Genomic DNA, 140,733 nt, shown 5'->3' with positions numbered 1-140,733 from the left:
GGTTTTGGCAACAACGTGGCCTCCGACTGCCTCACCCCTCCTAATTCCCTGATTTGGTTTGGTCCAGATGCACGCGCTCCTAGCTGATGCCGAGCAGCAGCGGTAAGAGGTTTGGGAGACAGGTTTTTATTCTACAGACTTATTTATTGTGTTATAATAATACATTATAATTATAACCTATCCTGTTTATATTTTGTACACTGCCTGGGACTGTTGCATGTGGTGAGAGAGTTTTCAGTGATCCAAAACTGATTAAAACCTATTTGAGTTTCACAGGTTTCAGGACAGACATATTTTATTTGGCAATACTTTGTTTGAAAGTTGATATCCAAATGAGTATTTAGGTTATATTTGACAATACTCAGTATTATAAATAAAAATGTTTAAACAGTACACCATTTTATAGATGAGAATTTAAATGTATTTCCATCTGTATTTAGTGTACAATTAAAAAAAAGATTACAAATCTGATAACATTATCATTCAAAATAGAGAAAGATCCAGGCGCTTCGTCTCCGATCATGGTACTGCAAACACGTCCTGAACATCATCTTAAAGTCTTCTCTCTCAGAGGGTTTTTCTGTCTTAGCTGATGGGAAAACACCTCCCAACACCTGCAGAGCTGTTACACCCTCTAGTGGATAAAAAAAAACATGTACCTGGAGGTTAAAAGGTAGAAACCTGAAAAGACCAACTCTGTCCAGTTCACTGGATACTGCACAGAAGAACCTTTTATTCTGTTTGTAGGGACCTTCCTACTGCAATCTATTTAACCAGACATAACAAAACTATTGTACAGACTAAAGTTAAAGGACCTTTTTTTTTTTTTTAAAACAAAGGTTAATAAAATCTGTCTTCAAACACCAGTCAGGTGCCCCTGTATGAACATTAAGACTTGTCTGTCTTGCTATATTTATTCGTCTGGTTCACAGTGGCCATTATGTATTAGCTCGCCGTACACTGGCTATCATCCAAAGTTTCTGCTGTTTTGCTGCAAAGTTTTTTCTTTCTGTAAGTGCAGTTCATCAGGGGAACACTAAGTGCGATTTATAACTGTTTCAAACCCCTTATATATACAAAAATCAGCCTATCTGAGAAACCCAGGCACTTCTGCCCATACCTACATGCAAAATCCCACCTCGTATCTTTCAGCCTGGCATTGGAGCAGGTGATCAGGAACCACGGGGCCTCTGTTGATGCTGGTGGCATTTAATGTAAACATGACATCATGCCTGGTTGTTTATAATGTAACCCTCTGATCGAGTTACACATGTGCCTTAATGGGATTTGAGTCAGTGTTATCAAAGGCAACACAAAAACAAGAAATGCAAGTCCAGATGACTCAGATCTTGAATGCAAGGGCTTCCTTGTGTCCTTTTAGCATGAAAGACTGTATGACGGCACAAACTGACATCTACTTATTGATGGAGGTGAGTTACACTCCTGCATTTCCAGGTTACGTTTGCCTCGTGTCGAGCAGCAGTGCTCATATCTCTGTTTACACTGTACACACTGCATCCAAAATCAATTATCTGCTTTACATTTAGTCAAAGTAACCAAGAACTGCTACTGTTTAGAGTAAATACACTCTATGGAGGAGGAAATATCAGATATATGTGGGTAGAGAAGAAGAAGAAAGAAGCTAATTCAACACATTACTATCAGAGGAAACATGGAAAAGAACCAGATCCTGGGATTAGCTGATGGGTATCTGAAACCACTAGAGGAGTACAGAGCTGAACTTAATGGGGAGGATATGGAGAGTGCTAATGGTGGAACAAGGGAAAGCAAAGGCAGTCCGAACCTGCTGCAGCGTTTTCACTATCACTATAAAAGTGCTAGGCCCACATAACATCACACATGCACCTGTGACTACACCACGGGGAGCGTGAATGTGCATCTACTCAAGATGTTAATGATATTTAGTCGCCATGAATGTTTGACCAGTACGCTCACGCAAATACTGCACTTGCTTTCCCTTTCTGAAAATGTAAAACGAGAGAGCTAACAAACTGACTCGTGTCATGTCTGATGATTGCAGCATTAAAAGCAGGACCTCTGAATAAATGTTTGTGAAAGAAGGATAAAACATCTTAACGTTTATGGGAACTACTCGTGGGAAGTGTGGGCAAATAAAAATGGCAGCTCTTTTTCAATTACTTAGTACATTTGGCCCTTCCCTGCTCTGACATATCCAAATGTCTCTTTTAAAAAGCATATATATATATACATACATATTTCATTCTTGTGTCACCACAAACCTGGGAGCCTATCAGAGATACACCTATGTACAATCAGAAATGGGCAATATATCCTGTTCTTGCTGCCGATCAAGCTCCAAAAATATTGAATCCCAAAGTTCCTATCATGGCCTCAGTTTTGTTTTAGGTCCTGTGACTTTACAGAGCTGCCCTGTAGCCACAGAAAACAATAACCAACTGTTCCTGCAGGCTCTTGTCTTTTCCGTCACAGTTTAAATCAGTCAAATGCCACTCTAAGAGACTTCAGTAACACTGCAGTGCTGCTTGGTCATTCTGTGGACAGAAAACAATGAATTCATGCTCTATTGTCACATGGCCTCTCATGCTTACCTCTGTAACCCTTTTGTTAAGAATAATGTTCTTTCCTCGTGACCAGTTCTTCTGTCGTTTTTCTTTATGTTGCAATAACTGTCATTACGTTGCAAAACTGTCACCTCCCTGCTGTCTGTTTATTTTAAACTATTTTCATCTGTGGCCTCAAAAAGCACTCAACTGAGATTTTCTTTCCTTAAATCTCACTCTTCATCTTTGTAGTTCCTGCTGTCGGTATTTTCTCAGAATCACACACAGAAAGCCTCACAGAGGTCACATTTCTCACTTCCACCTTCTTTTGTCACCTGTTTGGTGAGGGAGTGGCATCAAGCGTCACTTGAACAGCATCGGCTTGCAGCTCTGCAGGGTTCATGAGAGTCACTGTGCTAGCATGAAGAAAGCGTATAATCTAGTGAATATATCTAAGGGCAAGAGTGAGGAGGCGGTGCAGTCCATCTGTATCAAGGTATCACAACTTTTCTTTCTTTTACAGAGGGCAGCGAGTCGAGGACTTGATGTGTAATTACAATTCAAGCTTTTTTAAGATTAGAGGGTTTAAGCAACATTACATTGGTTATGTTGGTCTTTATCGATTGCACTGGCATAGAGGAAATGTGTGGTTGGACACAAAGAGAGAGATATTTTACACATTAAGATGTAATTCTGAGATTTATTTGAAGAGTATCTGTGCAGTAGCTGCTTTGAATTTGAATGTCCACCTGTACCTCATTAAGTTAACTTTCACACTGCTCCAAGTCAAAGGTTAATAGCTTTTGTGTTAATGATTGGTGGCTTGTGTAAGTGGCAGCTATTTTTGGAAGGCGGTATTTAAGTGATTTTACGAAACACAAGGTTTTCTTATAACCATGTGTTTAAAAAAAAGCCCCCAGACTTTAAAATACAGCTTTATTTATATTTATTGGTGACTTTTTAATATAATTTATTTTTGTTTGTACCTGGTATTACTACACCCCATGTACAAAAGCCCTGGGCCACTTACAGGAAGTGCTTGGTCAGTTTTTATGGTGATGTTAATGCCTGGGGAGGTTTGAACTCTGCAGTTGTTGACACACTATGTGCCTCAGTAGAGCAGTGATCCTGCTCTGTGACTGTCACGGTCTGTGGGATTTGCTGTGGACTTCTGTTATCTGTGTTTCGTCTTAAATTCTAGTTTCCTTTATGCCTTTTACTGCTAGGCTGCTTTTTGATTCCTGTTAGTTTCATGTTTATTTCAGCATGTCATATTTTAGGTCAAGGTTAGGAGTTGTGGAGTTTAGTTACTCGTGTTTTAGACAATTCAGCTCTGATTATGCTTTAATCCCAGTCTGCTATAGAGTTTACTTCCATCTCATCCTCATGTGTCTTTTCTTGTACAGTTTGTTCAAGTTTCTTATCGATGTTCACTGCCTGTTTTATTTTGCTAGTTAATTGTCTCCTATGTCTTGTCTTTAATCAAATGCTGAAATCTCAAGGCAAACTTCAAGAAACAACAAAACCTTTATTTAGGTGAAGGATAAAAATCCAAAGAATTCATAGCAAAGTTCAAAATCTTCCTGAGCTCCAGAGGCACATTTTAAGACAAGTTGAACAGACTGAAAGCCTCGTTATACCCTGCAGTGCCTGGCAAACAGCACCATACAATAATGTTGTCATCAAACTGACATGTGCTGTCATAATCCGCCCTTACCGCCCATCGTCCACCACAGCTGTCTTGAAGACACAAGTGCACAGTTGTGTTAGTTTTTACTGTGAATTTAATGATATATCAGTGCATATACACATTCACTTATACTGAGGGAGCTATTGCAACAGCACAATGGTGTGGTGGTTTGCACTGTTGCCTCAAAGCAAGGTCCTGGGTCAGGAGCACTCCAGCTTCTCCCATACTCCAAGACATGTAGTGCCTTGCAGTGCAATTATTATCTTGCAGTTATATACATAGTAGGTAAGTGCGGCAGAGTGGGTAACAAAACACAGCTGAACTAGACCAGGAGCCAAACTGAAAACAGGCCACAAGAGACAAATGACTATCAAAATACAACAGGAGGTAACATGACAGAGAAACTCCTAACACCTAACTCTCATGTTTTTTAACTTGCTTTTGGTTGATTTTTATCTTTATGTTTTAGCTCCTGTGAAGCACTTTGTGATTTTTATCTTGAAAGGTGCTATATAGATAAGATTTTACTTGACTTTTTTACTTTACAAATACTTAACAAGATACGAGAGACTATAGGAGAATTACAAAGTAAAACACAAAGTAACACATATCACTCTAAACACAAGACTAGAAACCATAAAATAAAACAGAGGCCAAGGCAAAAGAAAATATGAACATCACAAGAAATTCATCACAGAAATGAAAACTTGAACCACCCACTAAAAATTCTAAACAAAAAAAAAAACCCTGAACTAAATTTAACTTTAATAGTGTTACTAAAACTGTAACCAAACAGAAAATATTTAATATCAAACCCTTTAGCGTTCTGCTCAACCAATTGGTAGAGCACATTTTCAGGCCCTATCTAACTGAGGCTTTTGCTGAAATTGACCTACCATGTTGAGTCTTTTCTACCAATTGGTTTACATCTGTAATGCCAAAAAAGTCCACCAGAAGGCACTGTGAATGGAAACTGTTGGCTCTTCTTATACCCCTCCCAACCAGGAAGTCAGAAACAAAAAAACATCCAACATATTTTGAGTGTTTTTGATGAAACTAAGATAGGAAGATATAATTTTTTCTTATATGACAGTGTTAGAGGACTTACTAAACAGATGTATTTCACTTGACAGCATTAAAAAAGTGAAATTAAATGTTTAATAAATTTTTTTAAATTTACCACTAGACCCATTTTCTTTATCCATTGCTATTGATAAATCACATTAAGTGTTAGCACAGCAAGAATATGCTGAAATAATTTCCTCAGTAAGTCATTTTTGTAACTTTCTGAGTTAATATTATTAAATATTGTAAAAATCAAGACTAACATGTGGAAATCACAAATATCACAACTGATTACCTTTTAACCAAATTACAGTATCTGGTAAATTAATATTACTAAGTTCTCAAAATTATAATTTCATGTTTAACAAGTACTATGTGGACGTTAAACAATTATATGGCTAAAAATCACATAGTCCTGTGGCATGATACTCATGTATACTCAGTTTTGGTCATGTATGACCAAACTGCACCGGTGGAGCTCCCCTGATGGCAGACAAAGACCTGTTGAAGAAGGGCCATGGAACCTGTTATTACAGGTCTGATGAAGGTCTGATTGTGGTGGTGGTGGTCAGAGGGCCCGGTGGCGCCAGTGTCCGGCAGCCTCGCCTCTGTCAGTGCGCCCCAGGGCGGCTGTGGCTACAATGTAGCTTGCCATCACCAGTGTGTGAATGTGTGTGTGAATGGGTGGATGACTGGTTGTGTAAAGCGCTTTGGGGTCCTTAGGGACTAGTAAAGCACTATTCAAATACAGGACATTTACCATTTTACCATGATTGCAATAAAATGGTTTGACAAGAAATGTGTTAACCTTCTAAACAATGCCTGTGGGTTCATGCCTCTTTCATTGGTCAAACGGTGGAGCAAAGAGCCCAATGCAAAGACCAATGCCCATCACTCATCCCTGTATATAATTAGCATATGGGAAGAATTAAGCTTTCTGATATGATATTACACCTGTATAAGACAAGTTATAAGTTACAAGTTAAGGAGATGGCATATTCCACTGTTCGGATACATCCTTGACTTGAATACCTGGTCTACAAGAGGGACTGTGCCCTACTGGACCAGAAACCGATGGCTCTCAAAAGGTTTCCACCTGGCTGTGTCTGAACCAAGTTAACAAGCCAGCATCTAGAGTTGGAGGACCATGATTCAGCTCTCCAAGACCACAGAATCAATGCTACACCCTAAGACCCCGACGACCAAAACCATGAGCAGGTGTGCTTGATTTGCACTGTTTTTATTTGATTTTGATTTTGCACAGTAGCATTCAATCAGAAATGGCCTGAATGGGAGTATTTTGTGCTGCAGCACATTTTTCACATTTGCAGACTAAAAAAACGATGTATTTTGTTGTTTGATATAATACTTTCCTTTGATGGAATGAAAACAGCAATGTTCACTGGCATGCTACTAGAAATAAACTGTATCCAATGCCCTGGATAGTTTTTGTTATCAATTTAATTATAATTTGGCCTTTTTTTTATAATTGTATTATCTAATGTATTTGTATGACATTTCATACTTTTACCATTACGTGACATCTCAACCGTTAGAGATCAATATTTTAAAAACTACAGGGTCTATTGAAAAAATATATATATTGATTGTGGTTATTACTCACCCAAATCAATAAGAAATGCAAACAAAAAAAAATCCATTGTTTTTTCTTGGTGTTGACCTCAAAGGGTTAATTCAAAGTTAAAAACCACAAAACCCACAGTTCTGAATCAGTGTTTTAGCATCTGCATACTCGTCCTGTGTCCTACTTGTGTTCCCTGGGTGGATCTCTGGTTGCCACTTGGTTGGGCTTGCTGCCCCTTATGTAACAAAGCTCGTCCTTTGTTTTTCTTTTGTTGTCCGCTTCAGAGACCTGTGTTTGGTTTCTCTTTCACACCATTCATTAGAGTGTCTTTACTTGGTCTGGCACTTCATGGCACTTCATGGCTCAGTTGCTGTGGTCTCTAAACACTTCCACTTTCCAATAATACCACTTGTGGGATATCTCAGCGGGAGGAAATTTCACAAACTGACTTGTTGCAATGGTGGCATCCTGTTACAGTACCACACCCTAATTTAGCAAGCTCTTAAGAACAATTCATGCTTTTATAAATGTTTGCACAGGCAGAGCGCACGGCTAGGTGCTGGATTTTATATACCTAACTTCAGAGATTATGAGGCGTGACCCAGTACTGTTGCCCATAAAGTGTATATTTAAACCAGATCAGCAAAGTTTACTAATGTTGTTAATGTTGACAAGAGACCTTTGCCAAACAAAGTATTTAAATGAGGCATGCTTGTCACAGTCTGGCGGAGGCAGACTGTATGGAGTGAACAAACTAAAACAAACAACAAAAAAAAACCTGGACATGAAACTTGGAAACATGGTGTGGAGAACGTGACGTGAACAACAGACGACCTGACAAAGAATGAACAGAAACACGCCGACTAAATACACACATGGGGAAACAGCTGACACTAGTCTGACATAATGAGACAAAGGAAGCAAATCTGACTACACTGACATAGGACACAGACCTTCAAAATAAAACAGGAGACATGAGACGCAGACATGACAATATAAACTTGACAACATAAGACACGCAGCATGAAACACATAAAGGGAGAGGGAAACTTAAATACAGGGGTAGAAAACACAAAGGGAATCTAATAAACAAATGAACTTAGCTACACTAAAGAACTTAAACGTAACATCCAAATAAACTAAAACTCAAAACGCTGGGTCAACAGACCAGGAACTTGACAATGCTGGGCTGTTTTAAATCAGCAGGTTTATGAAATAAATGTTCATGTATGTGGACTGTATTTCATTCATTGAAGAATTTGACGTGTAGAGGAGTGGCATCGTGAGAGTGGACAGTCTGTCACAGCAGCTCCTGTAGTTTCCTCAGTAATTTCCCTTGTGAGATCGATAATCTGCCTGTCTGTCTGTCTCTCTTACTTTAGTTTAATGGACCTCAGGGTGTCCAGTCTCTTTCCATGACTGCCTGCCCTGACTTAGTATTTTATGCCATTATAAAATTTATTTGGATTCTAGATTTCTTCTTGCACCCTCGGTCTAGTTTAAATGTGTGGTTAAGTTGGGGGATTTAAAAAATATTACCCTGCCTGGACTTAAAGATACCTGGAATTAAACTGTATCACATGTAATGAAAAGAAAGTTTTTTTCAGGAACGTAAACCCAGACCAATGCTTTTTTAAATGTGCAATATAAAAACCATAGGCTACCATCATTAAATACATGGCAAACCAAATCAATTCTGCATAACACTGTAGGTGTTCTGAGATGAGATTAGAAACCTGAACTCGTGCTTCACTAAGCTTTCCTGAAGGCAGACACCTTTTCCATGCATAATATCTTTTTCATTGCTTTGCTTTGTGTCATAAAAAAGCCTCAAACATATGTGTTAATCGCTTCTGTCTTGTTGTTTTTAGTTGCATGACTGCTGTGTTTCAGCCATGAGTGCAGTTTCTTGCTTTTTTCTTCTTTTTTGCTCACAGTTGTTGTTTTCTCCTTCTGTGGGGTTTGAAAGCAGCTGACGAGTTATGACAGCTAATAACAGAATTGAAACAAGTTAGTCAAACCCCCATTACTTTAGGAGCTATATGTTACTGTATTTTTTACATTACAAAAAATAAGCACCCTCTCCTTTCCTGTAATGCATCTCACAAGGTGCTAATGTTCCCATTTGAGGCTTATTAAGGATCAAGTTTGCAAAAAACAGAAATATGTTACATTTTCCAGAATGCAATCAAATGATATCTTAAATGCAAAGCTTCAAACACTTGAGGTCAGCGTGTGGGCGTGTTGGTCTTGGTGGGTGTGCACATATGTAAGAGAAAGAACAAAAGCAGAAAAAAAAATCTGCCATCCACAGAAAAGCTGAAGACAGGTGGTGAGCCTTCAGTAAGGCTGAGCTGTAGGTTTAAGTCTACGCGTGCAGCCAGGGAGCAGACATGGCCAAGTGGGATTCCTGTGGCAGCAGCCCAGCCTTCAAACAGCCACACTGGATGGTGAGATTGCAACAGATACAGAGATAAAAGAGAGAAATAGAAAGATTAATGACACAGATAGGCTGTGAGAAGAGAGTTAAAAGAAAGTTGGTGTTTTATGAGCAAATGTATCTGCTTTGACTGCCGCATCTATCTGCTTCAAACAGAGAGGAAAAAACTTTTGTGACCTGCTGAGAGGTAAAACTGAAATATTTGGTATCTGTCTTTTTGAGCCTGTCTGTGATTTCCTTTTATGATTCTTCAGCAAATACCGTTCACTGGCCAGAAGCAAGAATTCAACAGACCTCCCACAAGGACTGTTCGGTCCATGTCTCAGTCATCTACGGATAGCTTCGCTTCAGGTATGGAAACATGAAAACAGACTCGCTGTGAAGTCTAATCACATGTCTCTGATATATAAACTGAGCTGTTTTTTTGATCCCAGCATCGCAAACTGAGGATTAACCTGTAGGCCAAACCTTAATTAAAGTGAAAAGTCTTCTGCAGAATTAGGTCTCATTAATTTGGTCCTAATCTGCTCCATGAGCCTTTCTCAAAAATGTCAGTCACTGCCAGAGTATGTGCAGACTTCAAAGAGATCAGAGAAAAGAATCACCTAGTTATCAACAAGATAAAGGCTGGAAAACCTGAGCCAAAGAATCATGTGTTTCTGTAATACTCCTTCATGTGTCAGCCAGATGATTTGTCTCACATAGTCTAAATTATGTGTTGCAGTGCACAGTGACACCTCTGATGATGAGTCTTCTCCTCGAGACAAGCTTCAGAAATCCACCAAAGGCCCGTCTGACTTCTGCATCAAAAACATCAGTCAGGCTGATTTTGGACGCAAAGAAATAGAAATGGCAGAGCAAGGTACGCCAGTACCAACGGCCTTCAAACCACAGTTTATGCAGAAGTTACAATATAACAGTAAAATGAATGTTACTGCCCATCTAAAGAGGCTCTGTAGAGAAATGCACAAGAGGAGGATCTAAGACTGTCCTGGTTTTTGTGTCTTGATTCTCATCTGTGATATTTAGAAATGCCAGCTCTGATGAACCTGAGGAAAAGGGCAGGTGGGGAGAAACCGCTGGCTGGAGCCAAAGTAGTGGGCTGCACACACATCACTGCACAGACAGCGGTCAGTTCAACACACACACTGCTGTCAAATAAAGAAACAAGCACTGACAGGGATTTACAAAGTGCCAAATACAGATCTGGTTTGTTTCTTTAAATAAAGAGAAGAATATCACTATTTAGATTTTATTTTATTTCTATATTGCATATTATCCACAGTGCATCATATAATTCTGCATTAGCACTACTTCAGTGTCTAGAACCGGCCTCTGTGTGTTTATGGTGTCCTGCAGGTGCTGATTGAGACTCTGGCTGCGTTGGGGGCGCAGTGTCGCTGGGCGGCTTGTAACATTTTCTCGACTCAGAATGCTGTGGCAGCTGCTCTGGTTAAAGCAGGTACAGCTTCTGCACAAGCTCCTGGTTTTACTCTTCCTCCCTCTTACTTTTTTGACCATCACACATTTTTCATGCCACTTCCCTTCTCAGGCATCTCAGTGTTTGCGTGGAGAGGAGAATCGGAGGATGAGTTCTGGTGGTGTATTGACCATTGTGTCGGCACTGAGACCTGGCAGCCCAACATGGTATGATGATCGACTCTGCTTACACGTCACATAGCTTCCCCTAGAAGTACACAGTTCTTATGGTAGTTTCATTTTGATGGAGAGAGACAGGCTAGCAACCAAAAATGAACCAGAAAAAACACAATACATACAAGTTATAAACTGATTTGCATGTCATTGAGTGAAATAAGTATTTCATAACCAAGATGAGATTTGGTACTTGGTGGAGAACCCTTTGTTGGCAAACACAGTGGTAAAGTGTTTCTTGTAGCTGGTTACCAGCTGTGTACACCACAGCACGTTTCTGTATCGTTTAAAAAGACAGGCCTGCACATGTGGCTTCTTGAACACGAGGACCATTGCAGGCACTGCAAGATTTTAGTCCATTACCCCATAGTGTGTTACCAATGGTGTTTTTGGTGAGTGTGGTTCCTACTAACTTCAGATCACTAACAAGTTCCTCCGATATAATTTTGTGATGATTCACCACCTTTTTCAATTATCTCACCTCATGAGGCAAGATCTCACGTGGAGCTCCAAACCGAGAGCAACTAGTGATCATTTTATATTTCTTCCACTTTCGAATAATCAAGCCAGCAGTTGTTGTCTTCGAACCGCGCTTCTTGCTGATGGACTTGTAGGCCATTCCAGACTTGTGCAGATACTTCTTAAGATCAGAATTATCTGTAATTGATTGATTATAATCTGTGTGCTATATGGACTCACAACCAGCATGAATTACAGCAGGGTTGTAGGGGATCATTTCACTCAGTGTGGGGTTTTTTGTTATTTTTTCTTGATCTTTTATTGATATTCGGACTCTCTCCAGTAAAATGAAATTACCATGAAAATTAAACACTGTTCATTTATTTCTAAGTGAGCAAACTTACAAATTCAACAAGAGGTTGAATAATTATTTTCACTCACTGTATGCATAATGTGTCCTGTTTTTTTCAAAGCAGGTCTATTATACACATTTCCAGCTCTATATCCTTAGCTATGTTTTCCTGCAGCCTCATCTGGAGTCTTAAAATAAACTTCTTTGAGCTAACTTTCTCCTAAATGTTGGCTTTCACCTGATAGCTTCATGTGCAGATTCTCTTAAGAGAGATTAATGTAATATTTAAGCATACATTTCAGGAGGAGTGTATTTGTACTCACATCCTCCGTGGTATTTCAGAAGATACTGTTCGTGTTTGAAGACTTTTTGTAGCCTCAGATCTTAAACACCATTAGTATTTCAAATATAATTAATACTTGGTAAACTGTTCCTTTACACTCAAATTTTCAACGCAATTTATTGGAATTTATTGGAATCTTAATGAATAATTATTTGAGTACATGAACCTTTGATTTTATATATTTCAGATGCATTTTATTGAAAATTATTGCTTCATGTTTATGTGGGCCAAGAACCATTTGACCTACAATTCAGTGTGTTATCTACAAATGCTTCCATGAAGGTGCCTCGAGCTTGTTTTTCTTATTATTCCCAGGTCCTCGATGACGGTGGTGACTTGACTGACTGGATCTATAAGAAGTATCCGGAACTGTTTAAGAATCTCAAAGGTGTTGTGGAGGAAAGCATCACAGGGATCTATCGGTGAGTGTAAACACGAAGCTCGAATGACTTTAAGGTTACAAAGTCAATCTGCAGCTCACGTGGGTGTTTCCGTGCCTCTGATTCAGGTTGTACCAGCTGTCAAAGGCAGGCAGACTGTCTGTTCCTGCTATGAATGTCAACGATTCGGTGACCAAACAGAAGTTTGACAACCTGTACTTCTGCAAGGAGTCTGTACTGGAAGGGTAATTAATCCTGTTGCGACTATTGGAGATTATGTATCGGAATTTCAGGAGCAGGACCACGCCTCCAAACACGCTCCTTCCGGTTGTCATCTATATAGGTTGACAAACTGTCTGTCAAACCTAAAATGAGGTCATGGGCCCAGCCAGTGAATAAACAGATAAAAACACCAGCATAGCAGCAAACTGACCATGATCAACTCTGCTTCCAGGCTGAAGCGGACCACTGACATCATGTTTGGAGGAAAGCAGGTGGTGGTGTGTGGATATGGCGAGGTTAGTGGGATATAAAGTGTTTGCCCCGTGAAATAACCCACATTTAAGCCACTCGGCCAGACTGTGTTGAATTTCTTTTTCTCGTAGGTTGGAAAAGGCTGCTGCGCTGCCCTAAAAGCACTGGGTGCTATAGTGTATGTCACAGAAGTGGATCCTATCTGTGCCCTTCAGGCCTGGTATGAATAGAAGAAGCTTTTATCAACCAAGATGTGAAGTGTTCCCTCCTCTTACGCCACACCATGAAAAAAACATGATGAAATACTGTTTTAACCCTGTCCTCTTATCCCCCACTCCACTCAGCATGGATGGCTTCAGAGTAATTAAACTGAGTGAAATAGTCAGACATATAGACATGGTCATCACCTGCACAGGTGACTGCTGTCATCCTATGATTAATACTTTTTTTTTTAAACAAAACAATCAAAATATTATTTTTAATTAATTTTTTTTTCACCTGTTTTTTGTTTTTTTTTACTCACTGCTTCTCTGCAGGGAATAAAAATGTTGTGATGAGAGAACATCTGGACAAAATGAAGAATGGCTGCATAGTCTGCAACATGGGACACTCCAGCAGTGAGATAGATTTGGTAAAGACACATGTTGTGTGTGCGTGTATAGGCCTCTATATGTGAATGATTTGGCGTTAAACTATAGATTCCTATGTCTCAGGCTGGTCTGCGGTCTTTAGATCTGAAGTGGGTGCATGTGAGACCTCGGGTGGATCACGTCATCTGGCCTGATGGCAAGAGAATTGTCTTGCTGGCAGAGGTGAGGATACTCTGTTCTTCTAATGAGGCCCAAATCATGTAAGGACTTTAAATGTGTGACCTTAAAGTACACTGCTTATTTAGCAAGAGAAATATGCGCTCTTCTTAATGTATTATAAGGAACAGATGGATGAATCTGAGAGATTCTGAGATAAAAATAGAGAGAAATTCAGAAAAGAAAAGCAGCAATTATGATATAAAGACCAGGTGTGTATCCTCCAAAAGTAAATAATAACATCAGACAGCACAGGAAGAGCATTTGTGTACGCTGTGCTTTAAACTGGGGGCTCATACTACACTAATCATAACGTTATCCTGTTTAGTACATACAAACCACAGTTCAATTGGGATGAAATATTATTTCAAATGGTTGTAATCATAGCCGCTCTTACGTGATTTGTTTTCATTTAGTATTGACTTTCCTCTCAGGGTCGTTTGCTGAATCTGAGCTGCTCTACCGTGCCCTCATTTGTCCTCTCCATCACTGCCGCTACCCAGGTAAGAAAACAGATTTACAAAGTGGTTATTCTTTTCTAAATGCATCACAGCAGCTCTGTCAGTCATTAGGCTGCTCGCAGTCACTTTTAGTTAACGTTCGCTGTTATGTTTCAGGCCATGGCTCTCATAGAGCTGTACAATGCCCCAGAAGGAAGATACAACAAGGATGTCTACCTGCTGCCAAAGAAGATGGGCAAGTTACAATGCATTCTTCATTTTAAAAAGGACCTTTTCCCTCCCACTGTTGCCAAGTGCTTGCACATGTTGGTTGTAGGGTTTTTACCTTTTAATATAAAGTGTCTTGAGGACTGTTGTTGTATCTGGTGCTATACAATTAAAACTGAATTTAATTTAATTACTTTCTCTTTCTATCCCACAGCTGTTAATGTATCTTGTACTCGATACTAAGCTTTAGTTACTTACCATTTTGTATTGGAAATCTACATTATATAAGTGAATACCTGTAATACAGTCATTAAAAAGTTACAAAATTAAAATGCATATAAATGAATTAATAATTATGATCTAATAATATAAAGTATTGATTGTGGAAAAGTGCCATTCTACATAATGACTACATTTACTTTAGTGTTACTAGATACTTTAAATATGTTTTTTATATTATATAGCATGATAATTATTAAGCTACTTAAAAGGGGATTTTATTTAATTTAAGTTAAAAAAAAAAGTCTAAATACTTTTTTGCACTTTGCACTATCCAACACAAAATCAAGCTTGAAAACATTCACATAATACATTTGTAATGGGTCTCAGGGCTGCACATAAGCCTGAAAATCATATTAAATGTTTTATAGACCATTATAATTTTATTTTGTCATTAATTATTCTTTTTCCTGTTTTATCAGTATAGCCAAGAAGAAAATTAAGGTGTGATAATCTTTGTGTCTCCATATTTTCAGATGAATACGTGGCCAGCCTTCACCTGCCGATATTTGACGCACACCTCACAGAGTTGTCAGATGATCAGGCCAAGTACATGGGCATCAGCAAACACGGACCCTTCAAACCAAACTATTACAGGCATAAACTTCTCTCTCACATAGACAAACACTAACACACATTTTAACGTTTAATGTTTCTGATCTTTTTCTGTTTTTGTTGTAACAGGTATTGATGTTTTGCTCACAAAATTGACGGACAGACGATCTTCAGAAAAGCTGCTGTGAAAACAGGAGCGCTGACGCCCTCTACAGTCTGAAGCTTTACAGAGTGTATCTGAAGCAACAGCATATTACAGTTTTTTACAGATGCTAGGACACATTTCTCAATACTTAGGTCACTTTTGCAAAACTCTTCACACAATCCTCCTAACTGACCTTCAGCTTGGCAAAGCAGTTCATTTCACATTCAAAATGCACTACAACTACCAAAACACTTCATTCAGGTCTCAAATAAACTCATTCTTCCAGAACACTAGCAAAGGTTGACAGCCGACAAACACACTTTGTCACCCACAAAACAATGACCTAAAAAACACTAACAACATGTAGCATTACACAGTGTTTTCTTGTGTAAAACAAGGACACATCTCTGTTTATAATTTCAATATATGTTACTGGAATGAATCAGACATCATGCAGAATTCGTTAATATTTGTTTCTGTATTTTTTTTTTTTTGCACTAAGTAATCCCAAAATACAAGAATTTGTATACACACCATCCACTGATACACATACAATAGTAATGCTATTCTACTCGGTCTTCTCCATTTGGCCACAGGTTCTCATCCACATCACATCTCATGTCATCTAGGGCGATACACCTAGGAAAGAATCTTCTGGCTGCCAGAATTGAAGGAGTTGAAAAATTGAAGGAGTAACACCTGTGTAGATGTTCATCTACAATGAGAATCAGCTGTGGCTGGTTAAACTGCATTTTTAGATTTACAGTTTTTCTCAGTCGCTTTGGTGCGTTTCTCAGATCAGAATTGAAATTCTCATAACTATTAGTTCAACCTCCACAACACTCAGTCATTTGTGCACATCATAGTAGCAATTTCTCCTCTCTCTGAACAAACTGCAAATGATTTTGGACATGAATCAGTTGCTTCCATACATTTCCCTGCTGCTTTCTGACATTTCCATTTGCTTATGTCATGTCAGTCAAAAGTAATCATACCTATGGATGCTGAATAGTCGTTCCCAATAAAACTAATAGTCATACATCCATTGCTTAAGTCATCACACACAAAATTGTTGAATTAGTTATCACATGCCAAATATTGGCCATCTGTCAAGCAAATCCTATACCTTTCTGTATCATTTTTCCTGGAAATGTCTCCGAAATTGAACAATTGATCTCAGGTGAATTACAGCTGTCACTCATGAGGAGGCTCTACCAAATTGGTGATTTTATGTTTACATGTATTCTACAGTGAACAAGTGACTGTAGCATATTTTTCTTTTGCACAATTCTGTAGGATTACAAACACTTCTACACAATGGAAATGTGAAACGTACATATTCAGTGTCTCAGTTACTCCCAAGACTCCCATAACATCTACAGTGACTTTACTGCACATTTCAGATGGCTGTACAGGTAGGCCATAGTGCTGTCGTCAGCATTTTCAGGTGTCACCAATTGTTTTTGCAATGGGAAACACTGAAATTATAAACTGTCATAGTGGAAACATGACAATGCCATTTGACTATCTTGTTCATAAAGATGGTGTCAAGACTTTTCATTTTGATGGCACTGACAGTTTCATTGACATGGATACTTGCTTTTGAGGTATGGATAATCAATTCTGTGCATGTGACGTGCTTTTGCAGGCTATCCACTAGGTTTTGCAGTTTGCACTAATTGTTTTGGGAAATGCACTAACTGCTGTGCAAATGTTAATGGTGTTCTGAGAAACGCGCCAAAGCGACTGAGAAAAACTGTAAAATATGTTTCAATAAAATATTGCTGTTGCATTTTGCTGTCTTTTCAAGTTTTGCATTGTGTTATTGTTTTGGCCATGAGTTTAACAGTTTTGAAAACAGTATGTAAGCACATGCAAAATGTCCTGTACGTACAAAGATTTTTGGCAGTTGTTGTGTCTGAGTGAGAAAATAATTCATGAAATTTGAGAGATGTAGTCATTGAATGCATTTTGTGCCAAAACAATGATAACTGGTCCTCAGTTTAGCCCACATAGACTTCTGTTGTGCTCACTGTGTGAGGAGTTTTGCAAACGTGACCTAAGTATTGAGAAATGTGTCCTAGCGTCTGTAAAAAACTGTAAGACTGACTTTTCTGTATTCCTATGTATTGTACACTGTTCCAGATTTTCACATTGTCCACAGTAACCAGAATTTAATCAGTATGATGTCTTAATTCAAGAGGGAGGAAATGAAAAACTGTTCTGAATGGGACGGAGTTGCTTTTCTATCAGCTGAATGGAGTACCTGAAAACGTACTCTTGTCACATCACCTAAAACCCCCATCCTTTTCTAACATTTAGATAAATTAATTTTAACTAACAGGCAAGTTGTTAGACTTTTGTACATATAAATATAAAATAATTATTATAATAAAAAATACATTTTACTCTTTCTGCATTTCTGCTTTATAACTTGAAAACACCAAAACCACCAATGAACTTTCTAACTTATAAACCATAGAACAACTTAATGAACACTATTTGACTTATTTGTATTGATAGATACGGTTGCAGTTGTGTACAACCTTGTATATTCAGGTCTACTTCTGGTTTCCAAGAATTAAAATATATAGTAAATGGGCTGGTTCTGCCTCATTCACAAAAGCCATGTTTCCCCTTCACGCTAGTGCTTTCTGTTTAACATTCACACACCAAAAAAATGCATCTGAGAGCAACTTGGGGTTCACACTTTAGTTGCCAGGGATTGCACTACCAGCTTAACAATTTAGCCAGAGCTTGACAAAGACTGTGCACTGTGAGTTTCACCCACTAGGACAGGGGTGGCCAACCAGTCAGAGACCAAGAGCCACTTTTTTTTTTACTGTGTTACCGCAAAGAGCCACATCATACGCATGGGCACACATGAACATCACCCATCCTTTCCTCCCTCTCTCTCTCTCTCTCTCTCACACACACACACACACACACACACACACACACACATCTCTGCTCAGCCAGATTTATTGTAAATGTCACACACCAACATGATAATGACAGAAATGGACTCCTACAGTACTAAAACCACAGGCCAGTCATTTTCAACAATGAACATTGTGTGCACTGTCTCACACACACAAACTCTCAGTTCAACCAAGTCCACAAACAAAAATATAATAATCTACAATAGCATTTACTTTTATAATGCATGTTGTTTAGTGGGACTTCTGGCATTCCTTGCCTTGAACAATCCTCTTTAAATCTGGCTTGTATTCCGTTGTTGTCACTCGAAGCAATTCTTTCACATGTGTGTCAGTCAGAACAGATCGATGCTTTGATTTCACATGTTTTAGGGTAGAAAACACAGACTCGCAGACGTATGTTGACCCAAACATTGACAGTATCTTAAGCGCAGCCCGTTTGACATTGGGGTATTTTTCCATTGGCACACTTTTCCAGAACTCAATGGTCCCTTCCCTTAAAGCAGGTTTCAATTGGTCCTCTTCACAAAGATCGATCATCTCCAACTCAGCCGCAGCTCCATCTGTGACTAGCGGGACTTTCAAACAGCCGGTCTCTGCATTAAATGGGTCGACGAGGAACGTAATCTGTGGCCTTTTCAATTGTAGATCATGGAACCGGGTCACGAAGCTTTCGTGCAAGTTTTCAATCAGCATTGCATATCTGGCTCTTTGCTTACTCAGGGCAGCACTGGCGACTTGCCCGCTGGCTTTTAGCAGAGTGGGAAAATGCGTTAAATCTCCCTTTTGAATATGTGTCTTGAACAGCTTCAGTTTGTTGACAAACGCAAACACACTTTGCACTAGGTCAGGGAGCATTTTTAACTTACCCTGCAGGGTCAGGTTCAGTCTGTCCAAGTGACACAGCATGTCGACCAAAAAGGCCAGATCCATAATCCACTTGAGGTCCGAGAGCTCGGGATAGTCCTTGTCCTTCTTTTCCATAAACAGTTTCACGGCATCCAAAAGCTCAAAGAAGCGAGAGAGTACCTGGCCTTTTGACAGCCACCTCACAGTGCAGTGCAGCGGCAGGTCACCTGGAAGCCCTTGGTCCAGCTCAGCGATGAGATTCTTGAATTGCCTGTGGTTAAGCGCATGTGTGCGGATATAGTTGCCAATTTCCATCACAGGCTTCATGACGTTATCTAAATTCAATGATTTAGACACGAGTTGCTCCATGTGGATGATGCAGTGGAAATTCCAAAAGTCAGGAATAGTTTGGTCAGCTTTGCACAGCCCCACAAGCCCGTTCACAGATCCCATCATGGCTGGTGCTCCATCCGTGGCTATTGCAGTTAATTTCGTTATGGGCAGATTTGCTTTTTCAAATGCAGCCATCATGGTTTCTTTCACATCTATGCCACGGGTTCTGTCTTTTAATGGCACAATATCCAGGAGTTCTTCTTTGATCACACAATCGTTTGAAACAGACCGTGCAAATATTGCCAACTGAGGCTTGTCTTGTATAAAACAACTCTCATCCAATGCGACACTAAAATACTCACATGCTTGAAGGTCAGAGTGCAACTGTGATTCAATAGCCGTGTTAATGTCCGATATTCTGTGTTCAACAGTGTGGCGGGACAGTTGGACGTCTGATACCATGCGTTTTAATTTGTCGTTTTCAGGAGACAAGATTTCAACAACATCACTGAGGCATTTTTTAACGAACTCCCCTTCATTGTATGGCTTTTTAGCCCGTGCAATGTTCCAAGCCAGCTGATAGGATGCGAGCGTTATGGTCTCTGACCGCTTCGCAAATTTTTGGAAAAACTGTATCTGCTTTTCTGCCTGACTTTTCAAAGTGGCCAACTCGTGCTTGCGAAGTTCAGTCCCTTTTGGAAATTCGAGGTCGATGTTAGCATGGAGTGAGCTGAAGTGGCGCTGAAGATTTGAAGCTTTGAAATGCGCTAATGACGTCTGACATATAAGGCAGAATGGCTTACCATTGCGTTCAACAAAAAAATATAAACTCTCCCACTCTGTTAAAAACGTCCTGTGTTCATCTTCATATTTTCTTTTTGCTGTGCATTTTTTTCCTGCCATTTTAAGGGCGAACTTGCTCCTACTGGGAAACTTTGCGGTATTTTCATCTCACACACATGCGCATTTGATGAAAATACCGTATTGAACTCAAGCGAAGCGAACGCGCACATTTTAAAACAACAACATAAAAAAAATCAAAACACAAACATAAACTTTGATATGAACGTAAGAGCCGCATGAAACCAGGCAAAGAGCCGCATGCGGCTCGAGAGCCGCGGGTTGGCCACCCCTGCACTAGGAGGAGGAATAGTAACATTATCGTTTGGTAAGCTGTGGTCCTAATTGCTTGTATGTGTGTTGTGTGGTGTTAGTTCAGCAAGCATTACACACACACGCAGGTAGGAACAGAGGATTACCGGAGTTGACTCCTTTCTTTATTTTTCTTTTTTCTTCTTCAAAACCACAACCAGAACAACATACTCACTAGCGCCCTCTAGCGCTTCTGGTAAATGCATCTACAGAACAAATGCAATAGTATGTGTGGACACAACAATGTGTCACTGTCAGAGCCTTCAGTGCTGCTATCCTTGTATGGAGTATCTGAAACCTGTGTGTGTGTGTGTGTGTGTGTGTGTGTGTGTGTGTGTGTGTGTGTGTGTGTGTGTGTGTGTGTGTGTGTGTGTGTGTGTTAATACTGTGCTTTGGGGACATGAAGCCACACAGTCACAATATGTATCTGAAACCTGTGTGTGTGTGTGTGTGTGTGTGTGTGTGTGTGTGTGTGTGTGTGTGTGTGTGTGTGTGTGTGTGTGTGTGTGTGTGTGTGTGTGTTAATACTGTGCTTTGGGGACATGAAGCCACACAGTCACAATATGTGGGCTACCTCCATTGTGAGGTCAATAAGTCCCCATAACATATATCACCAAATTTTAAGGTGAAGGCTTTGCTAAAGGTTAGGGTAAAAGTGCAGTACTGTAACTTGATGGAATGTATTACTAAATTCAGTAATTACCTTAAAGTTGCATTTATGTTGTTACTTGTGCCACAAAGATTCTTCAGATATCTGCACGCCAGGTCGATAGAAAAAAAATCATAAAGCAAACATGCATTTTTTTTTCCTGCACGGTTGCACTGCACTCAGATGCTTTCATTTCGTATGCTGGAGGAGGAAAATTGTGGCGCAGTACAGAGACACAGCTTTTCAGGAGCAGAAATATAGACAGCACTTTTATTTTTATTCCAGAAAAGGGACAAAAGTGTGATGGTAATGGGCAAACTGTTGCCAGGACAGAAACAATCACAATAAGTTCAAACAAAAGTAAAGATTTTTTTAATCTTTACTTTTGTTGTCACACCTTCACGTTCATATGTAAATACTAAAAGAAAGATTGTACGTGTGTCTTCATTAGGATAGGGATTCATGTTGGTATTAGTGTGTGGGACTGTAGCCTAAAGTTTTATATTGTTACGTGATAGTTATGAGACATTGCATTTGAGGTCATTTTATGGAGTAATGAGAAAGTACTGTAGTGAGTAGTGTAACAATTTACTTAGTACTTGGGAAACATGGGAAACATAGAAACCCCAACAATTAGACCCCATATGAGCACTTTGGCTTGCTAATATAAAGCCCCCAGCAGCCCTGACTTATTGCAACATAACTAAGGGAGGATTCAGTGTCACCCTAACTATATGCTTTATTAAAAAGGAAAGTTTTAAGATTAATCTTAAAAGTAGAGAGGGTGTATTTCTCCAAAATCCAAATTGGAAGCTGGTTTTCATAGAAAAGGGGCCTGAAAGTTGAAGGCTCTGCCTCCCATTCCCACAGGTGTAGACCTAGAGGAAATAACGAATGGGAGATGTAAACATTTGCACTGCCATTTACAAAAGCCTTTGTTGGAAGATAAAACGCAAATATTTACTGTAGACTGTCTTAAAGTTGGGTTATGTTGCTTTCCAGCAAAATTAGAAGCATTGCTGGAAAGGTTAATGGTAAATGGACTTGTTCTTATATAGCATATTTAACTATAAATAAACTATATGTAGTTTGTTGCTCAATCTGTCCTGTAATTATAACACATAAAAATTTTGTTGCTTTGCAGATTTTTTTTTAATGTGGATTCATTGTAAAAAATACAAATTTCTTTAATAGATTGTGTAAAAACAAAACCTTTTCTGTCATTTTATTGTTTATCTATTAGTTAATAAATTTTGTGTGGTATGAATAGCCACGGGGGAGGCCTTTTTCAGTATGAAAATAACATTTATAAAAGCACCGGTAAAATATTTGACACCCCTGTGTTAGGCGTAAACTAATACAATATGAGGTTGCATGAATTTAAATTTAAATTAATCGGCTGAATCAGAAAACCAATAAATACACTATTTGGTTCTGTTATTAAAGTTCTGGGGAGTTAGATGGGTTAACAACCTCTTTCCCTGAGATAATTTGAGGCAGTCAAAATAATTTTGTACTGACATCATTCGCTCTACATGTGTTCCTCGCAGACACTACGTAATTAACTGTATATCCAGAAAATCCAGCTGGTCATATGACAGTGATTATCTGTTTTCCTCAAGTGTCTGCCTCTGGTCATGTAGTCCTAAAAATACCCCCAGTCCCTGGATTATTGTAATCCAGTCTTCCTCTTTGTACGCGTGTGTGTTTATAGTGCATGGCCTCTATACTTCTTTAACTATATAATACGATTCTTTATGGCAGCAGACTAAAGCTCACAATGCTGCATCTAATACTCTGATAACGTAACAATAAAATTTACCCGAAAAACAAGTTTTGCTTCCAAATCCCAGCTTTTCTTTGACTTCCTCAAGCATTTTTTGGTCGTTTGTATTGTGAGATAATCTCAAATGAATCAACACTTACCATCCTGTTGAGATTAAAACACTTTTATTGTAACAGAGGAGCTGCACAGTGATGTACAACGGAAAGAAGCAGTTGAGACAACAGCTATTAAACTGCCATTAGCGCGTGTGATTAATGAGGAGATCCTTCCATAACTTCCACACCCAATCTAATCTAATGATACCACTCATTCTGTTGTATTACCAGACTCTCGAAATCAGAGGGGGGTTAGTATGTGTGTGAAAGAGGGGTGTGTGTCCTAGGGCAGAGCTGCTGATAATCCATTGGTTGGTGATGCATCTGCAGAAGACAGATGGTCAGTGCAGCCTATGCTGTTGGATGTGGTAAGCTGAGTTTGTAAGCAGTTTTAGCAACCAGGAAGTTGTGTATCAGGATTTCATTCCTCTCTCTGTGTGTGTGTGTGTGTGTGTGTGTGTGTGTGTGTGTGTGTGTGTGTGTGTGTGTGTGTGTGTGTGTGTGTGTGTATCATTGTGTCCTCCCACTAAGGGATTCTCCCTAAAGAGCTTTGATGCCTTCCCTGCATCACTGCACGGTCTAATCACTCGTACCAGCTGTCAGCATGTCGGCCTCCCTCTTTCCTCTCTCTTCTGGCACCACTTAACCTCAGGTCCTCTGCAGTCGGCCATAATGGACTCTCACGGCATTCGGACTGAAACATGATGAACATACATCAGCCGCTCATTGCTCCGGCGGTGCTGCACAGATGAAGCCCTGCCAGCTATATGTTTTGTCCTTTTATGAATGCGCTGTACTTCAGTATAACCTTAAGCTACTTTATGGACGTGTTAAATTAAGAACACAGATTTTTCACTTTTCTCCACATCACTCTTAAACCATGTGTTCTTCCTAGTTTTGACTTCATTTTTATTCAAATTCAGGTGTTTAGCTAAATCATTTTTGTACATCTGCATACTTACGTTATAGAAACACTGAAATCTACATAATACGTTTAATGATGGAAACATTTAAAGACAAATTTCATTTCGTAACAGATTTTAGATACATTTTATTGGAATTTTCCAAGCTGTAAAACACCTGTTTTATGTTTTGGACGTTTATTTAACTGTTTAAACATACTATCTCTACATAAAGGTTCGATTATTACTTGGAAGTCTCCCAAAAAATCATAATTTCAGAAATATAAACTCTTTATTTTAACATGTAGAGGTCTCAAAAAGTGTACATATCAAACGTCACTATCACTATGTGCACTGTATGTTAAACTGCAGATTGTAAGCATCACCTTTTGTCTCTTTAACTTCCCGAAAGTAGAACTGAGGATTTTATTGCAAGCCCTCAAAGATAGTTACAACCCTGTGAATGTAACAAATGCATCTAGCCTCAGTTTAACATCATTTTGCACCGCTTCACTTCAGTTCTTTCCTGACTGAGAAAGATCTGGTTGCACCATCAGCACAGCTTCTGTATCTGCTGCTGCTGTTAGCAGATTTGCAGCTACAGCTATTTACAGCTGCTCCTTTCAGACAAACGAGCACTACTGATTTCTCAATCAGGGCAAATGATTGTCAGTTCAAAGCTTAATGGTCTGCACATGGATTATTGTCTCATGGCCTGATAATCAAAGTGTCCTTTGGTTCGTACTTTGAGTGTTTAAGGCCTGAGATTACAGAAGAGTTAGATATTGTGATCGACAAACCGCGTTCAAGAAAACTCTGAGAAGCATCGCAGCTTCAGGAGGTTTAGAGACAGACTGGGTGGACTTCAGAAGTGTTTGTCCTTGTGTCTTGTTCCTTCCAAATATTGGAAATTTTCTCCATCCTTGCAGATTTCTAAAGTGTTCTGAGACTGCAAGAACGCTCAGGGGGGGATCATCAGTTTTAACCCCATGCTGCTCCGCCTGCAGTCACTCACACAAGCGACACCTGAACCTGCTGACCTTTTTTGACACCAGGATTTAAAAAAAAAAAAGGTTATGGCCCTTTTCCAAGCACCTTGTCCTGCAGTGAGTCCCCTTGTGGAGGGTGAATGGGCAAAAGCTCTCAGTCAGTTGTTGGCAAGTCTAGAACCACCGGATCCTTCCAACTCACCAGAGTGAGTTCTACCATTGCCAAACACTGTGGGAGAGTGCACCGGTAACCACCACCAGATCTGTTACATGGAGCAGCATCTCAGAGATAAAGCCTCCATGGCAACCAGCGACATCTGAGATAGACGACCCAATCGATGAGATCCACAGTTCAACCTCCCCATCCCTCCCTCTCCTCTCTCTGTGGTTCTCACTGTTGCACAAAGATAGTACACAGGAGGCATTAGAAAAAAGTTTGGATTCCTTTAATCTGAAAAGCTGCACGTCTGTCTCATCCTATATTGGCACCACACATGATTGCTCAAAAGAGGAGAAACAAAGCAAAAATGTGCTAGTGCCAAAATGGGCAAAGAAGACTTGGCGTGAGGTCGAGAGTAGATCCATCAATCACAAACTTCAGAATCAGAATGAGGACACCAACGTAGGCTGTGTGGTTCTGTCTCTACTCTGTTTATGGCCCTATGGTAATTCACTGATAGTGTGCTGTGACAGTGAATTCTACCAGTGCCATACACAGAACAGGAGGAGAAGGAAGTGAAGTCTGACTATTCTGCAATAGAGCAACAGCACAATTGTGAATCCTGACTGGACCTCCGTGTCTTTTCTGCGAAGCTACCACTAACCTTTTGAAGTTTTGTGTTTTGGTGCCAGTGGTTTTGCAGTCACATGCAGAGTCTGTATCAGAATCAGTAGTGTCCTTCCCTCATCTCTGTTTTGTTTATAGCTCACAGGATAGTGAGTAAATCCAGCTATGCCATCTGCTGCTGGGCTACTGGATCGGACTGTTTATCCCAGTTCACCCACTGTCTTTGAGCTCTAAATGTTAGCACTGGGTAGCTGGGGTGGGGGGGAGGTCTTGGCACTGCATTTATGGCCTCCATGAGAGCCTTCCTGAACACGGTCTGAAGGTCTGCTGTTCGAATTGATTCTGGCTGTAGGGAATGATGTGCTAAGTGATTTTTGAGATGCTTTCAATGGGTCCCAAAGCAGGGCTCATATTCCCGTTTCCGGGAGAGATCGATACTGTAAAAAGCTTGAGTGAGAGAGAGAGACAGAGAGACAGAGAGAGACAGAGAGAGAGAGAGAGAGAGAGAGAGAGAGAGAGAGAGAGAGAGAGAGAGAGAGATCAAAACATCCGAAGTTACTCTGTTTAGCTGGTTGTTTTTAGTTTGTATCTCACAACTGAACAATAATAATTATTAGGTCACACATTTCCAAAAAACCTGATTTTCTATAAATGGAATAAAATGCATTCATGTTTTTATAATCAGACCACAGTGAAAGCTAAGTCCACTGAGCCTTGTGTTATAACTGTGTCTTTATGCAAAATTCTCACATCTTTACATCATGAAATTTGCAGTAATCTGGAGGGAAAAATCATTAAGTTGTCATTTTCAACTTGACTACAGACCATAGTTCCCCGTTTTGTTTTGTTTTTAAATTTCACTCTGCCTATTAAAGTCCTGCGCCGGACATTGCTCCTTACCTTGATCATGTAGTATCCTTATAGCGCTCAAAACCCCATCAGTTAGAAAAACTGAAGAAGCTTCTTCGCTGAACCCACCCTTCAAACAATCCAGGAGTAAAATATTTTCAAAATATTTTTAAACTGTAATGAAGGTGACAAAAATTTCCCGACTGGGCAGCATGTGATGGACTTTTTTTGTACTTCTTCAGCCTTCAGAGTCCAAACAGGATCAGATTATTCTCCTGGGCTCCACGTCTCCCTCCCTCGCGGATACTTGCTGGTTTGGGGCAGCAGAGGATTTTCTAGTGGACAGGTAATTAGTTGGTAAGCATCTTAACTCAGTGGCAGTATAGTAATCCATTATGCCCTCCTCCCTTTCCTTCTGCCGCCTTCACACGCAAGTCTACGGAAAATTTCCCCTGCGCCCTTTACGCACTGGACGCGCACTGCAGTGGGAATGATGAGGTCAAGCAGGACTAGTAATCCAACACTGCCCATATTTACTTTAACAAAATATGTGTTGTGGTTAAAAAAAACAAACCACAGAGGAACAAAAGCTTCGTTGTGTAATTAATATATAAAGCAAACAAGAAAAACGAGTATTTTTTTGGCTCTTATTTACCTTCTAGTGTCCGATAAAACTCCAACCGTCGTAATATCTGCAATCAGACCTACCAGCATCCAGCGGGTGTGGCTCACCGCCGCAGCCAGGCCTCAAGTTCCGCGCTCTCATCCCTGCACAGGTCCGAAAGTGTCTCCTAACCTAGGCCTCCTCTACTCCTTGTTTTATACCAGCACGCAGATGTCCCTCCAGAGCTCATTTACCTGCTGTCGGTGATTATTAGACAGATTGCAAGTGGAAAAAGTGTCATCATCCTTTCAGCTGACGCGAGTCCACTGGAGTGGGATAAGACAGGTTTGGGTTACGGCTCTGTCAAAGTTGAGGCTGAAATCCACCCGTGCGCCCTTTGTCCTCTCCATACATTATGAAGGATGCCCAGCCGGTCAGCAGCATCTCCTCCTTCTCCTTCTCCCCCTGCTGCTCAGATTACCCTGAACTAACTAACCAAACTTTACTACTTTATTGTTATAATTACCTGCTCCCCCCGCCCCTTTTAGCAACATTTGCAAACCGGGATTACGAACAGAAGGATCAGTTTAGTCAAATTTGCGAAATTCATCCCCCAGAATCGAGGACCAGAATTGAATAGTTCATCAAACTATTCATTTTTGTTTATTGTTGGTTTGTTCATTTGTTTATGTAACACATTTCAATAGAAAATAAATTCATAACAAAATAACCTGCGTAATACTGCGTGTGGTAAAGCGCCCAAACTAAACCGATGTAGGAACTGGAAACCAGAATGAGCTCAGAAGCGAGCTACTTGTCCGAAAACCGATGAATATTTCATAGGATCCTTATACGTTCGGCCTTAGTCTTCAGAGCATCTCCTCAACACACACACGGACCATCTTCGGGTATTTGTTTTCGTCTTTAATTTGAAAATCTTAAAATGATCGGATTAAAAAGAATACCTCCAAGTTTGTAGTTTTTCAGGCTCAATGTGTATATATGATGAGGTATTTTAGCCGAATTCCCGGGATAATGGTTAAGATCAAAACTGTTTATCTGCCAAAAAAACAAAAAAAACAACAACAAACAAACACTTTCTCAAGCTTCACCTTATACAAGCAGTAGACACAGGAGTTAATAACTCCCTGAACCTGAAGCATCGAAAAGGAAATCAACCATCAATGACATAGAACAGGAATAAAATATAAAAACGGAACATATATTTATATATATACATGCAGAGGCATTTTAATAGCTTTCGTCATACTTACCCGTTTAAAGAATAAACCTCCAAAGTTACGATAAAAAGAATAAAAAAGAATTCTTTTTGTGCTCTTTTGTGAAGACACGTCAACGTTTACTGCCATCCAGTGGACACAGGAGGGACACACGCTATAATGGTTATTCTGTGTGAGACGTTTCCTCCAAAATAAGACCATTTTTATTAAACCTCAAGACTTTACAGAACATCAAGAATTAAAATTTATATAATAGGGATAACACAGGAGTGACAGAGTGCATATTGGGTCAGCTCATGTTTCTAATAACAGCACAGGTGTGAATGATCACCTCTCTTTTAGAAAACAGTGTCAATCCCAGGATTGGAATAAACTGGAATAAACTTCTGACGCTGAGCTTCATTCATGACAGCCAGCATTTTCAGTATTGTGATGAGTTCGCTGATGCAACTCCATCATCTCCTCCCTGTTTCACTGCAGAGGCTGTACGGAATTTCTCTCTTGCTGATTTTCACTGATAATCCTTGTGCCAAGTCTGAAATACTCACCTGTTATTCCAAGCCAGACTGTGGCTCTTTTTATCAACACCTAGTGACTATTTTTACAACTGAACTTCACTGTAAAACAGATAACTTCATATTCAAAATCTTTTAGAGATGGATATAACTACCAAAAATGGCACATGCAACTTTTACTCTTTTTTTGATGAAGTCCCTTCGCAATTGAAAAATGAAGATGAGGAAAATATAACTGTTTTAGCTGGTGAGTCAACAGGACAGTACTAACAGGGATGCAGGGTTGTAATTACAGATAGCACTTTTCAGCCCAGATCCTAGGTCACCAATAGGTGGAGTGCGGTCCGGATTAGGACACAGATCTACAACTACATTTTCGAAGGACAGTTTCTATTTTACTCTGCGCAACTTTTCTCGTACTTATGGTAGGGCTATTATCCGTGCAACCTTTTTCTTTGTATTTATAAAGAAATTAATACGATATTAACAGGCTAACTCGGCTAACTAATATAATAATTGGCTAATAATAACTTTCATATCGTCTGTGTTCTTAAAATGTCTTTTAAGTTCACAGGCTGTTATAATTTGGTGGACGTTCATTTCAGCAACGTGTCTAATAACTGACTGGGTCCTAAAATATCTTTCTTGGTAGGACTGCTATTCTTGTTGTCCCCTTTTTCACCCTTATCTAATCACTTCTGTTATTTACTGCCTCTACCAGAGTGCATTGAGGAGTAAGACTATGTGGTCTACAGATCAGCATTAAATGACTTTTTATGAGATAAACTGTGTGGTCTGCCACTAACCAGCTCCTGTTACCCACTCATTTCCCTCGTGTCTGGCTCTCCTATGTTTCAGAAATAATGTGGAAAAGTTTCAATAAATATTTTCCTTCATTTTCGCCCAAATAATTGATGCATGTTCTCCATTTGGGTTATGTTGGTGTAACTTGTGAGCATTTTAATAGTCACAAGTGGGCGTTTTTCTTCAAAGTTGCAATAATCAGGTAATATGTGTACAGTGGGGCAAAAAAGTATTTAGTCAGCCACCGATTGTGCAAGTTCCCCCACCTAAAATGATGACAGAGGTCAGTAATTTGCACCAGAGGTACACTTCAACTGTGAGAGACAGAATGTGAAAAAAAAATCCATGAATCCACATGGTAGGATTTGTAAAGAATTTATTCGTAAATTAGGGTGGAAAATAAGTATTTGGTCACCTCAAACACGGAAAATCTCTGGCTCTCACAGACCTGTAACGTCTTCTGTAAGAAGCTTTTCTGTCCCCCACTCGTTACCTGTATGAATGGCACCTGTTTGAACTCATCATCTGTATAAAAGACACCTGTCCACAGCCTCAAACAGTCAGACTCCAAACTCCGCCATGGCCAAGACCAAAGAGCTTTCGAAGGACACCAGGAAAAGTATTGTAGACCTGCACCAGACTGGGAAGAGTGAATCTACAATAGGCAAGCAGCTTGGTGTGAAAAAATCAACTGTGGGAGCAATCATCAGAAAATGGAAGACATACAAAACCACTGATAATCTCCCTCGATCTGGGGCTCCACGCAAGATCTCATCCCGTGGGGTCAAAATGATCATGAGAACGGTGAGCAAAGATCCCAGAACCACACGGGGGGACCTGGTGAATGACCTGCAGAGAGCTGGGACCAAAGTAACAAAGCTCACCATCAGTAACACACTACAACGGCAGGGAATCAAATCCCGCAGTGCCAGACGTGTTCCGCTGCTGAAGCCAGTGCATGTCCAGGCCCGTCTGAAGTTTGCCAGAGAGCACATGGATGATACAGCAGAGGATTGGGAGAATGTCATGTGGTCAGATGAAACCAAAGTAGAACTTTTTGGTATAAACTCAACTCGCCGTGTTTGGAGGAAGAGGAATACTGAGTTGCATCCCAAGAACACCATACCTACTGTGAAGCATGGGGGTGGAAACATCATGCTATGGGGCTGTTTTTCTGCCAAGGGGACAGGACGACTGATCCGTGTTAAGGACAGAATGAATGGGGCCATGTATTGTGCGATTTTGAGCCAAAACCTCCTTCCATCAGTGAGAACTTTGAAGATGAAACGAGGCTGGGTCTTCCAACATGACAATGATCCAAAACACACCGCCCAGGCAACAAAGGAGTGGCTCCGTAAGAAGCATTTGAAAGTCCTGGAGTGGCCTAGCCAGTCTCCAGACCTCAACCCCATAGAAAATCTGTGGCGGGAGTTGAAAGTCTGTGTTGCTCGGTGACAGTCCCAAAACATCACTGCTCTCGAGAAGATCTGCATGGAGGAATGGGCCAAAATACCAGCTACTGTGTGTGCAAACCTGGTAAAGACCTATAGTAAACGTTTGACCTCTGTTATTGCCAACAAAGGTTATGTTACAAAGTATTGAGTTGTATTTTTGTTATTGACCAAATACTTATTTTCCACCCTGATTTACGAATAAATTCTTTACAAATCCTACCATGTGGATTCATGGATTTTTTTTTCACATTCTGTCTCTCACAGTTGAAGTGTACCTCTGGTGCAAATTACTGACCTCTGTCATCATTTTAGGTGGGGGAACTTGCACAATCGGTGGCTGACTAAATAATTTTTTGCCCCACTGTACGTGTTATTTAGGCCAGGTTTTAAAATGGGATCCTCTGGGAAAGAAATCCTCCAGTTTGGATTTCTTGCTATAATAAAACTTGGGAATTATATCTCTGCCTGAAATAGTTGATGAATAACAGCTCCACTTTAACTTGTTTTTTTTTAACTCTTGTGGTCAGTATAAACAAATTCTTTCATAATAAAAGACCTGTAGCAATAAAGCATTAGTATCAGGCAATGACTTTTGGCATGGTAACTGCATCAGCCCCGGGGTGTGTTTCTCTGATTTGTTGTGTTATTTGGCTTACTGCATCCCCTGTGCTGTAACAAAAATAACATTGTTTGTGTGGGTCAGAAAACTATGTGCACACACACCTGTATAGTGTAATAATACATAATTATAGCTGATATATTTTCCTTCTGGTTTTATAGTTTATGTTGGAAAACTTGGTGTTGTGGGGGATTTTTTTCAATGGAGTGAAATGCTAAGTTCGTTTTGTTTTGTTTTTTTGTTGTATTTTTCATATTGTTGGAAACAACACAGATAATATTGTAATTAAATTTAACAAATGATGTAAAGATTATCTCATCAAACTACTTCTTAAGAGGTAATATATTGATGATCACAGGCAGGTGATATAAATTAAATATTCAATTATGCCACCAACAAATTGTTCATTTACAAAAGTAACAGAGCAGACTGTTTATGACATTGTGGTTGTAATAGCATCCATAACTAAATATTTTTCATTAATTTATCTTCACATGCCTAGATGATCACATCTGTTTTGTTTTTTGAATGAGGTGTTAAGTCGTTGAACGTTACATTAACAGTAAGTTAGACATTAGGGAGGAAACTGTCCACTGCCCTGCATTTACACAGACTCTGAGCAGTGTTTCAGATCTAAAAAAGCTCTGCAGATTAATTTGGGGGATCAAGGGGTCACAGAAGGAGTAGGTAACAGACTTGCTGGCTTTAAACTAATATGCTTGTTGTGTTATTTTAATGAGACAGTTGCCTTAGCTCTGAGGTGTCCAACTCCAGGCCTCAACGGCCAGTGTGCTGCAGGTTTCAGATATCACCCACGACACTATAACTTTGCTGCATTTTAAAGAGTGGATGTCTAGGATCAGAACAGAAAAGGTTGTCTTATTTCAGAGACAAATTTGGTGTTGTAGACCCAGTTGAATATATTTAGAACTGTTTATGTCCCAGTTCAAAAAAATTCTGCAAGGATTGTTAAATAAGGATGATGTTATTGACAAGAGGCAATAACAGAAGATTGTAAACCCACTTCTGGGAACCCTACAACTGGGAACCAGTGTTATGGTTACAGTGTTGTATGTGTTATCTGATCATTTAGGAGCACATTCCTTTGTCGGTTTTCAGGAGTCATTTAATGTTGATAAATTTTGTCGGATCTGTTTGTCCCCTGCAAAGTGGGTCATTTTCACTGAGAACCAAAGAGTTGTATAATGTCAGTGTTTCAAAGCTCAGACAAAATGTGAAAATGCAAACTGCTGACGGGGTGAAAAATAAATGTGTATTCAGCAGGTTGTCTTGCTTTCATTGTACAGGGAATGCAGAATTATTAGGCAAGTTGCATTTTTGAGGAATAATTTTATTATTGAACAACAGTTTGCTGACGACACTGCTGTTGTGGGCCTGATCTCCGACAACATCGAGACGGCCTACCTGGAGGAGATTAGGAACCTGGAGACCTGGTGCCAGGAGAATAACCTCCTCCTAAACGTCAGCAAGACTAAGGAGCTGATCGTGGACTTCACTACAAAGCAGGCGAGAAATTACAAACCCCTCATCATCAGTGGCACGCCAGTGGAGAGAGTGGACAGTTTCCGATACCTGGGTGTCCACATCACTCAGGACCTGTCATGGTCCTGTCACATCAACACCCTGGTTAAGAAAGCCCGTCAACATCTCTTCTTCCTCAGAAGATTTAGAGACTTCCATCTGCCACTGAAGGTGCTCAAGAACTTCTACTCCTGCACCATCGAGAGCGTCCTGACGGCAAACATCTGCACCTGGTTTGGGAACAGCACCAAGCAGGACAGACGAGACCTGCAAAGGGTGGTGCGCTCGGCCGAACGCATCATTCAATCAGAGCTCCCTGACCTGCTGTCCATCTACACCAAGCGGTGCAAGTCCAAAGCTAGGAAGATTATGATGGACCTCTCCCATCCCAACAATGGACTCTTCTCACTGTTGAGGTCTGGGAAGCGCTTCCGCTCCCTTAAGGCCAAAACAAAGAGAATGAGGAGGAGCTTCTTCCCCCAGGCTATTCGGGGCCTGAACCAGGTGTTGGGCTGGACTCTCCCAAACACGTCACTATAAGACTGGACTCTCACACACGTCACCACACGCACCACCACACATTTCCTATCCGGTTGTTCAGTGATGACGCGACGAATCCTACTTCCGGGTCTAAAGTAGTCTGCGTTTAATATGGCTTTTGTGTTGTTAACATGTTTAATGTTATGTATTTTCTTCTATTTGATCTCAAAAAGCTCCTAAAACAGTCAGCGACCACTGTTGACCTCCCTCGGCTTTTATTACCGCTAATCATTTATTTAAGCTCAGTTTTTAAAACCTTAGGATGTAACTACAGCCCATCCCATGCAGCAGTATATGAATGGCTAACCTCGTATTGTGGATGGATTATCTCAGTTGTTCTCCTGGCTGAAGTTTGGGCCTTTTACAGCATCCTGCCATGCGATTACATTTGTTCCTGACCACCGAGAACACTCACATTAACTTTTATCGAGTGGAAAAAAAGTTAGCTTGTTTATATTATGCTAACATAGCTGTGTCGCTAGCGGTCACGTAGCAAATCATTATATACCAGCTAGCCCAACTTCAGTAACCCTACAAACGTCACTGCTATTTAGTTTTCTGTCTTCATTTATGCTGGAAGTGATAGCAGAGCTGTACGTTTTAATTTGTTTCCAAAACCCCGCAGTCAGGACATGCTATATTGTATTTAGATAGAAGCTAGCGAGCTAACTCCCTGCTAACTTCTAACTCCGTTAAATGTCATAAATTCCGTTTTCATGGATGCCTGGATGTTAAACTCAATTGTTACACCTGGTAGAGCAGAACGCTGATCATTTTATTAAAGATGAAAGACTTTAGACAGTTTTTCAACTCTCAGTAATGCCACAGTGATCGTTTGATATATGGACCTGCAGCGGAGTTTAGACCCAGACACGGCTAGTGACGTCAGACTGAACAACCGGATAATCCTATAATTTATAATCCTTATCTTTATAATCTCTTCTGCTATTTGCACATTCTTTACTGTAAATTCCTAAGTTAATTTGTAAATTTTTGTAGTAAACTGTAAATTGTAAAACTTTTCTTCTGTCATTTAATGGTCGGGCATTGTACAGCTACAAGCATTTCACCCCATGTCATACTGTGTATGGTTGTGTGTGTGTGACAAATAAAATTTGAATTTGAATTTGAACAACCATGTTCTCAATGAACCCAAAAAACTCATTAATATCCAAGCTGAATGTTTGTGGAAGTAGTTTTTAGTTTTAGCTATTTTAGGGGGATATCTGTGTGTGCAGGTGACTATTACTGTGCATAATTATTAGGCAACTTAACAAAAAACAAATATATACCCATTTCAATTATTTATTTTTACCAGTGACACCAATATAACATCTCCACATTCACAAATATACATTTCTGACATTCAAAAACAAATCAGCGACCAATATAGCCACCTTTCTTTGCAAGGACACTCAAAAGCCTGCCATCCATGGATTCTGTCAGTGTTTTGATCTGTTCACCATCAACATTGTGTGCAGCAGCAACCACAGCCTCCCAGACACTGTTCAGACAGGTGTACTGTTTTCCCTCCTTGTAAATCGCACATTTGATGATGGACCACAGGTTCTCAATGGGGTTCAGATCAGGTGAACAAGGTGGCCATGTCATTAGTTTTTCTTCTTTTATACCCTTTCTTGCCAGCCACGCTGTGGAGTACTTGGACGCGTGTGATGGAGCATTGTCCTCCATGAAAATCATGTTTTTCTTGAAGGATGCAGACTTCTTCCTGTACCACTGCTTGAAGAAGGTGTCTTCCAGAAACTGGCAGTAGGACTGGGAGTTGAGCTTGACTCCATCCTCAACCCGAAAAGGCCCCACAAGCTCATCTTTGATGATACCAGCCCAAGCCAGTACTCCACCTCCACCTTGCTGGCGTCTGAGTCGGACTGGAGCTCTCTGCCCTTTACCAATCCAGCCACGGGCCCATCCATCTGGCCCATCAAGACTCACTCTCATTTCATCAGTCCATAAAACCTTAGAAAAACCAGTCTTGACGTTTCAGCTTGTGTGTCTTGTTCAGTGGTGGTCGTCTTTCAGCCTTTCTTACCTTGGCCATGTCTCTGAGTATTGCACACCTTGTGCTTTTGGGCACTCCAGTGATGTTGCAGCTCTGAAATATGGCCAAACTGGTGGCAAGTGGCATCTTGGCAGCTGCACGCTTGACTTTTCTCAGTTCATGGGCAGTTATTTTGCGCCTTGGTTTTTCCACACGCTTCTTGCGACCCTGTTGACTATTTTGAATGAAACGCTTGATTGTTCGATGATCACGCTTCAGAAGCTTTGCAATTTTGAGACTGCTGCATCCCTCTGCAAGATATCTCACTATTTTTGACTTTTCTGAGCCTGTTAAGTCCTTCTTTTGACCCATTTTGCCAAAGGAAAGGACGTTGCCTAATAATTATGCACACCTGATATAGGGTGTTGATGTCATTAGACCACACCCCTTCTCATTACAGAGATGCACATCACCTAATATGCTTAATTGGTAGTAGGCTTTCGAGCCTATACAGCTTGGAGTAAGACAACATGCATGAAGAGGATGATGTGGACAAAATACTCATTTGCCTAATAATTCTGCACTTCCTGTATAAGGTACTTTTGACACGATGTTTTAGAAAGTATTGTACCTTTGGAGCTCTGATTGTGTTTGAAAAATGTTATTAGAAAGAAATACTTTACATTTACATACTTTACTTAATAAAATGCTTCCCCTATAAATTTTCTGACAAAACTAACTGTACACGGAAAATTTCATTTTCAAATACTTGTATGTGAAACTGTTGGGGGCAATGGGCATGAAAATTGGGCTCTTAAACTTAACATCACTGCTTTAGCCCACTTATTGACTTTTGGTCAGTACATTCCAAAGCTAAAACAAACAATTTATGTTAGTCAGCCTTTTACAGCTGAGGGCTAATAAAAAATAAAATAATGTCAAGAGACATTTTAAATCAACCAGAATAATTTGAATTAACATGCAAGAAAGATTTGTTAAAGGTTTACACTTTAATCTCAGATGAAACCCCAGACTTTTTTCCCTTTAGGCTCACCTAAAGATGCAACCATTTAAGCACAAGGATGGTAAGTGCTAAAGGCTTAGTTTTTCTGTCCTCGAAATCTTCTACAGCCCACAGACAATGAAGACACATTGAATCAAGGGGATGGAATTCTGCACTGTGATGGTAAAAGAAGAAGGCATCATTGATGTGTTGGTTGTCTCGAGGATGCAGTAATCCTGTGTGATCTGAGTGATGTCCCGTGTGCCGTTGCCATGCTGATGGATCTTATTTTTGCCCTCAACATAGACTATCCAGAGGAGCTTAGGTACACATTTGAAGTCATTCAGAAGATTCTTATCAACACTGATTGTTGTAATTCTTAAATTCCAATTTTACTGTTTGCCTTTCCACAGCAAATGCCTTTACGTATTTGTTCATGGTTTAAGAAACGTACTTCTGTGAAAAACAGTATAATGGTGGACTCTGCAAGTGCTCATCTCATGCAAGTTCATAGGGTTTTGTTTGCATATGAGCACACTGAAAGCTATGCTTCAGAAGCATGCACTCATTTTCAAAGCAATTGGTTCTCTGGAATTTATTGAGGTTGTAAATGAAGTCACATACCAGAGTTTGAGGTGTTTTATGGTTTATATTCACACACTGATCTGCAGTACAGTGTTTATGCTGTGAACTTTAATGCAGCAGTTTTTTAGCTCATGCCATGGTAAAGGTTCTGTTGTCCAGCTGTCCACAGTTCACAAGAATCGTTATTCCTCCCGGAGTATTGGTCAGAATTTAATTAAACATGCACAAAGCCATTACCTAATGAGTAAATAAATGGATGGATTGTGAACCCAAAAAGGAACATTAATGATTTTTCTGATATCTGTTTCTAACATGAGTAAGATGGAGCAATAACTGAAATAATTGTTGAGTCCTTGTAACAAACTTGATGCGTGAAATAATGAGATAAACTTGAATCTGTTTTATTTATTCATTTTTTATAATGTATGAATAACTAAAAATCAATTTAAACACAAATTTAAATGTAAGATTTGCGGTAAACCTAACAGGTTTGCTGAAGTTGATGTTGAAGGCTTAAAGATCTTAAGTTCATACACAAAAACATCTTGGTCCAGTAACCTTTATAGATCAAATAAAACTGATTTACAAGTTCACACTAGACGTTTGGGTAATTAACAGACCTTAATCAACTAAACTAAGTTAAGAGTTTAATCAACAGATTGTTCTAATTAACCTGAAACTGATTCTCAAAGTTAAAAACTGTAAAAGCATTTGAATTAACTAATAAATCTAAGTTAATTAAACTGAGATAAGCGTAAGTGTAAGAGTTATTTTACAGTGTGGAAAAGAGGAGCCAAGAAAAACCATTTCAGGTGACTCCTTCATGAAGCTCATCACGTGAGTTCCAAGAGTGTGTAAAGCCATATTCAAAGTAAAGGCTGGTTATTTGGAAGAATCTAAAATATAAAACAGGTTTTGAGTTATTCAACACTTTTGTTTACTACATAATCCCCATGTGTGTTCATTCATAGTTTTGATGCCTTTGGTGAGAAACTACAATGTAAACAGTCATGAAAATAAAGAAAAAACATTAAATGAGAAGGTGTGTCCAAACATTTGACGGGTAGTGTAAGCACCAGTCCAGCTACTAGTTTCACTTTAATATAGTCAAAAACACAGATTTTTTTTTAACTCAGAGATGCTGCAGTAAAATACTTTTTCCCTAAACTTTAAGTGTTTGCCAAGTTGGATCATTTCCAAAAAAAGTGTGCCACAGGAACAAACACACAAATTCTGGTGCTTGTTTCCACTTTTGAAACACTGTTTCATTGTTGACTTGATCTTCCCTGTTCCTTTAACAGTCCGGATAAAGTCTCAGCAAGTTTTTCCACACACAGCGGTCACAACTGTACTCTCATTTGTTGCACTGAGTTTCATAGTTTGAGGCTCATGTTTTGTTTGTATTTGAATGCTCATAAAAGGTGTTGACAAACGTTTTGTTTGTCAACACAGAAATATTGAACTTTATGAGGTTAAGATGACATAACACACTCACTTCACTTCCATGATCGCTCCCCAAATGCTCAAGAAATCAAAATAGAACTACCATCTCCAAAGGTTGATTCTGTTCATCTGGACGCAGCGTTTTCAGTGGGAGAAACGTTTCGTCATTCATCCAAGTGACTTCTTCAGTCTCAGCTTACTGCAGGTTTCCCCAATCTTATAAACGCCACATTTGCATAATGACTGAAACCAGCCCACTGAAGGAACAATGGGCTGGGAGGTCACCTGCAGTCAGCTGAGACTGAAGAAGTCACTTGGATGAGTGACGAAACGTTTCTCCCACTGAAAACGCTACATGCATCCAGACGTTAAAACTACCATCCACAGAAGCATTTAAAAAAAAAAAAAAAAAAAAAAAAGTGTTTTTTTTTAAATAAATCACACTAAACAATAATTTTTTTGTTTATTTCTTTCAAGTTACAAGGGAAGCACATATATTCATTTTTTGCCTTTTAAAATTTTGGGATATCTTGAACTGTATCATGGAAACAGGGCATAGGAAACTAAAAAAAAAAAGTATTTTAAAAACCAAACAAAAAAAACAAAAAACAAAAAATAAAAATACACATTCAAACAAATTTAGGCATCAAATATATGCGTTCCAGTAAAATACATAACACAACAAGGAATCCAGGGCTGACAAACAACAAGTGGTTTGTTTTCTGTTGCAAATGAAAACCAACTGTGACATCATGTCATCTTAAGACCAACACCCTCATATATTTGGTTATCGAGCCGAATTAGAGCAATTCTCACCTTTCTTTTTAAAATCACCATATCAAGAAGAAGTCTGACATGCAGTTTTTACCACCTTAATTAAGGTATCACCCTCTTGCAAGACACCACAAAAGAGAAACGGATCTTTTTTCTTTCTTTCTTTTTGTTTTTAAATTCATTGAATTTTTGACTCAAAAAACGAGAAATGGCTCCTTTTGATGGTGATATGACTCTAATTATGTTTTCTTTCACAGGGAAAAAACAAAACAGCAAACTGATCTGTAATGCAATGAGCACAGGTTGCAAACAAGATCAGGGTGCCATCACAGCTCTGGTAACACCTCCGCCACACGAATGCTAGCAGGCACATAAAGCTTTTCATAAAGCAGGAAAAACGCTGAAACTGTCCTCTCAAGAAGAAGAAGAAGATTCTGAAGAGTGTTGTGTCCAAATTGAAGTTTAAACTAATCTGAGATTCACCACTTGAGAGTTTGACCATTTGAGGAACTTTTATCTACTCAGCTTCACTCTTTATCCATAACCCAGTTTAAGCTGGGGGGGGCATGACACTACAGCCTGTAAGATTCATTAGATTTTGGTCCCACCATTTTTCGGAAAAACAGGCCACCAAGAGCATAAAAAAGTGAATTGGAAACAGAGCGCTTCTGTCTGGCAGCAGAAATCGCTTTTGATTGAGATGTTTATGTAAGAGGGAAAAAAAAAAAAGGAGGGGGGGGTGCAGAGGAGCAGGGCTGCAACACGCCTCTAAAGACTTGCAATTCTCCCCGTCTTCATCAGGACAAGAAGTCTTTTTAAACTAGTGTGTAAGTATTAAACCATACATTATGATAGGATTCACCAACCGCGAAAAACTAACTATCCCTACGCAAGTCAAACACCTATTATAGTTCAACACAAGCAATAGGCAAAGTTAAGAAGTCCGACGATTCACCGAGAAAACCCGGATAACGCGTGACTCACAGAGGCGTCCCCTTCGTGTCTATAGCGATACAGCTCCACAAAGCCCTACACAAACTTTAACTGTGTCATGCCACAATATACAAAGATACTCAGAGAATGACAAACGCTTTCCTAAAACGGAGAGGAAGAGGAGGAGGAAGAGGAGAAGGAGACGGGTGCTGAACAAAAGAAGTGTCGGGATTATTGAACCTCCTCTTCTGGTTTCTCCTGAGCATCGGAGGGGGAGCCGGGGCGCCAAAACAACACAGATTATCAATGGATTACATTCATGCATGCACACACACGCACACACACATCTAGACACACGCACATGCTGTGGTGTTTTGTGTGGCTCATGGTTGATGTGCCGCTTGCTTGTTAAGTGTATGACGTGCCTGCAGGTTGCACAGAGGGCACGGGTCTGTACACATGACCGCACGCTTGTGGCCTTCTGCTCCTTCAAAGTGATGCTTTTAATGGCAACTCCTCATCGTGGCAGTGTCAAAAAGATGAAGATGGGGGACAGGTAACTTAGGGGGAAAAAAAGGAAAAAACAAAAAACAAAAACAGGATTCCTCTCTCCTTAGAAGCAGAGACTGCTCTGAATCATGGATGTCCTCCTGGCAGTCTTCTGTCAGCGTGGAAAAAATGCCTCATGAAAAGAAAAAAAAAGAAAAGAAAAACTTGAGCGTTTTAGAACGAAAGGTGGCGAGGTGAGGCCTGTGGTACACAGTCTAGTTTTGTGCTGATGGCTCTCCTCCTCTGCCGGCCTCACAGCTCAGTTTCGGTGGTCGGAGCAATGTATAAACGTCGGCTCGAGCCACAAAAGATCAACCCGGTCTAAACTGGGGCTTGGGACGAAGGAGGAGGAGGAGGAGAAGAAGAACAGGAGGAGGAAGATGAAGGAGGAAGGAAGGGCAGGTGGCAATGACTTCCTAAGTAAGAGTGAATATTCTGCAATATCATACTGCAAATCCTCGTGTAGCAATAAAAATCCTTGTGTTGCTGTAAAAAAATTGTCTTGTTTAAATATGAATATAGTACTGAGTTTCTGCTCTTTTTAGGAAATGACAGTCTGCTGTGAGGTGAAGGCGGCTCCACCTTCACTACAACTCCATATCCTGAGCCTCGTCCTCCGAAAAGTCTGACATGGAGCTCTCAGAAGATGAGTCGCCTCCTCCTTCCTCCTGCTCCTTTAGCGCCTCCTCCGTGGCGTACTTCTGGATGTACTCTGAAAGAGACGCACAAGTCGAGCAGACTTGATGATGACAAACGTGGCACAAACCCATTCCGTGCACATTTTCAAGCTAAGCATTGATAAAATATGATTTTAAATACAAAATTTTGGAAAATCTGGTGCAGGTTGACGTACAAATCTGACATTTTGGGTATAAAATTCGTAGTTTGATGTTACAGCGCTGTATGAACATTTGTGTTTTCAATCATGTGTGCGCAAACTACCTTTGATTTTGTGTTTATAATCCTCTGGCCGGTGCAGGTACATGGCGGCTGCATCCCCATTCAGAGGATCGATGGGGTTGGGGTAGGCGAGCAGCTGAGGGAGGAACGACTCAAAGATGTTGGTGAGGTCTGGTGGATGTGAGGTGAAAAATTACAGTCAGTCCAGAAAATAACAAAGCTGCAGAGAAACGCCAACAACATGCACGAGCACTCCTCACTAGTGCTCGTCTATGCTTCTGTGTTTAACCTCCCTGGAAATGCAACTACACGTCACATCAGTGCAGTGCAACTATTCTGATTGGCCTGTTCAAGACCACTGACTCCCAGGAGCAAAAGATAACATAAAAAATGCTTTGGACCAAGTATAAAACAAGAGGAAATTACTACAAGGTAATTAGCACATGTAGAGTATTAAATGCTGATAATTACATCAGCTACTTACATAAGTTGGGCTGTACGTCTACAAAGAATCACAGGAAATCTAAAGCAGACTTTATTTGAAGCAGTCCGTCCATTATGTGTGCACCTATAAAAACGCCCACTAGGGGTCTCCCTTGCAAAGAAAAGTTCACTTCACAGAGCTGTTTTGTTTCCTCTCTGGTTATAAGCAACCTTCACTTCAAAGTGTGAGTGGATGATGACGAAGGAACTGCTCAGCCTTTAATGACCTTTATAGCAGCATTCAGCTCACTGTACATACAGCACTGCACAGGGTGAGGCGTTTTTCTCATTTACTAATCTACTAAACCAACCACATATAAGTTATATGGATATTAAATTACAGTGTTTCCTACAAAAAAGTCTTTACCTAGAATATTTTGCAATTTATTTTTTCATTTGTCCAAAGTGGCCACTACTGGACAATACACTGGCTCTTATTTTGAAAGTTCAGTTGCTGTTAACCAGGTAGTTCTGGAGCTTCCCGTGTAACATTTCCCTGCAGGCAGACTGGTCAGGTTGTTGTTACAGCACTGAATGTAAACCAGCTCTTTCTCCGTTTCCACTTGATCGGACAAACTCCAACTGCAGGCAGTGACGGCAGCCTCTGTTCTGCTCTGTAGAAGTGCTGTGAGTTCTCCAACCAGAACCTGCCACAGGTGGAGAACCTCAGGCTTTTTACTCCAAGGATTCAGAGCAGAACAGGAGCTACTGTCACCAGCTTGTGCAATTTAAAGAAAAAAGGTCAAAAGGTCACATCACAGCACCCTATATTACAACTCTATCATCATCATCAGGAAGTATTTTTAGAGCAGCCAAGGAAACTTTAGGACAGACTGAAGATGTAACACCAATTATTGGCTAATTTAATATCTTATTATGTCATTGTGATAGCCTCTTTCACGCCGTCAGGCTAAAACTACACTCAGATACATAATTAAGCAAGCACTGTTCTCAGTGAGAACATCCATTAAATATACATGCTGAAAGCCAGTATAATCAGTATTAAGGAGGCACAAAGACGTCACTGTAATGCTACAATGATAATGCTTCAACTGGGGCTACTGACTGTAACCTTCCATTTGTGTAGATGTTGAGTCAGTTACAGCTTAAGATTATTATCTATGTGGAGTTGTCGTCACAGTGGTGTTACAGCACCCACGGAAAACACTCAAACGCATATAGAGGTGTTTTCACACATACAGCACTTCTAGAAAACAAACACAGCTGTGGATCACAAGCAGACTGAAAAACAGAAATGTACCTTGTGTCCATGAATGAAACAGTTGACCTAAACTTTGAGTTTATTTACACTCTCACATAAAAGACAACTCCACTCCAGCTGAGTGTGTGTAAAGACCTCTTAGTCTCGAGACCTGACCCATCTACTGGTGCTCAATGCATGACCTCAATAGCAGCAGCGGTTATCACTGAAGTGTAAGCCGATTAAACCGAGACGCTCTGCCTGAAACCGCGCTGCAGAGGTGCAGCACAGGCCGCTCGGTCATTGTTTTTATTGGCACCAGTCAGAGTATGTGTGTACCTACCATAGAGAGCTGTCCACGTCTGGTTAATGACATCTAAACATACAGTTCCTGACCTAAAAATAAAAAAAAGACAAAACAGTGAATAAACTACACACAAATCGTTAGATAGAACCAATGATTTTATGTAGGAGTGTTTGTGTGCTGAAACAATTTCCTATCACATAACCGTCAGGCCGTGCATTTAATCTTCCCCATATTCACCGGATAAATGATCATTGATGTTTGAATCTGTCCTACTTACGCTTCATCAATGTTGGGATGAAAGATTTTGTTCATAAATCCTGAAAGAAAAAAAAAAAAAAAAAAAAAAAATGCAGATTTTTTCCCCACGTTTTTAAGTTGTCTACTGTTTTTTTTTTTTTTTTTTACAGTGTAAGGTGAGTTCAAATGTTTTATACCTATTGAAGGTGATTTGAAGGGGTACTTATCAGGCAGGTCCACCCGGACCTTCCACACGCCTCCTTCATACGGCGCTAAAATAAAAACATATTAATTATCCACATGTCACATGAAGCTTTTAATATATGTTTAATATAAGTGAAATGACAAAAAGCTGGTTAACGCTGGGTCTTACTTCCAGGTGGTCCGTGAAACTTGACCACAAACTCATTGAGTCCACTAAGGATGGTAACCTCGTGCTTGCTCTCGATGCTGACGCCGGGTTAAGGAAAATGCTACAAACAAAAACAAACAAACAAACAAAAAACAACAGCGAACAAGCTGGAAAAGTCACACATGATCACATATGGTTGTTTTCTGTTTATTTTTCCCAGCTGGGCTGCTGTGTCTGCCTCTTTCCATGTGAATTTGTCTGGGCAGAGGTCACGCGTGGGTTCAATAACATTAGCCGTAATAATGAGATCAATAATGCAGCGGCCTCTGTCAGACAAGCAGCCTGCTTCTAAAGTGAAAACAGGCTCACGGTGAGACAGGATGGAAAGATACTAGCAAGGGCAGAAAGTTTTCTACTGCACACATCCTTTCAGCGCAGAGAAAGGCACAAACACGAACCTGTGACACGTTCTGCTTAGTTAATAATCACAGCATGTGGTGACAGCGAGAGACTGAGTCAGCTGTCTTGACAGCGGTGCAGAAAGGTGGAGTGTGTTTAATCTCAGCGACTGTGTGAATGTGACACAATGACGGAAAAACAGAAAGGAAGAAACCACAAAAGTAACAGTTGCGCCCTGTTTCATCACCTCATCGTAAATCCTCCTGTCCTCACCATTCCAACAATCTGAACAAGGCAATGTTCACATGCTAATTTAGTTACATTTCTCAAGCACAAATAGAGCTACACGGCCTGAATGCATAATAGCCAGAAGCAAAGAGACTAAACATCCAGCAGAGCAGACGGTGGTTTAGAAAAAAAAAAAAAAACGGAAAAAAAAAAAAACCACTGACCAAGACAGGGAAGCTCTAAATGTGATCCGAGGGAACAGCTCCTATAAATAAAACCTGTTGTAGATGTACGCTTGTGCAGCAAAGCAGAGCAACTCTTGTGCTTTTTTAGCCCCTACAGGGTTATCCATAGAAACCTCACCAAGATTTATTACACAAGGCAATTCCTATATTTGGACAGAAGCTTGCAGAGCACCTTATCAGCTCCTTTTGACACAAAGATATGAAGGATTTATTTATTCTTTTAATTGTTTTCTTCATCACACCAAGCACATCTTTCCCATCTTCACTGGCACAATTAAACCTGACACCAGCCATACAGAATCGCCTCACCTACAGCACATGTGGAAGTACATTTCGAATGATATAATCTGTCACAGTGATTCAGTCTTACATATTCGATTTAAAGACACAGCGTGAAACTATGAAAGGCATCTACTGTTACACGCTGCTGCTGCGGCGCTCTCTGTTTGGGAACTGGTGAAACGAGATCCACAGCAGCAACACCTGATGGGTCCCAACATGTTTTTCCTCAGTGACTCCTATTATCCAATACTGAATTTCTCATCTCACTCAGCTAATAAAACACAGGAATCTTATTTTGTACCAACCCCCCACATACAAAATACCTCATTCTTACTTCCTAATACCAGGTTACATTGGTGTTATGAAACATTAAACCCACTGTACACCTTATATGTGGCTCCTGCTAAGTTAAAAAAAACTTCACTGTTATCAGGAAAATATTAAAATAACGATAGTATGAATGTGGCAAAGCTTCAAGGAACGAAAGGAAGTGCTGACTTAATTAAAATTAATCAAGGCATTGACATTAATAAGAACTTATTAGATCTTCTAAATATGTACGTTGAAAACTTTTTGGACCACAAGGAAAAAATGAAGCATATAAAATGGTTTTGTTTATCCATTAGACAAAAACCACATGTAATACACACTTCTGCTAAATAAAGTAACAAAGACTTATTGCCTTAACTATCTGTGGATCAGTTGAGCTTACATGCACAGGTCATCCCTCAAAAGGCATTGTTGACCCATAAAACAAAAAACAAAAAAACCTTGTTAAATTTCAACTTTATGGCGACCTCATTTCTTTAAATGGAAAAGTAGATGTTTTCGGTTTGTTTGGTTTTTTAATGAACGCTGTTCAATACTGAGTCATGTACTTCCCGAGGTGTGTGTCTGTGGAGGTGATAGATGAGTGTGAGTGAGTGCAGCCCTGTCCCTGCTCCCAGCCCCCACCCCCCTTTGCCCCCCCAACACACACAGAGCATGCTTGTTGATCCTCGATCAGCTGTGTGAAAGAAGCCCCGCCCTCTACCATGTTCCGGATGGTAACAAGGTGGCCAATGAGAGCGCAGCATGTAGCTGCAGGACAAAAACAAAACAATTGAGCCTCACGCTGTCAGAAAAACCTTTCAAGCAGAAACTTCAGCAGGTCACTGCAAACAATTACTAAACCACACAAGCATTTATACGAATATAAGAAACGCAGGTATAAGTCGATAAATGAAAACTGCGGAGGGGGGAGAGGGGGAGTAATTATGTAAAAATAAAGATCACGATCACTTTGGTTTGTATTCCTTTTTTTCCCCCTCATTCAGACTGAAATTAAACTAGTTTTGCTTCACATCCTGCTGGAGAATCTGTGCCAAATACGCCATCCGTGACTACTGTGTGTACCATTTGTGATTTGTTTGTCTTCAGTTAGAAGGATTGTTTTCATTTGGACAACAAATTAAATAAATAAATAATAAATAAGCAAAAATTATTAAAGTATTGTTTTATGTTCTCTGATGTTAAAGAGCGAAAGGTCGTTAGCTGTCGGCTCTGCATTTTTCAAAGATCGTCTCCACATCGACCTTAATTGTTCTTTCTTTGGTGATAGCATGCTACACAGCTAGCTTCCTCGGCGTCAACGCTACCAAATCACAAATAAAGGAACGTGTCCTTCCACATATTTGTTTCCAAAACGTACAAAACCCTTCGCCATGACTTCCCAGTGTGCTGTCAGTCCTGTGGGAATCACATTTTAGAAGCCAGTGGGCTAACTATAGACGCTATCAGGCTAACGCTAACAGTGCCCAAAGCTAACACAAGAGTTAGCAGCCAGCGTTGTATTGCGACAGTTTCCGCTGCTAATTCTCTATCGATACAAACAGGACGATAATGCTAACGTAGCAGCGAGCTAACGCTTCACAACAGGCGGTGGAGTTCACTCAAAAAACGTTAAATAAGCGTCCTGTTCGCCATTCTGCTAACCGAGCTAACGTCCAGACTCGGTGGAGACACAGAGCTGTCTGTTAACGTTAAAGTCTTCATACTTTTTTTCAGAATCTCTCAATCTCACACAGCTGCCAGCCACCTCATATATATTATATATACACACACACACATACACATACACACTTACAGAGCACCCATCGAGAGCAAATTATGTAATTAAGCACTACCACAAAGCTAACAGCTGATCATTAAGATAAAAGAAAAAAAACCACCAGCTTGTGTTTATATACTGTAAAGGATACAGTTTCACCACGTCGGTATCCATTCGCCTCTTTCCCGGACTTGGAGACGACATTTTTGTATTCCTTTCAGAAGTGAGCTAAAAATACTGCGGCTACTCAGCTACCTCAACCTCTCAGCTTGAAAATACCAAGAGAAGCTCCCCGGTCTCTATCAGCAGCCTTTCCACAATGTCCATACACGATATCCCAGCTGCAACATCGCCCACTTTTTTCCTCTCCCTCTATCAGCGGCTCCTTGCCTGACCAGCTTGTGTCCTGTCCTGAAGACTCTCTGCCAGTGACATCAACCTCCAGCGACTAGAGCGAGCAGAGGAGGGGCTGAGCTATAGAAATACAGCCGAAGGACAGGGCCATACTGTCAGCATTCCGCCTCTCAACCACTTTAACTTACTGCGGTGGAGCATTTCTGCAAAGACAGGAGATCAGGAGGAGATAAGGTTTAAGGAGAGACATTAACTTCTGGGTCATTTTAACGAGTCTGCTCGCATAAAACTCAAAAAGAAAGTGCGTGCTGTTCTATCGTGTGTAGATCTATGTTAAAATCTCATTATTGAGGGGCTGCAATAAGTACATTAGGCCGAAGTTGTTTGTTTCTTGAAGCGCTGAATGAATCATTTAAAGGAGTAGATATAGGTTAATTCAAGGTGCTTATTGCACACACATTGCTATGACATCCAGCAGGTTTTAAACAGTTAGTAAGAAGTCAGCTAATGACTGACGCAATCCAACACAGCCGTCCTGTAATGCACCTTGGTGTTTAATGGATTTTCTATTTGTTTTGAAATCAATATTCCTTTATTGATATGTACAGTTAAATGGATTGCAGACTTCTAACAAGAAGACAAATACACAAACTACAAAAGAGGCTCAAGAACACGAAACACTAATGATTTATTAATAAGAAAAAGACTTACAATATAACAGGTAAAGAAGCCAAATCCGATTTGTAATGCAGTCTTCCTCAGAGCCGTGCTTGTGTTAGTATTGTTCTTCCTTTGCTCAGGTTTTTACCCTTTTCCAGCATTCTCTTCACTAAAATCCATCCAGCGTTTCCAGGGAAGTGAAGTAAGGCAAGAGGTAGACTTGTTTTAGGCTTGACGGTTGTCCTAAAAGCTATGAAAAAGTATTTTCTCCATTCTAGATTTCTTAGTTTTTTTTGTTGCATTGTTGTATTGTATTTTTTGTTGTATTTCATCAAACAAAATCTAACATCAGACACAGATAACCCCCATAAATACAAAATTTAGTTTTTCAAATGATGATTTTATTTATTAAGGGGGGAAAAGTGATCAAACCTACCTGGCTTCTGAAAAAAAAATTGCTCTCCCTCTGTTCAATCATGGCTTAACTGTGATTAAAACTTTTATTCAGAAAAGCTGATTTTACTTTCTGACTTCACATGATCTAAAGAAAAATTTGAAAAACAAATTGACTATCTATGAGTCTGGAAAGAGTTACAAACACATTTCTAAGGCTTTGGGACTCCAGTGAACCACAGAAAGAGTCATTATCCACGTATGGAGTGACTGGCTTACCAAAATTACTCCAGGAGCCATCGACGACTCATCCAACAGATCAAAAAAATAACCCAGAACAACATCTAAGGTTGGTAAAGATAAATGTCCATGATTCAACAATAAGAAAGAGACTGGGCATGCATGAGAGAGCACAGAGGCAAAAACCACTGCTGACCAAAAAAAGAACACAAAGGCTCATCACACATCCTGAAAATATCCCCAAGACTTTTGGGAAAATAATCTGCGGACTGTGACAAAAGTTGAACTTTTTGGAGGGTTTAAGTCCCGTTATATTTGGTGTAAAACTAACACAGCATTTCATAAAAAGGTCATCACATCATTAGTCAAAAATGTTGGTGGTAATGTGATGTTCCGGGGCTGCTTTGCTGCTTCGGGATGACTAGCTGTTGGAATCATGATTTCTGCTCTCCACCAGAAAAGTTTATGCCCTGAAGGTCAAGGACATTTGGGTTATGTAGCAGGACAACCACCAGAAACACACCACCAACTGCACCTCTGAATGGCTGCAAAAACACAAAAACAAACAAACAAACAAAAAGGTTTTGGAGTAGTTTCAGCAAAGTCTGGTTTTAAGTCTGATTGAGATGCCTTAGCATGACCTTAAACAGGATGTTTATGCTGAAAAACCTAATGTACCCGGATTAAAACAATTAGGCAAAGAAGATTGGGACAAAATCCCTCCACGATCATGTGAAAGACCCATTGGCAGTTATCACAAAAACTCCTCTCTGCCAAGGATGGTACAAACAGTTATTAGGTTTAGGTGGCACTTTTCTTGCATTAAACTGTCTGCTCTTGGACTAAACTTGCACAGTTGACTGTCTGCAAATTCAGCCCATCTTTAGATTTATTCAGTCTCTTACTAGACTCATAAGCACCCACAACTACTTTTGCCATATTTCACCTCACAAAATATGGCAGCACCATTTGTTTTTGTTTCAGAATCTGACTTTATTCTGTTGCACTCTCACGAACGTTCATTGCACATGAAACCTTTCAAGCAGTGCTAAACAAAGATCAGCTTGTCCATAATTTCTTGTTTTAAAGATTGGCATGTACGACATTTTGTGCGAAGGCCAGCACACTCGCTGTAAACACAGATGGTCAAAGGTGAGGTTTAAAAAGGTGCAGACATAAAAGAGATAAAAATGTGTCTTTATGCACCAGTGAGACGTATTTGCACAGCGACATCTGCACTCAGAAATCTATCCATAGATGCCTTTGAATATCAAGTTGATCACTGATTCATTCTGGTTTTGTATTAACTCATTGTTTCCATTATTGGTAACACCTCACCACAAATGTGTTGTGCCAGCTGTGCTTTAATATAGTGATGTGAGAAAGGTTGCTAAGGTTTAATATATTTTTTAAAAAGTAATCTCCTCCATACCAGGTTATAAGGTTATTTAAATGCAACCTCAACTGAACAACAGCACATCCTCCTAAAATCATTTATTTCCTCTGTAGTGGACTTTTGGTTTTGGTTTATATGTTTTGACTTATTTCAGCTACCCTACCAAAGGTTAAACTGAAAGATAATTTTATCCCTCTCTAGGATCTCCAGGATATGACACATTATTTGTTTAACAAAACTTTATTTAGGCTTGTTTTCCAGCAAGAAAACCAGAGGTTGCTGTCGTTGAGCTGACCACGAACTCCTCTGGATACCACAGCAGCAGCAAATCTGCAACAGAATGACTGAAAAAGAAAAGGCAGGCTTTGGCAGGAGCTTCAGGGAGCTGTGCACAAATGAAAGAAGCTGTAAAGAAGAGTGGGCGAAAATTCTTCCACAACGATGCAAGGGTCTGATAAAGACACGCAGACGTCATGTTTTCTGATGTGCTGATAAATCTTTCATCTAAGTTAGACTATACTTTCATTGTTACTATATTTTTATATTTCTTAGCATCTGCATACAGAACTACAGATCATTGAAGTCTGTTGTATATCATGTGAAACAGAGAAGTAAGCCATTGAAATCATGCTCTGATAGAAGCTTATTAAACTTCATCTATGATTGATACATATGACATATTCATGTGTAACACAATAAAGCAGCACTTTGTCTAGCCTGACTTATTCAGAAGACTAGCAGACACTCTGACAACATCATCCAGTTGGATAGTTCAGTTATCTTTAATCTTTACATGGAGGAACATAGAAATGTCATCAATGTGGTGCATCTTCCAGTAAGTCTAATCAGTTTTCAAGCTGGTTGATCTCACGTCCTGACCTCTGTAAGTCAATAAGTAGATCACAGCAAGCAACAAAAAGCTGCCGACTCATCTCCTGTTTGATCTCATTAACACAGCAGTGGCTCATTGTTCAGGAATTTCTTACTGTCTGTGACATTTCACAGACTCCCTTCATTGTCTACCTGCCGCCAGTCTGTTCAAGGGTTATTTGGACAGTCTGTGTTACATTATGAGACCAACAGTGGCTGAGAATCTTTCTGCCTCTAGGTGAGCTCTGAATGTACTCTTTGGGATAATATTTTAGCTTCAGATGAGAAAAAACGTGTCTGTAAACGAGTGAACATTGTAAAACACCAGCAGAAGGATTGTTTGATTAATTGTTGCATTGGGAGTAGCTGTCCCATAAAAAGAGATCAGGTGTAAAAACCTTTGTCTCAAAAGGTTCTTGCATTTTAACAGGGTTTGGGCACGCCTGCTGTATTTGCGCTTGTACCTTAAACAAAAGAGGGTGTTGATCTTTTCCAGATCATTACTCACTGTGAGAATTAGCAATTATTACAATTCTAAGTCTGTTTATTTACACATGGTCCATGTAAACAAGCTACAGTTGTTATGTGACGGCTGTGTGCAGGCAGGAAAAGGACCCAAAGTGCAGACTCCGGAGACAGAAAGTAACTCAAAACAGCTTTAATGCTGAACTCAAAAGGGTAACATAACTAAGAATACACCTACACAGCCAGCACACACAGCAAGATAAGGGTAGATAAGCATAGATCACAACAAATGAAAAACTGAAACACAGGGCTTAAATACATAGAGGGAGCAATCAGGGAATGGACAACAGGAGGGAAACACAGCTGGGGCAAATCAGAACTGACGAGACAAGGAAGCGTAAACTGAACACACTGAGATAAGACAGAGACCTTCAAAGTAAAACAGGAAACACATAATACAGACTGAACAAAAGACACAGACTCACATGCAGACACTACAACAGAGGGAACAGAGACGTGGGACCAGGGCAGACACAGACACTGACTGGACACGGGGATATAGCGGACAGGGGAGACAGCAACTAAGGATTACACAGAGACAAACCATAAGACATGACTCTAACAAAAACCCAAAGACTAGAAATGATAAATAATATAATAAACTCAAAAACCCTGGGTCAACGACCCAGGCATCCTAACAACAGTGGCTAGTCATGCGTTTGTTTTGCTCCTTCTGCAACTCCCAGTGAGCTTCAAATCCAGACTAGAAAAAATTGCATTTCCTGCGAAAATGCTGTGTGGATGCCTTACGCTGAAGATTTCTGCTGAAAAAAGCAGAAAAAGTTGAAAAAACAAAAAACATTGCCCTGAGCGAGATTCGAACCTGGCCTTTCTGATCTATAGGCGGCGTCTCACCTTACTGGACCAAACTGATTCTTACAAAGAAGAGGTGGAGAGACTGACAATTCTGGTGAAATTAGCAGAAGCTGCTTAGTATTGTGCTAATAAGAGGTGAAAAGGCTAAACATTTAGCAGAAAAGAGGTGAATCAGAAGAAGTTCTGCTGAAAAGAGGTAAAGAAGCAAAAAGATGAGTTGAAAAGAGGTGTAGAAGTGCTTGCTGAAGATGGCTGTATGTGTAATGACACACTGGAGAGTGTCAAGAAAGCAGAGCGCATGCAAGCAGGGAACATGTGTAGCAACTGTCACAGGTAGGATTCGAAACTCTGCCCCCGGGTCTCACGGCAGCTGCCCTACCCTCTGAGCCAAATGAGTTCTGGTCTCAAGCAAATATATGATGAGAGAGAAAATGTGCACTGTGGAGCAGAAGCTCAAATTAGCAGAAAAGAGGTGAAGAGGAAGAACTTTGTTGTGAAATGAGGTAAAGAAACTGAAATTTGTGCTTAAAACAAGTGAAAAAGCTGAACTCTGAAATCCTGCTAAAACAGTAGTAGAGGCTGATATTTTTCAGCTACTCACTGAGCCAAACTGGTTCTCACGTAACTGAAAAAAGGTGGAAAAGCTTAAAATTCTAATGAAAACAGCAGAAGAGGCTAAGTGCACTGTGGAGCAGGAGCTCTAATTAGCAGAAAAGAGGTGAAGAGGAATAATTTCTGCTGAAAAGAGGTAAAGAAGCAAAAAGCCGAGTTGAAAAGAAGTGCTTGCTGAAGATGGCTGTATGTGTAATGACACACTGGAGAGTGTCAAGAAAGCAGAGCGCATGCAAGCAGTGAACATGTGTAGCAGCTGTCACAGGTAGGATTCGAACCTCTGCCACCGGGTCTCACGACAGATGCCCTACCCTCTGAGCCAAATGAGTTCTGGTCACAAGCAAAGATATGATGAGAGGGAAAATGTGCACTGTGGAGCAGCAGCTCAAATTAGCAGAAAAGAGGTGAAGAGGAAGAACTTTGTTGTGAAATGAGGTAAAGAAACTGAAATTTGTGCTTAAAACAAGTGAAAAAGCTGAACTCTGAAATCCTGCTAAAACAGCAGAAGAGGCTGATATTTTTCAGCTACTCATTGAGCCAAACTGGTTCTCACGTAACTGAAAAAAGGTGGAAAAGCTTAAAATTCTAATGAAAACAGCAGAAGAGGCTGAGTGCACTGTGGAACAGAAGCTCAAATTAGCAGAAAAGAGGTGAAAACAGCAGAAGAGGGTGAGATTTGTGCTGATAAGAGGTGAAACTGCGGAACCAATCAGAGGTACTGCTTCTGTCTGCTTCATCAGGCTGTGTACTTGTATGTATTTCTGCCATAGACTGTTAACCAGAATCTGAGGTCCATATTAGAAAAGCTGCTAAAATCATTAAACTTTGCAGAATTGTAATAAATTATCAATATGAATTACCGGTCTGTGATAGTGTATAAATTTGTAGTTAAAAAAAAAACATGTGGGCCAAGGTGGAATCGAACCCACGACCTCTGGTCTGAAGAGCGGTGTCATTACCAATCGCGCCACCTCTAAGGGGGCGGGCGCTTTGAAAAAAAGGGTGATGAGGAGTCAGAATTAGATCGCGGTGAGACGCGAAAAACGCCGTTTTTTGGAGTTACAAAACGTCGTGTAACTCAAAAACTAGGTGGGATAGAAGCATAATTCTTGCACTGGGTGAATCAGCGGACTTTGGTGTACTTTGACTGCGATTTACATAGCTCTTTGTATCTCCGTCGCGGAGATATGACGAGAGAAGAAACGGCTTCATTTTCGGAATTTGAAAAATGAGAGGAGGACAGATTTCCACCCCTCAAACAAGTCTAACTCATCTCAGAACGGTAATAGGTGAGAAAATAATTCTTGAATTGTGAGTGTCAGGAGTGTCTGAAGATATACAGGGACAAGCCTCATGTCTTAACTTTGCTTCGTTAAGGAGATATGACGATTTGAAAATGCCTTCAGTTTCAGTATTTCAGCTCTGAGTTTCACAACCTCCCCATAGACTTTGAATGGGGAGTTTTTAGACCATGTGTCACTTCGAGGCAAATTGTGAAAAAAACGTAACTCTCACAATAATTATAGTGACACTGTCTTAAAGCCAGCAAAAATACCTACGTTTTGATGTATAATTTGTGGAAGTTGAGTGGAAATTGAGCGAGTAGCAAGGAGTTGTTCAGACATGAAGAGAAAATTCAGAACGGACGAGTGTGCAGTGGGAGTTAATTGCATAGCAACCATAGCAACACATGTATTTTCTGAAAAATCACAAAGTTGTAACTGAAAACTTAAAGAGTCATTACATGAAAACGGTAACAGATATGAAAAAGCTGAATCACACAGGAATAGCCCAATCATCTGAGAACGTTTTAAAGTTTGAATGGAGTTTCTAGGTGAAAGTATGAGGAAGTAGTTAAGTTTCAAAGACAAGCAAGTTTTAGCAGAATTGTAGAAGTTTCCCATTCATTTCAATGGGACAAATTAAAGGAAAAAAGTGTAATATTTTAAAAAGTATAATAGTAATAAGTACCAAAAGATATAGCAGTCGAAAGCAGAAATAGCAGAACAGTTTAGAGTTTGAATGGTAAAAATCGGCTGAAAACTGAGGGAGTAGTTAAGCGGCAAAGAAACGGAGCAACTAGAATAATAAAGGATAAAGAATAAAGAGAAACAGGATCTCAATAGTGTGGATGCCTACGGCATCCACCCAATTATAACATGTCTGCATTGCAGCTCCCAAAGATGTGGGCGAAAGGTTGACTCATGGTACAGCTGATCAAAAGGAGTTACTCCAACCACGTGTTTGGCTCAAATATCCCTTATTTAAGTTGTGTGTTAATTATCCTTTGTAGCTTGGAAGACATAAACAAAGTTTGTCACTTTTTAATTTCTTAATACACTTAGATCCATGTGTTGACAAACAAATAATGCAATCAATATATGATTGACATGCAGAATTTCAGCTTTTATTCAAGGCCTTTAACAAAAGCATTGAAGTAACTGTTTAGGTGTTGCATCTGTTTTAGCTCCTTATATTGATACATTATTTTTTAAATTCATGAATAGAAACACAGTGGGTTTACAGGAAAGTGAAAACTGATTCAAATTGTTGGACTGATAAAACTAAAATTGACTTGATGGAAAGAGAAAAGTATGGAGAAGGAGGGAAATAGCTCATGATCTGAAACAACCACAGAATCTGTTAGTGATGGAGACAGTAAGACAGTGTTTATTGATAACATGACTGCTGATAAATGTAGCAGGATTGTGAAGTGTACAGGGCTACGCTTTCTGCTCAGATTCAGCCAAATGCTGCAAAACCGATCAGACCAAGCTTCACGGTGCAAATGGATAATGACCTAGAGTATGCTGCAAAAGCAAAGCAAGAGTTTCTTCGAGATATAAACGTTCTTCAATCTCAAAGTCAGTCACATGATCTCAACTCAATGGAGCGTGCTTTTCAGTTACTGAAAGACCCACAGACAACAGGATTTGAAGGTGGCTGCTGTAAAGGCCTATCAGAGCATCCCAAAGGACGACTTTTTGCAATGTCCAAAAATGATTTCCGACACAGGAGTTTCATCTAACTAAAAACTGTATTTCTAAAATCCAAAATATGTTAGTTTCTCCAATGACGTATGAACCTCTGAATATCTGGGGATTTACATAAAAAAATTACACTACTGTGAAAAAAAGTCTGTATTTCACTTGATAGCCGTTTATTAATCCCTCAAGTTTAAAATCACAGTTGTTTTTAATGGCTAGTATGTGCATTAAGTATATAATATAAGGTAAACATGCAAATCTACAAACATCAAATCAAATCACTTTTATTGTCACATCACATGTGCAGGTACATTGGTACAGCACATGTGAGTGAAATTCTTGTGTGCGAGCTTCACAAGCAACAGAGTTGTGCAAAATACAATAATGTAAACAAGCAAAATACAAGAATGGCTACATCTGAAACTAATAAATATATGTACAATATATAATAGTATATGCATTTCTGGATGTGTATACTAAATATTTTTCTACGTGTGTGTGTGTGTGTGTGTGTGTGTGTGTGTGTGTGTGTGTGTGTGTGTGTGTGTGTACACATATTTTACAAATTAAATAGAGTAAACAATAAATAAAATATATAAAAATATACAGAGTTGAGACATGTGCAAAACAGTGGCATTACTGTACAGTATGGAGTGCATAATGTTAAAGTTCCAGTAGTGAAGCTGAGGTGTCTATGACGTGTTCAGCAGTCTGATGGCCTGGTGGAAGAAGCTGTATCTCTGACATATACATGTCATTATCCATATATCTCTGATAAGCCATATTCATTCAAAACAAAGGGTATTGACGTTCACGTCAGTTGTTACCGACTCTTTTATTTATTTGTTATTGCTAGATTATTGCGGCGAGGCCCTTTAACAAAACTATAAACATTTCCATGTGACTCTTGAACGCCACTTGAGCGTCCTATTCTCCTCTGATTGGTTAGTTCAGACCACGTGGCTATGACGTCTCGGACAGCAGCAGCTGTGGACAGTTGGAGGAGTTAGCATATTTCTTTATTTTGCTCTGAAGCCAGAGCTGGTGGTTTCATGTCGCGCCGTTTGTTTGTACTGAGGCGGATTCCTGTCCGGGTCTGGGTGTGAGCCTCTTCGGTCGGCGTGTCCCAGGTTAATCATGTCTTCGCCTGAGCACGGTGAAACTTTCAGTCAGCTCAATAAGTTTGAGAAACTGTCGTGGAGGCCCTCCACCCGCGACTCAGGTTTGTAAACACAGGCGACTGCTCTGCAGCTGGATCCAATCAGCAAGCCTTCCTGAGAAGTTAATGTAAATACTTGGTAATGCTGCTCAGAGCTCGCTGCCTCTTTGGGCAGAGCTGGCTGCTCATTTGCATTAGCTGGGCTTTGTCTGTGAGCTAGCCATACTAGCTTTGTGTGCATTCTGCATCGCTACAGCAGCTACACAGGCCAAATGTTGCTAACGTTGCTACGGAAGCCAGCAGAAATCAGCCACTGAATATTTCAGTGTTATTGTTGCTTATGTTCCCATTTAAATGGAAATGAAAGACAAAGGCACAGCAATGGTTTTCATATTCTGTAAGCTCTCCCATACATGAAGTGGATTCTCGGTTACACAAAGCATACTTAAGAATAGAAAATGAGAGCGGTTACACCTGTAATCCTGATTTCTCTGAGTGTAGCAGTGCACAGAGTATCTTGATTCACCGAGGAAGTACAATAGCTGTGGCTTAAAAACAAAATAAAAAAAACTATGGGAGTATACGATGACTGTATTCATATACTTCTACGGTTTTTACTGGGATCGTCCCAGAAACATCAGCCTCGGTTTGCTGGAAGTGTGACGCTTGGCTGAATATACGTGACTGTGGTTGTTCAACATTTGTAAAGCCTGCAGTGTGGTTGAAGTAAAATAAACAGGTGTGACGGCGGTGGAGCTATCAAATGATCGTCCAGGAGCTCCAGAAAATCTTTTCCATGACAGAAGGATCGTGGACAACACCAGCTGCTCACAGCAATCTGTGAGATCCTGTAATTGGTCTGTAGTGAAAAGGGGAAAGAAATGTCCCTTTGGAAGTTAAAATGAAACGGTAGATGCTAATTAGTTCAACCCCTGACAAGAACATGAGAGAATTGGTTTATGAATCTGTCTTTTTCTCTGTATATCTTGCAGCCACTAAGAAGCGAGCACGGTGGTTTCAGGCCCGGCGCATCTTCTCCCCTTCCTGCCCAAACCTGCGGATCCCCAACAGGTTTCTGAGAGAAGGTACTAAACCTGCACAGACACGACACTGGACGGTCTAAACTCATAAACAGTAGAATTCAAAGTGCAGGAGCTGCAGTTAATGTCCTGTAAAGCAAAGCTAGAAGTGTTATATTGCTCCTAATAGAACTATTCAGAGGGGAGAAAGAAGTCTGCGTGATGATTTACATGGTGGTGTGTGGCGATGAGACTGATGGTGTCTGTCTACAACTCCTCCTCCCCCCACAGGACACTGCATTCCTCCTGCCCGCAGTGGACACCGCTGTGTAGCAGACAGCACCAACCTGTATGTGTTTGGAGGCTACAACCCAGACTTTGATGAGGCAGGCGGCTCAGAGAACGAAGACTACCCTCTGTTCAGGGAGCTCTGGCGGTATCATTTTGCCACAGCATCCTGGCAGCAGGTCCACACAGAGGGGTACATGCCCACGGAGCTGGCTTCTATGTCAGGTAAGGACTGATGCTGCTTTTATTTTTATTCCCTTGGTATAAGGGACAAGCTGGAGGTGGCGGCTGGGGAGAGGGAGGTCTGGGCCTCTTTGCTTAGGCTGCTGCCCCCGCGACCCGGATGAAGCGGATGAAGATGGATGGATGGATGGATGGATGGATGGTATTCAAATGATGTGATGTGGTTCTGCTGGATTGATGAAAATATTTTTTGACTTATTCCAGTATTTTTATCAGCATATTCTAAAGGCTGTATGCACACCCCTGCCTTCATTTATGCAATACACACTGAGCACATGTGGTTAGTCTAGCTGTTATTGAAAAGCAGCTCTAAATTCACCCCTGCACACTTTTTTTTTTTTTTTTTTTTTTCTTGAACTCACACAAATAAATTAGGACGCATCACATTTGAGGCTAGAAGCTGGCCTGCATTTCTCAGCAAGTTGTGAGACTTTTGGTTGCAATTTACAGCTCAGTTAATTTAGGTGTGAATTCTGGCATTTTATAGCAATGTCTTTTTTTTAGCAATAAAAATAAAATATTCTGCTCTAAATGATATTTCTCAAGTTCATACTTTTATCTGATAACTAAAGTTTTATCGTTGTTTAGTCAACAAACAGATGCAAAGTCCTGCAAAAACTCAACTCTTTGGTTTGTAATTCATTATTTGTGTAGTCACAGTTGACTGTTGTGTAGACTTTAGGGGGACCTTTTGGCATAAATGTATTCAGATTTATTTTTAGAATTAGTCCATATAAGAGGGAGGTCCACCTCCACACTACATTGTGTTGTCATGTTTCCACAGCATAGGCAGAAGTGTGCAGTGAAGGCCATTTAGTTGGTTGAAATCTGTAGCCTCACCACTAGGTGGCACTAGCAGAGAAAGCAAAGCTAGCAGAGGTGTCTCTTCTGGGATAAAAAAAAAAACAATAAACTACAGTATTCAGAGGACAGAAGTCTGCATGATGATTCACTGTGTTGCATCAAGATGAGACTGCCTGAGAACCACTGAGCCTTGTTTGTGTGCGCCAGTGTGTCTCACTAACGGACGTGAGCCAAAAATGACCTGACGGCGGCTGCCGTGCCCTGCACTTTAATGTCTTTCTGGTTTTGTGTCAAAGTGATTTCCAATGTTTATGCATTTTCTCTCTCGGTGTGTTGGTGTGTGTGTTGGTGTGTGTGTTGCTTCTATTGGTAAATAAACTGTAGTGTAGTCTCAGGATTTATGAAGGTTATGTATTAAATAAGGAAATGACCCGTTTTGCAAGTATCTTTGTGACTTGGCTTTTTTGTACCTACATTATAATCAGTCCTTTGTATCGACTTTAATGTTTTTATACAACTGCTATGTTATTTGTCTCTCGCCCTCCTGGCAAGATCACTCTTAAAAAATATACATTTTTAATATCATAGAAACGTTTTGGCTGGATACATAAAAGATATATAAAAGTCACTTTGCCAAAAACTGATTGCAGCTTCTTCGTGACAGGAATATTCTTTTCTGGCTCAACATGACTTTACATCATTCATGCGAGATGAGATCTAGAAAACACTTTGACTCAGATTTCCTATAGGTTTTATAACAGAAGACTCCTGTACAAAACATTCAGGGTTTTGTTGTTTCTTTTTATTCCCAAACTTCACTCCTAATCAACAAAACTGAGTTTGATGCTGTTATCTTTCCCCAGCTGTCCTACATGGGAACAACCTGCTTGTGTTCGGTGGCACCGGGATTCCATTCGGTGAAAACAACGGCAACGACGTCCACGTTTGCAACGTTCAGTACAAACGATGGAACCTGCTCAGCTGCAGAGGGAAGAAGCCCAACAAGATCTATGGACAGGTAACTGTTTTTGTGTATGAGGTCCTTTTGAATGTTCTGTCCCATCCCATCTGTTACAACCATTTATCCTCCTTTTCCAGGCCATGGTCATCATAAATGGCTACCTTTATGTGTTTGGAGGGACGACGGGCTACCTTTACAGCACCGACCTGCACAGGCTGGACCTGACCACCAGGGAGTGGACCCACATCAAACCCAATAACGCGCCCTCAGACCTACCTGAGGAGAGGTCAGTCACCTTAGGTCATTCATACACAGCTAAAAGCAGCAGGCACACTTTGTTAAACACACAGTGAATTCTCGACATGTGGCTCCAGATTTTCTGAAAATGAATCAATAATTTTGCAGATATAGACATGAGCTAGCTCATGACAGGCAGAGAATATATATTTTTGGAGGCGGGACTTCCTGGACATCATATCCACTAGACAAGGTGAGAGTAACTGGCACTTAAACACCATTGCATGCAAACTTGTTGTCGTCCTGTCTTTAAATTAAGGTTATTTGTGTTCATCAGATTCATGCTTATAATTTGGAGACAAACTACTGGGAGGATATCATGACAAAACCCCAAGAAAAAATAGGTTTGACTCATGTTCAACTTTTATTTACAGCGGTAAAGTGTTTTGACTGCCACAAGTCAAATTCATTTCATTTTCTTCTCACAGGATATCCTGCCGCCCGTCGATGTCACAGCTGTGTACAGGTCAAAGAGGGTGAGTGTTTCACACGACATCATCAAACGGGCTTTCTCTGAAATGTTTCTGCTTCATGCCTCTTTTTATGTGCAGAGGTTTTTATATGTGGGGGTTATAACGGAGAGCGCATCCTGTCAGACCTCTGGAAGCTCAACCTGCAGACTTTTCAGTGGACAAAGCTTCCTGCGATCATGCCGGAGCCGGCTTACTTTCACTGTGCTGCGGTCACTCCGGTCAGTACCATCGCACACTGAGAGAACAAAAACTAAATCGTCATAGAGTAGACTCAGATTTCATCCTCTGGTGTTCCTTTTCCTTTAGGCCGGCTGCATGTACGTCCACGGCGGAGTCGTCAACATGTCTGGGAATCGAAGGACTGGCTCTCTGTATAAAGTGTGGCTGGTGGTTCCCAGCCTGCTGGAAATGACCTGGGAGAAACTGCTGAAAACTTTCCCTCACTTATCCCAGCTGTCCACCCTCCAGCTGCTCAGCCTGGGACTGACGCACACGTTAATCCAGCGGCTCAAATAAAGACTGAATGCAGCGGTATGTGATGGCGTAGCACGGACTCTAAGATGTCTGACGATTTAGGGTGAAAGGACAAAGTAAGCCTGATGATGTCAGATAGTTATGAAAATACTTTGATTGCCTTTTTACATTAGTCTGATGTAAATGTGTGGGTTGTTTTAAAAAAAGTGCAATTTTTTTTTTTTTTTTTTTTTTTTTTTTTTAAGTTTCCCAGTGTGTCATATGTGCACGCATCCATCAGAAACTGTGTAGAAAATAGAAATTACTGTATGCTGTTTGTTTTTCACTTCTGCCTTCTTCAGGTTTTTCTTCGTTTTTTGGTCGTGGAAACTTGTGGAGCCTGAGAGATATTTTATAAACTCCAAAGACCACTTGTTAAAAGGCCAAATGAATGTTGGTACAGTAGTGAAGTTTTAGCTTTTATTTAGAGGCAAAGACTTTTTTGTCTGTTCTTTCTTTTCCCAATCCTGAAGTGGAACAGGTTGTGCAGCACTACCCTCAATCAGTCCTGCTGTTCCCTCTTCAAACCCAGCAGAGGCACCAGTTTGTAGGCCCTGACATTTAAATAGAAAGTTTCGAGATTCTCAGTAAAAAGCAGACTTGTATTTCTGATTGCTTTTCACAGTTTAAGTAACACATTTCAGCCTCAAAGACTCACTGATTAGGGTGCTGATTTGGAGCTGCGATTAAAACTCGACCGTTCAAATTGAAAAATGTTCCTCTTGCCGGTCACAATTAGGCCTTCTGATCAGATGAAAACATGTGACACGGCATCACTGTGAAATATCTTATGCCTCTTCAATTTTTATTCCTCTTTTTTGGGGGGGGAGGGGGAAAAAATGAAAAACCTGCTTTGAACGCCCGTAGCTCCAGAGTATCTATTTATTTAGTGCCTTTTGAATTTCAAAAAGTGGGGTGTACAAATTGGTCTGCAAGAGTCAAGTTTATTTCACTCAGTGTGTAGCCCTTTTTTTTTTTTTTTTTTTTTTTTTTTTTCTTTTTTTTTTTTGGTTTTGTTTTGTTATTCGCCCACTAGGTTTTAGTCGGTGCTCTTCACAAGCTATGTATGCTTAACTAGTCTGTTATTTTAAACCCACGAAGCCATTTTTACTATTTAAATCACTGTGCTGCTGTTTTTATTCTATTAGAAATCTTTGAACTGCACCCTACTTGTAGCTGTACTTCCCCAGAAACCCCAACCCAACATTTCTGTCACGTTCAGTTTTTTCCACTTTAAAGCCAAGAATCCATTTCAACTTTTTGTACTGCAACATGCATTGTTGATATTATTATTATTATTATTATTATTATTATTATTACTACTACATTGTTGTTTTTTAGAGATGCTGTGCTTTGGTACTTGGCAAGGAACATTAACAAACTAGTAACAAGGTGTGGAAGGTGTACTCAGGATGTGAAATACTGTGATCAGTCTGATGAGCCGTGCAGACACTCATCATTGAAACATCAGCAGGTTCAGTGTGAAACCAGATCTAGGCACACCAGCAGCTTTGTTTTTTGTTTTAGTTACTGTGGACTGTAAATCTTTGATACTGTTGTGGTTCTCCTAGTTGCTTTCATGCAATTTATTATTATTATTATTTTATTTTTTAAAAACACATTTTGCCTTGCATTGAGCATTTGAATTCACGTTAACTGCAACTGTGCTGGTTCGATTTCGAGCTGCGTTAATCTGACGGCTATTCTACTACGATCCCTTTTGTACACTGCGCCACACCTCAGTTCCTTTAATCATGTCATGGCCTTATTCATTTCTATTTTGAAGCATTCTGCTTCACTGCGTGCTCAAACTTAGTAACGACGTTGCTTCAGATTGACATGTTCAATATTTGCATCATTTTTTTTGATGTTAATGAAAGCTCAATGATCTGTTGCATGTCGGTATGGTGTGCATGTCACTTTAAACTCTTGGGAGAAAAGTTGAATGTCTTTATAAAAGGCAAATATGGCTGCAATATGTTTTGTAATTTCTGTGTACAAACAATTTAAAAACGCAGGCAGCTGGTTTTTCAAAACATTGTATTGACTCACTTTTTTTTTTTTTTTTTTTTTTTTTTTTTTTTCCCCCCCCATAGCTTGTTCATAGAGAACAAATCTTTGCTGGTACAGCCTGCCATGCCTGGTTTCCAGTCAGTCTTTTGAAAAATTCAGTACACGAGCGTTCAGGTCTAAGGTGTTGCGTATCAGTGTGTACCTTAAAACATCATCTGAAACATTACAATTGGGTAATACAACCTAAAATGAACAAACGGCAGAATAATACAGTCATTTATTTAACAAACAAAAAAAAAAAAAAAAAAAAAAAATGTAGAAGCAGTTTGTTGAAAAGCTAGGTACCATCTTACTGCCTCTATAAGAGGCTAAGTACAAGCCAGATGCTGCTAATCAAATGTACTTGATGGTGGGAAGGAAGAACTCCTTTTGGTAAGTCTGTTTTATTTATAAGCATATTTTAAAAACAACACAGGTTGACTAAAGTGCTGTACAATAAAACTCAGTCACAATTAAATGCTAGGGATTAATGTGTGGTAAGACCCCCTAGGGGTCTCCAAGGGATGGTGGTTTGACAGCCACGGGACTTGGGACACGTGCAGTCATTGAGTCGACCATGAACTCTGAATATTAAAGTATTTTAGAGTCGAATACAAGGCCATCTAACTGATGAGTCGTGGCCAAATTGGGTAATGCAACAAAATGATCTGAAGCACAGCAGCAAATTGAAGTGTAGCAATGACATTTCAAACTCCAGACTTGCATCCAACTGAAATCCTGTCCCGGGACTGAGAGCTGTGCATGAACAAACGGGGTGTGTGGTAGTTGTTCACACACTGCTTCTGTTTTGGCGTAGCTTTGGTTAAATAATGACACTGTGTAATATCTCATGCTGTTGTCGTTCATCTGAGGCTGTGTTTGAATCATAAAATCTGTTAAGCACTGTGTGATGTAAAAGAGGGTAAACTTTCTAACATAATTCACACGACTCATTTAAAAATGTCACATCACACACACAAAATTTTACTGCAGTTAAAATATACAGACTTCATCACAATTGTTGCTTTAAAGTATGATCAGTGCAGAAACTCCTGTTGTACAGTAAAAATAGTTGATCTCTCATTGCTGTTAATTATGTCAGTTTATAAAATATACTTTTTTTTTTTTTTTAACAGCACTAGTCAAAGTACCATCCTGAGCTTACAATTTTTAGTTTTGTCTCAAGTATGATTACAATAAAAGAAATAAAATAGATTAAAAAAATTAAAGGTTCCATTTGGGATTTCCCCCATCGACATTTATGCATAATTTGACGAGATAAGAACCTGCCAAAAAAAAATCGGCAATTTGTGCGAAAAATCCCCATCCAACGTTCAACAGTCGGCTGGAGATGGAGCAAAGTAGTACTGAGCCAGGAGGATGAGGTAGACGACCACCAGAGCTGTACCTGGGAGAAAAAAAACACCAAACCACACTGGATCAAAACACCCTAAAATAAGATTCAGGTCTTTCAGCTGCCATTAGTATCAGATCCCAGATATGCCTAAGGAGTAAACAAGAGCAACTAGAGAGCAAAACTCCTTCCAAAGGGCAAGGGCTATATCCATGATGTTTTTATTACAATATGCTAATGTCAGCCTGTTGTTCCGTTATTGTAGGGATTTTGTAGGGAGTCGTATCGAATTTCATATGACTTGATGTGGTTACTTTAAATTTTTTTTGGCAATGATCAACTTTCAAGGTCAAAAGCTTAGCCAACTAGGGTACTCCTGTCCCCCAAGGCCTAGTATATTGTTTTGAAGTTTTAAGACCATCCATAAAAAAACTGGGCAGTATAAAGTTTTTATTTTTACATTTTACACATTTTTACATGCTCCCGCCCTTCAGGGGAAAAACAGCTCACTCTGGTTTTTTTGTTTTTGGTTAAAGTTTTAGATTTCAAAACACCCATTAGTAATGCAAAAATACAGTGCATGGACCCCTTTTATAGTCTTATGTGATGTATTTCACAAAGGGGGAGCACATTGTAAAAATTCTGTTTCTTAAATGCACATACAGTGGGATGCAAAGGTTTGGGCAACCTCATTAACAGTCTTTATTTTCCTGTATAAATCGTTGGTTGTTACAATAAAAAATGTCAGTTAAATATATCATGTAGGAGACACACACAGTGATATTTGAGAAGTGAAATGAAGTTTATTGGATTTGCAGAAAGTGTGCAATAATTGTTTAAACAAAATCCGGCAGGTGCATAAATTTGGCCACTGTTGTCATTTTATTGATTCCAAAACCTTTAGAACTAATTATTGGAACTCAAATTGGCTTGGTAAGCTCAGTGTCCCCTGACCTACATACAAAGGTGAATCTAATAATGAGAAACAGTATTTAAGGGGGTCAATTGTAAGTTTCCCTCCTCTTTTAATTTTCTCTGAAGAGTAGCAACATGGGGTCTCAAAACAACTCTGAAATGACCTGAAGACAAAGATTGTTCACCATCATGGTTTAGGGGAAGGATACAGAAAGATGTCTCAGAGATTTAAGCCGTCTGTTTCACAGTTAGGAACATATTGAGAAAATGGAAGACCACAGGCTCAGTTGAAGTTAAGGCTCGAAGTGGCAGACCAAGAAAAATCTCGGATAGACCGAAGCGACGAATGGTGAGAACAGTCAGAGTCAACACACAGACCAGCACCAAAGAGCTACAACATCATCTTGCAGCAGATGGAGTCACTGTGCATCGTTCAACTATTCGGCGCACTTTACACAAGGAGATACTGTATGCGAGAGTGATGCAGAAGAAGCCGTTTCTCTGCCCACAGCACAAACAGAGCCGCTTGAGGTTTGCTAAAGCACATTTGGACAAGCCAGCTTCATTCTGGAATAAGGTGCTGTGGACTGATGAAACTAAAATTGAGTTATTTGTGCATAACAAGGGGCGTTATGCATGGAGGAACATGGATTCCACTCAGTATCAGCAGATTCTGGAGAGCAATGTCCAGGAATCAGTGACAAAGCTGAAGCTGCGCCGGGGCTGGATCTTTCAACAAGACAACGACCTGAAACACTCCTCAAAATCCACTAAGGCATTCATGCAGAGGAACAAGTACAACGTTCTGTAGTAGCCATCTCAGTCCCCAGACCTGAATATTATTGAAAATCTGTGGTGTGAGTTAAAGAGAGCTGTCCATGCTCGGAAACCATCAAACCTGAATGAACTAGAGATGTTTTGTAAAGAGGAATGGTCCGAAATACCTTCAACCACAATCCAGACTCTCATTGGAATCTACAGGAAGCGTTTAGAGGCTGTAATTTCTCCAAAAGGAGGATCTACTAAATATTGATTTCATTTCTTTTTTTGTGGTGCCCAAATTTATGCGCCTGCCTGATTTTGTTTGAACAATTATTGCACACAATCCAATAAACCTCATTTCACTTCTGAAATATCACTGTGTGTGTCTCCTATATGTTATATTTAACTGACATTTTTTATTGTAACAACCAAAGATTTATACAGGAAAATAATGACTATTAACAAGGTTGCCTAAACTTTTGCATCCCACTGTATATGATACAAGAGCCAGCTATCCACAATTTCAGCTCCAAAATCTTTTAAACTTACTAACTTTAACTTACCCTGAAAATAATCACACTTGCCATCCATGAAGATGTAGTTGACCAAGATCACACTGAAGATGCTGGCCCACAGGTGCTGGTCACTGAAAATCAACACAAATCCCACATCCTGGGAAAGGCAGAGATAGATTGTGTCTATTATAAAACACTGTAAAGCAGCAGAATGACTTGTATTTATATATGAATAAATGAAGGATTAAAATGAAGGCTTACATAGAAAGCATTAAATAGGACCAGTATTGGTATTTGTAGCATGCAGACCTGCACAGCGATACAGCTTCCCACCTCGAGGCTGGAATAAAAAAAGAAAAGTAGATACAAATGATGCTCTTCAAACTGTTCCTGTAGCTTATTGATGAGACGGGATGTACCTGAGACTGATGTTGTTCTGGAGTGCAAACTGGATCCCGTTAACAATCTCGGGGATCTCAGGAACCATAGCCAGAACGGTCACCCCGATGAAATACTGCCGGGAGAGAAGAAAACATTAAAGCTATAACATACAAACAGCCTGAGCGTGCTCAGATCCGTGTACTTACCTGAGAGATGTTTGGTTGGCTTAGTATGGGCTGAATGTGCTCGGTGGCAAGATCGGCACAAGCAGACGTGAGCACCGTAGCCAAGATGAGGATGACCAGAGACCTCCAGCGTGACCAGTGGACCACCGTCCCGTGGTGGCCACTCACTGGTGAGATTATAGTATTGTAAGTAAGCATCAAACACAGCTCACTTTTCTCTAAAATAGCAAAATGTAACATGAAATTTTTGGCTGACCTGTTAAGTGTGACTCGTTAGAGTGATTCATACCCTGTACTTCTCCTACGTGGATGTTGTAAATGTGGGAGTGCGTCTTCAGAGTGAAGAGCAGACCGATGATGTAGGCAACGGGCAGGAGGGCACACACGGTGTACACCAAAGGCCTAAAAACAAACATTGCACAATTAATGAGCAGCAAGTGCAGCAAAATGATGATGAATGAGGCCTTAATGTGTGGTTTTTAGACACAGTTTCTACAGCTTCAGATTGAATTACTCCTCTCCAGGAAGATTTGTTTCATTAGACTGGTGCAGCAGTTAGCTTTGCTACCTCACAGTGGAAGGGTCCATGGTTTGAATCTCCTGGTGGGGTCAGGACTGTCTGTGTGGAGATTGCGTGTTCTCCTCGCGTCCTGCAGAGGTGAACTGTTTATTCTAATTTGACTTTAGGTTTAGATGGGAGCCTGAACGGTTTTGCGGTTTAGGTCCCTTGACAGAGTGGGCACCTATCCATGGTGAACCCTGCCTCTAATCTTGGATCTGCTGGGATAGAGGTCAAGAAAATGGATGGCTAGGAAAAGAGAAAAGCCCTAAAAGTAATTTAGGGAATATTTAGATTTAGCAACATCAGATAGTCACTTTCAAATTACAATGTCAAAGTAATTCCCAATTATATCCATCTATACTTTTAACTGCTGGAGCCAATCCCAGTAACATTGGGAAAGAGAGACAGACACCGTCCACACCTTTGCCAATTCAGAATAACCACTCGGACTAACATGCATGTCTTTGAACTGTGAGACACAGACACAGGGATGATGCTCAGAAGCCCCGCAGCTGGCCAGCAGGTCCGAACCAGGAGCTTTCTTGTTGTGATGTAACGGTGCTCACCACTGCACCACCCAACAATGATCACTTTAATAAAAAGTTAAGTTGGTACGTTAAATTGGAGAATCCGCTTAGAACACCTCACCGGCCACTTTGATAGGTACACCCGTTTAATTGCTTATTAATTCAAATATGTAATTAGCAACACTATGGTTGTTCCCATGGTCCAATGAGTCTCAATTTCTGCAACAACATTCGGGTGTTTCAGCTGCTAACCTTTCTTTACATCGCTTCCATTTTCCCTGCGCTCAAAGCAGACGTCATTGCTTTAGTCCAATCATTTTGCTGCTCGCCTTCTCCAGCCTGCATCCTTTTTTGTCATTCTGTTTTTTTGGGTCTCATTCCTACAGGCCACTTCCTCACCATATCCAGCTCAATATCTAAGCCTTCATCTTCATCTTCACCTATCCTCCAGGTGTCCTCTCATAATTCCTCACTGCTGGGCTTTGTTCTGCTATGATGGGACATCGGAGTCTAATTGCCAAATGGCTTAAATTAATTCTGTATCTCAAAAATCTTTTTCAGTTCTTACAAATGATTTCTCCCTATTGAACTGAAGGAAAAAGGGGGTCCAAGCAAGTTCTTGAAAATTAACTGTGCAGTTCTAAAACAAATTTTTATTAGTAGATAAATTTGAAAAATAACTTACTGGACATGGTTGTGAAACAGTGTACCATTGCTCTGTTGAAAACAACAACAACAACAATAAAAACATTGTACATGTGCAGTACAGTGCATACGGACAGGGTGTCCTCCTGGCTAATGATACCTACCAGGTCATAGTGGCAGTTGTGGCAGACAAACGACCCGCTGCTGTTGCTTGTGCTGTTTGCCCCGGTAGAGTTGGTACAGGAGTCACACACCAAGTTCCCATAAGCCTTAGAGAAGAGCGTGGGTGCGAACACACCTGCCAATAACATTCAGAGGAGGGAAGTGAGTGTTTAACACTGTTTGTAATGTTTTTAAACTATAAGATGTTTCTGGGGAGAATAAAAACAAACTGTTCGTGCTGCTTTCAGCTGACTTGATTCATGAAGACAATCCTCTTAGACTTAGCTTGTATTCGGTGTTTTAAGGGCACCAGTTCGATGGTATTTGCATTTGATTATTTAATATCCAGAGATTATAATGGCCGACATCTGCTGCGGGTGTTACTTACTAACAAAAACAATGAAATAAAACTATCGCAGGCATAAACATTTGTTTTCTGATTGTGGCACATACATGCTATTCACATATTTTCATGTGGCAGTCTGAACTGCTTCTGCAGCCTTCTGCGTGTGCTGATTTTCAAATACGTGCCTCCTATAGAGATGAAAAGCAGCGCGCAGCTCACTCCGGCAGAACGGCTGTTGAACCTTTGCTCACTGTGACGGAGACCTCCAATTATCATGCAAATGCCCTGAAAAGCAAACAAAACATGACGTCTCACTCATACATGCTTATTTAACACATTTCTCAAACCTACGCCTTGAAAATATATATAAAGTATACTGGTGCTGGCACTAACTGTGTTACTTAAAAACTGACGTACTAGCATTTTTTCTTTTTTTGTACAGGTAGACTTTCCAACATATTAGCCATTCATGTTGTTGTGCACAGCAGTGCAGTGCCAAAAGGCTGTAGGTAAGTCTTACCTACTAACTAACCAACTAACAAACCTAAGCTAAGCAAGCTAAACAAGATGAAGCTTGACTCACAGGAATAAAGAGGATACATCCAAGCAGTGTCCCAGTCAGCGCAGCCTTAACAACCTCCTCCAGACAGGTGTTAGCTTTCTGGTGACCTCTGAGCAGGGCTGTGATGTAAAAGGTCAGTTCTGTGATGGAACCAAAGGTGGCGTTGACCACAGCGCCCACAGCAAAGTTACTCTGAGCTGAAATGCTGCAAATGCAAAAACGAAATATAAAAATCAGAGACTCTGTTCTGCTTCTCGAGGTGTTAATGGTTAATGAAAAATACTTACCTGGCAATTCCCATGCCAATGTAATATGACAGAGGTATGATGGAGCCAATTGCTATGGTGAATTTGACATCGGAGCTGGCGTACTTGTTTTCTCTGTCAATATATCCAGTTACCAGGGCAACTATCACTAGAGGGAGGAGGTCTGAGACAGGAGTCAAGGATAATAACAGGTCTTTATATCACAGAAGGAAACACACACATTTTATGTGTAAAAGGATACTGGCAGCAAACACATTAATCCCATCAATCGTGTACTTGTAGTAGTACCAGTTGGCAGCGTGGTAGCAACACAGTAGCGCTCTGGTCTCATAGCCCTGATGCTAAAAGTGAAGAAAACCAAAGAAAATGGTGCATTAGGAACTCCCCAGGACTATGCAGTGACCAATAAACACTACGTGTCACCTGTACCTTCCTCTGTGAGCCAGCAGAGATAGACACATCCTCAGGAGGCAGCAGGAGGATGACGCCCAGAGTTCGTGCGTTCATCTTGAAAACTGGAATGGTGAAGACCAGGATCCAGGAGATGAAGCACGCCAGAGAGTGAACGACCACCAGAGGAGGATATCCCAGCAGCAGCCACACATAGGTGGCAAAACGACGCTGTACAACAAGAAGGGCACATTGTATAACGATATGTTACACTTGCAGCAAAAAATCTGCTAAACATGCAATGTATTCAGTGCTAGGTCAGTTTTACTTCTATAACCCAGTACTGCAAATTACAGCAAGCAACACCCTCTGCACTAAATGCCAAAGTCTTACTTGTGAATTTCCGGTATCTATATATATGTTTTTAAGTGTGAACATTTACCCAGTAAGGAGTGCGCAGAGGTCGGTCTGGCATCTCTGGGACTGGCACCTCTGTGGGTGATGGCAGCAGAAATGGTGAGTTATCTTCTTCCGCCTCCATACTGCATTCACAGTCTGGTGCGCGCTCACAGCATCGCCTCAGTGTATTTCCCATCTGGAGGAACACAACCAAAAAGATGTCTTTTACAATCATGCTTCATGCTTCAGGTCTATTCAGTGGTTTTATTAAGGTACAACTTAACAACATGCACACATTTAAGGTATTCCTGCAGCAAAGATTCTACAATGTACTTAAAACAGTGGTGTCCAAACCCAGGCCTCAAGGGCCGGTGTCCTGCAGGTTTTAGATGTGTCCTTGATCCATCACTGCTGATTTCAATGGCTATTATCTCCTCAACATGTCTTGAACTTCTCCAGAGGCCTGGTAATAAACTAATCATTTGATTCAGGTGTGTTGACCCAGGGTAAGATCTAAAACCTGCAGGACACTGGCCCTCGAGGCCTGGAGTTGGCCAAGCCTGACTTAAAACATGCTGTAAATGAAAGAGTCAGTGGAAACATGGCATAAAATTACTGCCTACTGACCAATTAACTGCAATTAAAAAGCTTATTTTTCCATGCTGTGCATTAAATCACCAGATTAACAATTAAGCATCATCTCTTGTTCTTTTTTTTCAGTTTTACTATTAGATATTCTACGTTGTTCATAGTTTTTTAGTCACCATTTGATAATATTTCAAAATAGATGTCATAGGGATCATTTTCTGTGGAGGAGAGAAGAGTCAAATGACCCTTAAAACACCCTCTTTTTGATTGGTCAGATGCTGCCAACACCCTTTTATGTGAATGCGCAGGAGAAAGCCTGGGTTAACGTAACAAACTGATGACCAGCTTCATGTGACTGTTTATCCTGATTTCCAATTTTAGGGTAAGTAAATCCAGATAACAGAAAGATACCCTGGGAATGCTGAATGAATTCGTAGTATAGGGCCCAGGTTATGTGTTCGGCATACGCTACCATGCTGATTTAAGCAGGTAATATATAAAGACAGTTTCATGACACAGAAAACTTTGACTTTAAGCTCGTTGAGCCATTAATCTCACTTCACAGTACACCTCTCTGTGAATGGGGAACAAATACAGATGCTGTGACACAGACTAAGAGAAGGAGAGAGAGGGGGGATTAAGGAATAACGAACAGGAGGATAACAAGCACAATCCCATACAAGTGAAGATTATCAGGAAAATTAAGGGGACTGTCGAGAAAAGTGGGACAGAGAGAGATTGAAGTTTCCTGGTGAAAAGGGTTAAAATCCAGTCTTTTCACAATCTTCACTTTCATTTTTGGAGTGATAATTGAAACTCTTATTTTGCTAATAGTAACTTTATTCTTAATCAAAGGGATAAATCAAAGTATAAGTCTGAGAGATATGTAGTTTGAGCTGTGAAAACGTCTAGACCAGGAGTAAAACTAATCCATAAACAACAGAAAACAAACCTTCAAACAGGAAGTACCAAAACAAAAACTAAACACGGAGACAAAGATACAAAGAAGCAATGGAGGACAGGGACATAAAACAGAATAACAAGTCAGAGGAAGGAGGCGTTAGGGACACACTGAGGGAACTCACTGAGGGTGTTCAAAGTCGCCCTTGCACCCTGAACGTGTCGCCATAACAAGTTGTTGCAAATGCACTGTTGCAGACTTGTGACATCATTCAGAAAAACACGACTTCTGCTTTAATGACCACGAGTCAATGAAGAAACTACCGGATTTACTGTGAATCAGTCTGATGCCGGCTAAATGAAAAGAACCACAGACAACAGCAGGAATATTAACTCAACCCAAACAGCACCTCGTGGATTGGGTTGCCAAACGGCCACAGGAAGTAGCAGCACAGCTTCCAGCACAGTTTACCTGAAGACAGAAACAGAGTGAAGAACAAAGGGAATTGCAGATGATCAATTATTATCATTATCTATTACCTCACCTACCATACGGTACCCCAGTAACAGTGATGAACATCAGTGTGCCAACCAGGAAATATGCCAGAGAAACCCACCAACCAAACAGGAGCACGTAGGCTAGGTTTCCACATGTGATGAAATGACCTGACAGCAGAAGGACACAGAGAATGAAAGAAGTGTTTCAGCAGAAATATCTTTACGCTTTTAGGATTTATGAATATAATTTAACTTAAATTTCATTAATTAATGCAAAAAAGAACAGAATAAATAGACAGATTTCACTTCCAGATTATTATTATCAGACACTTTTTTATTAACAATGTTACTAAAGCCTCAAAATATAATAACAAAAAATTCTATTGTCATCAGATTTAGTTCAGGTAAGGATTTGTAAGTCTTATCAGTTTCTTCATTGTTGTTACATGTAATGTGTTCAAAAGAACTTGACAGCCAGTTTTATCTTCTACAACTAATTCATATCAAAGATGGTTTCAAAGGTTTTTTTAAAGTAACATTCATAAAAGATTTTCTCAACTAAAAACTAAAACGAGGCACAAAAAATGTGTGTAAATTGGTTAAATGGTAACAACTGTCTTACTCCCTCTGACTCACTCCTCACTTTTTCCAAGGAGAATGATGCTATTTTACAATATTAAATCTGACTTGAATCTTTGATCAAATGTCATGATCCTGGGTCATTTGACCCAGCATTTTGAGGTTTCTTGTGTTTTTCTCATTTTGTATTATGTTTAAGTCCACTTTGTTAAGGGTTTATTCTATAGTACCTTGGTTATTCTGTTTAGCTTTCGTTTATTAGATTCCCACCTGTGCTTTTGCCCTCTGTGTCTCCCTCTGTGTCTTTGTGTGGTTGCTTGTGCCTTGTTTCCCCTCCTTGTGTTTTATTCCATCATGTTTATTCTATGTTTCCCCAGCTCGTTATGTCTCCTCTCTCTACCTCATGTTTCTTCGCTCCCTCTCCTCCACTCTTGCGTCATGTTCCTTCGATTCGTATTTTATTGTGAAGGTCCCATGTTTTCTTGTCTAGTTGTGTTCCCCGTGCGTTCTCACTTCCCTCGTTTTCCTTCTGTGTATTTATGTCAGCGTCTCCCTCAGTTCTGTGTCGTGATCTCCCTCATAGTTGCGTGTGTTTCACTGTGTTCCTAGTTATGTTCCCAGTATAGTTTTCTATCACTTTTTTAAATTCTCTGCAATAAAGCTGCATTTTGAGTTCACGTTTCGCCTCAGTTGAGTCTGCGTTTGGGTCCTCTCCTGCCTGCACACAGCCGATTTATGACATCAAACTTTCAAATCTATCACTATTATTATTTCTCTTATTCTAAACCGAGACGTAGGGACAAGAAAACATTTTAGTTTTTAAATACATTTTTTAAATACATTTACCCTTTCATTACAGTAATTTAGCTGTAGTGTTTCTCAGCAATTATCTTTGTGCTCAACTTCAATGAACATGACAAATAATGCACGAGATTTAACAGACTGATATCATGCATCAACACAAACTTTACATAAAACAAAAACATTAACAAAACATACCTGGACCTGAATGCGGTTTTATGACATTCAGCTCAGAGTATAGTTCTTTCACAACATCTGACCGGCCTTCAAACGGCCGCTCCGTCACGTGGCTCTTCCACTTTCTAAACCCAAACTGATAAAAACGCACACACAGACAGCAATTACTCCAGTGTCCTCAACTCGGCTCACTTTCTTTTCCTGTGCAAAACTCTTCCAGTTTCTTACTCTGTAATTGTTGACCAGTTTGTTGGCTTCCACTTCATTCTCGGCTCTGATGGTTTTCTTATTTTGGCTTTCCTCCCAGCTGTCTTCGCATGCATGATGGCTCGGACCTACAATGAGAAAATAACCAAGAAATGGCTGCAAATATCTCTTAACAGGAGAGCTGAATATGGATATAAAGACTGGTAAACTACACTCACATGCACATGCACATGCAGCAGTGCATTTTGTTGCAGAATATAAGGAGTGTTGTGAAGATGAAGTGGAGGAGTCTGCGTGCTGAGCGCCACACAGTCGATCATGGGCCTGTTCATTACTGTAACCTAACAGAGGATCATGCTCGCTTGAAGAATCTGTAACACCAAAGAAACAAAAACTGAAAGATGTCAAAGACAGCATTCATACACCAAGTGCCATCCTTAAAAAGACCCAGACTGGAACTTAGCATGAGCTGTTTTTGCCAGGTGTCCATGGGCCTGAAAAGGACATCCCATAATATATGGTAATAGGCAGCATTTTGTGTTCAATCAGGTTTTAATCAAATATATTGTTGTGGCACAGCAGTGAATTTACAATGACTTTTAGAATAATCAGACAATTTAATTTCAATTGTATTTTTATAGCACGGAATCACAACAATTTGGAATTTGGAAGTGAGCAATCTGAGAAAAAAGCAATTTCAGCAACTCATGGTATTTCAGATTTTCACCCACAACCATCTCCAGATTTATAGAGAATGGTCTGAAAAAAACATCCACTGCCCAGAGATCACAGGAGAATGCAGAAAGGCAACATTATCTCAAAGAACCACTCGTTACATCTGAGCTAAGCAGAATTACAATTTGTAATTCTTGCGAACATTCAGGTACAGTTAGAATTTGGAGTAAATAACATGAAAACTATGGATCCATCCTGCTGTGTATTAATGGTTCAGTACAAACTCAGGACCCCTCAGCACCCATCACTGATGGCTGTTTCAAGCAGAATAACGCAGCATGTCACGAACAGTTAAGCTGTGCCAAACTATTCCAACACTCGCTCCTATGAACTGATAAGACAAATAAAAACATCACATGGAAACTGTTTCAAAAATCACTAATCACCGTAACCCCAACTCTGTAAAAGACTTCAGCAAGAAAATCATCACATGAAGAAAAATCAAAATAGCATGACTCTCAATCGATTCTCCAAAGTAAATGGCCTGTATTTATATAGCGCTTTACTAGTCCCTAAGGACCCCAAAGCGCTTTACATATCCAGTCATCCACCCATTCACACACACATTCACACACTGGTTAAAACAGTAATCAGAGAAGGCCAGTTTTTAAGTATCTTGCTCCCCACTTGCACATATTGCATCTGGGTCAAAAAGTATGATGTGCATATAGAATCAGATACACTGTGTCACAGTGGACGCCAGGTTTTGAGGTTTTTGTGGTTTCATGATTTCTTTTTGCTTTTTAAAAGGGATTTATGTTTGAGCTCTTTAGTCTTTTAATGATTAGACTTTATGTGCCCCTTGTTCTTATGAGCTGTTGGTTATTCTACACCTTGAGTCCTTTGCTTAGCTTTTGTTGGCAATAGGTTACTTGCCTTTTGTGTTCCCCATTCTGTTCTTTCACTCCTGTCTCCATGTGTTTGTCTTTTTTCTCAGTGTTAGTTACTTCTTGTTTTATTTTGATGGTCTCTTGCCTCATATGCTTTGTATTTAGTTCTACTTCCCTTGTCTCGTCCTCCAGGACCACAGAGTACAGGAGGATTGGAAGACAATTCTTTGCAAGATATCCCCTCATCTGTTGCTTTAAATATTGGCCTTGGTGATTCTGGTGAATTCAAATGAAATATCATGTGACTGTCATCATTTTCCTACTAACTGAACCATTAAGTGACCCCCTCATGCCATACAAACAGGGGCTTTGTAAACCTGTCAGTGTAGATGAGGAGATTCTGATTTGCCTTCCCTCTATGTCCCTTCAAAAGCTGCACACAAAACACCTCATCTCTTAAATTTTTCATTATTATTATTATTCAATGACATGATGAGACGTGTACATAGATCTCCTGAGGGGCATAAAAGGCTTTCTATCTATCTTAACTTGACCTGATTAAAGTAGCTAGATTTGTTACAGTGAAACCAGACTTGTGACAGCAATTAAAGCAAGGAAAGCGCCTGCAGCCATTCAGAAAGATACAGAAGATTGATGAATGAATGGATACATAACAAACCAGATGCATCAAAGGCAATGTGGGCACATCGGTCCTGACTTCCCTTTTTCAACAGCTCAAATTGGCTCACACACTTTTAGGTAGTCTTGTTTTGTTATCCTGGTTCTGCTTTTTTGTTGGCTTCCTTAAGTGTGTCTGCAAATACAGCAGCTGCAGTGTTATATGATGGTGTTAGTGACTGTGCACACACACAGCATCACCTCGATACACTATCGTGATTTTGTTCTTTAGTGTGCATGAGTATTTGAGAACACTGAGAATGCCTTTTAAGAAAGAAATCACCCTTGTTCCTGTGAAATCAAATACAAGTAACTAAAAATGCTGTTATCTTTAAGTAACAGAGAAGCTTGAGTAAGAATGGAAGAATTCTTTAAATATGCAGTAATGAATTAATATCTTTTCTATTTCTTTGTGTAAGCCTCTATGGCGTGAAAACTGGACATTGGCTGTTGTAATATTTGGCTTTCAGGAACGTTTGTCAGGTACATATAAAGACACTGGACAGGAGGGCACTATTTATGACATTTATAGGTCTATATTAATCTAAAAATTAACTGAAATATATGTTAATTAGTTGAGCGCTATCATTGATTAGTTGAGAGCACAACCGTGCAATAACTCCATAATGAGCTCCTGTAAATATCAGTGTAAACAAAGCCTACGCAGACAGAAATAAAGCGGAGACAGTTAAAATGGGGAGTGTAATAACGGTGCTGTTAGCGACACATAACAAATAAAGTTATAAGACGCTAAATAATGAGCTCGTGCCGCTCACCTTGCGCGTGTTCAGCCGGCCTCCTCCTCCGGCTGGTCGTGTCCGGGCTCCCCGTGGACGACAGAGACATCTCCGCCGGTAAAAACACTTCACCGTTTGCTGAGTGTGTTACCGGAGCCTGACCGGATCATCTCCTCGGATGCTGCTGTCGCTGTCGCGTGGACTCACTTGATTTAATGAGTGTTATGGAGCGTGGAATTATGGGAAATGTAGGCCTCTGGCGTCTTAAAGGGAAAAGCCACAATAAAACGCAACAACTGTTCACTTCAGCTCAGCCGAGCCTTTGTTAACTGAAAAATAAAAATACAAAGTCGTCTGACTAAATAAATAAATATTTTTTTAATATACGTATATTTGTTTTTATTTCAGCTATTTAACTTTACAATAATTACATTTTGTTATTAAAAAGGCTAAGTGTGAGTGGTATGGAGTCTTTTGCCCTTCTTGAACTGTTGCTGGTACTGAAGGTGTTGCCAGTTTAGTTAATTCATTTGAAAGGACTCCCGGTGTCCGGTGCAAGTCGTGAAACAAACACTTCTTATTAATTATATAATGATGCTGGCATATTAGTGAATTAAACATTGTATTTCATAAATATCGCATGGTTTGTGTGGTATACAACGAGACTATTTTAGGTTTGTGAATCTTGGTAAAATACAGAATTCGGTGTAAATAGAAAACGAGATAAATGACAGCACTGAACCTACTAAATGTTATGAAATGCATCAGAACCCAGGTCGTTAATACCAAGGACCAACAAACAGCTGTTTCTCTTTCTGTTTTTATCGCTCTTTTTCACTAAAAAGGTCACATCCTTCAGCTTAGTTTCACTCAATATATTTCTCTTGGTTATTCATGCTCCACATCCAGTGGGCATACAAACGACCGCGGTTGCTATATCTGAAAAACAAAATAATAATAAACTGGGCCAATTTAGTTGTATATATGTGTTAAAGAGTGTAGATTTTCTAAACAACAAAACTGCACAGTTATGTGGTGCGTTTGACTTGAAAATGACTGTAGGCCAGCAGAAACACAGCAAATAGCTCCACGATATGGTCACATGTAGCTATGACATGAAGCGGTTTGTCCTGTTTTTAGGTTTTAGCAGAGGTTTCGTACTATAAGCACCAAACACACTTTTAAAATGGTTACATTCTAAATCCAGACAGGAGGTTCTTTGCAAAGTCAGTGCCTTATTATCAGCTTCTTTCTTGCTACCATAAATATATCTAAATAAATTTTAAATAAATTAATTTAGAACTGTAGCACAGAAACTCCCTCACTATACTGCACACTGTCCCAGAATAGTTTAAGGATCAGACAGCTCCAGAAACCATCTGAGCTGTCCAGACTTTAGTTTTTTGGAGTTAGGAAAAAAAAAACCTACACAATTTTTCAATGAAAATCACTCCACATATATGGCTGTTGTAGTTGTTTTGATATTTATTATAGATGTCCATTATAGAGGTGACTGCAATTGCCAATTCACATTTAGTCTTCATATAATTTATTGAACGGCCCCTCAAATTAATAATGATCCTCTATAATTATCCACTTGTGCTTTTATACATTTCAGAAATAAATGCTTAAATGAATGTCTCAGTATTATCTGATATATTTAATATGCGTCCTTTAACATTCTTGTCAAAGTGATGTTTAAGTTGGAGGTCCTGAAATAGAAATCCTGACGAGCTAGTTTGTATCTATCAGGCAATTTTTTAAATGTGTCCCCAACAGACACAGTGCTGTCAGTCCTCGTCTCCTCCACTGGATAAACCTGTTATCATTTGCAGCAGGTTTAACTAGTGTTATAACTTAATCAGAGGAATCATGAATTTGAATTTTGGCCACATGGCCGCAACTGATAAACAAGCTTTACATTGTAGTGTAAAGTTAGAGACCTTTGCATTTCAGAAGGAAATGGTCGCACTCAGGCAGACTCAGAGTAAAGCAGTGCACACTGATTTGACTGGTGAATGAGAGACGGTGCAATCAAAAAGATCCCACAGAAAATTTGCTTAAACTCACCAGCGTGTAAAACTAGAGACTGATGATTGAAAACTCTTGCACATTTTATGTGAGCTAGGCTTAATCTGGGTCAACATTATCTCCTTTTTCTCCTCTAATGGAGGCTGGTCCAGTATGGTGAAGAAGATAAGAAAGAAAGTACTGGGAAATACTGCTCCTTTACATTTAAAAACTGGCTCTCATTTCATCTACCACTTCTAGGTCATTTCACTGTTACTAAGTATGAAAACAAACTATTCAACCTCAGCTGCTGTGTTCAAGTCAAACATAGTTTTCATCTGTAAAGATTGCTTACTGTGAAAAAAATATTTAGCATCTTAAGAAATTTTTTTTTTTTGGGGGGGGGAATAGTTTTTAACTAATCTTTTGCATTCAAAATAAGAATCTATTATTTGACTAATCTTATGTGTAGTTTGGCATTACATTTGGCTTAGCTTAAGATTCTGTGCATATATCCACTGTGTTGGCCTGTCTTCACATGTCGATGTTGTGTAAATGTTCAACTGTTAGAGGAGTAAGATAAACAGCTGACAAGGTCAAATGTGAGATGTCCGGATTATTGCGTTCTGGCAAAATGAACATTTGCTGGCAAATAAAACTTGAGGCCACGCAGACCCTAAAAAGGTCTCTGTGACCCAGAGTTGGACCTGTAAATAAACTCTTTAATCTCAAACTGTGACCAGCACACTGATCTTTTATTGTAGTTTCATCTCCTTTCCCACCAATACAACTTCTTATCAAGTTTCTCAAAATTATATTACACATAACCAAAAAAAAATGAAGAGTAGGAGGCTGATACAACATAGGAAGGGGCTTTTGAGATCTCATGCCTACATGTAAATGTAGCAGCAAATATAAATCATTCACTTTAGAGCTCTTTGGGTAAAACTGGGATCAAACCATGGCAAAGTCCTTGTTTTCTATAGATAAGAACCTTGTTTAACAAACACACTCCAGTGGATGTACTGGGGGCAACTCAGGGTTCAGTATCTTGTCCAAGTATGCTTCAACATGCAGAATGAGGAAGTTTGGGGCACAAACCACAGACTTTCCGATTGGTAGACGACCCAGTCTGTCTTATGAGCCACATTCACCCAGTTAAGAAGTACATATGGAGAAGGTGTGAAACAGCTAATGATCCAAAGCATACCACATAACCTGTAAAACATACTGGAGTCAGTGTGATGGCACTGGGACACTAGTGTTTGTTGATGATATGGCAAAGGGCAGAAGCAGCCAAATGAATTCTAAAGTTTTCAAAGATAGTGTCTGCCCAAATCCAGCTAAACACAGTCAAACTGATTGGGGGCTTTTCATAATACAGATGGACAATGACCCAAAACATACAGCCAAAGCAACCCAGGAGTTTATTAAAGCAATGAAGTGAAATATTCTTGAATGACACACTCAGTCACCTGATCTCAACCCAAGTGATCACGCATTTCACGTGTTGAAGATGAAACTTCAGACAGGAAGGCCTGCAAACAAACAGCAACTGAAAGCTGCTGCAGTAAAGGCCTGGCAGAGCATTAAAAAGATGGAAAACCAGCATCTGGTGATGTCCATGAGTTCAAGAATTCAGGTTGTCATTGCCTGAAACCAGAAATAAACATTTTATTTTCAGTTATTTCATTTGTCCAAATAGTTTTGAGTCCCAGAAATGACGGGATTGTGTTAAAAATGCTTTAGTTCCTCAAATTTTTATGCAGTCTTTTTTGTTCAACCCAGCGAATTAAAGCTGAAAGTCTACCATTTGACTGCATCTGAGTTGTTAAATTTAAAATTCATTGCGTTAATGTACAGAACCAAAATTAGAAAAAAAGTAGCCTCTCTCCAAATATTTATGGACTTAACTGTCACTGCGAAATCAGGCTGCACTGACATGCTATCAGTTTGGATCCATGCAGTGTTAGTTTTAAAAACATTTGGTGACAGATACAATTTGAGGCTATGAAGACCTTTAAAAGGTTTGTGTGACCCAGATTTTGGATTTGTCAACAGATATTTAAATGTTTCTGACTGTCGAAAGTTGCTAAGCTCTGATTGGTGGTTTTTTTGCCCGAGGAGGTGGGTTTATAAGAAAAAAAAAAACTTTAGGGTTGGTAGCAAATAAATGGTACAGCTGACTGAAACTGTGCACTTTGGAAGTGTCCAGATCAGACAGCTGAGAAACCATGGCAAAGTTCTGGAGTGCCAAATTTTTCATGGCACTAGCTTGGCTAGGCTCTTTAGCTGGGACAGAGGTGGAGGCTCAATACGTTCCACCATTCGTGCCTCCTCCGTGGCAGAAACCCCAGGACCCTCAAGTTCCACTGTACCGTCCTCCTCCGTGGCAGAAACCCCAGGACCCCCAAGTTCCACCATTTCCGCCTCCTCCTCTTCCAAAGCCCCAGAACCCTCAGATCCCTCCACCATACCGCCCTCCTCCACCGCAAGATCCTCAACAGCCTCGACCTCCTCCTCCACCTCCGCCATACAATCCTCCTCCATGGCAGAAACCCCAGGACCCCCAAGTTCCACCATTCCAGCCTCCTCCTCTTCCAAAGCCCCAGAACCCTCAGATCCCTCCACCATACCGACCTCCTCCACCGCAAGATCCTCAACAGCCTCGACCTCCTCCTCCACCTCCGCCATATCAGCCTCCTCCATGGCAGAAACCCCAGAACCCTCAAGTTCCACCATTCCAGCCTCCTCCTCTTCCAAAGCCCCAGAACCCTCAGATCCCTCCACCATACCGACCTCCTCCACCGCAAGATCCTCAACAGCCTCGACCTCCTCCTCCACCGCCATATCAGCCTCCTCCGTGGCAGAATCCCAAGAAACAACCTCCGCCTCCACCTCCACCGCACATCCCTCCTATACCACAAAATCCCCAGCAACCTCGACCACCTCCCCGGCCATTCCCTCAAGGGCAAGTCCCACCTTTTCCTCAAGTATCCGATGATTACTTTCCCCAAAAACCAAAAGTCCCACAGAATCAAAAGTTGCCTCCGACGCTGCCACCTGCTCAGAGCTGTGATGTGGAAAGAAGTGTGAGAGTCCCATGCGGAACTACTGGTATTTCAGGTGCTCAGTGTGAATCCATAAAATGCTGTTTTGATGGCAATCAGTGCTACTTTGGAAAGGCAGGTGAGGTTTCTTTGGTTTGTTTTATCTAATAAATGGCTTATATTAATTGATCCAAAGCTGTTGTCAACAAAACCTTGAAGTCTGATTACACTAAAAATATTCAAGTAAAAGTGGTGTTCTTAATCTTTATGTTGTTTACAGTTTGTCAGCAACATCAAATCCTTTATCTGCCAACTTTTTTTTTTATCACCAGTGACTGTCCAGTGCACTCGGGATGCCCAATTCGTTGTTGTTGTCGCCAAAGATGTTACTCTACCCCACCTTGACCTCCAGACAACCTCGCTGGCAACAGGTGGTCCTGGCTGTTCATATGTTGACTCCAATTCAGCCTTTGCCATATATCAGTTTCCTGTTACTACCTGTGGCACTACCTTTATGGTAAAACAGTGTATTCTCCTACTTTTCCACCAGTCAGGCAGGGTATATTTGTAAATATTGTTATCTTACCAACCACGTTTAACCTTTTGCAGGAGGAGCCTGGTGTAATAATCTATGAGAACAGAATGACTTCCTCATATCAGGTGGGGGTTGGGCCTCGTGGATCTATTACCCGAGACAGTCACTTTCAGTAAGTAAACATTTTAGAGTGTCCTGACATTAAATTAAAGTTTTGGACTGTGTAGCATGATATCACTTTCTTTTTCAGCTTCATCTTCCAGTGTAGGTACATCGGCACCGATGTTGAAACTGTGATTGTAGAAATCCTACCGTTACAAAATCCCCCTCTGCCAGTTTCTGCTATGGGACCCATTAATGTAGTCTTGAGGTTGGCCAATGGACGATGCCTTACAAAGGGTTGTAATGAATGTAAGTGTATTCCAACTTAAAAGAGTCCATTCGTTTGCAAGATAATGTAAAATCTTGTAATAATAATTGACGTGTCTGCTCTCACAGTGGATGTGGCCTATACTTCGTTCTATACGGAAGCAGACTACCCTGTGACCAAAGTCCTGAGGGACCCTGTGTACGTGGAGGTTCAGCTTCTCAAAAAGACAGATCCGATGCTTGTCTTGACTCTTGGTCGCTGTTGGGTAACCACAAGCCCTTTCCCTCACTCCTTCCCCCAGTGGGACATTCTGATAGACGGGTAAATAAGATACCAGTGTGCTCAGTCCTGTTTGTGACAACATGTAGAATTTTAATCAAAATGTATTTAATGCTAGATTTTTGAAGAAAATAATTTTATTAATATTTGGGAATGAAATAAAGACATGGTTTTGATAAATCATCCAATAATCTAATAAGCTGAAAGGTTCGTCTGTAGTGGACACACAGTATATTATTTATAATCGATCTTACCCGTAGCTGGTATTGCTGAAGACAAAAAAACTGTTGGCTAGTGTTCTCTTAAATAAAATTGTTCTCCATGCACTCCATCCAGATGTCCATACCGGGATGATAATTACTTGTCCTCACTGGTACCAGTGAGTGCTAACTCTGGCCTGGACTTCCCCAGTCATTACCGGCGTTTCGTTTTCAAAATGTTCACCTTTGTGGGTTCCTCAGTAAAGGACCAGAAGGGAATGGACCCACTGCATGAAAAGGTAATTAGTACATCAGTTTGAGCAGTGTTTCTGCACTAACTAAATATTTTTCCCTTTTAACCAACACGCTTATCCTTATTCCTTCAGCTGTACATTCACTGTAGCACAGCCGTGTGTGTTAGCGGACAGTTTGTCAGCTGTGAGCCAGCATGCCACAGGACAAGTAAGATATAAATTCATAGTCTCTAAGATTCAAATGCAAAATGACCTTCAATCTGATCATGTTTCTATTTCCATGTGTAGAGAGAGATGTCGAGGCTGAAGACCAAAAGACGAATGAACCAAAGACTGTGGTTTCCTCTGGGCCACTGATCATGACTTCTCCCGAGCAGTTGACAGCTTGACCTCAAGAACTTTGCTGAGAACAACAAGTTAAAAAAAAATCTGCAACATGAAACGGTTATTAGTAGTATGAAGTGGAAATTAGATTATAATGTAGGAGAAAAGAATTCAAGTGTGCTGTAGGAAGAAATATGTCTAATGATGTCATTGAGATTTATATTAAAGAAGTATTGGCTCCAACATGATGCAAATTAGTTTGTTTTTTGCTTGTACTATACCTTTTTTACCAGTGACATTCCTAAAAAGGAGAACCAATTTCTGTAGTACCCAAGTCATGCCTTTATAATGAATCCTACATAAAATACAAAAAGTCATCTTTCCCCAACCACATCCCTTTATTTTAAGAAAATTTTTAGAAAAGATTAACAGATAACAGACACCTTCCCAAAATGATTTTGGGAAGGTATCTGTTATCAAACAAACAAAAACAAAAAAACAAGATATTAGATATTGGTTCACAGCAAATCTGTAAGCAGGTATATGGACTCAGAATGCAGAACTAAACTCACAATCACAGCATTATAACTGGTAAACAGGTGACAAAAACCAAAAGCTAAACAACAGATCCTGAGACATGACAGATTGGGGAGACACAGGGACGATGAGATGAACGTGGCAATATGGAGGCAGAACACATAGAGACCAGACGGACAGGACTGGGGAGATCAAAAGTAAACAGAAATTAAATAAATTTGCAACGTAATTTATGTTCCAAATTATAAACTAAGGTGAAAATTGTGCAGAAAGTTTAAAATCTTCAGAAAGATTAGCGTAATACACACTCACCAGTCACTTTGTGAGGTATACCTGTTTAACTACTCGCTAATGAAAAAATCGAATCAGCCAATGGCATGACAGCCACTCAATGCATTTAGGCAGGTGCAAGTGGTCAAGGTGGTCTGCTCAAGTTCAAACTGATCATCACAATGGAGAAGAGATTATTTAAGAAACTTCGAATGTGGCATAGTTGATGGTTCTAAACACGCTCGTCAGAGTATTTCAGAAACTGCTGACTTACTTGGACACAAATATCTCTCAGGTTTACAGAAAATGGTTGGAAAAATCCAGTGACTACATGGAAAAATTATGAAGAGAGAGATTTGATGTCGGCTGTAACATTCAGATGCCAGTAGGATAAGATAATAAGGTGAGAGATTCTAAGGTGCTCAATCCAGTAAAGCACCTTTTGGATGTGGTTGAATGGGAGACTGTCACACATGTATGTGCAGCTGACAAATCAGCAGTAACTCCGTCATGTTATCATGTTAATACGGACCAAAATCCCGGAGTAATTTTCAGCACCTCATTGAATTTACCTTATGAAACAGCAGTTCTGATGACAACAGTGGGTCCAACCCAATACTAGCAAAGTATAGTTACTGAAGTGTATGTTATAAACTGAAAAATAAATAATAAAAATTGTGCCTTTTCAGTGTGCTTAAAAAAAAAAACAAAAAAAAAAAAAAAAAACACACGAACAAATACTGGTAGAAGAAAAATAAAATAAATGTTAAAGCCCTCTATTTAAAGTAACATTAGTAGACTACAACAAAAACATGAAGGAATAAGGCTGCTTTAAACTGTGACATGAATTTTACAAAATATATTGATGAATGTTCAGAGATGCTGGTGCAGTTCTGAATTTAAATCACAAATGTATTAATAGTGTAACGCTAGTAAATGCAATAATTTGGTCTTACATATATTAAATCTTATTTAGTAACAGAGGAAACAGAAAACAAATGACTTTCAGATATTTTATTACAAAAACAAATTCTAAGTATATATTTGCCATGTTTGAAAAGGCTTCTAACAATCTGTAACACTGATCATACAAAAGCTGTGGAACCTCAGTTCTCCATGATACAAAGCCTGAAAGCTACTTAACTGGAGCTCAAAGGTATGCACTTTCACAGGTTTTCAGCTTAAAATGTACACTTGAAACTGAGAATGTAATTCCAAGAAATCCAGCTGTCAGAGTTTTACCACACAGCAGTAAACAAAGTAACAAACAAAAAACAAACAAAGCACTGATGAAAACTTTACTGGACTGCAGACAGTGTGTGGAAAAATGTTTAAATAACAGAAGTAGTGAATGTATGAAACAGGAAAAGGTTTCATTGCAATTAACAAGCTCTGAATTTTAGACTGTAATGCTGTATTTATTATAATAAATCAGGATCGGTATGACAGCACAAAACATTTCACTAAGCTGAAAAATACAGAAAAAAAGACATCAGTCAAAAACCCACCAATGAAATATCAACAACCAGCAATGACTTTTACAGGTCTGATATATCTTTGATTAGACATACCTTCTGATTTGTGAACAACTGAGTAAATGAAAGGACATGAAGGAAACCTAAGAATTTCCACATAAAGTAACAGTGTTTGCCAGTTAACAGTAAAATATGAATAAACACATCATCACAGATCGCTGATTGTCTTGCAAGTAAATTTGACTTCATAAGTGCTGGTTTTCCTCCCGTACAAAAGTTACTAATGGAAGCAGTGTAGCGGACCATCACTGAACATCATACGAACATTTTATTGGCACAGCCGAAAGGTCTGGTGTTTGCATTTAACAGCAGCAGTGGAGTGTTTATTATGCCGCTCTATACAAAAAAAAGCCATTTAATTTTATGGATGTAGGTTTTACCAACAAACACACACACATGAAACTAAACAAAACAAAACCAACAGCAAAACGTGCACACTGAACTTCTGAGTCCCACGTTGCTCTTTTCCTGCTCAACAGTGCTGAATCAGGTGAAACGCCGTGCCAGCGTTACCACTCAGCTGAGCGTCTCTGCATCAGTCAGACTTGTCCTTCTTTTTGCCTCCCCCTATAGGAACTTTGCTGGCTACTGCGGAGCCGACAGCAGTTACTCCTCCAGCAACAGCACACACTCCCCCTTTAACCAGTCCTACTCCCATCACAGGCACGGCGACTACGGAGGTGACAGCAGTTTTGGTGAGGTCCAGACCCTTTCCTCCTATCCAGGTCACACCGCCTACTGTTGCTCCCAAAGCTCCCTTGGTGGCACCGTATAAGCCCCCCGCCAATCTGCCGAACATGCCCGGCTGAGCCACTGGATGGTCCTTGTTGTCTGATTAGAAACATCAAAAATATCATCTTACATTTTTTTTTTTTTTTTAAATCCTCTGAGCCATCCTGAACTATATTATACAAAATAACACTTCACCCACAGCAACAATTCTTGCTTCACATATAAATCTAAATTATTTGTGACATAATTGCACTAGGGCTGCCACAAACGATTATTTTGATAGTCGACTAGTCACTGATTAGTCGACTAATCAGATCATGCATCCATTGGACGTAAAGCGTACAGCTTATTGCACCAGCATGCATTTGCTCTTATATAACTATCATTAGTTTACAGCTTTAAGTGTTTAAGATATGTGCTAACTAAAAATAAAGACAAGATGATAGTTTATTACATTTTAATTAAATTTGCAGATTGTTCGGTGAAGTTTAATAAACTCAGCAGTCTGCTCCTTGCTATCTAAAGTATAACAGGACACTGGAGTATATTCTCGAGCATCTCACACTTCTGATAATCAGTTGTCTGCTTGACGTTTATTCAGCTGTGTAAAAACTATAACTTTAATCTCAGCCAAACCAATTTACTCAGGAACAAATAAAATACTGATAAAAGCCAAACAATAAGATTTTTAACTTATCTAAGTGACTTCCATATATTTAACCTGAGTAGCGAAAGACTGCTAACTAAAAATAAAGACAAGATGGTTTATTAAATTTTTATGAAATTTGCAGATTGTTTCGGTGAAGTTTAATAAACTCCTTGCTATCTAAAATATAACAGGACACCGGAGTATATTCTCGAGTGTCTCACACTTCTGATAACCAGCTGTCTGCTTGACGTTTATTCAGCTGTGTAAAAACTATAACTTTAATCTCAGGAACAAATAAAATACTAAAAAAGCCAAACAATAACATTTTTAAGTTATCTAAGTGACTTATGTATGTTTAACCTGAGTAGTGAGCCTGTAACCCCGGCTAGCTATCGAGCTAGTGGGTAACAGATGTCTCCGAAAACGTCGGAGAGCTTTTGAAAATATGTGGTGTCTTGATGAACTGAGCAGATATTTGAGGTTTACACAGCTACATCCTCGCTTGAAAATATGTTAAACGTTTATTTTGTGACCCAGAAAGAATAATAAGAGTAATATTAAAACTAAGTAGCTGCCGCCATTGTTGGAAACTGAGCTGGGCTGCGCTATGAATTCTGGGACACAGCTTCTTCTTCTTCGGGGTTTAACGGCAGCTGGCATCCTTGTACATGCAGTGCTTCTGTTTCAGTCCGTTATTACACTCTTAAATCCTACTACTTATTCCTGCGTCTTTTGTGATCTTACAAAGCTTCAAATGACATCAGTCGTTGACGATTTTGATAGTCGACGTAATCGTGACTAGTCGACTAATCGTGGCAGCCCTAAATTGCACCAGATGGCTGAGGAAGGAGTTTCGTCCTCTTAAAAAGGGAGTTTTTCCTTCCCACTGTTGTCAAGTGTCTGCTCAGAGGAGGTCATTTGATTGCTGGGTTTTTTTCCTGTATTACTGTAGATTCCTCTGCCTAAAAATATAAAGTGCCTTGAGGTGACTGCTCGTGATTTGGTGAGAGATATATATATATATATATATATATATATATATATATATATATATATATATATATATATATATATATATATATATATATATATATATATATATAAAATTAAAACTATCATGTTTATTAATGATTAATTTTTGTATTTTTGTTTATTTAAATATATAATCATTTAATCAAGATGTCCCAGAGCTCAGGCTGAAACCTTCAAATTACAATCTAATCAACAGCCATAATGATATTGTAACTGGTGGTTGGGCCTCAGGAGATAAAGCAGGTTATCCACCAACTGGACGCTAGCTTGATCCCCAGTTCCTCCAGTCCATATGCTGATGTGGCCCTGGGCAAGAAACTGAGCCCCAAATTGCCCCAATGCATCTGCTGGAGTCTCTGTGCGTGTGCATGTCTTTGCGTGCGTGCGTGCGTGCGCTTGCACGTGTGTGACTGTTACAAAAGCTCTTGAAGGCATGTGACAAAAAATGCAGTATAAGTGTGTGTGTGTGTCTTTCAGTGAAAAGTGCCTTGAGTGCTCAGTTAAGAGTATAACAGTTCCATTCTACCCCAAGTACCAGTCCTACTTGGGGTAAAAATTGCAATAAAATTTCTGATGAAATTTTAAAAAAGAAAAGAAAAAGAAAGGTGAACATTTTACTGACGCTTACATCCAGCAGAATTTATAAGTATAAGTAAATAAAAGGCATTTTCCATTCTTCTTTTCCAACGAGCTATTATAGTTAATGACACACTTCCTAATTTAAAATGTAAATCTACTGAAACAAGTTGGCACAAGCAGCAGCAGCAGCACTATAGCAGTGACACAACATTGTATTCAGTGACAGAGCAGAAGACAAATTTTAGCCCAAAATTAGCCTAGGTTGTGCTTTTCACTGGAAATTCAAAGCAAATAGCTAATAATAACAAACAAATACTAAAGTAATGTAACCTTATAACTCTTTAGGACCTGCACAAATATGTCACATGATAAAAAAATAAATGAAAACTGAAGTATTTTCTATACGTGGGATGAACCAGCTGTTTCAAAACCTGCTATTTCACCATGTAACAACATCAGTAATTTCCATCTACTGATTGCTTTTCCTGTCATATGAAGTGCAACTAGCAAGGCTCAGTGGAGTCATATGTTGACATTTGGGTCACACATCCACAGGTGTTAGCATCTCCTCTTTCATAATCTGGCTGAACTCAACGGTGTGTTTTTGCCTCAAGTGGTGAAAGAAGTTTGTTGTTGCCAGCTTTAGCAGAAACTGCTTTCTTGCATATTTTGCAAAGTACTGTGATATTTTAGAGGCGGTTGGAGTACCTCCCTTCCTAGGTACTAAATTGTCACTGGAGGCTAAAAGGAAGCTCTTGCTCTCACGCATCCCTGGCTAGTCTCTTTGCGAGTACCAAGAAACATAGAAAATATATCGTAACATGATATTTTTATCTATTTTAAAAATTTGTACCACTGTTATTGCCGACAATATCAATGATATCGCACAGCCCTACCTGTGTTTCTGTAAAAGTAACCGCTGTTCAAGATTTATTAGCTAAAAGTCCAATACAAAGAGTTGGACTTTGGCAGAGTAATGGTGACGCACCAACAAGAGTATAAATGTAGACAACACTGTTGCCCAGTACAGCAATGCTATTATAGAAAACATGTTGGCGGTGTGGAACAGCCATTACGACTTTCCCCCTTCATACGGGATATTTAATTATAACATTTCCCAGTTTTGACAAACTGTAGCAAAAGGACATGAGGATTTCAAACAGAGCAGTTAAAATCTCTTTGTTGTATACAGGCTACCCTGTGAACACCCGCTAATCAAATTTTAATAAAATTACAGTGCCCTTAATAGCTGATTCCTGGAGAAACAGCTAATCACTGTGGTAAAAACGGTCCTAATTACATATAATTTCCCCCACGTGTACATCTTTAACCAAACAGTGTGCTACTATGCTAAGCTTAAAAGACGTGTTAGCATACGTCAAAGGAGGTGTCCCGCTATACTTACCTGCAGCTGCTGGCTCATCTTCATGGCATGCAAGCATGTCCGAAGGCGCCTGCTCTGCCTGACTCATCTCTCTGGGAAAATAAGTGACACAATTACCAACATGTCACACAGCAACGCAGATATGAAGTGTACTGAACTACAGCTAAACAGAGACTGCCTTAACTTGAAAATCCCACTGAAACTATTGAAAGTTATCTTGTTACTGACTGAAGTGTTTCCGTGCATGTTGAAGCACGTTTAGCTGTAATGCTGAATGTGATAAGTTGCTGTATTTTCAGTTTATGTCCTTAACATTATGAACAACAAAGTACATAGTGCAAAACTGCTCCACCACAAACACGTTGGTGTAAGTTTTGACGTCTGTGACAATGTTTTGAGCTTACTGAAAGCCTTTCTTCCAAATAAAATATGTATGTATGTAAGACAGCCTACAAAGACAGCTTTAACTTACAACGTCAGTGTAAATAACTGGCTGCTGGATGCACAATGTGTACAGAAAATAAAGGAGCTTGCTTTGGGCGTGCTCCGTATCCTTAAAACAAGGCGGACCTGTTCAGGTGTTTCTCACAGAGCAGGTTAAAAAAAAAAAGCACAAAGAGATAAAATATGAACTGTGTACACCTTCACTCCAAATCACTCCAATTCTATTGTTGAATTCGTTAGTTAATTTGTGCACAACTATTTAAAGCATTTTCATGTCTGCACAAGCCTATTTCAGAACAGACGTTGGCCAAAACAACAAACATAATAAATAAAGGGCCATTTCAAAAACAGACCATTAAGAACTTATAAAAACCTGCTCAAAAGACATCTTCTTTAAATGGGTTGTAAACATAACGACGGATAACGGTTGAAAGCTGTGGTGGAAACAACTCTGTATAGGGTTCAAACAGATCGAGCTCTACGTGCAAAATGCGACAGTAACTTCCAGTCAGTACTCGAAGAGTACGCTAACTTGTATTACTAACCTTTATAACCGTCATAGTTGTGTGACTTATACGCGGAGCCTGAACGTCACGCGCTGATTAATGTTATTTTGTAGAATCTTCTAGCTCAAACGTCACATCTCTCCCCAGGGAAACGCCACTTTCAGCAGCTTTCTCCCGCTAATAGTCGACAGTGCGTCGTCATTTCTAAACTAGCCGTCCCGTATAAAGTAAGGGTCTGCGGTGTTTTCGCTCGGGAGTTGTTTTAAGGAAATATGGCTGAGGTGTTTTCCTTTTCTTCTTTTCAAAAGTGACGCTCGTGCTTCTGCTGAAGTTTTCATGGCTGACTGTCATCAAACAAACTGAATCCGAAACAGCTAACCCAACACTTACCTTGCGCGAGCGTACAGCTAGCAAAGAGAGCGACCCACTTTTGGGGAAGGCTGTGTTCTTTAAAAAAAATGACCACAGTTATTTCTAAAAGGACCAAAATCCTCAACAATGAAGCTGCTGATGGCGAAGCGAGCTTGTGTTGTCTGTCTGACTCTTTTTTTTTGGAGGAGGAGGACCTCAGTCTCCACCCATAAAAAAACAGACTTACGCACTGTTTGCAGATGGATCCCCAGCTGCTTCTCCGTGTGAGAAAAACACACGGCTCACAAATACTGGATCTAAAATTAGACTGTTCCTGTTTATAATTTTAGTCCACTTTTTGACATGTTTCCGAAATTAATTAGCATAATTTCATAATGCAGTGAGGCCCTTACGTTTAAGAACCTAAACAGTGTTTTCCGATTATATCTAAACGGTTAAGAAGTGTACAGGGGGTTGTTTTCACATTTAAAAAATGTTTTTATTTTGGATATGATTGGGAACACCGTATTTCGAAATATACATTTATATGTAGTAGAAACAATGGGTTTAAATAATACGCAGCCTCAAAACACAACCAGACTTTGGTGGGATGGGACACGGACATAAATACCTCGAGACCGCCTCCTCCCTTCGAGGCGGAAGTGACGTACATGTTTAGGTTTACCAGAGATCGTCTGTCTTAAATAGATGGTCACGTCTCACCTGAAAACAAATGCAACCTCTGTGCGTAAAGGCATAAGATAAGATAAGATAAGATAAGATAACCTTTATTAGTCCCACACGTGGGAAATTTGTTAAAGGTGAAAGGTGGTATGAAATATGATAATAAGCTATTAATTTTAGAAATATACACATTAAAAACTTAGTATCAACCGAACTGAAGTGAATAAGGGTATAGGTCCTGTATTTTAAATCTTGTCACAGAGTTTGTGAAAGTTATCCAAACATTTATCACAACATTAAGATAAGAGTAGTCCAGGGGTAGGCAACTCCAGGCCTTGTGTGCCCTGCAGATTTTAGACATCACCCGGTTTCAACACACCTGAATCAAATGGTCATTCCCAGGCCTCTGGAGAATGTCAAGACATTTTGGGGAGGTAATTTAGCCATTTAAATCAGCTGTGTTGGATCAAGGACACATCTAAAACCTGCAGGACTCGAGGCCTGGAGTTGCCTACCCCTGGAGTAGTCTAATCCACACTTGGTCAAAAGTACACATACAGGCTTGCATATTCATAGACCTTCACTAATACTTGGTTAAATCTCCTTTAGCAAGTTGCACCTTGACCAGATGCTTTTGGTAGCCATCAAAAAGCTTTGGTTACAGCTTCCGTTGGATATTTGTTCACTCTTCATTTCACGCTTGGTAGTTAATTGAAATTTGTTGGTTTGATACATGGACCTAACTTTCAGGTGTAGTCTGCACATTTTCAATAGAGTTATGGTTTGGAAAGGTTTGGAAAGATGTTTATAGCAGCTTAATGTTTGCCTGCATTTTCCACTCCAAAACCAGTTTTGATGTGTCTTTGTGATCATTGTCCATTTGAAACACCCAATTTTGTCCAAGTTTCAACTATCAAGCTGTTGATTTGAGGTAAACTTGAAGAATTTAAAGGGAGTTCTCCTTTATTATTCTGTCCATTTTCTGTAATGTACCAGTACCCCTGGTAGCAAAATAGCTGCAAACAACATGCTACCACCACTATGCTTGACAGCTGGTACAGACTTTGCAGATTTAAAAGCCTCACCTTTACTCCACTAAACATTCCTCTTGTCATTGTGGCCAAAGAGCTCAGATTTTTCCTTGTCTGACCATAAAACTTTTCTTCAGAGGACAGCTGGACAACATGGACAGCTGTAAATTTCAGTCAAGCTTGAAGATGTTGATTCTAGAGCAGGGGATTGTTTCTTGACTGACACAATCTTGTTCCATAGTGATGCAAAAATTCACTTAATTGTGGGCAGAGGACATTGATGTTTCAGCAGTTTCCAGGTCATGGCAGGTTTGAGCCTCGGTGGCTGCTGGGTTGTTCCTAAACTTTTCCTGTCGTCTGAGGGTAACAGTTTGGCTCTTTTCCAGACATTACAAACAGATGACAGATCTGAATATCTTGTCCTGGCCTTGTCTTGCCAGAACAAGATGTTTAAATTGTTGATCTTGAATTAATGATCTTGTAATCTGTTTAGAAATGCCTCCAAGAGACTTTCCCAACTTGTATAAATCTATAATTCTCCTTCTTAGATCTTAATTGAGTTCCTTGGACTTTCCCATTTTTCTGCGTATCGATCAATCCAATGAGTGCTGTCAAACACAGCCTTTCTATGTTGGCAAAGAGAAACTACTGTTGTAGTCAATCATGATAGTTTTTATATTTACAAAATGTTTAGTTTTGGTTCATTTTTTAAATTAATTTCTTTTTTTTTTTATTTCTTTTAACTATTACAGTACTATAATATGGGGGTTTAATCAGGGCCAATTTTTTTTTTTTTTGCTTGTGTCTTTACTGGTCTTGTCACATGTTTGTGAGCACAGGCTAAATAAAGGAAACATCTCTCTGTATGATATCAGCAAATCAAGCTACAGCCTCCAAAAAGATTACAAACACCTCTTTGAACATCCAAAATGTATCGCTGGGTGACTTTTAGACCTACTATTAATTTGAATAGGACTTTACCGGAAACGTGGTGTCACGTGACTCCTGTTTAGTTTCCCGCCTGTATTCGTACACAGTAATTTAGTACCCGGAAACGGCAGCAGAGTGACATCTCGCTCTGTAAAAACTTCCCGTTCAGGCTGCGTGCAACCTCACTGTATGGCTTTGAGAAGAAGGAGACACCCTTAATACAGTTTAAACAGCTGTTTGTTTGGCTGCCGCAGCTGGAGGGCTACGCTTTAACATTTTACGGGAAGCTCGAAAGTTTTTGTTTATTTTTTTGGATGTAAAACATCACGAGTGGCTCAACAAAAGTCTGCAGTGTGTCGTCGTCGTCTGCTCGTCATTCAGAACCTCTGCCGTCTGGAAAGACACAGGTAGCTAATGACATGCAAATGAAATGAAAGCCCTCTTATAACCTTTCAGTGGCATTACTGTTAGTGCTACCACTGCACTTCCATCTTTTAATATCAATTCCCATGTTTTCCTGCAGAATGAAGCGAAATGACGTCAAATTGATTTTAGGGAAAGCTTTTTTTTTTTTTTTTTTTTTTTTTTTTTTTTACTAAATGGATCCACATACAGTTTCATGAAACGAGTCCATGGGCCCTTCAAGTGAATTAAAACCCCACATTTTCAGTGTGATCTGACGTAGTTTGCACTTATGCTAAGTCGAAGAAAGGGCTGATTTTCCTCTCTGAGAAAGTGGTAGGCCTATCTAGATGTCTGCTTCCAAAATGTGGAAAGTTTCACGCTAACATGTCTCCCCCATCATTTTAGTGACAGTGTAAAGATTTTCTGAGCTACAAGCATTCAAAATACATCGGGGTTTGTCCAGAAAAAGCAAATCAACACCTGTGACAGAGAAACCGAAATAAGCATTGGCACCCTGGATGTTATATGTGCTTTTATTACAGCTCAACTGTTGTTCGTGTAAATCAGGCCTCCCTTTCACACCTTTAGTTGGTCCAAAATGCTGCTGTTCACCTTCTTAACAGAAAGCATAAGATGCAACTTATTCCTCTGATCTGGCCTCTCTTCAGTAGCTTCCCCTGCATCTTAGGATTGATTTTAAGATTTATTTTTTGCGTTGAACCCACCATATATTGCTTATCTCTTAACACCTTATGTGCCTCCAATCAGAATCAGAATCAGAAAGGGTTTTATTGCCAAATGTTGAGCAGGTTTACAACATTAGGAAATTGCTGCGGTGCTTCAGTGCAAACATACTGTCATAAATTACGCTAAAATAGACATGAAAATGAAAATAAGAATAAGAATTAAAAGTGCTACGTAGATAGATATATACATGAGTGCAGGTGGTGATCAGTGCCAAACATGGAATGATGCAGTGAACACAGTGTAGGGTCATGTGTTAGTGGTGGGAACAGTCATACGGTTATTGTTCATGAGTCCAACAGCAGAGGGGAAGAAACTGTTCTTGTGGCGAGAGGTTCTGGTGCGACTGGACCCTCCTGCCTGAGGGGAGCAGGTCAAACAGACTGTGTCCAGGGTGTGAAGGGTCAGCTGTGATCAGAGTGCACGCCCCAGTGTCCTGGAGGTGTACAGGTCCTGCAGAGATGGAAGTCTGCAGCCAATCACCTTCTCAGCAGAGCGCACAACACGCTGCAGTCTCTGTTTGTCCCTGATAGTGGCTCCAGCGTACCACACGGTGATGGAGGAGGTGAGGATGGACTCGATGATTGCAGTGTAGAATTGCATCATCGTCCGTGTTGGCAGGTTGAATTTCTTCAGCTGCCTCAGGAAGTACATCCTCTGCTGGGCTTTCTTGATGACGGAGGTGATGGTGGGCTCCCACTTCAGGTCCTGGGTGATGGTGGTACCCAGGAAGCGGAATGAGTCCACAGAGGTGATGGGGGTGTCAGTCAGGATGATGGGGGGGGGAGTGGGGCTGTGTGCTTCCTGAAGTCCACAATATTCTCCACTGTCTTCTGGGCATTCAGCACCAGGTTGTTGTGGCTGCACCAGGACACCAGACGTTCAACCTCCCTCCTGTAGGCAGACTCATCCCCGTCCGAGATGAGTCCAATAACGGTGGTGTCATCTGCAAACTTGATTTGCAAGGGCCCTAAGATCTGCTAACCAGCTATAAACACTAGCCTTAAGAACAGGGAGGGGAAGTCTAACTTTCTCAGCTATAGTCCCTAAATTGTTGAATAAGTTGCCCCCCACCTCATGTTAAACTGGCTCCCACCTTTAGTATGCCTTCAAACTCATGTTTATTCTTTGACTTTAAAGTCTGCGTGAAAGCTTAGATATTTAAGCTGATGTATTGTCTCTTGCATTTTTGTGTTAATTACTGATAAGTGTGGGCATGTGTGCGTGGTGCATCTTTCTTTATTGTGTAACTATCTGCTTCATGTGCAACACTGGTCAACTTTGTTATTTTAAATATGTTTCATAAACAAATTTGGACTAGAATTTTTCTGTTAAACGTTTAAAAACATATTTCTGGGTCAATTTTCAAGGATCATATCATTTTTGACACCAGGCTCATCTTATACATCCATTTCCTGTGTTTCAAAAGTAAATATCTAATATAGTCATTTTAACACTTACAAGTATTTGGGCTTTGAAATAAAAAAATAAAAAAACACAGAAGGGTGTCTGGATCAGTGGATCCTTTGCATTCATGGACTAGGACAGGCTTCAGCTGTGTTGGATTAACGACACATCTAAAACCTACAGGGACACCGGCCCTCGAGGCCTGGAGTTGCCCACCCCTGGACTAGGAGAACTTCCTCAGAATCTGAAGTTGTTGGATCATTGTGATATCACCAAACTATTCTATAAAACACACAAACATCAGTGTTTTCATAGCCATGAGTTAAAAATGTGACTGCCAGAAATGATTTTGACACAGAACAGATTCATGTATATCTAAATGTAGGGGAAAGTGATGCTCATATGACCCTTGACTGTTTACCCAAAGTGCTTTGTTTTTTTTGTTTGTTTTCTCCAGTGAAATATTTAAAAAAAACCAAAAAAAAAAAACCCCAGTAATGTTTGCACTTGGTGCAGGTGTTAGTCTGCACCCTAAAATTGTTTAAATGTATAAAACCACAGCAGATCCAAACTAGCCCACTGGTACAAACTATATCAGTTTGTACTGATGTAGCTTGGAGAATACAGAGGTTTGTAGTCAATACAATGCACTTACCACAGTGTAGCTGAAATTATCCCTATGTTGTTGGTGCCATATGTGTCCGCCTTTACTTGGGGGTCTAACATTTATCCACAATCACGGTTTCTTCATTCATTTTTATGGTTGGGCTTCTCTGTTATGGCAAGAATCTTGGTAATTTTTGTCACTGTTTTTGCATTGTTTTGTTTTTAATAATTAACTGAAGCCAAATTTCTAACTGAGATAGAAATTTGGTGCTTGCACAGTCCTAGTTTGTGGTTAGTTTGTTGTTTACTAAAATGTTATGTGTAATGCTTGAGAAGTGCCAGCAGGTGACAGTGTACCCTCACTGTGTGTAACACAGCACTAACAGAGCCTCCACCATGTTTTACAGATGACTGTAGACACACAGTTGTACCTCTCTCTTTAGGTTCTTCAAACATATTGACGACAATTTTAATCAGAAATTTCAAATTTACATTAATTAAGACCTGTTGCCACTGATTTTCAGTGCAGTTCTTGTGTAATTTGGCTACCTCAGCGTTTTCTCCCTGTTTCCCTTCCTTAAGAATAGATTCTAGACAGCTATCCTTTCTGAGAATATTTCTGTGAGACTTCAGTGAACAGTAGATGAATCAACTAAGGTGAGAGGTGTACATCTCAGGTCCTGTGTAAAGTCTGCTGGATTTTTCTTTTTCCCTATTTCTTAAAGACACAGCTTTCAGATGCTGTGTAACTGTTGTAGATCATGTTTATTCTAGCCACTTCTTCTCTGGTTCTTCACTTATCCGGTTTCCTGTTGTGACTCACCTTGTTGGAAAAAAAATAAATAAATAAAATTATGTCTGTCAAATTGTGTTGTCTTTGGCATTTTCATAGATTCACCCTCAAGTGACCACACGTTGTTTTTCAAACATTTTTGGACATATTTCAAATTATTGAAATTATTATTTTTTCTCATATGGAGTGAAAATAATGTAGAATTAAACTGTTTAATTAGAAAGTGTTTCTTATTACTAAGCTTCACTATTGTGAAAATAATGTCATTTGAATTTTAAAGTGATGCAGTGACTTTAAAGAGAATGTAGGTTGTTCGGTACAAGCTATAAGCTTGTATTGATAGCTCATTGGTTCTTAATTTAAGGCGAGTGCGTCTTCAGAGGAGCAGCAAGGCAAGAGTCATTATTCAGCCATCGACCTGCTGGGCAAATTTAGCTCTCCACCGCCCACCTTCCTCTCTACATGCAAACAATATAGCAGCACAAATTAGGACTTGCTGCTTTGTGTCAATTGAGAGTCCAACAAAGATGCTACATAGAGTGATATGTCATTAGTGAGCAGGTGGGGTGGGAGGACATATAGCTGCTGCCTCTCCAATTAAGTAATGAAGTGGTTTCTATGGAGACCAGGCTGCTGTGTCTGCTTGGGGAGGGGGCAGAGTTCAGAGTCGGCAGTTGTCAACTCTGCTGCAAGTGGAGGGTTAAATGCCGGGGCTGCAGGGGGAAGCCCCTCATTAAACATACCTAAATTTAATCAAAGGGACACCTGAGCCTTTCTTTGAAGTTTCAGTTGCACCGCTCACAGAAAATGGATAAACTGCAGCACCATTACGATGATGTAATCATAAAAACATACCTAAGCAGCTTTAACATTATTGCACTGTGAATGTCAAAACTAAACACGAAACTAACACTCTTAATCCTGTTCCTTATGGAAATGTTTGCTGTTTTTTATTTTTAAAATATAAATTACTCTACTATTCCTTTGATTTATCTCTATTTGTGTTCCTTTTTAACACAGTATTTAGGTAGAACTTGTTTACCTACTGATCAGTAAATATCGTGGGGATGCTGTTGCCTTTGTTCCCTTTATACAAACTTCTTGGTTGGCATTTGGCCTTTGCTCTCAGTCTCTTATATGTTAAAAGGATTATCAATCAGCCTAACTTTCTTTTAGGGGGGTTTCGTGGTGATCAGTGAGGTGTCCTCAAACCTAATTAGATGACTGTAACCCTCATATGAGCAGCTACAGGCCTGGTGGTCTGGTAGTGGGACTCTCTGGGCTCAGATTTTCAACTAGGGAGAGTGAGAACAAGCAGAGTGAAAGGCCAAGCAAAGAGAAGGGGGCACTCAAATCCGTTTTAAGCCTTTTGTCATTTATTCAGGGATTTATTTGTCATTAAAGAGTGATAACGGCATCTGTGGAACGTTTAGACTTTTTGCTAGATTTGGGGGGGGGGGGAATTAAAATCAACATTTAAGTCAAAGTCAGCGTGATGGTGGTGGTGGTGATGTCATAAAAAATGACTTTGTGGACCTTTTGTGGCAGAGTTGTTTCTGAAGTTTAGAGGTCAGAGTCATTTGCTCAACTTAAGATTCACTACAGCAGTTTGTGCAGCATCTCCAGATGTGATTCTGCTACAAGAGTTAATATCATGTTGTTGAGTTGAGTGCTGCAACACAACACGGTCTGTGCGAGATCTTAATAATTGGGCTGGTGATATATTGCCTGTACTCAGCAGTGTCTTTTTGAGAGGGGGCCAGACAAAGCCAAGACCCTCGGCCTCCTGCTGTTTTTAATAGTTCTTTAGGTAATGTGGGAGCTTCAGTCTTTTATGGAGGGAAAGAATGTGTCTAAAATATAAAGCAGGTTGATGAATGTGAACTTTAACATGTTCTTTATCACTAATGCATTATTTTAAGAGGGGGAAAAAAGTTGAATTTTTTTTCTCAATTTTTATTGTTTATTTTTTGCTTCAAGCCTTTAAATGTTAAAGTAGTTTTAGCAAAGTAGTGTCCTGCAGAGGTGTCTCTTCTCCTCTCACCTCTGGAGGGTGATAAAGAGCTTCTGGAGGAGGGTGCATCGTATCTCCCTGCTGCTCCCATTGCTTTCTGAAATGGACTTGTTTTATGGGTTGTACATCTTTTGTTTTCTTGTTCACAACCTCTCTGTGGTCATTCCTCGTGGAAGTTCTTTGAAGGCCTAGAATAGCTTTGAGGAGAAGCCCCCTCCTCCCTTCTGTCCTCTTCTTCTCCTCTGCTACCTTTTATTGAATCCTGCTTCTGTATCATTTATCTCTGAACACCCCCTCACCCCTGTCTGCCCATTTGTGGGGGCTGTTAGGGGGCATCCTCTTTTCTCTCCCAGCTGGGTTTGTTGACACACAGTCAACCTACGCTTCTCTTTCACCTCTGCTCCCCCTCTTTTTAACTCTCACCCCCCACCTCGCAGCTCCTCTCTCTGCTTCGACTGAACAGTAAAGCTGCCACAGCTGTGGGTTGTATTGGCATAGCTGCTGGGGGGGTAAATATATTGCAGTCATTACCTTTTGTTCAAGAGTTGACAGTTTTAAAACATTTCAGCTTCTCAGTGTGTAGAGGAACTGAAGAGAAAAGGATGCCCCGATGATTTGAGTGTAACAGCTTTTTAAATATGGGAGGAGAAGGAAGGAAAATCAGAGAATACACATTCATAACTAATTAGCAGAAAAAGATGTGAATTGAAAGGAAAACGTGCATTGGAAAAAAAAAACAAGCTTATGAATTGCCTCTTTAAAAAAAATGTCCATTGTGCTATCAGTACACAGACAAATCTCATACAAATAAGACAGAGGGAAGAAATTTGAATTACAGCTCATGAACAGTCACTGAAGTTTAATTTGTGTATTGTTTTCGCCAACAGGTGTTGGAATGAACAGGTCCAGGTCCAGCTGGGATAAAAAGACCTCCCAAGCTTCAGTCACCAGGATAACCCGCAGCTCTCAGGCCAGGCACACCAACCACATAGAGCCCCCGGACTCCGGGCCGAGCCTGTATGGAAAACAAAGGAGGAAGCAAACTGATTCGGCATTGGCTCAGAACCTCAGTCAGATGAGTGTGAGTGGACAGGATGCTTTGTTTACAGGGTAAGGACATGTAACAGTGATCCTGTATAAAGAAAACCACTTAACATCACACAAGTCCAGTACAGCAGTGTATTAATTAATAGGAAAATGTTCAGTGTCTTGGAGAACTTTTGGCTCTCTCAAGCCATTTTTCCACAGGAACATCAGGAAACATCAAGACAATGGCCCTCATTTACTAATATATACATAGAAATGTCACTATGCTATGAGCACTAAATAAAAATAATCAGGTTTTAAAAACATAATATGATCAAGAAATTGGAGTGCAAGTGTTGCAGCAGTGTGGCCTTAATATGCTTTAAAACTGAGGCATGATCATCATCATTATGTACAGAAGTGTTCATATCAAGTATTTTTGTCTAGCAGTGAAATGGTTGCCTATGAACTAATTATTATTTTTAAAAGTATGCTTCAGCCCACGCCCACCAAAATGTCTTGAGTCTTGGTTTCTTTACACTCAGTTTTAAATCCTTTTGTTTGATTCTGTGGGTTTTACTGTTGGTTAACATTTGGGAAACGTGACAGAGATGAAATTATGAATATTTTGTCATTTAAAGATGTGTTAACTAGAGCAGGGCAATATGGCCAAAAATATTTATCACGATATATATTTGAAAATTTGCGATAACGATATAACTGACGATATAATTGATGCGAGACAAAATACAACTCCACAACATTACTAGCGCAAAAAGACAACCTTCCATTTATTTTCACTTAAACAAGAAGCTGGTTTTTATGTACATTAAAGCTTTATAAAAATGTAACAGTGCAAATGCAAATTCCTTGCTGAAAGTTTAACCAAAAGGTATTTCCAGTAGAAATGGGCTGACATATACTGAGCATAACCATGTATAATATTCACTGAAGTTAAAAAGAGGTGCTTTGCAACATTAAACTGCAGTGTGCAGTATGCATTTTTCGGACCATGAGGTGCACAGGATTATAAGGCACATTAAGCGAAACAAAGCAGTCAGATAAATCAAACTTTATTAAACTCATTCTTCTTGCTTCCTCCACTTCTCTACCATTGATTCATTAATGTTGAATTCTCTGGCAGCTGCTCTATTCCCATGTTGTTGCAGTATATTAATGACTAACCTCGTATTGTGGATGGATTATCTCAGTTGTTCTCGTGACTGAAGTTTGGGGCATTTACAGCATCCTGCCATGCGATTGCATTTGTCTCTAACCATGAGGAACCTTCACGTTAACTTTTATAAGTGTAAAAGTGTTAGTGTTCGTCCTCCAGCTTCACTGTTTATGTTATGCTAACATAGCTGTGTCGCTAGCGATAACGTAGCACATCATTATATACCAGCTAGCCCAACTTCAGTAACCCTACAAACCTCACTGCTGTGTAGTTTGTCTTCATTTATGTTGGAAGTGATAGCAGAGCTGTACCTTTGAATTTTTCCAGAAATCTCTCAGTCAGAACATGCTATATCATGCTTAGGCAACTAGCGAAACTAGCGAGCTTACTTCCGCTAGCTTCCTGCTAACTTCTAACTCCGTTAGTTTTGTTTTCATGGATGCCTGGAAGTTAAACTTCATAGTTACACCTGGTAAAGCAGCAATGCTGATCGTTTTATTAAAGATGAAAGAATTTAGACAGTTTAACTCTCAGTGATGCTGCAGTGTTTGCTTGACCTGAAAGTACGGAGTTTAGGACCCAGATTACTCCCAGATTTAAGAGCATCTTAGTCCGACAAATACGACAATAACGACGGCCGCTTGCATGTTCTGCAAAAAATGTGCTTTGTTGTGTATCTGACGGACAAACACCAAACCAGTTCCACATCACTGAAGTTGCACCATTTTTACAAACCAATTCTGGTTCATCTGTTTCACTCAACAATCGGCCATGTGCGTATGAAAACAAAGGCACTGCGCGTGCGCGTTTTACTCATATTCTATCGCGATATTTCATTTTCCTATCGTCGCCTAACATTATACCGGTATTACCGTGAACGTTATAATATGACCCAGCCCTAGTGTTAACATTCTGAGGCGTGCTGGCCTTCTCAGACAGGTATAATTGTAATAAAATATTGATGGATGCTGGATTTGTGCTGAAGATCACAGATCTGTTTGAGATTCCTTTTGGTTGAGGTGCCTGTGGTCTTTGAGTAGAACATGCAGGATGTAGGACCATTCACTAGCTGTGAAGTCACTGCATTACTATTACATACTGCTCTATTATTTGAGCCACCAGGTGAAAGATTTAACAGCCAGTGTTTGCATCACATGCACTTACTGAAGTTCAGCACTGTTTTATGAAACAAAAATGACACACGGACTTCATGAGGAGTTTAGGACTCAGAGTGCTGAAGAGAGTCCTGCAACAATGAGCGGAAACATAATGAATTTGGGGCAGATTACACCTCCTTGGCGGTATGGCCTGACTGATAACTGTCTAAAGTAATGTTGGTGTGGTCCATGTGACACGAGACTATAAAAAGAAATAATGAAAGCTGCAAAGTAAAGCACACACTGTCTTTTTCTCCAGTAAAGGAAAGGTTCCCAAAGCCAGCAGTGATTCTGTGCCGGCACCTCAGCCCTCTGCACCAAGATCTGATCAGACTGCTCCATCTTCACCCGCTGTTAAGTCATCATCCCAGGGAGGCCTGGCATCTGTGGCTCGGCTGGTGAAGCTCGGCCGCTGTAAGAACGTAGTGGTGGTGGCTGGAGCAGGAATCAGCACAGCAAGTGGGATCCCAGACTTTAGGTTGGTGTCTAAAACCTCACCAATCTGCAGATTTTCACTGTGAAAGCTGTGTAGCAGCTCAACCTTCTTGTCCATAAGAAGAAATCCACCACTGGCTCACTTTTATCTGCATTACTTGAACCTCAGAAAATCAGTGTTTCAGAATGTACCAATGTACCAATTTTTCAGGACTCCAGGAACAGGTCTTTACGCAAACTTGGAAAAGTATAACATCCCATACCCAGAAGCCATTTTCAACATCGACTACTTCTCCAATGACCCGCAGCCGTTCTTCTCCTTGGCTAAGGCTCTGTATCCTGGCAGCCATCGTCCAAACTACATACACTACTTCATCCGCATGCTTCATCACAAAGGCCTCCTGCTCCGATTGTACACCCAGAACATCGACGGACTGGAGAAATGTGAGTGAGAAACAGTTGGGCTACAGCATTAGTGTTGTTTTGAAGCTGCCCAGTGGTTTGTGCATTGACTTAAGCTCGAGATGCCTCATTACCATTAATGTGACTTTTTGAAAAACCCAGCTACAGGATTGAAAGATTTGGCTGCCTTTTTTTATTGAAGCATCTGCCAGCAGGGATGAATTGTAAAGGGTTGTTGTTTGACGATTTAACAATAAGGTGTCTTTGAAGGGGCTCCCTGTCCACTGCTGTTTGGTAGCTTTCATTTTTCAGTGTACTTCGCTATCTGTGAGTTCTTCAGTGCATTAGTCAGAGAAGATGTGTAATTTAATTTACCTTTTTGGTGGGGGATTTGTCAATGTAGCGGCTACCTCGGGTTTTACAAAGTGGCTGCAGCTAAAAAAAAAATTGAGTTTAGCTAAATCTACTTTTTCAAGGCCAAGGAATCCAGTGCAGGAAAAACAGGTTTCCCCCGTACAGCAAGTGATGTTATCTGTGCTCTGTGGATGATTTTATATAAGCGATCGAAGAAACGCCATCAACACTGGCTTTCTCTTTACAAGCAGCGTATCAACATTAAGACAACCCTCAACTGCAATGGCATCTTTTCTTTAGCTGAATGCAGAAGAAGGTGAGAACTCAGTCCGTCACTGCTCTAAAGCAGCACATTTTGAGAGTTCATATTCAAACAAAGGTACTGGTGACAGCTGCTCTGCAGGACCCAAAGCTGGCTGCCTGTTCTCCGTTCTCCTGTGTCATAGTCGGTTCAAGCTAATTTGTTGCTGTTATTGAATTCCTTGGCCTAAAAGTATATTTAGCAGTTAAAATCAATGTTATAATTAGTTTCTTTTTTTGTTTTTTAAAGAAGTTTAGAAGCAGAAATCCACAGAGACATCTGGGCAAAATGCAACACTGTGCTTAAAAAAACAGCTTTTAGATATCCCCCTAAAAACCCACCAAAAATACAATTAATTAACAATAATTATAAACCCTCACTATGTGGAATATCTTGTTATGTAAAAGATTTCAGTCAGCACGCCTGATGTTAAGATTTGTCTTGAGGGAGCTAGAGTAAGATTTTTATTCCCCCTCATTATTGTCTGACTTTAATAAAAGTCAAATAGGACAAACTCAGATTGTTTGCATTAATGCTCCTGTTTCGCTCCTAATGTGATCATATTTGAAAACCTTCAGTGTGTGGCATCCCTGATGAAAAACTCGTAGAAGCTCATGGAAGTTTTGCCACTGCTTCGTGTCACCTGTGCTACACTCCTTACCCCGCTGAGGAGGCCAAGGTTCGTATGCCTCTTTATATTATATATGAATCCCATGCGCTTGATGCCACGTTAATCTTTCCTGCGTGTTTTTTGTCTAACAGCGGGCGATAATGAATGACAACGTCCCCATATGCACATTTTGTGCCGCAACGGTCAAACCGGATGTTGTGTTTTTCGGAGAGGACCTTCCTCAGAAGTATTTCCTGCACACTAAAGATTTCCCAAAAGCTGACCTGCTCATCATTATGGGCACGTCTTTGCAGGTAAACATTAAAATTTAATATGATATCATAGTAAAAACAGGTTGTTTGTGTAAAGGCACATTCCATTAAATGTTAAATAAAATGTTTCAGATTGAGCCATTTGCCAGCTTGGTGAACACGGTGCGCTCCACTGTGCCACGTCTCCTCCTGAACCGACATGCTGTGGGTCCCTTTGAGAAGGTCCCGCTCCGGCGAGGGGACCACATGGAGCTAGGAAACCTGGAGGATACTGTGCGGAAGTTTGCCGAAATGCTCGGCTGGAACAACGAGATCGAAGAGCTGATGAGGAACCAGGAAACACTGGTGGGTTCTAAAAGCTCTCACAGGTCATACATGTCTCAGTTAAAAAGGAAAAAAGCTGCAGAATGATTGTTACACAGTCCTGTGGCACTCAGTGGTTTTCATTTCTTTCTGCAGACCATCCCAGCGTTGGTAAGCAGTCCGCCATCACAGACATGTCCGATCAGAGCAACAGCAGAGCCTCAAGGCAGGACGGAGACATCCAGGTCCATACCAGGAGCTCAGAGAGCAGCAGGCAGCGGTGGCGAGGAGACAGATTCTGAGACAGACAGCAAGAGCTCTGCATCGTCCACCCTAAGCAACTAAATATTACGACACTTGAGGGATTTTGAAGTTTCCACTATCCATAGTTCACATGGCAGACTGTTCTGTTAACTGTAACCTCTAATCAGATTAGAGTCTTACCTCTTCATCTAAGAGCCAGTAATGTGATGTTTGTATCATGGTTATATGAACGCGTCAAAAGGTTAATCAAGTTCAAACAGCATCCATCAAGAACACTAGTAGACATTCGAGCCTTGTATCAAAAATATTAATTTTAAGGTGTTTTAAGTCAGTGTAATGTGTTAATGTTTTATAATCAGTATAACACTGTCTTTGAGAGCGTATTTAATAAAAGTATTGTGTAATTTGCACTTTGTCCAAAAAAAGACATTTATTCTTCAGTCTATTAACTTTTGTGGAAATGATATGATGCCAGTTCATAAATGCTTTCCACTTAGAAAAACACGAAAACTTGAATGTGGTGGAATAATTGTTTACAGCTGAGCACAAAACAAATCTACAGCGATGCGGGGAAAAATACAGACATGAGAAACCCAGCAAATGATAACCAACTTTGGCAAATCGAAAAGAGTAAAGTCAACTTGCACAAATTTGATTAACAATGAGAAACGCTGATGTAACAAGCAGTTAAATTATGGGTATAACCGGCCAAGCATGTGAGATCTGCATAGAATTAAAATATACCAAGACACAGAAAATATATTACTTTGTTTATATAAAGTCACACATTTAGTGTCAAATAAACAACATTTTCATAGGTTTCTTTTTTTTGATTCAACATCATGCAGATGACAAAAGGAACAGAGATTAGAAAACAATCATCGTAGTTCACACATTTCATTGTCAAGAGCCCGAACAGGCAAAAACCACCATCGACCTGTGGAGAATGCTGCATTGCCTCAAGTCTTAAATTTAATGAAACTTGTTTTCTTTTCTCCATAACGTCATCGAGTACCAGAGAGAAAAAAGTGAACTACCACTAACATTTGTCTTTTGTCCATGGTAAAAACTGATTACACAAAGTGAGCTGCAGGTTTAAACCGTCCACAAACACATCAGTCCTGTGCTCCAGCAGTACCAGCAGCTTTACCGCTAACAGTGTTTACTATGATTCGTGTTAAAATTGTGCACCTTCTAGTCATATATTTTTTATATGTATATATTTTTAAAAAAGAGAAGTGAAGGAATGTTTATTCACACCCAAAACTACACTTTAAACAAAACAGTGTTTCCAGCAAGAAGCAAAACTCAGCAGAAAGTAGTCTTCCTGCCACGCACGACTCCGCTTCAGCGCGAGACAGCCTCTGGAGCCTGCTGTGAAATGTTTAGCTGCGTTCTACTTCAGGACTGGTTTGATTTCATTTATTACAGCAAGTGCCTGTCCTATTTGAAAAAAAAAAAGAGGCTAAGATTTTGCTAAGAGTCCAGTCCATGATTGCAAAATAACACTTTATTTGCATTTAAGTGGCCGTCAGTCAATATCACTAAGAAAAACCAAAGAGGAGCTGATTGCCCTGCAAAGCGCAATAAAAGCCTGATATAAACTTACACATAAATATTTTATTTTTCACCATCACCATTTGTTCAGCTTTCTGTTAATCACTACCACTTGTCCCAGTTACAGCCCCTGAGGTGATAAATGGGACTTTCCCATCCAGCACCTGAAGTTTTTGGACACAGCTCTACACTCAGCAGCAGCTCATTCAGGATGGAGGCACAAATTCAAGCCCAGCTACAGAACCCACCTTCAATAATCACAGCTCGAGATTTGTTGGGGGTGGGGCCCATCGGGCTTAGTCTGGAAAACGTGGCTGAGATATTCAGCAGCACTAGTCCGAGTCTGAGTCCGAGTTTTCCTCAGGTGGACTGCAGAGAGTTTCTTCCAAAGGTGCCAACGTCCCGTCGGGTTTGACGCCCATCGGTCGAATCACGTGCTGCCTGCGGACACAAAGAAGTAGATATCAGATATGACGTGCTGGATGGATGCTAAAGGAAAGCTGGAAGAACATTTTTCTTTTTAAAAAGGGCTTTTCAATTGCATGCGTCTGCACGTTCTGCATACACAACTCAAGGACCCTCACTCAACAACTCCCTCCCCTCCTTTCATGGACACTCGCCCCTGTCTGGCCATCCTCCCTCCCCTCCTTTGCAGTGGCAGTTTAATTACAGGATCAGTACTCAGCCTAATCTCCTCAAAGCCACGGCTGCCCCTTCACCCTAATCCAATTATACCTGCACCGTGTGTCACCACTCCCTCCGAGATGATTTATCAGAGAATTATCGGTCAAAAGATTTGACAGACTCAAACACAAATGGCCATGTAATTCCTTCTGATTCCTAGAATTAAATATCATTTAATTCTTAAAGGTTAAAGTTCTTTAAAGAGAACCAGAATCTCGTGACCCGGTATCACTGGCTCATTTACAATACAGACCAGCGTGACAAAACAAACAAAAATGTGCCATCATCTCTTCCAATTAGAGAGGGCGAAAAATGTCTTCCTTCCTCCTCGGGAGTGACAGAGGGCTGGGCGGGGGGAGTCTGGCAGGTGTAAGGGGTGGGGTGGGGGTGCAGAGTATGTGCTAATTGGAGCACCAGTTAAACAGTTAGAGGGGCACATTCTTGCAAGGACCTGACCGATCTCCTTAGAGTCGGCATCAAGGGACCACCTCTCCTTCATTGCAGAGGAAGAGAAGAAAGGGGATGCGGCCTCGGAAAGGAATCTTCCTCTTCTGGGTGCACGTGCCTCATTACAGCTCAACGCCCTCTTTTGGCTCAACAAAGGCGAGGACGGCTTTCTTATGCCTGCGCATTTATCCACCTACGTCTCTTGATCCACGTTCCACCCGAATAGCTTTGTCTAGCTGTGCCTCTGTCTCAGTCCACTCCTTGTCTGACCACCGCCTTGCTTGTCAAATAAAAAGAAGAATAAAGTCAGGACGTGTGTTATTAAAAACCCGAATAAAGGAACAGGGAAACGACAAGTCGACTGTGTGAGCCAATTAGGTGATAATTAAGGAGCGGAGGTAATGATGCCGCTGGTGCGTTGTGGCAGCAGCTCCCCCATTTACACCGGCTGAATGACGCGGCGTGCACAAAGTCCAGTCCTAATTGAAGCTACACCTAAAAGGCAAGAGATTCTTCCAACGATGACTCGGTTGGCAGGGAGCGGGCTCAGTGTTACTTTTGTGCAGGCGCTGTGCAAACTAACGTTGGCCTCTGCGCTCGCTGAGGAAAGGTCAACACAAACACAGCACGACCCTTTGCTCGGGAAACTGTGTATTTATATTTTGAGCAGGCATGGTAAAAGAAAAAAAATATTTCGACAAGACTTCTGAGGCATCTATCATACTGAATTTTCCATTTTACACAGACTTTTTTTTAAACACATTCATGCATCCAAAGCTAATCTAAAATATGAAAAAGCAAATTCCCAGACAGCAGATTGCTTTATATATTTGCGCTTTGAGGCAGAGCATGAAATGACCTCTAAACCTTTTTCAGTCCATCAGAAACTGCGGTGAAGTCAGAACACACACAGCTGTTTTCGGTCCAAAAACTTTGCAACTGAAAATCCTCTGGTACTTTTCTAAGTGTTGTAAACAGCACATTGTAGATTTTGAAGCATGCCTCACTACTAGTTAGCGAGCTCTCTAGTTTATTACCTTGACAACTTGTCGAACATGTTGGCCAGCTTCTCGGCTTCGTACTCCTTCTGCTCCTCGGTCATCTCTTCGACGGGGTTCGGCATCGGCTCCTCGACGTGACCGGTGATGGGGTTGATGCTGAAAAAAAGAAATAGATGAGAACGCTGAATGTATAGCTGCAAAGTGAATTCAACTAATGGCAGCTATTTGTTATATCTGGGATTAAATTACTGGAGTTTGTTCTACGAGAATAAAAGGAAATAATTTTTTTTTTTTTAAAAGAGAGAGGGAGGATCAACATCAGCTACTAGACCAGCAGTTTTTGAATCGGTGCAGCACAAATGTAGTACACACAACAGTTAAATATGTGACACCTTATTGTAATCCCAGTGTGGAGGACTCACAAAGGTTTGGCAGATTTGTATTCTTCTGTGTCTGAGTCCTCATCATCAGAGTACTGAGTCTCTCCTCTCCCTCCTCCAAGAAGTCCTCGAGCCGCAAGAAGTCCTGCTGCGTTTCCGTACCCCGTGTACTTCAACAGGTTGTCCACTGCAAGACAACACATTTACTAAAAGGTGGTATTGCTACACATAAATCCTGATGTGTTAAGGTAATTATTCTCATAAACTGCACTCAACCGAAAAGGCCACATTTTTCGTCCCCTTCTTCTCCATTTTAAATCACTCACCGCTTTCTTTGCAGAGGACGAACAGGAACTCTGCAGCTGTCTGCTTCACGCCCATGTCCACATGTGTCATGAGGCGAACCAGCTTGTTTCTGATGGTGGTGCCAATCTCTGGCCTGCTCTTCACATCTTTCAGTGGGGGAAGTACCTTAAAAAAAAAAAAAAAAAAAAAAGGATATAAGGCTTAATAGTGCATCAATATTTCTATTTTAACACGCCTCTAAAGCTGAGCCCACAAACCGTGATTACCTGAGCTTTGATATATCTGCGGATCTCCCTGTGGTGTCTGGATCCTTCAGTCAAAAGGCTGAGTACTGGAGTCAAACCCTCTTTGTAATTGGACCCCTGCTTGGAGTGACAGACCACAAAAACTTCACTGTCTCCACAAACTCAGGGGCTGGATAGATATCCTTAACACACAAGCACGCAGCTAATAGAAATAAGATGACGGAGACACTGAATAACAGAGGAGAACCTGAGGGACATGACCTTTATTCAGGCTTTCTTCTCCTTCTAATCATAAATAAAAACAAAAACATCCAGGTGGAGTTAGAACACCTTTATGGATGCTAAACCGTTATTCTCGCGTCATCGTCATCGTGACAGAAGTTGAATTTTACCTTGTCGATTCTTTTCTCCATGAAGTCCAGCAACACCTCGATCGCGTCCATGTTTTTTCCGGCATATTTCTCCTGCCCTCCCTGCACGGGGACGTCAATTAAAACATCCAGATAGGACACGGGCAGGTTGTTCAGCAGGTTCACGGCATGGCTGCAAACAGTTAAAAACATTATATTTTTTAAATTATCCAGAGGTTTTAGGGTATTTGGAGAATAAAATCGAAATACAAAAAGGTTAAAACACTTTTGAAAAGACATACCAGGTTTTGCTCAGGATTCACCACAATTCACAGGTGCAAAGCACAGAAAGAAAGTGACATGTTTTCTTCTCACTCATTGGCTGTATTAAATAACAACATCTGGGACAGGTCACTGTAGTTCACTACCAAATTAATGTGTCAGAGTTCGGGAGAATTAAGACGACATGCTCAGCAGAAACCATGAAAATATGTGAGTGCACCCGCATGTCATGGCACTGTTAACCCACAGGACCCCTTCCGTCCTAATCCCCACCAATGAAATCATCACAGTCTAATGATATATAAGTGAAATGCATAGCAATGCAATAGTTCAACCTTTCCTATCATTTGGTACTTTCTAAAGTTCTTTCTTCTTAAACGTGTGAATCTTATGTCACGACTTTCAGATTGGGCTTAAACATTTCCTTTTTGACAAAGCTTCTAGTGAGGGCTGGTCCAGATGAGTATGAACCCTCCGCTAGTTAAATGGGAATAGACCTAGGCAGCCGGAAGCTTCCCATGATGCATTTCATCTTCTCACACCTCTTTGCACTCTGTTTATACACCACTCTGCATTTAATCGTTAGTTATTATATCTCGCTCTCTTCCACAGTCTGTTTTTTGTCCTCTCTTCGTCCCTTCACGCCCAACCGGTCACAGCAGATGCCTGCACCTCCCTGAGCCTGGTTCTGCCAACGGTTTCTTCCTGTTAAAAGGAAGTTTTTTCTTCCCACTGTCGCCAAGTGATTGGGGTATTCTCTCTACTATTGTGGCGTCTTTACCTTACAATATAGAGCAGCTGTTGTGATTTGGCACGATATAAATAAAGTTGATTTGAATTGAATTGGAGTAAACTGTCTTTGCCAATTTGTTGAAACTGAATATTGTTCAGTGTATCAGGAGCAAGCGATTGGCGAGATTGTAAGTCGTCTCCAGAAAGGTTATGCTGGTAAAATGGAACAGCAAAAATGATAATTTGGTTGAAGCATCGTTTAGTGATCTTTGTAATCAAGTTTCACTCAAATCTGACCTATACCCAGGAGGAACAGCAATAGACAGATAAAGGAGTTTTTTCCTGTTTGTTTTCTGATACGTTTCTGCTTTCTTCGCATTTGTTGTTATTAATGCTTTCCAGTTTGAGACCAGAAGGAGAGAAAAATCACTAGGAGCTCAAAAAGAGCACATGGAATAAAAATATGACAAATCGTGTCTCTGTCATGTGGTAAGTTTGCATTTTAACATCTATACCTCCTAAACTAGAGATTCACCAGAGATCATCTAAAATACTTTATTTTTCTCAAGTTAGCAATACTTACAATTACTGGTACCCAAAGAGATAAAAGTAGGAATAAAAGAAAAAAAAATAGTAAGAGTAGTTCTGGAAATGAGGTGATCCTTGAGCCGGTTAGTTTAAAAAGACAACAGTTTTATGGCGTAACCAGGGAGCACAGATGTAGGAATTACTGAGTCTGATACCAGAAGTCCGTCAGTCATAAACGCGTAGCACCAAAACACTCTACATTTGAAAATATTTATGTGTTAGTCTGACGATCATCCGACTAACAAACTTTAAAACGCCTGCCAGCTTGGCTTAAAACTAACTCTCTCCTTCGTGCTACCCTTTTCTATTCAAATTAGCTCTGTGTTACACTGCATTCAAATTACAGCTGGGTCGGTCAATGGGTCAACCTCCCACGACTGATTCAGCCACCAATCTGACAGGTCAAGAGGATCATCACTCACTTTTACATGACACTGTTTAAATTTCAGGCTAAGACCACACATTCTTGGCATTCTTGTGTGAAATTACCATGAGAAACACTGCTGTCGCACAATGACAGAAAAAAGCTCATAGATAATATAAAATACAACTACACAGCACTTTGCTATCGACACACGCAAATCTCACAAGGTGATTTTCCTACACAGACACGGCGATGCAGTCTGCTTTTCTATGTAAATCACTTTCAAGTCATGTCTGAGGCTATAACTCATTCACACATGAAAGCTACAGGACACGGATACACAAAGGGACTGAGCCTCTTTGTGTTTAAGAGGTCCAAACAAGTATATTGGTTTAAATCAAATACGAAGGTGCAGTCTGCTACAATAAATTATTAACATATGAAGATCAGCGAGGAACAGATTCCCACCTGTGTGCTTCCTCCGTTTTCTCCTCGGTCTCGGTCTTCAGCATCAGGAGATGACGCAGGATGGCAGCAATGAGCCGGAGCTGGTGATCGTCTTCCTGTCAAGCCGAGCACACAAAAACACCGAGTCCAACCAGGGGTTTTGTTTATGCACAGCAAAGCAGTACGGTAAAAATACCTACGCTACAAGGGCATGAGGCTGGAAGCAAAGGCTAAAACCTTCAGTTAATCAATCATCCGTGCAAGTACGCATCAGTGGTACGGAATAAAGGGGCTATTTTTATTCTAATATTAAAGTAGCTACTGCTATAACTACCGGGATATGCTGCCATTGTGTAACTGAGTAGGAATAAAATAAAAAGGCATGAAGGGGTCACTATGTGTGTCATTTTCATTTGTTTCTCCCTCCTATCAGCACCATCTACCATTTAGCTCCCGCAAGTTTCTTCTTTATTTCCTTAATTAACTTTTATTCACGTCACTAAGTGACAAATTAGGGAGGGCAGTTAAAAGTGCCTAAATATAAATATCAAGATTGACACCAATACATCAAGAAAATAAGTAAGAAATTGCTGTGTTGGTACTTTTGCTGATGATATTTTGAATATGAGAATGGGGTGATTCTCAGCTCAGCGCAGAGCTGCAAGTATCTAGGCTGAAAGTAAAAAACTAGTTTAACAACAAAAAGTAACCTGAGAACTCAGGAGTACGCGAGGAGGAGTTACTGGTCTAATAGTGACAGGAGCAGAGAGGCTGTGGTGAGACTGAGGAAGAGGAAGTTTGGATTTCTAAGAGGAGAGCAGGGCCAAATGGGAATCTTAAAACTAAACGTAGCGTCAGCAGGACTTACACTGCCTCAGGTGCTGCCTTTGCAGTCGCGTTTCTCCTTTGAAATGCCTCCTCAGACAAGACGATCAAGTTTGACAGTGAATCAGATGCAAAAATTATCATACAATAAGTACATCATGAATGAAAAGCATGTGTACCAAGTATCATCCTTTTTTCAAGTCATGTTCATACTGAGTGGCCTGTGTGTGTGTGGGTGGAAGGACTTACTGATTTTGTAATAAAGGAGCAATGAGCCTAACTTCAGACTGGTCTAAACACAGCAGGACAAATTTTCCTTAATGATGGTCAAAGTGGCAGCCTCAAACTTTTTCTGATAGGCTTCACTTTTAAAGCCAATAAGATTTTTATCAGGCGTTAACATCTTTAATATATAATATTATTCCAGCTCAAATTTATTTGAAGGTCAGGGCAAAATCATCAGAAAACATATTGACTTAACATTGCTGTGCAATTTTAGAACTATGGTCTTTAAGGGCCGTTTTAGACTGTGATCATGTAACAATGTTTCATAGCTGTGATCAGTTTTTGGGGAGATTTTTTTACAGAGGCAAACATATTTATCCTTCAGGTTTTTCCACTTCTTCGCATATTCCCTCACATCCATTTTTATAGTTTCGTAGTCTCCTTACAGGAATCTGCTAAACTTTGTGAGTAATTATATTTATGCTATGATTATTATTGCTTATACCGAGTTGATGACCGTTATTCTCTCATTGATAATGTCAAAAACTGTGGCAAAAATAAGCTGGGAATGCACAGGAGGATTCGATGGGGCTTAACTGGCCAATAGCACTGGGTTAAAAGGGGTTTCCAGTTACTTCTTAAGTTATGGTATAGATTTCCTGCAAAGGTCTAAATCAGGCATAACGGATGGGCAGCTTGTTTCACACAGTGAATGAACACATTCTCTGTTGTAGTGCTGCACCTGAGATAAATAAGGATTATTCTGACTGAGAATCATGCAAAGCTACCAGAGGAGCTTTGCATAAAAGCCATTCTTACTGATTTTTTTTTTTTTTTTTTTTTACTCAGGCTGAGTTAATGTGGTTACACACTCACAGTAAATCACTGAGAGGAAGAGCGACTTCCTGAGAACCAGCAGTTCATGACAGATGCAATTTGGCTGCTCTTGGGAACAGCATATATGATCTTTGTAGTTCAGATTAAGACTGTAGTGCAATTAGTCACAAACGATTAGCACCGAGTGAGCCTTTACTGTAACATTGTTTTGTATAACCACCGCATACTCACCTCACCACCAGTTTCAGACAGTGTGAGGTTGAACATGGCTTTGAGTGCTTCCATCGCTCGCTCATTATTCTCTGCAGGCATGGACACAGCTTGCGGATCTGGACGGGCAGCTTCATACGGACCAACCCAGCGCACATCCAGCGTGTGCTCCAACACCTCTGTCAGCAGTCTAACAGCATGCCACTCTCTCCTCAAAAGCCCCCTCACGGCAGGTTGGAGGGCAGACAGCAGGAAGAGAAGGCGCAGTGTGAACAGGCCCACCTCATGGGACCACGTACGGGCCGTGGCCAGGCTGGCACACAGACCACGAACCAGCTGCACATCCACGCAGACCTGCTGAGCCGCAGGGCTGTTATATACAACGTTGCAAAGGCACTTTAGGGCCTCCACCACCACCCTCTTGTTCTCCTCTGACAGTGTCTGTTCCTGAGAGCTTTTCTTGTCAGCATCCTGTTCCTCTCCAGCCCGCAGCCTCGCCATCCCTGCCAGGGTCAACATGCCTTCCTTGGTGGCTACAGGAGCCAGGACACGCTTATCTCTGGACATGATGCGGAGGGTCTCCAAGCATGTCTTCTGACAGCTGGGCTGCACCTGTCTCCCGAGGACTGTGAGCACACCGTGGCACAGCTTCTGCAAGGACGCACAGAGACACACACACACCGTCACTATCACACATTTCATGTAATAAGAAGCTGCTGGGCTAGATGGTACTCACACTCCGCAGGGTTTCCTCCTTTGGGTCAAAAGTGAAGGTTTGGGTGTTCTGCAACAGAAAGGATGCTCAGTGTCGACAGCAAACAAGATCGACTCGTGTCAAGCGTGCACTATCACATATTAGAAGCTATGAAACGGATTTAAAGTTGGAAACCTCAGAGAAACATGCAAAGTTTTCACGGATGATGCATGATTAGCAGGCATGATTAGCATTTTTAGCTCTACTCTTTGCGCTGTAAATAAGGCCATATTGCATACTTTTGCTTCGCTCAATGTGTGTGTTCTTTTTTCTCTGCTAATGCGAAACCAAGTTTCATTTGACGGAGCCAAACATTTCGGCTCAGCAGCCCAGAAAGATGTTCATGTCACCCAGAGCTAGCTGTCTGGCTAGGTGGCTAGCTAACGTTAGCACGGGCGTTTGTTTTGGTTGAAGAAAAACGAGCAAACGCGCGACTCACCTCTACATTATACTGCTGCAAGAGCTTCTCGATGTCCTCTTCGCTGGCAGTTTCAAGCTGAGATAAAATATTATTCAGATCCATGGGGGCTACCTGAAAAGCTCGGAGAGTTACCGGTGAGTGATGTGCAGCCACAGCTAGCTGGATGACAGGCTAACTTGTTTCAGGGCTGCTACTGTCAACAGGGAAACTCCCCTGACTGCCTCCATCAGCTGCAGCAGAGACCTGCTCCCACTTTATCTATTCACATATTCCAGTAAACAGTCCGATGATGGCAAAATGTGTCATAGGGAGAGCCGCAGTTTATCTGGCAGGATACATGACGTGTATTTTGCGTATAAACAAAGACGTGTAGAATGAATGAATCCAAGTAACTTTAATAAACATTTAGAAAACTGGAAAAACTAAAAAAAAAACCTAAAAAAAACCCCGTGAAATTCTTAAATTCATTTGGAATTTGTGAAAACAAATTTTGATCAATCAAAGTGTGTCGGATCTGGAAAAATATCAGTTTACTGACCAATAAACCCCCATAAAACCGGACTCTGTCTCTGACATTTTATTTTCAAGTCATGTTTTCTCCCATCGAAATAATAACGAGGAAAAATTCGTTCTCATTTTGGTCATTTTCGGGTTTTGATATTATTAATTTTATTTAATTTTAGTTTCCAAAGTAGTTTTTCTTGTTTTAGATTAATTTTATTGGTTTTACTGCTCATCAGTGAAACATGTTCATCAGTACCTCATCAGGGTTGCAATCAATTAATTTTTAAAATATTTTTTCAGTTCACAAAGTCATCTCAGTTATTTTATTTTAATTTTAGGTCTAACTGTAACATCAATAGATAGACTGTGGTCATAACGGATAAGTGACAATACCCACATATGATAGCTGGCACTAAAGGGTCTAAAGTGTGCCTTACACCATTACATCGCCAGCTACCCGAAACACTGATCCAAGGCAGGATAGATCAATGCTTTCATGTTGAATACACCAAAGTCTGATGCTACCATCCATATTTTGCTGCAGAAATCAAGACTCATCAGATGAGCCAACATTTTTTTTCAGTCCTCTATCATCCAAATTTTGTGAGCCCATGTCATCTGTAGTCTCAGTTTCCTGTTTGTAGCTTACAGGAGTGGCATCAGTGGTCTTCTGCTGATGTCGCCCCTCGTATGCAGAAGATGCTTTTCTGCATACCCTGATTTAAAAGAGTGTTTATTTGAGTTACTGTTGCTTTCATGTAACTTGAAGCAGTCTGACCTCTGATGCAATCAAAACATTTTCACTCAGAGAACTGCTGATCGTTATTTTCAAACTTTTGGACCATTTTCTCCACACCTAAGAGATGGTTGTGTGGTTTTCCCAGCAGATAATCTGTTTCTGAAATACTCTTACCAGCGCTTTCTGGCACCAACAACCAGGCATTTAATAAGCAGTTGAACAGGCGTACTCAGTAAAGTGCCTGGCAACTGTGTTTGTTTCACTTTTTAAAATTATATTTCATTATTATTATGTGTAGTCTGTGTTGCTTTGAGACTGTGCACCTCAGTTTAAAGCATGCCTTGTCTCCAGCATCGGCTCCATAGACTCAATGTTTTCTCTCCTCATTAGCTGTTTTTTTCTAATTATAATACAGTATTCCCGATTGAGTTTCACACAAACTGTTGGACTGCATAAGAAGTCTAATGTGGTTTATGCAAGGAACTAATTTTCATGTATTTCTAAAAACAAAACGGGATGTGGTTGCTATAATAACTGTGTAAGTGGTGCTTTGGTGATATCAAAGATGAAACCTCCTGTGGCAGCACATTTCTCACAGCTGATAGGATCGCAGATCTCAGTCTGAAATTTCCAGCGGATATTGATATTGACACTCAGGTCAGCTGATTAAATCGATGATATATATATATTTATATATTTATATTTGGTGGTTTTTGTTTTTGTGTCTTTAAAGAAGTTTTCTTTATTCAAAGTTTCTTGTTGGGAATCAGATATAACACAGAGGATCTACGCCCTAATAAATACAAACTGGACAGGGGTCAGAGGTCAAAGGTTACGGGACTGAAGTGCAATGACCCCAGCACAGCAGGGACATTCAGTCCTTAGAAATGTAACCCATTCTGCAGTGTGGCCTTTCTGCTACTCGCCCAGCCCCCCACTGTGTCGGTGCATGGACAGCGAGAAGGAAAATCCAATTCAGGAAACATTTCTACTTCTGCAGCAGCACACGGATTAGAAATGTGACATATGGATAAAGAGGAATGAGGGAATTTCAAAAACAACACAATAGCAGTTACAAGATTAATGTATTTGGGCAGGAGATGATTTAATTTAAATGAATACGATGTAAAACAGTTTAGAAAGAGGCTAACTCGAGACTTTACTCCAGCGCTGATGCTGTGATCGTTCAGTAGGTACCACAATGCATTGACACCCCCCACCCCCCTTCCCTCCAGAAAAAAAGAGATTAAAAAAAAAAAAAAAAAAAAAAAAAGACATTTGACAAGAATGTCTCATGGTTTTAAATTTATGTGTCAACATATTTCACACATACACACCAGTTTTAACTGTGATAGTCTAACAGTCACCACGGATGGTTTCCAGTGCTTTTATTTACAGAAAAGTGACTAGACTTCATGTTACTGTACACTTTGATATTTTTCCCTTTTTATAAATACCCATAGGGTAATAGGTCCTCAGTAGCTTTGAGTGCATTATATAGAACACACAACCCTAGGTTAATGCGTCTTTACTAGCGATACAAAACAGAGAACAAAGTACCAATTGTAACATCGAAAATAAAGGATACACCATGTTACAAAGTTACAGAAAATACATACTATATATATATATATATTTATATATATGTGTGTGTGTGTGTGTGTGTGTGTGTGTGTGTGTGTGTGTGTGTGTGTGTGTGTGTGTGTGTGTATAGATATATAGTCACAGAAAAACAGCAAAAAGGCTTGCGACAGAATACACTTTTTTTTCTTTCTAAGTCACATTGTTCATCATTTTTTTTAAAAAAGTATCCAAGATGAAGAAACCTTAACACACCCATCAAGGTCTTTCTTGAGTTTGTATCGGTCACCTGTGATGTTAAGTATCCCAGGAGAACGTTAAGGCAGTGCAGTCCATCATCATCATCGAGCTGCAGTGCAAGCATCTGCTGCAGAGGGCTCACGACAGGATACTGCTGAGCAACAAGAGGAGACTGAGATTGTACAGCTTAGAGCACGCAGAGCCGTCAGTCGCTGGACATCACTGACGGAGGGGCGGGCGGGTTGGTGGGACCGTGTGTGCGCCCGACCTCGTGGATGAGGGAAACTCTGGCAGAGGTGTACATTCCTTAAATCGAAGGCACAGCTTGGCAGCAGCATTGCACTCTCATAATGATTTTGCTGCAATCTTATTTTGTTTTTCTTCTGTCGACTGCTGAAGAAACTTTAATAAACCTCCCCACAAGTTGCAGCCAATCATTGGATGTGATTGATGTAATGCGTGTTTTAAAATTGTCAGAACATCCACGCCGTGATTCGTTTTACCTTACGCTGGCGCATTTTACTCTCCGTTCCCTTTTTTTTTTTTTCATGCGCTTGATTGGAAAGTGTTCACAGCTCTCAGATTTAAGGCTATTTGGCCCAGCCGGTGGTGGCCTCCCCGTTGATGTAGGCAAAGCCGGGGAAATGTTGCGAGTGTTCGTACTCTGAGTTCCTGCGTGGGCCCAGAGGTGAGTACATATCCCCAGAGGTGGTATAGCGGGACGAATGCATAGGCGGGCTGGTGTAACAGCTGTTACCTGGTGACACATCTGGCCACCGGGGGGCAACAGGCGTGGGGTGCAACCGAGGAGTGCTGCCCATCAGGCACGGCTCCATTCGGGACATCTGGCTGTTGAGCTGGTACTGTGGAGAGGAAAAGGAGGGGGATAAGTTAAGTAGAAGATGGAGCAGTACTTCTATGGTGCTGTTCGGCTTTGACTGCTATTCAAAGTGCTTTTTTCTAGTTAGTCACTCTTCGCTGGAACCATCAGGGGCAACTCAGGGTTTGGTATCTTGTCCAAGGCCCGAAGAAGACCACCAATCTTCTAACTGGTAAACTATATCAGTCAACCCCAAGTGATGGCGAGCATTAGAGGAGCTGTTGCGTGGATTTTATCTTTTTCCATCCTTTATGTTAGGATACCTGATCTAACACTCTTCCTGACAGCAAGTCATTTAAATGCTGCCCTCTTTGCGCTGCCAGAGTGATACGAACCTTAAAATTCCCTTTTCCACAGGTCTCGTGGTCCTGAAAGGTGACCACGACCCGGCCGATATCTCATTTGATGCTGTATTAAGCATAAAATATTGGGTTTGAACTGACCCTGCTGCTGGTAATTTCCTGTCATGGGAAATTGCTTCACAAGTTGTGGCACAGTGGTCAAAATAGAAAATTAAGCCACTTAAGAAAATGAGGGTTTCACCCAAAAAAGTGCTTTTTCTCTCTCCCTCCTTGTGTGTGCGTGCATGTGTGTGATCTGTTGCCTGTGGTGACTGACCTCAAACAGACCAAATCTGCCTGTTGACAAAAATATTTTGGACAGATGGGGATCCGGCAAAGTTTTCAGACCGTTTCAGCTCCATGTCCAACCTCTCGCAGTGACAAAGTGCAGGCATTGTGCCCTATTTAAGCTCAGACGGGGCTAAAAAAAAAAAAAAATGTGGAAGTAGACCCTTTCCCCTTTTTTTAACTAAATATAAACACGACAGTCGAAGCCATTATGAGGGATCACGGCATGGAAAAAGACAGTCAGTGCAGAACAGGCGGCTCAGCTGCCTCTTGTTCACAAGCAGAAAAGAGACCATTGAATAACAATATTTTAATAAACGCCCCCTTGCCCTGCTCCGTGGCCACTGGCTCAGACAGATGAAGAGACTATTGAGAGCTGGAAAGAGAAGTAACAGAGCAAGGCCCCCTCTTGGCCCCGGCCGAGCCACCTTTCACTGTCTGCTTCCGCTGTGTGGAGAGGGTGATTCAGGGACTTTTAGAAACACTGCGAGCGCTGAGGCCCAGCTGATCTCCTCCCTCTATAAAGGCAGCAGAGGCTGGAGGACCCTTGACAGGAAATTGCCACCAAAAGAGTAAAACTCACTCGGTAACATCAGCGGCTCAATCTCATTCTAATAACCTTTCTTTTCTTTTTCTTTTTTTTTTTTTTTTTTTTTTTTTTTTTTTTTTAAATAGCATCATATTTAAATCTATTTATTCCCCTAAAAGGACAACTCAGTCAGTTCATCCTCACATTTAGTTTATCAGATGCTACATATTTTTTAACACGTAGTATCAGCCTCATATAATGCATAAAGTTTAAGTAGCAGTTAGGCATCACACAAGGTATTAAACCCCAGTATTTTCATACTCATACTTATGACTTACTTAGCTACTTACTTGAGTTACTTTATACAGTTTAAATCATAGTTTTACCTCCACGCTGTGAAAGTCTAAAAGTGTCCTATCACTGCATAGATGCAATCCAGGATTTCAGATCATCCAAACAGTCAGAGGGTTTTTTTTAATCTTTGGAATCTAACAAATGTCTTCCCAAGTGTTTCATTTATTTTCTTTCATTATTAAAACCTAATACTTTTATTATTTAGCATTAACAGGTCCTTAGATTAATATAAAACCTGAATTCATCTGATCTGCTACCACACCCCATTCCTGAGCATCAGAGCCTGACCTGTGCAGATGTACGGTGGTAGGCGGAGTAGTGCAGCGGGGCTGGGATCGTCGGCTCGTGGGCCAAACTCGGGTACTGGCTCTGGATGGAGTGAGGATGCTGGTTGGCGTAACTGCCATAGTTGTAGCTACCAGTGTACCTAAAATGGAGTTAAACAGTCGAAATTTAGTAAATATAATGAATCCAAAAAATAAATTGAGAATGTATTTTAATACTGCAATGATCAATAGTTTTGTAATCACCCATGCTCCTCCCTGTAGACTGGCATCCTGTGGGCAGAAGATGGAGGGGGTACGGGAGCGCTGCTCCTCATACAGGACAGCTGCTGCCCGGCCTCTGGAGCGGCTCCGCCTGCTGTTGTCACTGTGTATGTAAGGGACCAGGTATATGACTGAACAGCGCCTGGTAGACACATATATAGACACAGAGACAGACGCTTTGGCGCAGAGGAACTACGTTAAACTCTGCTTATTCTGGGCTTTTTGTACGCGAGTCCTGTCTCACCTGTCATGGCAGGTACTCCGGTGTACTCCGGGGACACGGCTGCTGTGGGGGAGCTGGCCGAGGAGACGCCCACAGAGTGGACTGACCGAGCGGGAGAGTAGGATCCCGGAGACGGCGAGGCAGGGGCGGTTTCTGTCAGCGTAAATTCCTCCTCTCTCTCTGCTGAAGGTGTCGGGAGGAAACAGGCGGTTAGACAGTTTAATGCAAAGAGGGATGCTATGTTAAAGAGCCAGAACAAATCTTCAGTTAGACAACAAAGTCTTTTTGTGTGGCAGAAAACAGGCTCATTCTAAAAGATTCATCAATACAAGGTCACTGCAAACAAGTGTATACATTTTATTCTATAATATATAAGATTAAAAAAACATTTAAAATTGAGAGAAATGAACAGGAACACCTTACAACAGTGAATTCCTGGACAGGTAAGAATAAACTACCTCTGCTGGTGTTTCGGAGGCTTTTCTGGACAGTCACCACAACATTTAGGGTGCAAATCTCCCTGGGTACGCGCAAACGTGTGTCTAAGGTTTCCAAGCAAAGCTATGTCAAAATTTCAAGTTCAACTTCTAGAGTCAAACTTGAGAATAAGTCAAAATTTTTGAGATAACAGATGGAAATTTTTACTTATGGATGATAACAATTTCTTTTTTTCCAGTTGTGAAAACAAGCTTCCTTATATTACTTGATAATAATGTTGAGTGTTGACTAACAAGTGTTAAATTAATTTATTCTCATTTGTTTAAAAAAAAGTATAATACATAATAAATGACCCAAAAGTGGCTCTCACATAAAACAAATCAATTATGCTGGAAGTTAAGAATAATAAATAAATAAAACAGTTCTTTTTTCATTTAACAGATATTCAACAGATTTTTTAAATTCAAGTTAATTGTATTTATGTAGAACATTTAAAAGAACCAGAGTGTTTTCCAGGCAAAAAAATGACACTAATGACCAAAATATGAGAAATAAATCAAATAGTGTAAAATTAAACACCTGTAACTTAAACCTGATATTAGAAACAACAATAAAAAAAATCATGAAAACGTTGGTTGGAGAGGATTTATGTGGGATGGCAGACTACTGCAGAGCCTGGGGACAAGAACAGCAAAGGCCCGACCTGGAGGGCTTTAAAACCAAATGAAAACCATTTAAAATCAACTCTGTGTTTCGGAGGTAGAAACTGAGCTAAAACAGGAGCGACGTGCTGTCTTTTATGTGCACCAACTGTGTTTTGAAGCATCTGCAATCGAGGAAAAGTGAAATTGGACGATCCTTTACAGAGGAAGTTGCAGAGGTGCATCACTGAGAGGTGATGTAGGTGTGGCATAAACTAAAAACACCACTGATCTGATTGTTAAAAGTCAGAGATCTGTATATAAAAACGTGCCTTTGTTTGGGTATTTGTAGGGATTGGAATCGGAGGAAAGTAAGCCAACTTCAGCTTTTCTATCATTTAGCTGAAGGAAGATTTTTGCCATCAAGGGTTATGGATCATCCAATCAGTCAAAGTTAAGTTCAGGGTTTTGGAAATGTCCACTGATGTAGTCACCTTACCAAACAGCTGTGCTGCTGGTTACCACCTGCACCTACAGCTGGAGCGCTCACCTGTGCTGCCCTCGCCTTTCATGGCCCTCATGAGGTCGTTGGCTCTCTCCTGGCAGTGCAGGGACTCCAGCAGGTAAAGCACATAGTCGTCAAACATGAGATGGATCAGGTGGAAGGAGCCTGCAGACGTATACAAGAAAGCACAATCAGACAGTAGAAGCATTTATCTGGAGTTAGAGTGGCACAGTTCCAGTGAGTCGCTGAAACCAAACAAACATCTGTCCAGCATGTAACTGATTACAACCATTGAGATGATGACATCACATCCTGCAGGCATGACAGGAGGGCCGCTGTTATTAAAAAGGAGCGCGCGCGCTTGTTTCCGTGTACCGAGTCAGTGCCAGAAATATGTCAGCTGACCCCGGGGGTCGCACGAAAGATGAGCATGTGAGGGAGTGTCACAATTGTGTCATTGTGCCGGCCGCTTCTGCCGCCGCCGTGTGCATAATCAACACTTGTGGCCATTGAGGGGAGCCGGGTGTAACACTGACCGGTCATAAAATGGGAAAAGACAGGCAAACGCATCGGGGAGAGGGGAGGGGCGACCTTTGTTAATTAGCTGTTTGTGCACAGAGACCTGCTTTATCAAAACACTGCAACCAGCTGTGTCTTTGATATTCACAGACAGGGACAGAGGAGGGGAGAGAAAAGCCATTTTCTTTTCTTTAATTTTTACTGCTTGTCGCTTACCACAAACAGTAAGCTGTTAAAGCAGCAGCCATTTCACTCGTGCCTACTCTCTCCTCGTCTCAAAGTCGAAGCTAAGCAAGCAGAGGAATCATTAAATGAGCATTTAGCCCCAATTAAGAGACATTTCATCTCTTTATATCAGTTTGATTTGGCTCATATTAGCTTTTAAATGTGAAAATCATGAGCAAGTGAGGGAAACTCTAAACTTATACTTAAAAAACCCTCAAATTTCACTAAAGATATTATTAGCGGAGCTATTTTCAGCAGTTTACATGGCATGGATGACACAGTAAATAAAACGACTGTCAACGCTGTGTTTTTTCTGTTGCGTGAAAAGCAGGAGGAGCTCACCGAAGCTGGGCGCGCTGTGCAGGGTCATATCCCGGATGACTCTGGTACCAAAACACGACCACATAAGCAGGAACTGCTGGGCCACCTTCTTCAGGCTCCCGGGCCTCTTCCCCGCCACCTAGAGAGAACATTTCCATGAGAAAAGAGGGGGGAAGGGTGGGGACGCCGGGGTAGAATTAACCTCCGGGTCCGTATTGGGGCTTAACCCTCAGGAACGAAAAACATGTCAACAAGTCAACTATTTAATTTGCCCCCGGGGACACGCCTTCCCATTGAACTATTGTCTGAGCAGTCCAAGACGTTGCCGGGGAGACGGAAATTTTACAAGGCAATATCTGGCACATAATGGACGCAAATGGGAAGCTTGAAGACATCATTAACTGGGAGGATCGCAACCTAAGTGACTCGGTTTAAGAGAGAGTTGCAGGGAAGAGAGGGAAGAGGGCTTTCAGCCACAGGTGTCTCAGTGAGGGGAGGATTATAAAAAAATATGCACTTTTCACCTGTGCAGCTTACACTGAAGTGTCTAAACAACCACACAAAAACAGGGGATAATGCCTGTTAGCTGTCTGACCTTGACGACGCAGCGATCCACCATCGAGTCCAGCCACTCGATGTAAGCCTCGATCGGCGACTGCTCCTCCAGCAGACGATCAAACTCCTGATACACTGTGAGAGAAGGGAGCGTTACATAGAACACAAACAGCACCTTCACCTTCACACAGCAGCTTCTACGTATGTGTGACCTCTGACCCCTTCCGGGCCAATGCAGAGGCGCGAGGGTGCAGGGAATTGGAAATGCTCCGCAGGGTGTTTGAGAGCAGATTGAACTTGTTTAACCTTTTGCTCTCCGTCATTAACGCTCTGACTCTGCCGGCCGTGGGAATGACCGTCCCTCGGCGAGTCGTTCACGTCATAGTAAAGTGCCCGTCCGGGTGAGTCAGGGCGACTTACAGTGGATAATAAGCTGCCTGTGCTCCTCCTGCGAGTCCTCCATGGTGTAAAGTGTCTGCTTGGTGATGCTGTTCAAGTCCACGTTCCTCCAGTCCTCTAGCATTTGAAAGGTGATGTCGGCGCTGTTTATCACAGTCCGCGATGCCTTGGGACAGATAAGTCAACAATATGACAAATCTAAGCATACCCACATCCCTTATCAGCTTTGTTCTTTCATATGGATTTTATTAAAAACATTCAGACCACGATAGGCACCTGACATAGATGGTTTAGTGATGTTTGCCGCTTTAGGATCTGCGAAAATCTCCTCGATACTGAAATACAAAAGGAGAAGAAAATACAATAAATCCCTGAGAAGTTACCCTATAAAATCCACACGTGCTTAAGAAGCAAACAATCACTTTGGCATATTTTATGCTTACGTTCAAATTTGATATTCCTCAGGTTTTCTGGAAGGTCATGAAGTGCTATTTTAAGCCACTCATCGAGCTGTTTGGCAAATTTTCGAATGACCTGAGTTAAACTGTGCAGATGAGGAGAAAATGAAGCACATTTAGTACCTGAGACAAAACACGTGATTTTATTTAATAAGGGTCACAACTAAAGAACTAATTAACTGTTAGAGCCATAAAAACGAAACATAAAGAGCGGACCATGAGTTCAAAACCATTTCGGAGCTCAGGATTGAGCACTGATCCTCAGTAAGACTGTTCAATTTGTTTTTTCACAAAAGACTCAAATTTAATTTTTTCAGCACGTCTTTCTTGTTTTGTCTTCCAGATGAGACTTTACTTGAAACTTTGAAGCTTTAGAAAACGAGCCACCCCGCCTTTACACATCACGGTAAATAAATTAATTGTGTTTCCAAACAGCTGATAACTTTAAAACTGAAGATGTGCCTGCAAATCATCGGAGATGGAATGACGTGACCCTACAAGACACACACTGTAAAAGTGTAGCTGCATAAGCTGTGCACAAGATATTAAAACCACAAAAAGAGAGGTTAAATCAGGATATTACTGTGAACTCTGAGCTGCAGTAGAGGGACACTCTCACCTATCAGGCAGTGCTTGCAGGACGGTGGGCATCAGCACCCCTGAGATGGCCTTGTAGAGGATGGAGTCACAGACACCGACGATGTTCACCACCGTGGGGGAGCCGAGGACAGGAAGCATGTGGGGCGGCATGCCCTGCCAGAAGTGCAGCAGGAAGCTCTGGACCTGTGGCCGTTGCACACGACGTGATATTACAAACATACAAGCGGCAAACACCGAATGTGCTCAAACAGACTTTAAAGTGGTCATTTTAAACAGAAAAGGACTCGCCTCATCAAAGTTGGCCCGAATAACGGTGTCCAGTATCCTCTGACAGTGTGTTCTGTACATCATGATGAAGGTTGACACCTGTGGGCAACAGCAGGGTATTAATCTAATTGCATAACAAACTTAATAGCTTTTTTTTCTCTTTGGGAAAAAAAAATGCTGCAAAAACAAGAAGATAAATCTTGAACAAAGCATGGGAGCCAATAAATAGATGTTACAGGCCTAGGCTTGAGCGGAGTAATATAAAACGAGCTTTAGAGATCAGCAAAACACAAACCATTTAAAATCATGGCCCCCCTTTAAAAGCCGGACAGCTAGTGCCTGTCCTTTTGTCCACAGCTAGATCTTATTATCTCCTCCAAAAGATTAAGAGTTAGAGAGGAGCCAGCATATAAATCCTCAAGGTCCTTCTCTAAACGCAAACCCACTGAAGCTCCCGGGGCAGATAAAAGAGCCAGAGGGGGCGCAGAGCTGGTGAGATGGCAAGCAACGGTGAAGGGAGGAGGGGGCTGAGGGGGGCGCTGGAAGGATGGACTTTTAAAACTCCTGTTTACCCTTTCTTCTGGCAGGCTGGCAGGCAAATTTAGGTCTTTGACATTTGGAAACTCTGGCAGGAGTGTCCCCAGTTTGGAGCGCGGTGAATACGCCACTGTCTGCTTCGTGGCCTCTTTCTTCCCCGTCTCGTTCACCCACGCCGCTCCCTTTTTGGAGTACATCACATCATAATACTGGGAGGTCTCCTTCACCGCTATTCCATAGTAGTGATACCTGAGGAGCAGAGACGACGGACAGATCAATGGCAAGGACGTTTGAGGATCACTTGGCTGATATATAATAAAATAAAATATTGTTTGAAAATTCTAATGTCTTTTTTTAAATAAATGTTATTTACAAAATAATAATAATAATAATAATAATACTCAAAGTGTGATTTAATTTTTTTTATTGATTAATTTTAATTTTGCTTTTTGAATACATGTCTTTTGTTTTTTTATTTTTTAGGTGAATATTTCCAAAAGTACGTTATCAGAAAAGCAATAAGTTCTTTCATATTGCTTTTCAAAGACAATTTACAAATAAATATATCCACTAATTTAAAAAAGCATGTGAACAAATCATTACAGGTTGTTGTGCAGGAAGAACATGACAAAAAAATATTTTTTAAAAAGGAAAACTACAGGAACATAAGATAAATGGTAAATGGTAAATGGCCTGTATTTATATAGTGCTTTACTAGTCCCTAAGGACCCCAAAGCGCTTTACATATCCAGTCATCCACCCATTCACACACTGGTGATGGCAGCTACATTGTAGCCGCAGCCACCCTGGGGCGCACTGATGTCAGCAAAGCACAAAATGCAGTCTAAACATGTGGTTTTTAACCCTTGTGTGGTGTTCGTATTTTTGTTACTCAGCCAGTGTTCATGGGTCTGGTGGACCCGCTAGAGTTTTGGCTTTCCAAATTAACACTATCAAACAATTTTATGTTAAATTACTCAACAGATGTTTACTTCATCCCAATTACAAGACATATGAACAGCAAACATGGTTAATTTTTTCCCTTTACCTTTGTTAGATCACATTTATGAATTAATGTGCTTCTCGTTTTTCTTTTATATAAAATGTTATAAATAAATCAGTTATAATCAAGTGGAGTGAGTGGAAAGACACAACACATTTACACGTGAAAAAATAATTAATTGTTTAATTTTTCTTTTGAAAAAAACTGAACACGGGTCTCACAGACCCGAACACCATACAAGGGTTAAATGTTTTTAAGCTGAGGAACTGACTCAGCTTCTCTAACATAAAAACCCTGAAACATCTTACTTTGACTGCCCTCTTGTTCCCAGTCGTCTGGTAGTCAGTGCTGGAAACTGCTGCCTTATGATCTGTTTATTGTGAGAGAAATACTGTTAGCAAGTATAGATTCAAAATATTTATGTGTTTTTGTCTGCGTTGGATAAAACCAAAAGAAAAAGAAAAGATGGTGTAAAGAGGCGACATAAGGAAGCACCTTATGTCGCAGGTGTGTGCATTTTACTTGTTATTATTGTACAATATGGCTTTACAGCACGCAGAAGTCAACAGAATACGCTGCACTTCATTTTTAGCTCTTGGTGAGAGAGTGTTTAATAAAGTTGGTCTTGCAGTCATATCCACAGGGAGCGCCGTGCAGAAGAAAAGCTTCCAGAGTCTATGTATTTATGACATCCATGGGTATTACTCCCCCTCCCTTACCCCCATATCTACAGCCTCCCTGCATCTTTCCACCCACCCATCCTGACTCCTTCTCTCCCTCTTTACCTTTTCCACTCCTTTCCACCTTTCCTCTCTCTTTCTCTTTCTCTCTTTTTTTTGTCCAAAGAGATTGGCTCCTCGGTCCAGCTCCTGGTGCAGAAACTTTAGCAAACAGTGTAGCTCTCCATTGTGTGGGATGAAAAAAGAGGCCAAGCTGTGAAGTTTCTGTCAGGCCCCGCTTGATAAATGAGCAGACAGGGAGGCAGTCCGGGCCCTCTCTCGTTTTTTTGTCCTGAATCAATGAAGCCTTCCTAAAGGACACCCCACACTGCTCCAGCCACTGATCTAACATTCCGCAACATCTCACCCTTCCAAATTTCCTTTAATTACACATTAATCCAGGCCCCTTCTCTTTTTCAATATCTTCCGACAGGAGCTGTGGAGGGGCGGGGGTAGGCCCGGGTTGGGGGTTGGGGCTGGAGTCCAGGGTACAGGGGATGGCTGGGGGTAGGAAGGCTGAGGAACTTCTTGGGGTTGTGGGAACAGACCAAAGCACATCTCCTTTGGCTCTAGATTATGTGTTCAGCGAGAGCTTTGCTTCACACTGAGTTTTGATCTGATATAACTTCAACACAGCCGCACAAAAACCGACCCAGGCGTGCAACGGCCCCAGCGTAACGCTCGCGGCTGACTGAGCAGAAGACCGCTTCGATTTGTGGTGCATCTGCAACATCAGCTATAAGTTTTAACTTCGTACCTGAATATTAAAAACACTAAAAACTAAAAGAAAGTAGTAATAATTGTGAAAAGGCATTTCACAAATTAAACACTCCTCCCAAGCTACAATAGATGTGACTGTTGACTCTCCACACTGTCTGATCTTCATCACTACTCAAGTTTGCATTTCACCTTTCCAAAGCTGGCTGCGTTCACAGGCTGCGTGTCGTGCTTTTCGCTGAAGTCTAGGTAATGCATATAGAGGGCACTTCGGGGGATGCACACACCTTCGGCTATCTCGTAGTTTTCTTCTAGCCTGTGAATAACAAAGGGGGAAATGTCAGGTGGACATTTGGAAGCTCGTGTATGGTTTTATGACGAACAGGGCGTTTAAAAATTACCGTGATCTGATATTAAACTGCACGATGTTAGAGTTTATGTTATTAAGAGGACAGATTAAAGCAGATATGCCATTAGGGTACCGCCTCAAATTCAGTTCAAAGATGAGAAGAAAGAAGTAGGACACAATATAAATTAAAGAGCTACATCATGGTAATCATTATCTTACTTCCAGTGTAACAACACTGTAGCAGTGTTTATTATAAAGCAAACTGTCTGTTGCATCCCAGCAGAGCTAACTGTTTCACGGAACAGCCATGCATTGGGTTGTCATGCAAGACATGACAACGCATCAACAAAGACAACAGCTACTCCCTCGGGAGTTGCAACATCCATTTTTCCTGCAACCTCGTCTCACTAACAGCTGCAGTGGACAAATTCACATTAAAGCAGAACAGCTGTTTATCAGTGTTCCCAATACTGGACGTCATATTTCATCAATCTTTGATCGTCGACAATGAGCACGTCATAATTTCTAAATGATTCACATTGAAATATTTGCCCTTATTTACACAAGCAGCATTTGTGCTCTTAACTGTTTGCCAACACAGGAGACATGAACACTTCTGACGTAATTAGCATTTCAGAGATGGTTTCAAGTATTCTGCCCCCAGTGGCTCAACAAAGCAATGACTTCAATACTTCAGCGTTGCTTTTCCGAACTCAAATATCTGAATGAGTCACTCATTTTTAAGAAATGCACATCACAACTCATGTGCATTTTTACATTTCATCCCTCATATTATTTGTGTAAATCTAACAACTTAAGAAAAGGTAATACGATAAATACAAAACGACCTAAAACTAAGCCTTGAGGTACACCAGCATCACAATTAGTAGTTTTTATTGTTTTCTGTTTGTAGTTCACCTTTTTTTAGTTCACTTTTATATTGCAGTGGAATTTTTCACAGCCCCTGTATTATTCTCTTTAATCTAGAAAAGATTTTTAAATTAACCAATAAGATTAGCACTTAATTGCTAATCTTCTATGTGTTTACAGAGGACGCAGGAATTAAGCAAAAAGAGCGGTATGAATGTGGTATGAATGTCGGTAACAATGTCAGCCTGATTTTTTTTCACGTTTGTAAAAACTGTCCCTAAGAAATCCTGTTTTTGGTGCAGCCGTCAAACAAATCGCTTAAATGTGATGTCTGTAACTCATTAACAACAATCAGAAGAAGAAAGCACTATTTCCACTTTGTATAAAAAAAAAACACCATTAAGACGCAACAGACTGATTAAGTACAAGTAAATTTGACCTTTCAAACGGTTGAACTACACGTTAAATCCTGAAACTGCTGCAATTACTTTTATTATTATTTACAGAACAAAAGTTTCATTATTAGCCTGAAACATTAATGTTTCCCATGGTTTTCCAAGCTTCTGAGACCTCATTTATTACTCCAAATAATTACCTCTTAAATGCACTTTAATGCTGGGTAATATGCCATACCGTACTGTATGTGTCTGGGTACTGCATGTAGACCTCTGCATTGGCTGATTGTCTGTTTCAGTGAAGCTGAGTAAGAACTAAGATAAATGTTCATTTACTTAGAAACTGTTTTTTGAATTGGATCCATTTTTACTGCTTTTCGGTAAAACAGCTACATTTAAGTCTTCTGACAATCAAACTGTGATCAGTCACGTGACCCAATATATTATTTTAGGTTAAAAAATTGTTCTTTAATTACAAATATACAAGCATAACTAATGCTGGACAGATTATTTACTCTTGATTCAACACCCTACCTACTTAGCTGCATAAGAACTATTTGCTGATAATTTCCTAATAGAGCATACAGTATATATTATAACATTTTTAGACTGATTTTCTTCTGTTTAAATCAACAATTTACTTATGACACAAAATAAAAAGAGACTCACTTTGAAAAGTAAAAAAAAAGAAGTTCATTATTATTACAGGATATTTGATGTATAAAATTATTCTCTTTTAATTCTCTAATTTTAAACAGACTTGTCACAATTGGAGTTGGTATTCCATGTATATATACATGATATGAATGAATTGTGGTGCATGTTGAGGCTGCAGGTGCAATTATTTGTTTCTGCCTAGCAGATATAAAGTAAATTTCCCTAAAATGTGCAGAGAAACTTATCATCTGTGTGTACGGGTGACATTTAAGACAATTTAAATTAACTAAATCAATCAAATTTACTGAAAATAATAACAGAATCTGCAGGATGAAGACAACACAGGATTAAAACAATGAAAAAAAGTGCTCTGATGTGCACATTATTTAATTTTTAAAAAGAATAAAACAGACTCTTTTGTGAGTGGTTGATTTAAAGGACTGGTTACATCAGTTTTACATTAATTTGAGAATATATTTAATATTTTAAATAGGCTGTTGTGTTTTGACATGTTGCAGCTTTTCTCTTTAAATGATAAAAGAAATTTTTTTTAATAACTTACCATTCCAGCGTAGCCGGTGTCGAATGTGGTTTCGAGGCTCTGTTATTTTCTTTTTCTTCATCTGGAATAAACAGCACACGTAGGGCTTAATTAAGTAATTACAGCAAAATGACAGAAGTGTGGCACAAACATACACTTATCATTTCTTCTCTGGCTAAATGACATTTTCTGAGGTTTAAAAGCTACGTGCAGACAGAGGATTCAGTGCAAGTACAGTCGGTCCTGCTTACGTTCATCATTGGACATGTTCCCCAGAGACGTGTGGCTGGAGTATCGCTTACTCTCACTCTCATTAAGGCATCTTTCAATCCAGCTCTCTATAAAAAAGACCAAAGATCAGCTCTTAGAAATGACTTTAAAAAATTAAAAAATGACAAATAAGTTTTAAAAAAATGTTTAGTTTACATTTTCATTCAGTTTTGTTCTTTGTTTTTTAAATTAACTTTTAATTTAACTAAAGAAAACCCACATATTTAAAAATCCCTTTTTGTGAAGTGACTAATGTCATCCTGCAGTGGAACAGAGCCAAAGCTGTATTTGCATAAACACTGCAAATCACTGGCTATACAGGACACTTTAAATGTCGCTAATGTGACAGGGTGAGCTGACAACAATCGATTGTATGGGCAGCAGCGCAGCCCTGGCTCTATTTGACATGTTTTCACCAGGACGGCAGGAATCCAGCATTGTTCTCAGGAGACTACGAGCATACACACTTGCTTAAAAGAGCCTGTGCACATTACTGAAGCAGTCTGGGGGAATAGAAGCCATTGTCCTGTTTTAATTTCTACTTAGAAATAGCTCAACTGGTGTGCTTTCTGTGAGCGAGCAGCAGCAAAACACCAAGGCTTTCATATAGAAACAGCCGAGTAGAGTGGAAAAAAATCGAATTCTTTAACTATTTTTATGAGAGGCATTCACAAAATTCTTTTACTTTAATTCGGTGTAAAAATTGCTTGGATTTTAAGCTACAGCTTTTTCTCCACCAGGAAGTTTAGAGCTAAACTGCATGTCGTAAACAGAGAATCTGAATTATAAGCATAAAAACGAAGATGTGATCAGGAAAAAGTCACCGACATATTTATGCAAAACTAAACGAAACTTTTAGGCTCTGCAACAAATGGAAATCCTTCCACATTAAAGTTATTGAACCTTTTTTCATTTGCAAGTGACAACATTCACAGCACCAGCTGCTGGTGCTGTCTGAGCACGGCATCGAGGAAGATAATAAAAACTTTTAAAAGTTAAGATTCGATGAAGAGTGGATACTTCAATCTTCAGCACGTCCTGTCTAGAGGGAAAAAAAAAAAAAAAAAAAAAAAAAAAAAAAAAAAGGAGTGACTGCTCTTAAAATCCTGTCTAGAAAAAAAAACAACTAAAAACTCCAGAGGAGAAAGATTTTTTGGTACGTAAATATTTATAGCTTACTCTTTAACAGTGTTATAACACTGTAGCACTGACAGATGGTAAATAGCATCACACAGAAATTACATCATTTCCAGGTCCTCATCGTGTCTCATCAGTTCCCGTCTGCACTGGCTTCTTTCTCTAGCTTAAAAAAAACCCTGGAAATGAAAAAGAGAATCTTCTGAAGTGGAGCTAATTCTCCACAGAGGCTCGGATCTCAAGCTTCATTTGCCACAAGAACAGATAAGTTGGGGATCTAAATAATTGGATTAAATTTGATCAACAAGTGAAAATGGATGTTCACTCATTTATGAGCACACATTTGGGACTAAACTGCATCATCCTGAAAACTATGCTAAATGACAATTAAGGACTCACATAAAAAAAACAAACCAAATTGCCTGAAAGTGTGTATAATTAGATTTGTCATTAACGTTGCAGAGAGGACTCAGTTTTACCATAAGAAACTCAGTTTCTTACCATAAGAAAATTAATTTGGTGATAAATTCTTAGTAAAAACCTGTTTCAAAGCTGAAAAAATGTCTTGCTTTAGCAGTTTTGTACCTAGTAAATAACCTTTTTAAAAAGCAGGTGCACTGTGATGTACACTTGTGTTTTTAAATGCTGCTCTCATAATTACAAGTTCTCTAGTTTGACTTTAAAAAATAACAGCAAGAAACCAATTGTGGAGACTGAAGGTCCATTTCCTGCTTTTCTCTAATCAAGTGTCTCCTGCATCTTCCCGTAAGCGAGTGTGACCGAAAACACTCCCTCGTAAGTAATTTCAGAAATTTAAAAAGCTAATGAGCATCCGGACAGTTTACCCGAATGCCTGCAGAGAAAGTTCCAGACTTGCATAAGCGCAGCAGAAAACTCATACAATGTGAATAGAAGCTGGGTTTCCTCAACATATCCAAGGCAGGCAGAGTTTAACAGGACTGACCTGTGGAATCCATGTCAGGCTCCTCCAGCAGCCCGCAATGCATCCTCTTCCCATCAACGACACTGACTCCTCCAAGAAAATGGCTTAGCGCACGTTTCTCCCTCCTCAGTGGCTCTCCCCTCGTCTAGCTCTGTGTTTCCGTGACCGCTGCCCGTCACAGGAGATGTTGAGGATCTGAGGTTCGCCCAAGAGAGGGGTGGTGTTGGCGGAGGAGAGGAGGGGAGGTGGGAATGAGGGTGGAAAGGAAGGGGGTGAGGGTGTGGGGCGGGGGGGTAGAGACTCCAGAAATCCAGCGGGGGGAAAGCCAGACCCGTCAAAATGTTTGCTGATGTTTCATGGGAAAGGGGCTGATTTTATAGGAGCCCTGATGGGGACATGTCATTGATAGGCTTGGAAGGCTGATGAATGGCCCCAAGTCAGATGGGGATGTGGCAAGGCTCACTGGAAGTCTTTTGTGGGGCTGTTTTGAATAAGAAAAGCTCCCTCCCAACGAAAAAAAAAAGAGAAAAAAAAAAAAAAGAGGCTTAGATCTACGCAGTCCTAACACTGTGGCCTCCCCGTCTTCCATTATGGCATTTAATACGTTTTTATACACCCCCGAGCTCCGAATAAACATACATCTCTACACAACCACCACTCTTGCCTTTCCTTCTGGTTTTAACTCCCACTTCACATCCCTCACACACTTGTTGCCTGCATTTGTGCTGCTCCTCACTCCTCATTCAAACCACCCAAAACACTATTGTGGTAACTTTTCCAGAGCTGCGGCGCAACACACATCCATACATGATGAAACTGCACCAGTGTGAATGTTTTGGTGGAGTTCTCACCTCTTTTTTTTTTTTGCAACCTTATTTTTGGTATGCCTCTGAGAAGAGGGAACGGTCACAAAGGGGGGGAAGTAAAAGTGCAAAACCCGAGGCTGGGAGGGCTCTGATGGAGTGCCTGAGAGCTGGAGAAGGGAAAGCTGTGATTAGAATATGAATGGAACCGCAGGAGAGGGGGAGAGGAGAGGGGAAAGAAGAGGGGAGAGGAGAAAGGCGGATTATGGCTGAATTACTCACCACACCATGGAGCGCAAAGAAGGACTTTCACTCGCAGTGCGCAGGCGTGGACACCACTGCTGACACTCAGCGACGCACAGGACAGGGTGACGGACACAGGGCCACGCTTAGTTAGGACAGGGGTGAGCATCAAATCGGGCTCAAACAGGAAGGAAAGAGCTGCTGGATTGGGTGAAAGGTCAGGGAAATCTAATTTTTGACTCAACTCTCAAAGCTCTAGATGCTGGCCCACAAAGTCAGGACTTCAGAGGAGGACCTAATTAATTTCAGCCTAATTTCAATGGCT

The 140,733-nt window shown here is 40.4% G+C and overlaps 10 protein-coding genes across 18 annotated transcripts; 4 read left to right on the top strand and 6 right to left on the bottom strand.

The window, feature by feature from the left end:
• The first annotated feature begins 2,920 nt into the window (after positions 1 to 2,920).
• Positions 2,921 to 17,815, top strand: LOC146664712 (S-adenosylhomocysteine hydrolase-like protein 2). Of its 2 annotated transcripts, none has more exons than XM_085411942.1 (17): positions 2,921 to 3,039; positions 9,578 to 9,674; positions 10,048 to 10,185; positions 10,353 to 10,453; positions 10,683 to 10,785; positions 10,876 to 10,970; positions 12,446 to 12,552; positions 12,639 to 12,755; positions 12,965 to 13,028; positions 13,116 to 13,204; positions 13,329 to 13,399; positions 13,521 to 13,615; positions 13,698 to 13,796; positions 14,225 to 14,293; positions 14,408 to 14,486; positions 15,214 to 15,334; positions 15,422 to 17,815. In XM_085411942.1, the coding sequence occupies exons 1-17, from the start codon at positions 2,965 to 2,967 to the stop codon at positions 15,426 to 15,428; spliced, it is 1,527 nt and encodes a 508-aa protein (XP_085268068.1). In that variant the 5' UTR covers positions 2,921 to 2,964; the 3' UTR covers positions 15,429 to 17,815. The 2 variants fall into 2 exon arrangements, with proteins under 2 accessions (XP_085268068.1, XP_085268069.1); XM_085411943.1 differs by lacking the exon at positions 2,921 to 3,039 and adding an exon at positions 3,078 to 6,516 and having other exon boundaries at positions 15,422 to 17,814.
• Positions 17,816 to 18,610: 795 nt separating this feature from the next.
• On the bottom strand, positions 18,611 to 19,552 carry LOC146664711 (general transcription factor II-I repeat domain-containing protein 2A-like). Its single transcript, XM_085411505.1, has one exon. The coding sequence runs from the start codon at positions 19,550 to 19,552 to the stop codon at positions 18,611 to 18,613; it is 942 nt and encodes a 313-aa protein (XP_085267631.1).
• Positions 19,553 to 40,607: 21,055 nt separating this feature from the next.
• Positions 40,608 to 48,531, bottom strand: LOC146664710 (ubiquitin-conjugating enzyme E2 H-like). The gene is made up of 7 exons (XM_085411941.1): positions 48,247 to 48,531; positions 44,874 to 44,950; positions 44,698 to 44,772; positions 44,541 to 44,580; positions 44,300 to 44,352; positions 42,315 to 42,443; positions 40,608 to 42,084 (listed from the first exon to the last, which is right to left on the bottom strand). Exons 1-7 carry the CDS (start codon positions 48,297 to 48,299, stop codon positions 41,960 to 41,962), a joined length of 552 nt encoding a protein of 183 aa, XP_085268067.1. The 5' UTR covers positions 48,300 to 48,531; the 3' UTR covers positions 40,608 to 41,959.
• A 9,394-nt stretch (positions 48,532 to 57,925) lies between these two features.
• LOC146664709 (kelch domain-containing protein 10-like) lies at positions 57,926 to 63,724 on the top strand. The gene is made up of 10 exons (XM_085411930.1): positions 57,926 to 58,170; positions 59,100 to 59,192; positions 59,418 to 59,639; positions 61,325 to 61,479; positions 61,560 to 61,708; positions 61,828 to 61,912; positions 61,997 to 62,063; positions 62,148 to 62,195; positions 62,271 to 62,410; positions 62,499 to 63,724. The coding sequence occupies exons 1-10, from the start codon at positions 58,086 to 58,088 to the stop codon at positions 62,706 to 62,708; spliced, it is 1,254 nt and encodes a 417-aa protein (XP_085268056.1). The 5' UTR covers positions 57,926 to 58,085; the 3' UTR covers positions 62,709 to 63,724.
• Positions 63,725 to 65,722: 1,998 nt separating this feature from the next.
• On the bottom strand, positions 65,723 to 79,652 carry LOC146664708 (uncharacterized). Of its 3 annotated transcripts, none has more exons than XM_085411926.1 (20): positions 79,498 to 79,652; positions 76,697 to 76,849; positions 76,500 to 76,606; positions 76,293 to 76,407; positions 74,766 to 74,882; positions 74,627 to 74,688; positions 72,772 to 72,924; positions 72,369 to 72,560; positions 72,181 to 72,280; positions 71,961 to 72,102; positions 71,695 to 71,878; positions 71,297 to 71,396; positions 70,768 to 70,901; positions 70,644 to 70,675; positions 69,126 to 69,271; positions 68,891 to 69,036; positions 68,723 to 68,817; positions 68,565 to 68,643; positions 68,352 to 68,460; positions 65,723 to 66,165 (listed from the first exon to the last, which is right to left on the bottom strand). In XM_085411926.1, the coding sequence occupies exons 1-20, from the start codon at positions 79,565 to 79,567 to the stop codon at positions 66,092 to 66,094; spliced, it is 2,310 nt and encodes a 769-aa protein (XP_085268052.1). In that variant the 5' UTR covers positions 79,568 to 79,652; the 3' UTR covers positions 65,723 to 66,091. The 3 variants fall into 3 exon arrangements, with proteins under 3 accessions (XP_085268052.1, XP_085268053.1, XP_085268054.1); XM_085411927.1 differs by having other exon boundaries at positions 69,159 to 69,271; XM_085411928.1 differs by lacking the exon at positions 76,697 to 76,849.
• Positions 79,653 to 83,702: 4,050 nt separating this feature from the next.
• LOC146664707 (zona pellucida sperm-binding protein 4-like) lies at positions 83,703 to 86,545 on the top strand. The gene is made up of 8 exons (XM_085411471.1): positions 83,703 to 84,657; positions 84,851 to 85,035; positions 85,128 to 85,225; positions 85,304 to 85,464; positions 85,552 to 85,744; positions 86,039 to 86,201; positions 86,289 to 86,364; positions 86,445 to 86,545. The coding sequence occupies exons 1-8, from the start codon at positions 83,703 to 83,705 to the stop codon at positions 86,543 to 86,545; spliced, it is 1,932 nt and encodes a 643-aa protein (XP_085267597.1).
• Positions 86,546 to 88,286: 1,741 nt separating this feature from the next.
• Positions 88,287 to 94,714, bottom strand: tmem263 (transmembrane protein 263). 2 transcript variants are annotated; one of them, XM_085411924.1, is made up of 3 exons: positions 94,539 to 94,714; positions 93,220 to 93,290; positions 88,287 to 89,653 (listed from the first exon to the last, which is right to left on the bottom strand). In XM_085411924.1, exons 2-3 carry the CDS (start codon positions 93,284 to 93,286, stop codon positions 89,358 to 89,360), a joined length of 363 nt encoding a protein of 120 aa, XP_085268050.1. In that variant the 5' UTR covers positions 93,287 to 93,290; positions 94,539 to 94,714; the 3' UTR covers positions 88,287 to 89,357. The 2 variants fall into 2 exon arrangements, with proteins under 2 accessions (XP_085268050.1, XP_085268051.1); XM_085411925.1 differs by lacking the exon at positions 94,539 to 94,714 and adding an exon at positions 94,188 to 94,480.
• Positions 94,715 to 97,270: 2,556 nt separating this feature from the next.
• On the top strand, positions 97,271 to 109,829 carry LOC146664705 (NAD-dependent protein deacetylase sirtuin-3). Its single transcript, XM_085411923.1, has 8 exons — positions 97,271 to 97,551; positions 104,001 to 104,223; positions 106,733 to 106,951; positions 107,120 to 107,352; positions 108,544 to 108,644; positions 108,728 to 108,889; positions 108,980 to 109,192; positions 109,307 to 109,829. Exons 2-8 carry the CDS (start codon positions 104,009 to 104,011, stop codon positions 109,493 to 109,495), a joined length of 1,332 nt encoding a protein of 443 aa, XP_085268049.1. The 5' UTR covers positions 97,271 to 97,551; positions 104,001 to 104,008; the 3' UTR covers positions 109,496 to 109,829.
• A 343-nt stretch (positions 109,830 to 110,172) lies between these two features.
• Positions 110,173 to 120,299, bottom strand: ric8b (RIC8 guanine nucleotide exchange factor B). Of its 2 annotated transcripts, none has more exons than XM_085411921.1 (10): positions 120,088 to 120,299; positions 119,631 to 119,678; positions 118,916 to 119,545; positions 116,819 to 116,913; positions 114,427 to 114,577; positions 114,056 to 114,154; positions 113,810 to 113,954; positions 113,526 to 113,670; positions 113,140 to 113,259; positions 110,173 to 111,412 (listed from the first exon to the last, which is right to left on the bottom strand). In XM_085411921.1, exons 1-10 carry the CDS (start codon positions 120,169 to 120,171, stop codon positions 111,304 to 111,306), a joined length of 1,626 nt encoding a protein of 541 aa, XP_085268047.1. In that variant the 5' UTR covers positions 120,172 to 120,299; the 3' UTR covers positions 110,173 to 111,303. The 2 variants fall into 2 exon arrangements, with proteins under 2 accessions (XP_085268047.1, XP_085268048.1); XM_085411922.1 differs by having other exon boundaries at positions 114,056 to 114,151.
• Positions 120,300 to 122,602: 2,303 nt separating this feature from the next.
• On the bottom strand, positions 122,603 to 140,195 carry rfx4 (regulatory factor X, 4). Of its 4 annotated transcripts, none has more exons than XM_085411917.1 (18): positions 139,384 to 140,195; positions 137,264 to 137,350; positions 137,034 to 137,094; positions 134,393 to 134,516; positions 133,073 to 133,134; positions 131,797 to 132,010; positions 131,246 to 131,323; positions 130,977 to 131,140; positions 130,343 to 130,443; positions 130,176 to 130,234; positions 129,921 to 130,065; positions 129,541 to 129,635; positions 128,967 to 129,084; positions 127,926 to 128,045; positions 126,318 to 126,479; positions 126,056 to 126,215; positions 125,814 to 125,952; positions 122,603 to 123,996 (listed from the first exon to the last, which is right to left on the bottom strand). In XM_085411917.1, the coding sequence occupies exons 1-18, from the start codon at positions 139,424 to 139,426 to the stop codon at positions 123,724 to 123,726; spliced, it is 2,205 nt and encodes a 734-aa protein (XP_085268043.1). In that variant the 5' UTR covers positions 139,427 to 140,195; the 3' UTR covers positions 122,603 to 123,723. The 4 variants fall into 4 exon arrangements, with proteins under 4 accessions (XP_085268043.1, XP_085268045.1, XP_085268044.1 ...); XM_085411919.1 differs by having other exon boundaries at positions 126,056 to 126,176; XM_085411918.1 differs by having other exon boundaries at positions 126,318 to 126,476.
• Between the last annotated feature and the right edge of the window lie 538 nt (positions 140,196 to 140,733).

This window comes from Rhamphochromis longiceps, linkage group LG7, assembly GCF_057381845.1.
Source record: "Rhamphochromis longiceps isolate RC_006_pf linkage group LG7, R_longiceps_female_GT1.1, whole genome shotgun sequence".
Lineage (NCBI taxonomy): Eukaryota > Metazoa > Chordata > Actinopteri > Cichliformes > Cichlidae > Rhamphochromis > Rhamphochromis longiceps.
The sequence above is the reverse complement of the archived record's forward strand: the minus strand, read 5'-3'. Positions and strand labels throughout refer to the sequence as shown.

What these genes read in the sequence shown, in the direction of transcription:
- LOC146664712 (XM_085411942.1), top strand. Translation starts at nt 2,965, where the DNA reads ATGAAGAAAGCGTATAATCTAGTGAATATATCTAAGGGCAAGAGTGAG. An exon ending in AGACCTGGCAGCCCAACATG is followed by an intron (nt 10,971 to 12,445) that starts GTATGATGATCG and finishes TATTATTCCCAG; the next exon opens with GTCCTCGATGACGGTGGTGA. An exon ending in CATGGTCATCACCTGCACAG is followed by an intron (nt 13,400 to 13,520) that starts GTGACTGCTGTC and finishes GCTTCTCTGCAG; the next exon opens with GGAATAAAAATGTTGTGATG.
- LOC146664711 (XM_085411505.1), bottom strand. Translation starts at nt 19,552, where the DNA reads ATGAAGCCTGTGATGGAAATTGGCAACTATATCCGCACACATGCGCTT.
- LOC146664710 (XM_085411941.1), bottom strand. Translation starts at nt 48,299, where the DNA reads ATGTCGTCTCCAAGTCCGGGAAAGAGGCGAATGGATACCGACGTGGTG. An exon ending in CATCCCAACATTGATGAAGC is followed by an intron (nt 44,353 to 44,540) that starts GTAAGTAGGACA and finishes TTTTATTTTTAG; the next exon opens with GTCAGGAACTGTATGTTTAG. An exon ending in GACGTGGACAGCTCTCTATG is followed by an intron (nt 42,444 to 44,299) that starts GTAGGTACACAC and finishes CACATCCACCAG; the next exon opens with ACCTCACCAACATCTTTGAG.
- LOC146664709 (XM_085411930.1), top strand. Translation starts at nt 58,086, where the DNA reads ATGTCTTCGCCTGAGCACGGTGAAACTTTCAGTCAGCTCAATAAGTTT. An exon ending in GCCCTCCACCCGCGACTCAG is followed by an intron (nt 58,171 to 59,099) that starts GTTTGTAAACAC and finishes TATATCTTGCAG; the next exon opens with CCACTAAGAAGCGAGCACGG. An exon ending in CCAACAAGATCTATGGACAG is followed by an intron (nt 61,480 to 61,559) that starts GTAACTGTTTTT and finishes CTCCTTTTCCAG; the next exon opens with GCCATGGTCATCATAAATGG.
- LOC146664708 (XM_085411926.1), bottom strand. Translation starts at nt 79,567, where the DNA reads ATGTCTCTGTCGTCCACGGGGAGCCCGGACACGACCAGCCGGAGGAGG. An exon ending in GCTTTTCATCTCTATAGGAG is followed by an intron (nt 70,902 to 71,296) that starts GCACGTATTTGA and finishes TGTTATTGGCAG; the next exon opens with GTGTGTTCGCACCCACGCTC. An exon ending in ACAACTGCCACTATGACCTG is followed by an intron (nt 70,676 to 70,767) that starts GTAGGTATCATT and finishes TGTTTTCAACAG; the next exon opens with AGCAATGGTACACTGTTTCA.
- LOC146664707 (XM_085411471.1), top strand. Translation starts at nt 83,703, where the DNA reads ATGGCAAAGTTCTGGAGTGCCAAATTTTTCATGGCACTAGCTTGGCTA. An exon ending in ACCCGAGACAGTCACTTTCA is followed by an intron (nt 85,226 to 85,303) that starts GTAAGTAAACAT and finishes TTTCTTTTTCAG; the next exon opens with CTTCATCTTCCAGTGTAGGT. An exon ending in TGGGACATTCTGATAGACGG is followed by an intron (nt 85,745 to 86,038) that starts GTAAATAAGATA and finishes CACTCCATCCAG; the next exon opens with ATGTCCATACCGGGATGATA.
- tmem263 (XM_085411924.1), bottom strand. Translation starts at nt 93,286, where the DNA reads ATGAGTCAGGCAGAGCAGGCGCCTTCGGACATGCTTGCATGCCATGAA. An exon ending in AGATGAGCCAGCAGCTGCAG is followed by an intron (nt 89,654 to 93,219) that starts GTAAGTATAGCG and finishes GTTTCTAATCAG; the next exon opens with ACAACAAGGACCATCCAGTG.
- LOC146664705 (XM_085411923.1), top strand. Translation starts at nt 104,009, where the DNA reads ATGAACAGGTCCAGGTCCAGCTGGGATAAAAAGACCTCCCAAGCTTCA. An exon ending in CATCGACGGACTGGAGAAAT is followed by an intron (nt 107,353 to 108,543) that starts GTGAGTGAGAAA and finishes GAAAACCTTCAG; the next exon opens with TGTGTGGCATCCCTGATGAA. An exon ending in TGAGGAACCAGGAAACACTG is followed by an intron (nt 109,193 to 109,306) that starts GTGGGTTCTAAA and finishes TTCTTTCTGCAG; the next exon opens with ACCATCCCAGCGTTGGTAAG.
- ric8b (XM_085411921.1), bottom strand. Translation starts at nt 120,171, where the DNA reads ATGGATCTGAATAATATTTTATCTCAGCTTGAAACTGCCAGCGAAGAG. An exon ending in TACAAATCTGCCAAACCTTT is followed by an intron (nt 113,260 to 113,525) that starts GTGAGTCCTCCA and finishes TCTTTTTTTCAG; the next exon opens with CATCAACCCCATCACCGGTC. An exon ending in ATGTTCGACAAGTTGTCAAG is followed by an intron (nt 111,413 to 113,139) that starts GTAATAAACTAG and finishes TTGTGTCCGCAG; the next exon opens with GCAGCACGTGATTCGACCGA.
- rfx4 (XM_085411917.1), bottom strand. Translation starts at nt 139,426, where the DNA reads ATGCATTGCGGGCTGCTGGAGGAGCCTGACATGGATTCCACAG. An exon ending in GCACAGCGCGCCCAGCTTCG is followed by an intron (nt 128,046 to 128,966) that starts GTGAGCTCCTCC and finishes ATACGTCTGCAG; the next exon opens with GCTCCTTCCACCTGATCCAT. An exon ending in GTCTACAGGGAGGAGCATGG is followed by an intron (nt 125,953 to 126,055) that starts GTGATTACAAAA and finishes ACTCCATTTTAG; the next exon opens with GTACACTGGTAGCTACAACT.